Source organism: Puccinia triticina, chromosome 8A (genome assembly GCF_026914185.1).
Source record: "Puccinia triticina chromosome 8A, complete sequence".
In the NCBI taxonomy this organism is placed as follows: Eukaryota; Fungi; Basidiomycota; class Pucciniomycetes; order Pucciniales; family Pucciniaceae; genus Puccinia; species Puccinia triticina.
The window spans coordinates 5954254-6094150 of record NC_070565.1 but is presented as its reverse complement, the minus strand read 5'-3'; the positions used below and the strand labels follow the sequence as shown (position 1 = coordinate 6094150).

At 47.0% G+C, this 139897-nt stretch overlaps 23 protein-coding genes across 23 annotated transcripts; 11 read left to right on the top strand and 12 right to left on the bottom strand.

Annotated features, from left to right (window-relative positions):
- Positions 1 to 36549: 36549 nt before the first annotated feature.
- Positions 36550 to 40586, bottom strand: PtA15_8A659 (uncharacterized protein; the record flags this gene model as incomplete). Its single annotated transcript, XM_053172111.1, has 7 exons — positions 36550 to 37663; positions 37748 to 37764; positions 37935 to 38518; positions 38579 to 38881; positions 38976 to 39188; positions 39255 to 39295; positions 39358 to 40586. The coding sequence occupies 7 exons, from the start codon at positions 40584 to 40586 to the stop codon at positions 36550 to 36552; spliced, it is 3501 nt and encodes a 1166-aa protein (XP_053023308.1).
- Positions 40587 to 42219: 1633 nt separating this feature from the next.
- PtA15_8A658 (uncharacterized protein) lies at positions 42220 to 44452 on the top strand (the record flags this gene model as incomplete). Its single annotated transcript, XM_053172110.1, has 9 exons — positions 42220 to 42470; positions 42535 to 42749; positions 42851 to 43259; positions 43347 to 43354; positions 43441 to 43492; positions 43599 to 43680; positions 43882 to 44023; positions 44106 to 44140; positions 44219 to 44452. 9 exons carry the CDS (start codon positions 42220 to 42222, stop codon positions 44450 to 44452), a joined length of 1428 nt encoding a protein of 475 aa, XP_053023307.1.
- Positions 44453 to 48216: 3764 nt separating this feature from the next.
- PtA15_8A657 (uncharacterized protein) lies at positions 48217 to 51241 on the top strand (the record flags this gene model as incomplete). Its single annotated transcript, XM_053172109.1, has 14 exons — positions 48217 to 48356; positions 48439 to 48497; positions 48590 to 48607; positions 48693 to 48756; positions 48868 to 48877; positions 48945 to 48971; positions 49090 to 49175; positions 49609 to 49744; positions 49810 to 49911; positions 50018 to 50218; positions 50356 to 50392; positions 50481 to 50782; positions 50882 to 50940; positions 51034 to 51241. The coding sequence occupies 14 exons, from the start codon at positions 48217 to 48219 to the stop codon at positions 51239 to 51241; spliced, it is 1449 nt and encodes a 482-aa protein (XP_053023306.1).
- A 1893-nt stretch (positions 51242 to 53134) lies between these two features.
- Positions 53135 to 53947, top strand: PtA15_8A656 (uncharacterized protein; the record flags this gene model as incomplete). The annotated part of the gene is made up of 1 exon (XM_053172108.1): positions 53135 to 53947. The coding sequence occupies one exon, from the start codon at positions 53135 to 53137 to the stop codon at positions 53945 to 53947; it is 813 nt and encodes a 270-aa protein (XP_053023305.1).
- A 799-nt stretch (positions 53948 to 54746) lies between these two features.
- On the bottom strand, positions 54747 to 55524 carry PtA15_8A655 (uncharacterized protein; the record flags this gene model as incomplete). The annotated part of the gene is made up of 3 exons (XM_053172107.1): positions 54747 to 54835; positions 55009 to 55062; positions 55110 to 55524. The coding sequence occupies 3 exons, from the start codon at positions 55522 to 55524 to the stop codon at positions 54747 to 54749; spliced, it is 558 nt and encodes a 185-aa protein (XP_053023304.1).
- A 106-nt stretch (positions 55525 to 55630) lies between these two features.
- Positions 55631 to 56192, top strand: PtA15_8A654 (uncharacterized protein; the record flags this gene model as incomplete). Its single annotated transcript, XM_053172106.1, has 3 exons — positions 55631 to 55670; positions 55745 to 55866; positions 55953 to 56192. The coding sequence occupies 3 exons, from the start codon at positions 55631 to 55633 to the stop codon at positions 56190 to 56192; spliced, it is 402 nt and encodes a 133-aa protein (XP_053023303.1).
- Positions 56193 to 56729: 537 nt separating this feature from the next.
- PtA15_8A653 (uncharacterized protein) lies at positions 56730 to 60205 on the top strand (the record flags this gene model as incomplete). The annotated part of the gene is made up of 6 exons (XM_053172105.1): positions 56730 to 56912; positions 57037 to 57690; positions 57766 to 57966; positions 58049 to 58375; positions 58456 to 59995; positions 60057 to 60205. The coding sequence occupies 6 exons, from the start codon at positions 56730 to 56732 to the stop codon at positions 60203 to 60205; spliced, it is 3054 nt and encodes a 1017-aa protein (XP_053023302.1).
- A 733-nt stretch (positions 60206 to 60938) lies between these two features.
- Positions 60939 to 61817, top strand: PtA15_8A652 (uncharacterized protein; the record flags this gene model as incomplete). Its single annotated transcript, XM_053172104.1, has 1 exon — positions 60939 to 61817. The coding sequence occupies one exon, from the start codon at positions 60939 to 60941 to the stop codon at positions 61815 to 61817; it is 879 nt and encodes a 292-aa protein (XP_053023301.1).
- A 1706-nt stretch (positions 61818 to 63523) lies between these two features.
- On the bottom strand, positions 63524 to 65356 carry PtA15_8A651 (uncharacterized protein; the record flags this gene model as incomplete). The annotated part of the gene is made up of 2 exons (XM_053172103.1): positions 63524 to 64613; positions 64713 to 65356. 2 exons carry the CDS (start codon positions 65354 to 65356, stop codon positions 63524 to 63526), a joined length of 1734 nt encoding a protein of 577 aa, XP_053023300.1.
- Positions 65357 to 70368: 5012 nt separating this feature from the next.
- Positions 70369 to 71962, bottom strand: PtA15_8A650 (uncharacterized protein; the record flags this gene model as incomplete). Its single annotated transcript, XM_053172102.1, has 5 exons — positions 70369 to 70903; positions 70975 to 71099; positions 71173 to 71228; positions 71311 to 71435; positions 71526 to 71962. 5 exons carry the CDS (start codon positions 71960 to 71962, stop codon positions 70369 to 70371), a joined length of 1278 nt encoding a protein of 425 aa, XP_053023299.1.
- An 8326-nt stretch (positions 71963 to 80288) lies between these two features.
- PtA15_8A649 (uncharacterized protein) lies at positions 80289 to 82219 on the top strand (the record flags this gene model as incomplete). The annotated part of the gene is made up of 5 exons (XM_053172100.1): positions 80289 to 80817; positions 80894 to 81003; positions 81068 to 81780; positions 81847 to 81972; positions 82087 to 82219. 5 exons carry the CDS (start codon positions 80289 to 80291, stop codon positions 82217 to 82219), a joined length of 1611 nt encoding a protein of 536 aa, XP_053023298.1.
- Positions 82220 to 83054: 835 nt separating this feature from the next.
- PtA15_8A648 (uncharacterized protein) lies at positions 83055 to 85135 on the bottom strand (the record flags this gene model as incomplete). Its single annotated transcript, XM_053172099.1, has 10 exons — positions 83055 to 83188; positions 83284 to 83729; positions 83805 to 83949; positions 84032 to 84113; positions 84176 to 84240; positions 84304 to 84358; positions 84431 to 84453; positions 84526 to 84629; positions 84706 to 84905; positions 84965 to 85135. The coding sequence occupies 10 exons, from the start codon at positions 85133 to 85135 to the stop codon at positions 83055 to 83057; spliced, it is 1425 nt and encodes a 474-aa protein (XP_053023297.1).
- Positions 85136 to 85564: 429 nt separating this feature from the next.
- PtA15_8A647 (uncharacterized protein) lies at positions 85565 to 86570 on the top strand (the record flags this gene model as incomplete). The annotated part of the gene is made up of 4 exons (XM_053172098.1): positions 85565 to 85757; positions 85851 to 86281; positions 86359 to 86438; positions 86519 to 86570. 4 exons carry the CDS (start codon positions 85565 to 85567, stop codon positions 86568 to 86570), a joined length of 756 nt encoding a protein of 251 aa, XP_053023296.1.
- An 823-nt stretch (positions 86571 to 87393) lies between these two features.
- Positions 87394 to 89485, top strand: PtA15_8A646 (uncharacterized protein; the record flags this gene model as incomplete). Its single annotated transcript, XM_053172097.1, has 9 exons — positions 87394 to 87672; positions 87743 to 87876; positions 87953 to 88026; positions 88104 to 88155; positions 88266 to 88642; positions 88704 to 88825; positions 88938 to 89075; positions 89152 to 89210; positions 89293 to 89485. The coding sequence occupies 9 exons, from the start codon at positions 87394 to 87396 to the stop codon at positions 89483 to 89485; spliced, it is 1428 nt and encodes a 475-aa protein (XP_053023295.1).
- Positions 89486 to 90634: 1149 nt separating this feature from the next.
- PtA15_8A645 (uncharacterized protein) lies at positions 90635 to 93483 on the bottom strand (the record flags this gene model as incomplete). Its single annotated transcript, XM_053172096.1, has 10 exons — positions 90635 to 90758; positions 90881 to 91052; positions 91154 to 91273; positions 91397 to 91419; positions 91528 to 91755; positions 91883 to 92367; positions 92448 to 92605; positions 92692 to 92836; positions 92920 to 93180; positions 93262 to 93483. The coding sequence occupies 10 exons, from the start codon at positions 93481 to 93483 to the stop codon at positions 90635 to 90637; spliced, it is 1938 nt and encodes a 645-aa protein (XP_053023294.1).
- Positions 93484 to 95273: 1790 nt separating this feature from the next.
- Positions 95274 to 96784, bottom strand: PtA15_8A644 (uncharacterized protein; the record flags this gene model as incomplete). The annotated part of the gene is made up of 7 exons (XM_053172095.1): positions 95274 to 95455; positions 95577 to 95698; positions 95794 to 95877; positions 95963 to 95997; positions 96160 to 96295; positions 96361 to 96396; positions 96474 to 96784. The coding sequence occupies 7 exons, from the start codon at positions 96782 to 96784 to the stop codon at positions 95274 to 95276; spliced, it is 906 nt and encodes a 301-aa protein (XP_053023293.1).
- An 849-nt stretch (positions 96785 to 97633) lies between these two features.
- Positions 97634 to 100984, bottom strand: PtA15_8A643 (uncharacterized protein; the record flags this gene model as incomplete). Its single annotated transcript, XM_053172094.1, has 8 exons — positions 97634 to 97663; positions 97752 to 98060; positions 98340 to 98709; positions 99117 to 99925; positions 100008 to 100127; positions 100208 to 100394; positions 100470 to 100820; positions 100923 to 100984. 8 exons carry the CDS (start codon positions 100982 to 100984, stop codon positions 97634 to 97636), a joined length of 2238 nt encoding a protein of 745 aa, XP_053023292.1.
- Positions 100985 to 102221: 1237 nt separating this feature from the next.
- Positions 102222 to 106396, bottom strand: PtA15_8A642 (uncharacterized protein; the record flags this gene model as incomplete). Its single annotated transcript, XM_053172093.1, has 10 exons — positions 102222 to 104488; positions 104579 to 104671; positions 104743 to 104811; positions 104908 to 105015; positions 105124 to 105243; positions 105316 to 105450; positions 105533 to 105727; positions 105867 to 105956; positions 106031 to 106285; positions 106351 to 106396. 10 exons carry the CDS (start codon positions 106394 to 106396, stop codon positions 102222 to 102224), a joined length of 3378 nt encoding a protein of 1125 aa, XP_053023291.1.
- A 694-nt stretch (positions 106397 to 107090) lies between these two features.
- PtA15_8A641 (uncharacterized protein) lies at positions 107091 to 108887 on the top strand (the record flags this gene model as incomplete). The annotated part of the gene is made up of 6 exons (XM_053172092.1): positions 107091 to 107389; positions 107510 to 107655; positions 107702 to 107833; positions 107988 to 108270; positions 108355 to 108752; positions 108865 to 108887. 6 exons carry the CDS (start codon positions 107091 to 107093, stop codon positions 108885 to 108887), a joined length of 1281 nt encoding a protein of 426 aa, XP_053023290.1.
- A 1315-nt stretch (positions 108888 to 110202) lies between these two features.
- On the bottom strand, positions 110203 to 112283 carry PtA15_8A640 (uncharacterized protein; the record flags this gene model as incomplete). The annotated part of the gene is made up of 9 exons (XM_053172091.1): positions 110203 to 110457; positions 110527 to 110591; positions 110662 to 110718; positions 110792 to 110929; positions 111008 to 111172; positions 111240 to 111332; positions 111408 to 111705; positions 111798 to 111892; positions 111959 to 112283. 9 exons carry the CDS (start codon positions 112281 to 112283, stop codon positions 110203 to 110205), a joined length of 1491 nt encoding a protein of 496 aa, XP_053023289.1.
- A 1059-nt stretch (positions 112284 to 113342) lies between these two features.
- PtA15_8A639 (uncharacterized protein) lies at positions 113343 to 115111 on the bottom strand (the record flags this gene model as incomplete). Its single annotated transcript, XM_053172089.1, has 5 exons — positions 113343 to 113610; positions 113689 to 113836; positions 113909 to 114319; positions 114399 to 114755; positions 114826 to 115111. 5 exons carry the CDS (start codon positions 115109 to 115111, stop codon positions 113343 to 113345), a joined length of 1470 nt encoding a protein of 489 aa, XP_053023288.1.
- Positions 115112 to 117483: 2372 nt separating this feature from the next.
- Positions 117484 to 119198, top strand: PtA15_8A638 (uncharacterized protein; the record flags this gene model as incomplete). The annotated part of the gene is made up of 2 exons (XM_053172088.1): positions 117484 to 117688; positions 117763 to 119198. The coding sequence occupies 2 exons, from the start codon at positions 117484 to 117486 to the stop codon at positions 119196 to 119198; spliced, it is 1641 nt and encodes a 546-aa protein (XP_053023287.1).
- An 8080-nt stretch (positions 119199 to 127278) lies between these two features.
- Positions 127279 to 129568, bottom strand: PtA15_8A637 (uncharacterized protein; the record flags this gene model as incomplete). The annotated part of the gene is made up of 8 exons (XM_053172087.1): positions 127279 to 128265; positions 128333 to 128403; positions 128472 to 128621; positions 128698 to 128743; positions 128820 to 128834; positions 128916 to 128939; positions 129050 to 129264; positions 129346 to 129568. The coding sequence occupies 8 exons, from the start codon at positions 129566 to 129568 to the stop codon at positions 127279 to 127281; spliced, it is 1731 nt and encodes a 576-aa protein (XP_053023286.1).
- Between the last annotated feature and the right edge of the window lie 10329 nt (positions 129569 to 139897).

Here is a 139897-nt window from a genome sequence, read left to right as displayed (position 1 = left end):
CATTGCCCATTTCCCCATAACCCTTCACAAATACCTCATTATTATTGCATATTCAGATTCTACGCCAAATTTAACCTATAGTCACTCATACATAGTACCCCCTTATCTTCAGTGGTTCAGTAGTTATAAAGGATATAAGACTTACAGACAACCTACATTCTTCATTAGTTACAATACTCATTTCATTAGTAACCTACTTGAATCATTACAGTAAATTCCTTTTACATATTTATTCTCACATACTAAACTCTTTACATACATTTCTTATTATGTACTATGCCTATTGTACACCTTACATCATTGGATCTGTGCTTACCTCTTTCAGTAGTGCTCATCATTACAAGTAGTTACTATGTTCTCATCACTTTTCCCCATTAGTACATTCTTTTATTCCCATAACCAGCATTCCCCTTTCAGCATTGCTCATCATTACATACTGTTACTATGTTCACATCACTTTTCCTCATTTGTACAACCTTCATTCTCATAGCCAGAACTCCTCATTGTCTGTGCTCATCCTTCCTTCATATAAGAACTGTCTTTCCCCCCTCACTTGTACCTCATGCAGAATTTATATATAATTTAGATACAGAAATTATAAGTGCCCATTCTCATCAACCCATTGCCATTGAACCATTGCTCATTGCTTTCCCCCCCTTTCAACCATTACTCCAACTCTCTTACCCTCAGTAGTCAGTAGTTAAGCTCATAGTACTAGCTCCTAAGATCAAGCAGAAATCAGCCACACCTTTTCTTCTTTTTCTTAGTGTTACTCTCATCCCCTCAGCATTAGTCAGGAAGGCAGCCTCTTCAGCACCCTTGCTTAGCTTACATTAGTACTAGTGTTGCTATCCATTTCCCTTCCAAGCTCTATTCTCCCCTTTGAGTAGTTCCACAAGTGGTGTCCCAACAGTGGCTTTTCTATACTTCAGATATCTTCAGCTCTAGTAACACTCTTACCATCAGCTACATACTACTTCACCTACACTCCTCATACTCCTTTCTTTATAAATCAACTCCCTGCTTTTAGAATCAACTTCAACCAACAGTAACACTATCAGCATCTCCACTATCAACCCTCAACACCCTTCAGATTTAGAGTCAACTTATCTGCTTCAATCATGTCTGCCCAAGGATCCCCCAACACCAATGTTGCTCCCAGCCTTTACCCTCCAGTGGATCCTTCCAGTAATTCTGCAGTTCAGGACTCCACCACTTCCAACGCTGGTCAGACTCAGGTTCCTCCCAATGGTCCAGGTCCACAGGCTTCTTCCAATGCTCCAGATCCCCAGGGTTCTTCTACTCCACAAGTCAACTCCAGTTCTTACAGACCTCCACTTGGACCTCAAACTTCCAGTATTCCTAGATACACAGGATATAGAGATACCAATCAGCCTTCAGAAGATTCAGAGGATTTAAATGCGCCACCACCCCGCTTTCCCAGGTTCCAGCGCCAAAGGGATGACTCAACACACTCTACCAGGTCCAACACTCACTTTTTAAATAGGGAACCAGCTATGCCTAGGTATGAGGATCCTGTCAGTAGAGGAGTAAAGATCAAACCCATGGACAAAGAGCTCTTCTTTGATGCAACCAACATGCCTGTGGAGAAATTCATTAGAAGGTATGAAAGTGCTGGAAGAGATGATGGTGCTAACTCTAAGGAACTGGCTGGACAAATCATTGCTTTTATCAAAGGGTTGGACCTTAAGGATGAAGTGGAAGACATGTCAGGCCATGAAAACTTGGATTGGGAAACCCTGAAGAAACAGTTACTCACCAGATTTGGAACCTCTCAGCCATTGGTCAGATATACCAGGGAGGATCTCAGGAAACTAGTCTACAAATCAGCTCAGGATGGAGGAATCAGCACCTTGGAAACCTTCAACACATTCAGAAACAAGTTTGAAACCATCACTCACTACTTGGTAAGAATGGGGTACAGTACCAGCCTGGAGGAATTCAGACACCTTCTTTTGGAAACTCTTCACAAGGATCTGGATCAAAAAGTTACTAGGAGCTTGATGAGGGACAATCAAATGCTAGCCTCAAAGGATGGAGGTGATATCTTGCCAGACACTGAAACTCTTCTTACCTACATTCACCAGGAAGTTTACTCAAGATCAGTGGTCAACAGAAGGACTGAATGGAGGGCAGAAGAGAAATTCACTTTGGACAACTCACCTAGGACCTTCAAACCCACACCTGCTACTCAGGGAACTGCTCCTACTGCTTCTATTTCTCTGGACAAACAAGTGGAACTCCTTACCAAACAACTTGCATCCCTCACTGCTGGCAAAGGACTACCTCCCCACATGGACAAACCTGCTAGGACCTGGCCATTCAAATGCTATTATTGTCATCAGGAAACCCATGGAACCAACAGCTGCTCTCAACTTGCCCAGGACATGTCTAGTGGTGCTGTTATCAAGGATGGAAGAGATTACAAACTTCCAGACAAATCAGTTATTCCATGGATTCCAAGCAGACCAATCAGAACCCCAGTGGAAGAGTACTCTAAAACTAAGCTCACATCTTCTTTTGGCCAACTAGAGGAGGACCCAGCCTATTATCAAACCCACAGTTATGAAGCAGACCTTGGAAAGAGGACCAGAAACAACTCTAAGGATCAGGATGAGGAGGAACCAGCCAAGTCAGACAAAAGGATCAGGAAGGAGAAACAGGACCTAATGGACATGGATACAGAGGAATTACTTCACATGACACAGCCCCCTGCCCCTAGTGCTTCCAAATCCCCTACTTCAAAAGGCTCCCCTCAAGTCAGATTCCAGGATAAGGACAAGGATTCAACCACTGCACCTAAGGACAAACCAGTTAAGAAGACCTATTTGGAAAAGACTTTGGCCAAGGAGTACCCAGGAATTGAAGAGGAAGTGGCTAGTAGGATGTTGACTGCAGGAAAGATGGAGTTGGCCTTTGGAGAAATCTTTGCTATATCACCAGGAGTTACTGACTGTATTAGGAAGAAGATAACCAACAGAAGGGTCCCATTGGATGGTGTCAAATCAGCAAACTTCACAGACATGGAGGATAGAGAAGAACCAGCACAGGAGCAACCCACTACTCACTACTCCTGCCCCCTTGGATACATCACCATCACTATTGGAGGAGAGAAACATCAAGCACTCTTGGATACTGGCTCTATGGTCAACATTATTCCTGAAACTCTTGCACATAAACTTGGATTAGTACTCACTGCTAAATCTATGAAGCTCAAAGGAATTGGAGGTCACCTTACTGATATACCTGGAATTACTGAAGATGTGGAGGTAACCATTGGGAAAGTAGTCAGGACAGTTCATTTCTGGGTAGCCAAAGGACCAGTTCAGATGATTATTGGAAAGCCTTTCTTGATGGATGTCTCAGCTAACATCAACTACAATGGAGCCAGAGGAGAAGCCCTTTCAATCATGGATTCAGCTGGTCAGACTTTTTTGGTTCCAATCATACTCCCCAGTAATCAGAAGTGGGAAACCAGCATACCTTCCAATTCTGGACTGGTAAATTTTTTAGATTGAGACCAGGTTTTCAGTTCCCTTTCCTTACAACTGCAACCCTGGAAAACAACCAAAAGCAACAAACTGTAGACACTCATTCAGCAAAATATAAATCAACTCTAAAAAAAATAAAACCAGTAAACCAACCAATTCCATTATCTCTCAATCCCCCATTATCAAGGCCACCACTCTCCAGAGATCCTTACCTCACTCCTTTGAACCCATTTCCTCCACCATTCACTCCTACCTCTAAGATTACTCAAGAAAGGCTGGACCTCATCAACTTTGGACCTCCTGGATGGCTCTCTCCTCAAGAATATCTCCTGCTGGCATGGGTAATTGTGATTAGACAAGGTGCTTTGGCTTTTGTGGAAACAGAAAGAGGCCTTCTTAAACACACCTATGGACAGCCTTATATTATTCCAGTCATTTCCCATGAACCTTGGCAACAGAAACCAATTCCAATTCCTGCACCCATCAAGGACCAGGTCATAGAATTGGTAAGGGAAAGACTCAGCACTGGCCTCTATGAACAATCCTTTTCCAGTTATTCCAGCCCTATATTTTGTGTAAAGAAGCAGGATGGTAAGCTCAGAATTGTACATGACCTTCAGAAACTCAACAAAGTCACCATTAAGGACGCTGGACTACCACCAAAGACAGAGGAACTCATTGAATCATTTACTGGAAGGGCTTGCTATGGACTAGGTGATATTATGGGAGGATATGATGAAAGAGAATTAGCTCCAGAATCCAGACCTTTGACCACCTTTGAAACACCCCTTGGAAGATTTCAACTTACCAGATTACCCCAAGGAGCCACCAATTCAGTTGCAGTTTACCAGGCCCAAATTATGTGGATACTCCAGGATGAATTACCTCAACATATGGGAATCTTTGTGGATGATGGAGGTATAAAAGGACCAACCTCTGACTACAATGAAGAAACTCTAAAGGACAACCCCCAGATCAGAAGATTTATCTATGAATATGCCATTACTCCGGAAAGGATTCTTTTCAGGATTGAAGAAGCTGGACTCACCATCTCTGGGAAGAAATTTGCTTGCTGTGTACCTGCTCTGGATCTGGTTGGCCATGTGGTTTGTAAGGAAGGCAGAAGGATATCCATCAAGAAGCTCAACAAAATTGAAACCTGGCCAACTCCCACCACTCCTTCAGATGTCAGAGGATTCCTAGGTATCTGTGTATATGTTAGAATGTTCATTGAAAATTACTCAACCCTCACTGCTCCACTCAGAAGACTCACCAGGAAGGACTCCTCTTGGGATTGGACTGAAGATTGCCAGGATGCCTTTGAGGACCTTAAAAGGATTGTTGGAACTGATATCACCCTAAAGAAATTGGACTATGGACCTGATGCTGGCTTAATCAAACTCTCAGTGGACTCCAGTGTTATTGCTGCAGGTGCTGTTCTTACTCAACAGGATTCTGATGGATTGGATAGGCCTGTGTTATATGAGTCAGTAGTCTTTTCACCCAGGGAATCAAAGTACTCACAATCCAAATTAGAACTCTGTGGTGTTGCCAAGATCCTCAAGAAACTTCAAACCAAACTGTGGGGCCAACATTTTCAACTCAGAGTGGATGCCCAGTGCCTTATTGGAATGATCAACAACCCTTCACTTCCCAATGCCCCTATGAACAGATGGATTGGATTTATTCAGTTATTCTCCTATGACCTTGTTCACACTCCTGGAAAAACTTTCACCTTACCTGATGGACTTTCAAGAAGACCCCCTGATTCTGATGAAGATGATTGTCCTAGCTTTGATGAAGATGAAACCTGGATCAAACCTCACCCTGGATTTGGAACTAAACATTCTTCTTTTGGCCTGCTTCTGGGGACATCAGCTAAGTTGGGGGAGGGGGTAAGTAACTTGCAGCAAGGAATTTGGAAGCATCTCCAGGAATACCTTTCAACCATGAACAAACCTCCAGGATGCAGCAGCCTGGAATTCAAGCAAATTTTGCACAAATCAGCCAACTTCTTCCTTTCCAATGAAGTCTTGCACAGGATCAACAAACCATTCTCCCAGATAGTAGTCACCTCTCCTTCAGCTCAGAAATCCATCCTCAATTCCCTTCATGAATCCTTAGGCCACAGAGGTATTGCTGAAACCTACAGAAGAATTAAACTCAGATTTTGGTGGCCAGGTCTCAAGAGAGGTGTTACCAAGTGGGTCCAGTCTTGTGAAGCTTGCCAGAAGAGGAGTTCAAAATTGCCAATGGAACCCAAGAAACCTACAGGAGCAGCAACCATCTTTGGAAGAGTCAGTTTGGATACAGTTCACATCAAAGCTGGCAAATGGAAGTACCTGGTAATTGCAAGAGATGACCTTTCTGGATGGGTAGAGGCAGTTGGACTAGAAAAGATTCAGGCAAAGAAAATCTCTCAGTGGTTCTTGGACAACTGGATCTACAGATATGGAGCCCCTTGGTCAGTCACAGTGGATGGAGGCTCTGAATTTGGACAACAATTTCAAAAATCCCTTCTGGAATCTGGAATCAAAATCAAAGTCACCACCCCTTATTATCCTGAAGCAAATGGTATGGTAGAAAGAGGACATCAGGCAATTAAGGATACCTTGGTCAAGCTCTGTGGAAAAGAAGGCAAGAAGTGGAGGAATTATTTACCTTTAGTTTTATTTGCAGACAGAATTTCCACCAAGAGATCAAATGGTTACTCACCTTATGAGCTAGTTCTTGGACAGCCCCCCATCTTACCCATTGATTTAGAATTGGAAACCTTCTTTGGAGTGGACTGGTCAAAGGTAGAATCAACTCAGGATCTTTTATTGGCTAGGACTCAGCAGCTTGAAAACAGGGATACCATCTTGCAGCAAGCACACCAGCAGCTTATGGATTCCAGGAAAAACTCTGTGGATTATTGGAACAAGAAGAAAACATCAAGGCAGCCACTAAAGAAAGGTCAATTAGTAGTAGTGTATAATAAATCTTTGGACTCTCAGTTTGGCAAGCTCTTTGAAAATAAATGGAATGGCCCTTACAGGATCAAAGCTCAAAACCCAGGAGGATCTTACATCTTGGAAGAATTGGATGGCACAGAATTGGCCAGAAGGTTTGCTGCAACTCATGTCAAGGAATACCACTCCAGGTGAAAACAATAAATAAGGAATAATCAATTCATTTCTCTTCTCTTTTCTCTTTCTCATCTTCTTACACAATAACATAAAAACAAAATAAAATCAAATCTATAAACAAATCAGAAATAAAATCAATAAAAATCATTTTCAAACACTCTCAAATAAAATAACTAATTATAAATCAAAAGCTCACCTCTTCTTCTTTTATCACTACATCACCCTCTTCCATTTCACTTTTCTCCCTCTCCTTCTCTTTTCCCTTCTCCTTATCTAAAAAAAAAAAAAAAAAAAAAAAAAAATAGAAATCAAAAAGACATAAAAAGAAAATTAAAAGCATAACATTAGTAAAAGTCCTCAATAAAGAATAAAAATAGAATATATTAGAACTTACCCTCAGCTCTTATCCTCTCCATTTCTTCTTCTACTCTCCAACCATCTTCCTCCTCTTCCACTTGGTCCCTCATCCTTAATAATTCCCGGGCATTCCTCTCCTCAGTTTCCTCTATCATGGCATCTATTATGGAATGAGTATCCATCTAAAAATCAAAATAGAAACAGGGGGTAGAAATATTAGTATTATAATCAACTCTCTCTTTTAAAAATTTCATCATATACATACAGAATCCAGTCAACATACATGTGCAAAAGCGTCGTGGAACCGGCTATACAACTTAAGACGGGCGTTTCGTGCGGTAACCGGTTTGTTGAGGTCCTCACGAGCAAAGGCAAGGAGTCCTTGTTGGATATAGCGGTGCAAGGCATCGACTTCTTCGGGTTTAAAAGAATCTCTCATACCGGCGTTGTACGCGTGAATGTTGTCGACGAACGAGTGCGCTCTGCGAATAGAAAAGGGGATTTCGTAGGAAGGTATAATGACGGCCGCTTCGTCAAGCTGCGAAGATGATATGGACGTATTGGACGAATAATCTATCGAGTTTTCAATGATATCTTTCGGCGATGAGGGCGTGGAAGTGGCGCTGGAGGCAAACATTACGGATATTGTAGCGCGATAATGGGATTGTTCCGTTGGCCGACGACCTGGGGCCTTATAGATACCGCTTCTTATTCATATTATGACGTCACTTTGGACGCCTTCACCGCTCAGAATCGTTTGGCGCGGATTCTCTTTCATTTTCTTAATTTTTTTGACTCTGGTGTTTGACCCAGTTTAATCTACCCTTTTCCAATATCTCCTGGCGCGTAAATACCGCGATCATTTCATCTAAACACCCTCTTCAGACGCAGGAGTCCATTTGGGCAGTCCCTCGGCGGTACCTTTGCTTTATTTCATTATGTATCCCTTGGATTTCAACTTCTTTGCGGTGGAAACCGCGGAAACCGTAATGAAACTTTGGAGCGTTTCAATAACGATTCGGCTGGCCTCAAAATACATATTACACCTTTTTAGTTTCATCTTTCCGATCTTGGCTTTCGTTTGAACTTGGTTTTAGCCGATTCTATCCAGCGGTTTTGGAATTATAAGTGCTCGAAGCTTTGTTAGGATTTACGCGGCCTCATTTACGGCTTTCATTCAGCGTCCACGGCGGCCCATCGGCCGAATTAATCTTTAATATTGCTCGGTTGTCCATTCATCTCCTCCTTCTTGCCTTTCTAATGAGCCTTAAATCAGAACTTTTCATCGACGAAAACGCAAGTTATCCCCGAAAACATATTACCTTACATTTACGCGGTGTTACTACTACGCGCGCCCGCGGATTTCGCTTGGATCTTTAATCGGCCCTACACAACCGATAATCAACCCTTAAAAATAATCAGTATATACCATTTTAATCTGCAGAATAGGCTCTTTCGAATGAACTGGGTTTCGAGGATTTTCATCGAGCCGTTCCGAAGATACAGGTCGACCATTTCTTTCCTTTTTTGTTGGCGTTCCGCACGCGCGCTTTCCGTATGGAGCCCCCGCTCAGATAACAGGACCCCTCTTTCGACATTACACGCGCAGGGACACATGTTCCATTCCCCGTCTGGACAAAATGAAGAGAAATAATGGATCATCTTTCCGGGAGCATTCATCCAGTCATTGGGGGGGAATTCCGGCATCATCATCATTATCATCACAATCAATCATTCATATTTGAAATCTTTCTTCTCCACCATTATGGTTACTTCCACCACGGATTCCATTCCTGGGATTCAGCCTTATCCAACCCCCTCTCAACACAGGAAGTATAGATGTTTATATTGCTTTCAGAATGGTCACACCATCAGGAGGTGCCAGCTAATTACTTATGATGCACATAGAGGATTAATTAGGAAAACTAGCAGTACTGGCGTATGGCTTTTAGATAATTCATTCATCCCTTTTGATTTATCTAGGTCTGTTAAGAGTTTAGTTGAACTTCTAGCTACTGCTGGGACAATTTCAGAAACCACCCAATTGGATCAATAACGTTCCTTGGACAGCTTATCAACCTCCCTGGACTTCAAATTCTCTTCAAAGGACTCTACATTATATATTCAGACACTCAGAAACTCAGTTATTCAACCTCAAATCATTCACAAACCTTCAGAAACTACAATTATCAATCCCATCAATCATCATCATCATTGCATTGCTCTTCCTTAGCCTCAGTTAGGCGGGAAAATTATTATATTATTCAGAGTGGAAATTAGTCAAATATGTGTCTGTCTCAAGGATATTGCCTTCAGCAGAGTTAGATCTTCTTAAAAATTCACCCCTCATTGATAATTGGACCTTCTTTTGGATACTGGACTCTTTGGATTGGATACTGGACTATGGATACTCTGGATACATAGGACTATTGGTTTTTGGATTGGACTTGGATACCTTGGACTCAGATATACTGGACTTGGATTATACTTGGATTCTATTTGGCTTTGGACACTGGACTCTGGATTTGGACTGCTACTCAGGACTTTGGATTTCACCCTTTGGAGGAATAACACTGGACTTTGGACTTTGGACCCTTGGACTCAACATTCTTCAACTCTTTCTGGATCACTCTTCTCTTTGGTGCATTGCCTGGGGACAGACAATAAGTTGGGGGAGGATGTGGTGCTCCATTCCAAACCATAAGTAGTATTTTATTGCTTTTCTTTACATATATTCATCATTACATTGCCCATTTCCCCATAACCCTTCACAAATACCTCATTATGATTGCATATTCAGATTCTACGCCAAATTTCACCTATAGTCACTCATACATAGTACCCCCTTATCTTCAATGGTTCAGTAGTTATAAAGGATATAAGACTTACAGACAACCTACATTCTTCATTAGTTACAATACTCATTTCATTAGTAACCTACTTGAATCATTACAGTAAATTCCTTTTACATATTTATTCTCACATACTAAACTCTTTACATACATTTCTTATTATGTACTATGCCTATTGTACACCTTACATCATTGGATCTGTGCTTACCTCTTTCAGTAGTGCTCATCATTACAAGTAGTTACTATGTTCTCATCACTTTTCCCCATTAGTACATTCTTTTATTCCCATAACCAGCATTCCCCTTTCAGCATTGCTCATCATTACATACTGTTACTATGTTCACATCACTTTTCCTCATTTGTACAACCTTCATTCTCATAGCCAGAACTCCTCATTGTCTGTGCTCATCCTTCCTTCATATAAGAACTGTCTTTCCCCCCTCACTTGTACCTCATGCAGAATTTATATATAATTTTAGATACAGAAATTATAAGTGCCCATTCTCATCAACCCATTGCCATTGAACCATTGCTCATTGCTTTCCCCCCCTTTCAACCATTACTCCAACTCTCTTACCCTCAGTAGTCAGTAGTTAAGCTCATAGTACTAGCTCCTAAGATCAAGCAGAAATCAGCCACACCTTTTCTTCTTTTTCTTAGTGTTACTCTCATCCCCTCAGCATTAGTCAGGAAGGCAGCCTCTTCAGCACCCTTGCTTAGCTTACATTAGTACTAGTGTTGCTATCCACTTCCCTTCCAAGCTCTATTCTCCCCTTTGAGTAGTTCCACAACGGATTGACCACAAAGGGACGATTGGGATCTGCTCCCTGATATTGAGAACCGCGGCCACGGCGGGCTCTTGTGTGGATGGATCGCTCGAAACCGTCCAAACGAGTCTGCGACCAACAAAGCCACAATGGGCTAATTCTGCAAGCCCGGTAAACGGGCTGATCCAGAATAATAATAGGATTATGAATCAAGGAACCCGCCTATTGAACGAATAGCGTGAGACTTGGAAGGAAACTAAAAGATACGAGTCAAGAAGAAAACGCACTCGCGATGCAGCCCCCGCGGAGGAAGCTCGACAACAAATAGGATAGGGCGCTGGGGAATAATAGGTTCTATAAGTCGAGGAGACCGGCATGATAGAGGAATACTAGTTAGTATAAGGTGGTAGGCTACTGTTGAAGGGAGAAGCGAGTGAAGAACAGAGGAGGGGCTGGGAAGAGGCCTCTTTTATAGCTTCTCAGTCCCTCAGGGAGACCACTTACTTGAACGATTCAACACAAAAACTCAGCACCGTTTTCCAGAAGGGACCCACGGCGAAGGCCATTGTACGAGGACCGACCTCAGATCGGGCCGAATTGAACGAATTGCGGGGCAAGCTTGAGGACGTTCAGCTCGAACAATAGCGTTGGTGGCGGCGAGGTGAGATCTGACAGCTGCAGGCCTACATCAGGACGGACGGTTATGTAACCCGTCAGTACGGTACTCAAAGAACAATCAATTCGACCAATCGTTTGCCCTCCACTAGTAGAGGGGGAGGGAGTACTCACCCGAATCACAAACAAGTCGGAATCCGTCCAAGAAAAGCGGCGGGCAAGCGTTGGCGGTGATCCTTGGCGGCAGGGCTAGAGAAGGTCGGTGGCAGCAGAAGATGTCGGAAGGCTGAAGGATATACCCATACCCTCCATGGGGTATGGGCGATATACATACCCAGGTCAAGCCCAGACATATGCCCGGGCGGGCGCAAGCAGCACAGAACCCCCGGGCCCAAGGCCCGACCAAACTCAAGCAACGGGACCGGACCCACGGGCCCCCGATCAAAACTCGATAACCGAAGCTCGCAGCTCCAGGCGCGCGCACCCTACCAAGAGCAGCGCAACGACTGCGGACGCTACGACTCCACTACGTCAACTACTGCGGTACTGCGCGACTGCGCAGCTGCGGACTGCGCACAGCACTTCGACTCCCAGAAACTTCAAAAAATTTCCTTTAAGAAAAATCATAAAATTGACAAAAATCAATTTTTTGACCCAATTTCACTCTGCTACACCTCTCAGTCACCACACCCAGAAAGCGTTCAACGGCCAATTTCCAAAGGATCCCTCAGGTCACCCAGTAAAACCTCAAGCCTCAAGCTTCTGAAAGTCAAGATACGGCACTTTTCCGGTGGAATTGTCTGGGGACAGACAATAAGTTGGGGGAGGATGTGGTAGACGGAAAAGTGAAAAATCAAAAGTTTTTTCTATACTACATATTTACTCACAATACGCCTCAAGATACTACCAAATGGACCTCAGAAATGGATTCTACGGCCAATTTTACCCTTATTCACCACTGGAAGCGTCACTGGAACCCCGCTGGATTGGAAGTTACACCCTCTTGGACCCTCATGGACACGGCCAGTGTAAGGGTTCTGTGAACCCTCACTGGAAGGAACGGAGGGACAGAGGGCCAAAGGCCTGAAGTCTATAAAAAGAATGTGAATTTCTGAGATCGGCCGATGAAAGAAGGAAGAAGGGGAAGACCAGCTTGGGGGAGAAGAGAAGAGATGGGATCAAAACTATATAAAGCGGGAATACTATGTATAAGCATGGATAATAATGCTTCTATTACAACACAGCTTATGTAAGGGTGGAGCCTTGGTGAAACCCTTACAATCTCCCCTCCTATAAAAGAAAAGGAAAACAGATGATGGTGAGGGGCTGGAGCGACAAAGAGGGGTTGGAGGCGATGGCGAGGGCAAGAGACAAAGACAATGGGGTTGAGAGAGGAGACAAGGGGGAGAGAGTGAGGGCAATGACGAGAGAGTGAGAAGACCGAATGGACTGAATGTCCCGAGTGGACCGAGTGTCCCAAATGGACCGAATGTCCCGAGTGGACCGAGTGTCCCGAATGGACCAAATGTCCCGAGTGGACCGAGTGTCCCGAATGGACCGAATGTCCCGAGTAGACCGAGTGTCCCAAATGGACCGAATGTCCTGAAGCAACAGTCATGATTGACCAGGTACAAAGATGCAACAAGGTTGATAACATTGAACTGAGGCGATGAGGAGGAGCTAGAGGCGATGATGACAATGACAGAAGGCTAGATATGGTGACGAGGGGCCTGTGGCGATGGAGAGTGGCTGGAAGCGATGACAAGGGTGCGAGGGAGTGGATGATGAGGGGCTTGAGGCGATGTCGACGAGGGGCTGGAGTCAATAGGGAAGGGCAAAGAGTGATGTCAAGAGGTGGGGAGCGATGGCGAGGGGCGTTGTTCCTTCGCGATTGCGGAGAGAGGGGCGAGGTCTTTGGAGGAGCCATGGACGAGGGCCACCTGGCGCGGACAAGCAGAGTGAGCAGGTGGGAGGCGAGGCCGCTGATGAAGATGTAGCCTTCGAGGCCGGAGACCTTCTCTCAAGTGTGCAGGGGTCCTGGAGGGCGGGTCGTAGCAGAGGAGGTCAGGCTTTGAGTGGTCTGGCGAGCATGGTGACGCGAGCGAGGGGAAGACAAGTGAGGAAGCGCGGGCGGCGCCGAGGGCCGTTCCTGGCCGCCTTCCGTCGACGATGGCGACGACAGCGTGTGTGGACCGGAGTGGTCCGGACGGGGGAGCGGGCGGCTGCCGCTGATAGTCTCCATCCCCTCAGAGGGACCCCATTGACCCCTCTGAGGAAGAGAGGACCTGGTAGCTGAGGGTTCAGACGAATGGCAGGGGTTGGGTTGACTGAGATGACGACGAGGGTGGCGCGAGCTGGTGTGTCTGGTGGGGATGCTCCTGGTTGAGGAGGCGGTGGCGTGCGAGGTGATTGAGAGGAAAATCGAGGAGTCCGGGACCTTTGGGTCGTCTGTCCTTTGGCATCGAGAAAAGAAAAGTGGGCAGGGGGACAGCGAAGAGAGACAAGAAGGATTGTTGGCGAGGTTGAGTAGTAGCCAGGGCGCGTGGCGGTCGAAGGATGGCGAGGGCAATGTGGAGAGAGCGAGGGCGATGGGAGGGCGAGGGCGATGGGAGGGCGAGGGCGATGGGAGGGCGAGGGCGATGGGAGGGCGAGGGCGATGGGAGGGCGAGGGCGATGGGAGGGCGAGGGCGATGGGAGGGCGAGGGCGATGGGAGGGCGAGGGTTGAGGACCGTCTGTAGCTTTTGGGTTGTCCGGGGTGTGGCGCCTTTCTTCTCAGAGGGACCCCATTGACCCCTCCGAAGAAGAAAGGACGGGTGACGGAAAGGGATCGAGGCGAGTTGGCGACGATCGGCGGGCTGTTGGCGCGCGCGTCGAATGCGAGGATGGGCGTCGTGTGTGTGTCGATGCGGATGTCGAGGGTGCCGGGGAGCTCGGGGAAGTGACCACAAGCCAATGAAGGCTGGGCCAGGTGCTTCAGATCGGAATGGAGAAGCAGAGGGGGTTCGGCGGGACCGAGCGTTCTCAGAAGTGTTTCCCGGAGATCGAGGCTGTGCTTGGGCGGGTTGGAGCCTGTCGGGTGTCGTCAAAGTTGGGGGGCGAACAGGATGGAGGAGGCGAGGTCGGACAGTGGGCCGCTGATCATTCCAAACCGTCCCGTCAAGATCACGGAGACTGACGGCAAAGAAAGCCCAGAGAGGTTCTGGCCGCGAAAGCCGGCTGAAGAGGTCGCAACGAGTGTCTGGAGTGGACCAAGTCCAAGCGAGCGAGTTTCGAGCAGATCGAGTGTCCAAGGCGTGGACCGAGTGTCCAATCAAACGAGATGAGAGCAGACCGAGTGTCCAAGAGAGCGAGGATTGAGGGTGTTTCTGGAGCTGACAAGGAAAAGGACTGATTGTTGAGGGCAAGGGCAAGCCTGGGACGACACTGAAGAGTATTTGAGGATGAAGTTTTGAATGGCAAAAGAGCCTCCGAGTCCAGCAAGGGTGAGGCTGTTCCGAAGATGAGAAGCCTCCAAGTCCAACGAGGATGAGGCCGTTCCGAAATGAAGGGCCTCCGAGTCCAGCGAGGATGAGGTTGTTCCGATGTTGAAGAGCCTCCGAGCCCAAGGAGGATGAGACTATTATGACAAAAACTTCCAATGCCCAAGGGTTCAGTGATGCTCCTGAGTCCAATGGAGATTCCGAGAGTCCAAGGAGAAATTTCGTGGAGAGTAAGCGATTGAAAAAAACTTTTTATAGAAAAAAAAAGTGTAAGGGTTCTGTGAACCCTCACTGGAAGGAACGGAGGGACGGAGGGCCAAAGGCCTGAAGTCTATAAAAAGAATGTGAATTTCTGAGATCGGCCGATGAAAGAAGGAAGAAGGGGAAGACCAGCTTGGGGGAGAAGAGAAGAGATGGGATCAAAACTATATAAAGCGGGAATACTATGTATAAGCATGGATAATAATGCTTCTATTACAACACAGCTTATGTAAGGGTGGAGCCTTGGTGAAACCCTTACAGCCAGCCCCAGTCATCAACCTGTCACAACCCTCAAGTCACCTTTCCCAGGTATACACATACTCAGTCCCTGCCAAACACATACTCTTTTCTATCCCTCTTATCTCCACTGCTTATGCAGGGGACCAACCCCATTTCTTCTGTATTTGACATGTCCCCGCCTCATTTATGCACCCCTTGCAGCTGCATGCAGTCTTCTGACCCCATTTCTGCACTCCTTGCATTAGTCTGACACCACCCATGCACCCCTTGCATGAAGTACCTCTGTATTTGACATTTCCCCGCTTTGTTTATGCAGTCCTTGCATCAGTATGACATCATCTTTCATTTCTCACCCCACTTTCTGCCTGTATTTAGTATCTTCTGACACCACTTGTACACAGCCCACCAGCTAAAATCCCTCATCCAGGGTCCCCCTTGTAGCTAAAATCCCTCACATTTGTCTATATAAGGATCTCTCTCCCCCCCAGTTGTTTTTCCCTCAGTTCAGTACCCACCAGTTATACAGATATCACCCATTAGCCATTATCATCACCCTTACACTTTTATAACATACCATCTCATCCCTCTTATCTGCAATAACCACTGAGCTCACTCTCATATTCTCATACTCTCATATCACTGGTTGCATATCACGCACCTGTCACAAGTTACCTGGTTCCTGGTTCAACTCCTGACTAAGACATATACCCTTCTCAGTCCAGACACTCTTCTCAACTTCTTATATCACCCTCTCAAGGACCTGTGTTCAACCCCCACCGGAAACATCAAGTCAACTTTCACCCTTTCCATCATCATAAATCCTCTCAACTCTCACATACCTGTCATCGAACAACTTCATCTGGAACTAGACCAGACCTATCACTTGATTAAAACTTGCCAAGCTTAGCTTGGTGGGTCTTGTTATCTGATAGTATAGAAGGGCAGAGTTTTGCACCTCCATCATCCCCTTCTCCATTCAGCAAAAGGGTTTCACAACCCCTTTTGAGTCTTACAACGGCCAAGTTGGAGTTTGATAACAGCCCGACCATAATCCTTCGAAATGCGCTTTTTGTTCCCAACCTATCCACAAACCTCGTGTCTTTTGCACAGTTAATAAAGGAAAAGGCTGAAATCACAAACCTTAACGGGCACATGGTAGTGAAGTTGAATGGCAACCACAGCTTGAGAATTAACACTGAACAGAACCTTTTCCAAATCGAAGGAGTGCGTCAAATCAAGGAGATCTCTCTGAACACCACAACAGTAGCGCCGCACAACTCGCTCATGACGTGGCACAATCGACTTGGGCATGCTAGCGCAGCCCGAATTAAAGCGGTACTTGGTCAACAGGAGCTATCCAGAGAAAAAGTTGCTTGTCCTGCATGCATGCAAGGGAAAATGGTCAAGCTGCCATTTAACGGACACTTCACCAAAACTGAATCATCGCTCGAAGTCAGTCATGGTGACATTGTTGGGCCAATTTGACCAGCCACAAACAGTGGATTCAGATATTTTCTCACGATGGTCAACCAGCACACCGGATTTATTCACATCAGTCTCCTAAAAGAAAAATCTGATGCTTTGGTGTCCATCCTCAACTTCAAGACAAAGTTCGAGAAACAGACCGGCAACGCCATCAAGAAAATTGTCACCAATGGAGGCAGTGAATTCTGCAACAGGTCACTAGGCGAGATTCTCATGCAAGAAGGCATACAGCACAATGTGTCACCTCCCTACACGCCGCAACACAATGGAATTGCGGAACGAGCGAACAGGACGGTAATCGAAATGACGAGATGCATTCTTCTCCAATCCAACCTAGCCGCGGAATGGTGGGGAGAGGCGGTAATGACCGCGGCATCGATAACCAACTCCCTTCCTTCGCTTTCCAAGTCGCGTGCACCTCCCATCACCCTCCTGCTAAAAATCCACCCAAATTTGAACTTCTTCAAACCCTTTGGATGCAGGGCCTGGGCTCTGAAAGACAAGGTGAAGCGCGACCAGAAATTTGACGCAATTGCTTGGGAAGGGACTCTAATTGGATATGCCAATGACTTTTTGGCTTATTGCATTTTGCACCATGAAGACAGAGTGATCATTGTGACTCGACAGGCTTGCTTTGATGAAAACGTGTTTCCCGCCTGCCCGGCAATCAACAAAAGATTGAACAATTCATCCGATGTTGAATCCACAATTCCCATCTTCAAGTCGGAGCCAATCCTTCCCTTTGATGAATCTCAAGATCCGGATCTAGGAGAAGACTCTGCGACCGATGACGTGGACGAAGACCTCGACTCGTCACCGGTCAAGGCGCATCCAGTCAGTCCAGAAACCGGCAAACGCTGGGTTTATGTCAAAGAATTTGAGCCACCTAGCAAAATTGTTAGTGATGTCTCCAAGACAACATCATAACCAAGAAACGAGCAAGGAAACCTGTATGCTATGTCGCAATCTCAACTGATCCGAAGTCCCATTATCATGCAATGAAGAGCCACGATTCGCAACATTGGATGGAGGCACTAGAACTCAAAGAAATAAACAACATGAAGAAACATGAAGTTTGGATCGAACGCAAGCGCCGATCTTCGGATAATCCTAGGGTCATGCTAAATGCACCCCAAGCTTTTACTTCATGCACCCCAAAAGGGGGTACAGCCCCCATGTACCCCAACATACTTGGGGTATAGAACCTCTTACCCCATGGGCAATGGGGTACAGCACACATTACCCCATATGTATTGGGGTGCGACTTAAGGTACCCCAAGACTGGCAAAATACATGGGGTGCACAGCACAGGCACCCCATCATAGGTGGCGTACAAAGACCCCACACCCCAATCTTCACAAAGTCAGTCCGCGTGAAAGGGGTCCGCTGCTAGGCACCCCAGGTACATTTGGGGTGTCACACCAACCTAGATATATTGGGGTACCGTGGAGACTTAGACTCTCAAGGTCCAACATCATCCAGCAACCTTACCCCACCGCACCGCTCAGCAACCAACCCAGCATACCGACCAACATGTCAAACACCCCAAACCAACCAAATACCAGCACAGGCATCACGGTCCCCCCAGAGATTTGGTTGCAAATGCAACAGCTCCTGGCAGCATTTGGACCCTTGGCTACGGCTCCACCCTCGGCTCCGGCTCCAATGATTCCTCCAGTGGATCTTCCCCCTCAATCGGCTCCTCCAAAGTCTCCATTGTTAATCCCTCCCTTGGTTCAATCACCCAAATCTTCGGCAATATCACTTATCCCTCCCTTAGATCAGACTGACGCAATGACTCTGGCACCAGACATTGAACTATCCGATCATAGCTCCGACCACGCACCAGCTCCCCCAGATTCTGCAAGCAAAAAAAACAAGCAAACGGTCCAGTCAGCTCACAATGCCGTTATTACCAACCATCCTCCCCCAAATGGTGTGATTATGTAAACCCCCCTCCTCCTCTGGGGTTCACAAGGTGTCACCAATGGACACCTGCCCTGTCACAGACTTGTAGATAGCCCGTTCCTCCTCCTTCCTTGGCTCAGCAGAGAACTGACATGCAGTCTCTCTGAGCCAGGTAAGCTCCCTTCCTTTTGTCTCTCTTCTTTCCTTCTTCTTCCTCTCAAGGAGAGAACTGACATGCAGTCTCTCTGAGCCAGTCCTAGCAATCAAAGCCCCCTGAGTTTGGTCCTAGAACTCCTCCTCCGCGCCCGTGCCATCGCTCCTCCGTCTCCAGCTCCAGTGAAGGGATTCAACCCTTACACTTTTTTTTTCTAACACCCAAACTCTCAACCAACTCTATCCGTTCCGTTCCGTTCCGACTCTCCGTTCCGTTCCGACTCCGACTATCCGTTCCGTTCCAAATCTGCTCCGCCCGACCTCAATTCCATCTCCAGTGATTTTTTTTCTCGGTTTTTTTACTCCTTTCTTCCTTGGTTATTCCCTTGACAACCTCCCTTCCAATCTCCAAACGCTCCAACATACCAAGAATGGCAACTAATCAGCCCAGATCACCGAGCATCCTGGCCTCGATCCCCAAAACGATGAAAACAAGGATTCGTGTTGGATACTTACTCGACCCCTTGTGCCAAGGCTTGCGGGGCCGATTTACCGAAATTGACGGGCTCATGTTCATTGGGGAGTGCTTAGTCCTTCCAGCAGACCCAGTCCTACGCCTCAAACTCGTTGAATCAACACATCACCGGTTTGGACATGCGAACGCTTCGGATACGATTGCTGATCTGCGTCGTAGATTTGTTTGGCGTGGAATGTCATCCGAAGTGAAGATTTTCACCGTGACCTGTCCCAGTTGCCGAAAAACAAAAGTTTTGGAAACGAAATCACCCAGCAACGTTCGATCAGCCGCTTCACTGCTTGACATTGCCACCAACAACTGAGGTGGCTCCCTCACGCCTCCCTCTCTTTCTTTGACCAGCAATGAACCCTTCGCGGGTCGCAACTGCGACGCCAATTCACCTGCCTGCAGCAACAACTCAGACAGCCGCTGCCTCACGCCTCTCGCCCCTCCTCAAAATGTCTGCTCGCCCTTCTCCTCGGAGCCTGTTCTCGCGGCCACTATACCGTCTAGCAAGCTTCCTGAGTGCTCCACGGTCCTAGTTCCGCCTCCCTCCCTTCAACCACATCATCATCACCCCTCCGCGCCATCTCCCACTTCGTCGACCTCACCGACACCCCCTACACCATCTCCTACTTCATCAACCTCGCCGAAGCCCTCTGCGCCATATCCCACTTCATCGACCTCGCCGACACCCTTTGTGCCATCTCTTGCCTGTCCCGCCACCCTACTCTGCCCGCCCGTACCTCCGTACCCGCCCCTGCTAACCCCAATCATACAGGCTTGTCCATCACTCCTGCATGCAACTGGACCTCAAAGACTCGACATACTACAGCCCCCCAAAATAAATCTACACAGCCTCAATCGCTGTCTGACACAGATCCGATGTCTTCTTGGTGATCGATTCAACCAGCTCTTAGCCAAAAGCAGGCCTACTGCGCGACAAACTCCCCAGTCTACACTACATCCCCTCTGCTCTATTGTCTCACCTCCGCCGTACAGCCCTCCCACACCAGCACGACCATCCTCTGCTTGTCAACACCAAGAAAATTCCCCACTTCCACAACTGCACCCCCACCTTCCCTCTAGTCTCCCTCCCGCCTCTCCTCAAGTTCATCCTTCCCCTTACATTACTCCTTTTTTTCAACCATTTCTTTTTCTTCCTTTTTTCTTTTTTGTAGGAGGGGAGACTGTAAACCCCCCTCCTCCTCTGGGGTTCACAAGGTGTCACCAATGGACACCTGCCCTGTCACAGACTTGTAGATAGCCCGTTCCTCCTCCTTCCTTGGCTCAGCAGAGAACTGACATGCAGTCTCTCTGAGCCAGGTAAGCTCCCTTCCTTTTGTCTCTCTTCTTTCCTTCTTCTTCCTCTCAAGGAGAGAACTGACATGCAGTCTCTCTGAGCCAGTCCTAGCAATCAAAGCCCCCTGAGTTTGGTCCTAGAACTCCTCCTCCGCGCCCGTGCCATCGCTCCTCCGTCTCCAGCTCCAGTGAAGGGATTCAACCCTTACAGATTACTAATATAAAAGACTACAATTACAACGCGGGTGGTAAGAATTTCTTGAATCTCTCAATCTGCCAGTGATACCGTACCAAATCTGAATTTTCTTTGTATTTTCACTGTTTCAGCACCGTTGGATCCTCCACCCCTCGAACAGTTTCTCTCAATGGATGACTTGGTCAGGTTCTGTCAGGACTGGGCCAAATCTCATGGATACGCGATTTTCAAAGCCCGCTCGAATGCCCACAAAAATGTGTACATCCGGTGCGATTGATCTGGTGAATTTTGTGGCTCAGTCCTGAATCAGTCTGGACGGAAAACCTCAACCGCAAAAATCCAGTGCCCGTTCGAACTGAAAGGCTCTATTCCCACCAGCAAGAAGATTACAAACAAGACTTGGACTCTTGAGATCCGACATGGCCAACACAACCACGAGGCATTGGCGGCACCCTCTTCTCATTCCGCTCACAAGCAGCTGCTTCCTCAACAATTCGAAGATATTCAAAAGCTCTCCCAGTCCAATCTCAAGCCGGCGCAGATCTTACTCCAGCTCCAAACCTTGGATAACCAGACTTATGCAACCAACAAAACCGTTAGCAATGCTCTTCAAAAGATTCGTCGGGAAGATTTGAATGGCAGGTCGTCAACCAAGGCTCTCTTATGTATCTTGAAGGAATCCAACTGGACCTTTGATGTCCAGGTGGCAGATAACGGTGCAATCAGAACTCTTTTTTTCACTCACCCCGGGTCCATCCACCTTGCACGGATCAATCACCACGTCGCCCTGTTGGATTCCACTTACAAAACTAATAAATATGACCTCCCCTTGCTACACGTCATCGGTCAAGCTGCATCTAACCGATCTTTCTCAATCGGATTTTGTTTCATGGCTTACGAAGACACTGACAGTTATATCTGGTCAGTCAACTGCCTGAGAAAGCACATCTGGCGACCTCAACGCACCCCCAAAGTATTCATCACCAATCGGGACAAAGCGTTACGTTTGGCCTTGGCTGAAGTTTTCCCGGGCACACAAAGTAACCTATGTACTTGGCACCTTAACAAGAACATCACGACCAACTGTAAAAAGCACTTTCCAGCAGCAGTCGAAAAACCAAAAACTAGTTCAACTAAGGACCCCGCTCCAGAAAAACCAAAACCGGACCCTTGGAAGGACTTCATGTCTCTTTGGGGCCAAGTCACCCAAGCAAAGACGCCTGAGATATATCTGGAGAGAATCGATGCGTTGAAGAAACACCTTGGAACTTGGCCAGCTGTCCTGGAATACCTTGAGACCTATATTCTACCGGTGAAGGAGCTCTTCGTTGTCGCTTGGGCTTGTCAGTTTCCCCATCTCCAAAACCTCAATATCTCCCGTGTGGAATCGGGCCATGCTTACCTCAAATCCTTCATAAAAAACTTGACTGGCGACTTACTATCGGTCTTCAAGTCTCTAGCGCTTGCGGTTGACACACAAATCAATCAGGTTCACGAGTCAATAGGACGGGATACCGTCAAGACGCTCGTCAAGGTGCCAAAGTGCTTCATCCCTCTTCTCGGACACATCTCAACGTTTGCACTCAAGGAGTGTATCAAGCAATTCGATTGGCTCAAGAACTTTGATGCCACAGAGCCGTGCTCGCATACAGTTTCCATTGGCCTTGGAATACCGTGCCCACATATCATAACCGAAGTTTTGGAACGGGGCGATGCTTTGGCTCCAGATGATTTCCACTTGCAGTGGCATCTGAAGTATAATCCCGAGATCACTGTAAGTACAAGCCTTCTCCACAAGTTGACATTCAATAGCTGATTCAAGCCAAAAAAACCGTTGTTTCAGAAACCTGACACTCCAGAAATTGATTTGGACAAGGAAATGAAACTCATCATGGTGTCACTCTTGCACAAAGAGCCCAACAAAGTTTTGGATTTGATCGACCAAATCCAAAACATTATTGCTGGAACTCATAAGGCTGTACCCATCCAAGCACCCAAAATCAAAAAGAGCACCAAAGGTCGGCCTTCAGCCAAGAAAAAAACATCGTCAACAAAAAGAAATCCCTCGGCGTTTGAAATTGTCGAAGCTAAGCTAAATCGCGAGCGTATTGCTAAGAAACGAGCCTTGGAGGCGCCCAGAAAACCGAAGTCCAAAAGAGTCAAGATCACCGGGGGCGATGATACTGAATTGTCTGAGGAGGAACCTCTTGAATACAGAAACGAGTCGGCTTCAAGCAACGGCAACGATAATGGTGACAGCAATCGTAATGATGACAGCGACGATAATCGTGACAGCGACAATCAAGAAATGGAAAAAGAGAAGCAGCCTAGTGTGCCTGAGGTGGGAGTGACAGGCTCTGTTGAGGTAAAGTTTTTTTTAGTTTTAATGTGCCTTTTTGCTAGCTGCAAGTGTGCTAAATTAATTTTTGATCAGCCCAACTATCTCTCACAGATCCCCGGACATCTCCAACAGTTCATTCCGAACATTTTCAACCCCGCCGCCGATGGGAACTGTGGATTTCACTGCGTAGCAAAAGCCCTTGGGTACAATGAAGACGGGTGGTTCCGCGTCAGGGAGGAGATGCTCAAGGAAGCATCGGAATACAGAGCTGTTTACACAAAATTACAGGGCAGCAATGATTTAATGACAAAAATCCTAGAAAGGATCAAGGTCGAAACCAAGGAAATGGACATACAGCCCGACAAATGGCTTTCAAGGCTTGATCACGGTCAGATACTTGCAAACACTTACGGACGGCCAGTAATTTTCCTATCTATCAGTTCTTGCGGCACCTACCTCCCGTTACGCGTTGGTCCCTCTGGCGAATCAGACCCGGTATATCTACTCCATGTCAATGGTAATCATTGGGTTTTGCCCAATGTGGTGGCAATTGACGGCGTCAAACCTATTCCCCCTCCTATCTTGGCATCTCGGGTGACTTCAAAGAATGCTAAAAACTGGTTGAATCATATCCAAGAGGGACTTGCTCTCTACTGCAAGTCCCTCGCCCGTGCTTGATTTCTTTTTTGTTTGTTTTTTACTATTATTATTATTATTGCTGAATATACACGCTATTGGGCTTTCTAAAGTAGAATGCAATGCTGTACACCAAAAACAGCCTCAAGCTGTTCTCTCCAATAGACCCCACAAACACAACCCAAGATGCACCCCAATAATTTTTTAAATTGGGGTGCAAGTCGGTCAAGCAAAAGGTCATTTTGGGGTGTAAGTGATTTGCACCCCAACTTACTTGGGGTATGGGATGATTTACCCCAACATCCGGGCTGTACATGAGTTTTTGGCTGAGTACACCAACTATTTTGGGGTGCTTAGTTGTGCACCCCATGGAAACAGGGGTGCAAGTAGGAATACCCCAAGTTTATTGGGGTACCCAACGCTATACCCCATTTCTTTGGGGTGCATGAAGTAAAAGCTTGGGGTGCATTTAGCATGACCCTAATCCTATCGCCTCGACTTGGGCCTACAGGAAGAAGCTTGGTCCTGACAACCAAGTCATTGAGTACAAAGCCAGAATTTGCACTCAGGGATTTTGTCAAACATTTGGCGTCAACTTTGAACTCAAATACGCACCCACTGGCAAGGCTGCGTCGCTACGGCTCCTTCTCTCGTTTACGGTCAACTGCGGTCTTGAAATACATCAACTAGACGTTCGCAGCGCATTCCTCACCTGTCCGCTCGAGGACACTGTGACTCTTCTTCCGCCCCAAGGCTACAACTGTCCTACTGGAACGGTCTTCGAGCTCAAAAAGGCCATATATGGCCTCAAGCAAGCTTCACCTGTATGGTACAAGCGCCTCAGCCAATATCTGCAGAAAATTGGCTTCAGCATCTCGATATCTGACCCATGCGTGTTCTATCGCTTGTCTGCCCCGGCGACATGGCTCTACTGTCATGTAGATGACATTGTCATTGTCAGCAGCGATCCGTCCACCTTCAAAAACGAGATGGAAAACGAGTTTGACATTAAGTACCTTGGAGCGGCGGCCTTCCTTCTTGGTATGAACATCGACAGATCCACCGACTGCCTTCACATTCATCAAACACAATACATTGAAAGGAAGTTGGTTGAATTCGGACTCGACACATCAACGCCGGCATCGTGCCCTATGAACCCCAAAACGCATCTCAAAGCTGCAATAATCGCTGAAATTGAAGAACTTTCGAAGTTGAATGTGAACTATCGTGCTCTCATTGGTTCGCTCAACTACTTAAGCGTTCTCACCCGGCCCGACATCTCCTATGCTGTAAGCGTCCTTTCACAGCACCTTGAAAAGCCTGGGATTCCGCACTTTCTCGCAGCGCAACAGGTGTTTCGTTACCTCAAGGGAACGAAACATGTGGGCCTTGTGTTCTCCAAGTCACCCAGCCTTGAGATTCGAGCACACGTTGACTCCGACTGGGGCAACTGCCCCAACACCAGGCGATCAGCCACTGGCTATGCGGTTTTGACTCGCTCTCAGCTAATCTCGTGGAAGGCGTGCCGACAGTCAACGGTGTCCCTCTCGTCAACTGAAGCGGAATACAAAGCGCTCTCCGACCTTGGCAGAGAACTCGCTTGGTTGTCCAGTCTCATAAATGAGATACAACTTGACTACAATCCTCATCAGATCTTTGTGGGCGTCGACAACCAAGGAGCCATTGACTTAGCAAAAAGCGAAATCTCTCAGAATGGTTTCCGCACGAAGCACATGGACACACGTCTGCACTTCGTCAGGGAACTTGTCACATCCAAGCTCATAGTTCTTCATTACATTCGCACTATCAACAACTTCGCCGACTTCCTGACCAAGCCAACTGGAAGATGCACAGTCAAAAGGTCGCTGCAAGCAATAGGAGTAACAACTCCTCCTTCCTCTGCCCCAAGCCTAGCGGCTCAAGGCAACCCAGCCTGTCAGAATACAGAGGTTGAAACTCTAGCCGCCAAAAGGCGCAGGGGAGAAACTGACTTTGATGCACTGCATCGTAAGTTCCAAAGTTTCATCCCTCCAAACCCAAGCCACTGTCGCTAACCCTGTCGTCTCAACATCTCTAAAACAGATGAAACGAGCAACAACTCTCTGAGGGCGCGTGGTACAGAAAGAAAAGACAGCAACATCAGGGCAGCTCCGAGTTCCGATTCTTCGATCTCGTGAGTACTTAAGAGACAGCTTTGAGCAAGAGCTGGGACCTCAGACTAACAATCACCCGCTTCATAGCTCACTGTCTCATAGATTATCAAACAGCGCCAATAACCTGGCATCTCAAATAAGTCTATTGACCATTGAGTAAGCACAGAGAATCTTGCTCCTACCGGCAGCAATGGTGCATTTAACTAATTGAGATGTTGTCACATTATAGCCGTAACAGGATCAGCCAACCGCTTCACTAAGGTCCTCAAAACCGTTGATACAAGTGTGCGGAACGCAAGAGGTACTCAATCCCTTGTGTCTGAACAGAAAACAGGAGAACAGAACTAACGCAATGCAAATACCTTTGCAGTAATCTTTCTCTAATTGTTCTCAGCCAATCCCTTCCATTCCAACTCTCTCTCTCTCTCTAGACTTCGTGTCCCACCTTTCTCTCCAACCTTTCTTGTTTTCTTTCTCTTAATACATAACTCAGAAGCACGGCAAATTCGCCTGCTCTTAGGTGAATAATCATTTCACTTCTCAAATCAGCATTTGTCAAAAGACAAACAGATTCTGTGTAAATACTTAATTTGATAATTGTTCTGACATCAAAATCTATCTTAGTTGTCTGCATCCTTACAAAATTGACTGGACCACCCGCACCCTCCGCCCCGACCACTCCGCAGTTTTGTCTACTCCAAAAACATCCTCAACAGAGGGCCAAGGGCCCATGATGGGGAAAGCTAGGATTTGTGAAGAGGGTGTGTGTGTTTTAACGCCCCCGCAATGTGAGTTCAATAGACTGCCCTCATCCATACTCCCTGAAACGGCTGGCAAGCTTTTTTTCCCTGTAGATAGTACTCCGCACCCCGACTGGAATCCCCCCCCCTCCGCAACCTCAATGGAACCCCGCTGACAATTTTGCTGCTGCTTTGGCAGTATTGTCCACTCCACAAACATCCTCAACAGAGGGCCAAGGGCCCATGATGGGGAAAGCTAGGATTTGTGACAAGGGGGTGTGTATTTTACTGCCCCCGCAATGTGAGTCCGATAAAGTTTCTCTGCAATCATTCTCCAAAGCAGCTGGCAAGCCCCTTTCTCTCCTAGAACATTACACTGCAGAGATTAGCGCCGCCAAGACATTGTGGTCAACCTCTGCCCGGCTAGCCGCGGCAGGAAAGGCCGCTATTGCAGCGCGGACCGCCGAAGAACTAGTGCCGCAGTGCTACCATTGATTCATTGACAAGTTCAGAAAATCCAGCGCTAATAGCCTACCGCCACAAAGAAAATATGACTTTTGTGTTGACCTAGTCCCCGGAGCCACACCGCAAGCAAGCCGGATCATTCCACTTTCACCGGCGGAGAACCAGGCACTTGACACACTGATTGGGGAAGGACTGGCCAGCGGAACAATCCGGCGAACCACGTAACCATGGGCGGCCCCAGTTCTATTTACTGGGAAGAAGGACGGAAACCTCGGCCCCTGTTTTGACTACCAAAAACTCAACGCGCTGACAGTGAAGAACCACTATCCCCTTCCACTGACCATGGACCTGGTTGACAGCCTGCTAAACGCCGACACCTTCACAGAACTAGACCTCTGCAACGCCTACGGAAACCTCCGCGTAGCGGAGGGAGATGAGGATAAGCTAGCTTTCATCTGCAAGGTGGGGCAATTTGCTCCGCTCACTATGCCATTTGGACCCACAGGAGCTCCGGGTACTTTCAATACTTCATGCAAGACATCCTTCTTGGACAAATTGGAAAATACACCGCCGCGTACCTGGATGACATTATGGTGTACACACAGAAAGGTTCTGATCACACGGCGGCGGTCAAAAAAATCCTGGAGACCCTGAGCAAGCATCAATTATGCCTGAAACCGGAGAAATGTGAATTTTTGAAACCAGAGGTGGAATATCTCGGACTCTTAATTGTGTGTAACCGGATTAGAGTGGATCCCCCAAAAGTGAAGGCGGTGACGGGATGGCCCGCACCGCGGAATGTTACGGAACTCTAGCGGTTCATTGGATTCTCCAACTTTTACCGCTGGTTCATTGACCACTTCTCGGGGAAGACCAGACCTCTACATGACCTGACCAAAGCGAACTACGAGATCTTTGATAAGGCACCATTGGCCATTTTTGCAACTTTCAAAGAGTGGCGGCAGTACCTCAAGGGAAACCCCCACCACCTGACTGCCATTGTTTACACGGATCACCGGAACATGGAAAGCTTCATGACCACCAAGGAGCTCACTCGGAGACAGGCGCGGTGAGCAGAGACCATGGGCTGCTTTGATTTTGAAATCATCTTCCGCCCGGGCCGCCAAGCCACCAAACCCAATGCCCTTTCCAGAAGACCGGATCTTGCCCCTGCCCCTGGCAAGAAACTGAACTTTGTGCAGCTTTTGAAGCCCAACAACATTACGCAGCGTACCTTTGCAGAAATATCAGAGTTTGAATCCTGGTTTGAGGACAAATCAATTGACTTGGCGGAGGCGGAGCATTGGTTTGAGGTTGACGTACTAGGAGCGGATGCGGAGCATGAGGCGGAGGATGGACCATCCATGTTGGATGCGGAGCTCATCACCAAAATCAGGGAATTGACTCCACTTGATGCACAACTGAACAGATGGATGGAATCATTGAGAACCTTTGCGGGAAACCAGAACATATACGCGGAGGCAGACAGCATTTTGTACAACAAAGGACAGATAGTTGTACCGGCGGACCCAGGACTGCGGACGGAGATATTGAAGAGCCAAAATGACAGCAAACCAGCGGGCCACCCAGGCCAATGCTGCATCCTTGCCCTGGTCCGGCAGAGTTTTGTGTTGGACGGCCAGAAGAAGGTTGTCAATCAATACGTGGATGGATGTGATTCTTGCCAACGGGTTAAAGCCTTGACTCAACAGCCATTTGGGACACTGGAGCCGCTGCCAAATCTGGTGGGGCCGTGGACAGACATCAGCTATGATCTCATCACAGACCTTCTTGAATCCTGCTCCTACAACAGCATACTGACTGTTTTTGACTGCCTGACAAAAATGGTGCACTTTATCCCCTGCAGGAAGTCCATGAACGCGGAGCAGTTAGTGGACCTGATTGCAGAGCACGTTTGGAAACTCCACGGCACTCCAAAGACTATTGTCTCCGACCAAGGGAGCATTTTTGTGTCCCAAATCACCCGCAAATTGGACAACCAACTCGGCATCCACCTCCAACCATTGACGGTGTACCACCCAAGGACAGACGGACATTCAGAAATTGCAAACAAAGCGGTGGAGCAATATCTCCGCCACTTTGTGAGCTATCAACAGGACAATTGGGCTCCGCTCCTGGCAACGGCGGATTTTGCGTACAACAACAACAATCACACGTCAACAGGGGTGTCCCCATTCAAGGCAAATTACGGTTTCAACCCATTGTACAGCGGAGTCCCATTGGCGGAGCAGTGCTTACCGGCAGTGGCGGAGCGACTCCGCCAGCTTGCAGAGGTAAAGGACGAGCTTAAGCACTTTCTGGAGGCGGCGCAAGAGGCAACAGTGGGCCAATGCTTTACGTTACAATATTTAGGCCTAAACGCGTAACACATCGACCGTTATTTTTAAGAAAAAGGTGTTAATTTTATCAAAAAAACATCAAATTTTCAATACTTTACGATAAATTACAATACCTTTTTGGCTGTATCTATGAAAAATGGCCAATATTTGCTGTTATTTAGGGTATTTTTGCATATTTTTGCACCCCTGGGTGTTATAGTTAACTTATTTTATACACTCGATAATCTTAATTTTCTGTATTGTAACTTATTTTTTGATACTTTACAACACTTTACAGTTACGGTTAACTGTAACGGCCCACCGTTGCAAGAGGCCATAAAAAGCCAGTTTGACAGAGCAGTGCGGAAAACACCAAAATGGAACAGCAGAGACAAGGTTTGGCTAGATGGACGCAATATCTCAACAACCCGCCCCAGCCCCAAATTGGAACACTGCTGGCTGGGACCATTTCTAATAGCTAGCAGAATTTCAAACTCTGCTTACAAACTGACCCTTCTCCTCTCCATGCAAGGAGTCCACCCAGTTTTCCATGTATCAGTACTTCGCAAACACAAGCCAGAAGAAATTGCTCACTGACAGCGGCGGACCCCAGAGCTGGTAACAGTCAACAGCGGAGATGAGTGGGAGGTCAACCGCATACTGGAAAGACGGTGGAGAGGGCGGACAACTCAATACCTGGTTAGCTGGCGCGGATTAGGACCGGCAGAGCATTTGTGGGAACCAGAGGCAAACCTGAAGAACAGCGGAGACCTATTGGCGGTGTTCAACTCAGAATTTCCAGAGGCGGCAGCCAGGCATTGGAGGACGCAGAGAAGAAAGTGAGAGGGCAAGCTTTTTCCCACTGGGTTTTTTAATGCTGCCCAACAGAATGCAGAGCCAAAAGAGGATGAATATTTTTTTATTTCTCATTGATCAAACAGAAAAGGGGGTGGCTTGGGCATTAAAGAGGGGATAATCATATGAGCCGTAGCGCGGGCTCTGCAGCGCAGACTCACATGTACAATGTCACGGACCATACTCAAGGTTCAAGAGGCTGGAGATCCAAGCCTCTTCCTCATCCTGCAATCTACCATCTTGGATCCAGAACCCCCAGAACCCCAGACCCCAGACTCCATCTTCCTCTCCATAGAACAGACCATAACATGATCCCCTCCTCAGTGCAGATCCATTTTTGCGTGCACACAAGTGCTTCAAGAGTGGTAGGTTGCATTTGGGTTTGATTACTGCCAAGCACTCTTCCACCTGTGGAGAATGCCAACTCTAATGCAATCTAAGTCATTGGAGTCATTAGAATAGATCTTGCAAGTATGGTGAGTGTTGGGAATTGATTGGTGTGGGTGCTCCACCAGGTGAGGACCAAAAAATTAGCTGATTCAATGAGAATTGGTGGCTCCTTGAGATACAGATCAAGCTCAGCTGTAGTAGATATCAATTGGGCCACCTATCCCTCTTGAGTTATTGCTCAAAGTGCTGATCATCTTTATTGACAGTAGCAGTATTTTTTTTTGAACGTTTAAGTTGTTTTCATTGGGATTGAGGCTTGAGTGACTGTTTGAGATTGATTTTTTTTTGTTGCCAATCATGTCATCAAACCAGCTGGCAAGGATTTTTTGGATTCTGTTGATGGTGATTGTAGCTTGATCTTTGCCAAGCTCTTCAGATAGAATGAATTCTATGCGCTGGAACTTGCAACAGGTATCAAAAACCTGGTTGATTGCCGTGAAGTCTCCCATTGGAAGCCAGTACTTGTCAAATTTATCTTGCATTGGCTGGATCATTCCAAGTATGGTGTTGCAAGCCCGTCTGGGCACTCACCAAAGTTTGGCCAAAAAAAGGCCAAGCGTGCATGGCCAAACCTAAAGCCCGCTTGACCAATCCTCAAGTCCGCCTGGCACACTCCCAACCAAGCTTTTCCTTCTCTATGGCCAGTCTGTAGGCTGGTCATTTGGGAGGAAAGACTCCCTTCACGGTGGTCAATACTTGTATCAATCATAAAGAAGGGAGTCTTCCCTTCTTGATGAACGGTTTGTAGACCAACCATGGAGGAGGGAAACTTCTCTCCTTGATGGCTGGCACAGCGTTTGGCGTGCGTGGCACCCTTGCTTGAAATTGGCCCAGCGGGGCTTTGTGCTGAACCCCGCCCACTTTGCAATATGCCAATTCACGCCAAACGCTGTGCCAGCCATCAAGGAGAGAAGTTTCCCTCCTCCATGGTTGGTCTACAAACCGTTCATCAAGAAGGGAAGACTCCCTTCTTTATGATTGATACAAGTATTGACCACCGTGAAGGGAGTCTTTCCTCCCAAATGACCAGCCTACAGACTGGCCATAGAGAAGGAAAAGCTTGCTTGTTGATGTCCGATGTGCAATGTCAAGAAGCAAGAACGTTTCCCCTCCTTGAGGGTACGTTGTTCTTGCCTTTTGAGGCAGAGAAGAGGGCTGGTGTCTGATGACCGGTGTGTTGCATGCCAAGTCACAGATCCCACATTGGCCCAGAGCTTGATCTCGGCCAAGTGGGACTTGGCTGTGTGCCAAGCTCTGCCCCCCGCGCAACCTGCCCAATCAAGCCCGCTGGGCACATATCCAACCCCCGGAGGCACTTGGCCAAGCAGGAGTTGGGTATGTGCCCAGACGGACTTGCAACACCATATGTGGGGCAAGCCATTTTTTTGGGATTCTTTAATCTGCTTGTCAATCTTCTTCATTGTTTTGTAGGCAAGATTTTCAGTAGGGTATTGTTTCATGCCGAGTTTTAAAGTAGCTAAATCAAATAAGTGGTTAATGAAATGTCAGCTAATTGATCTGTGTGAATTCAATGATTGCAAAGAAGAAATGATGTACCCAAGTGGAAAACAGACAAGAAATCCTTCACAGTAGAAATCTCCACCCACTTGGTTGAGGTAGTACAATGGGTATAGTTAGTGTCTTGAATTGCAAGATGATCAAATGCTTCCTTAAACAGGAGGGCCGACTTAATCATGAGGAAAGTGGAGTTCCAGCCAGTGGGAACATCAACCAATGGGAGGGCTTGCTGGTCCATTCCAATGAGATCAATTGCCTCCTTGAAGGACTGTTTATTCAAAGGGGTGCTCTTGGTGTAACAAATGCTGTCCCAAATCTTGTCAATAGATTCCAAGAAGATCTTCAGGACATCCTTCACAACCAAGTTAATAATGTGCACAAGACATTGGACATGGAAATACATTCCTTTCATTTCAAGGGGAAGAATTCTCCAAGCTGAAATATATGATATTACTCAAGTGATTGCAGAGTTGTTGCTTGTGGCATTATCAATGGTGATAGATGCCACCTTATCCAATATTTTCCATTTGATCATCATGTTGACAAGTTGTTCAGCAATCACAACACCAGTGTGAGGAGTGAGAAGGTCTTTGAAGTAGATGATGTGATTCTTCAGCGTCCAGTCAGATGAAATAAAATGAGCCAGAATTACCATATACAGTGACTGTTTAGACGAGGTCCAGAGATCAGTTGTTAAGGAAACTCAATCTACAACAGAAATCTCAACAGGTAGCTTTTCTTTCATAGAGTTGTATAAAGCCCTGAAATTGGTCTTGAGGGTTGTTTGAGTAAAAAAAATGAAATTTGGTTGTTGTGAGGCAACAAAGGCGCAGAATAGCGGCTGTTCAACAAATATGAATGGCTGTTTGTGAGCAATAGTCATTCTGAGAGAATATCCAGTTTGTTGGTTTTGATCCCTCCGCAGCGGCTGAGAGTTTCAACATGGTTTGCTTGCTGGAGGTGAGGTAGGAGCTGCATTGATCAAGGTGACACCATAGGTTCTTGGTGCCGTTGGAGCTGTTACCCTTGAGTTGGTCTTGGCAGTAGTTACAGTGTGCCTTGGTACCCTGACCTGTAAAAAAATAAAAGTTATCAGAAAGCGTCCACAGTGCCCCCATGAACACACAAACAAGGAGACTTGCCAGATTCTTTTTTGGTGAAGTGCTCCCAAATGTTGCTTGTAGTCTTTTGTTTTTTCAACTTTTGACTGGTAGATTGAGATTCTTGCGCACTGGATGGTTCAGGATCATTTTTGGTGGTTTTTGCATTCTCTTGAGTGCTTGGCGGCTGAGACTGACCCTTGGTGGTGACTTTGGAGAATCTTCATCAGACAAACTGGAATTCACCGCAGCCAGTTGTTTCCTCTTGCACCGTTGCATGGTTGGGGCAGGATGGGTGATTGTTGTGGCTGTGTGACTGTGGGTCAAGGGGATATCAGATATCTAAGACTTAAGTCACCAATTGGCAATTACAGCTGACTTGATTGGGTCATAGTCGGGTCATTGGGCCAACCCAAAATGGAATTGGCCTGCCCAAATCCAAACCCAATTGACAATTGGGTTGGGTTGGAAATTGGTTTTTCAGCTGTCAGGCTACCCAAACAGGACCCCGGAGAGCCCCTACCAAGCCACCTCATGTAAAATGTATCCGGGGGACATTTTTTTCCAAAATGCTCCTCACGTAAATCACTGGATATGTATCTAAATTGGTTTGTTTGTCCAAGATGTTCCTAATGTAATTGGTATATTTTGGGCTTGCCTGGAAACAAAAACCAATTATTTAGGTCTTGGGTTCAATTCCCAGCCCCAAAAAGGCTTTTTTTGTCTAATTTTGCCCCGGTGGGCCTTTCTCCCAAAAAATCCTCCTCATGTACTACATATCCAAACCGGGTCCAACTGGGAATAATCCCATTTTCCCATGTATCCAAAACCTGGAATTAGCAAAATTCACATGAGGCGGCTTGGTCGGTGTGGAACTACTCAAAGGGGAGAATAGAGCTTGGAAGGTAAATGGATAGCAACACTAGTACTAATGTAAGCTATGCAAGGGTGCTGATGAGGCTGCCTTCCTGACTAATGCTGAGGGGATGAGAGTAACACTAAGAAAAAAGAAGAAAAGGTGTGGCTGATTTCTGCTTGATCTTAGGAGCTAGTACTATGAGCTTTAACTACTGACTACTGAGGGTAAGAGAGATGGAGGATTGATGAGAGTGGGGAACTTATAATTTCTGTATCCAAAATTATCTATAAATTCTGTATATATTTCTCTGCATGAGGTACAAGTGAGGGGGGGGAAGACAATTCTTATAGTAAGGAGGGATGAGCACAGACAATGAAGAGTTCTGGCTATGAGAATGAAGGTTGTACAAATGAGGAAGAGTGATGTGAACATAGTAACAGTATGTAATGATGAGCAATGCTGAAAAGGGAATGCTGGTTATGGGAATAAAAGAATGTACTAATGGGGAAAATTGATGAGAACATAGTAACTACTTGTAATGATGAGCACTACTGAAAGAGGTAAGCACAGATCTAATGATGTAATGTGTACAATAGCCATAGTACATAATGAGGAATGTATGTAAAGGGTTTAGGATGTGAAAGTAATTATGTAAAAGTAATGTACTGTAATGATTCAAGTAAGTTACTAATGAATTGAGTATTGTAACTAATGAAGACTGTAGATTATCTGTAAGTCTTATATCCTCTATAACTATTGAACCATTGAAGATAAGGGTATACTATGTATGAGGGACTATATGTGAAATTTGATGTAGAATCTGAATATGCAATAATAATGAGGTATTTGTGAAGGGTTATGGGGAAATGTTCAATGTAATGATGAATATATGTAAAAGAAAGCAATAAAATACTACTTATGGTTTGGAATGGAGCACCACATTGGGGCTTTCCGGGGTCCTACCCAAACCCAACCCAAGACCCAACGGGTCTTGGGTTGGCTCTGGGTTGACTCGGTCCATTTGCATCCTGACTTGTGATAAGTTAGGGTCAACCAGGCCCAAGAATGACAGGAGAGCTTGGCACCTGGGGGCCGGCACAACCACAACAGGGGTGCTTCTCTCTGTGATTGTTGGGGCCAGTCTAACCAATACATGCCAATAAATATCGGTATCTGGCATGTATTAGAGGGGGTCACAATTGAAATTTACAAACTTTGGGACACATTTTAAGGTGTTTATGAACATTTTTTTAAAAAATTGATAAGTTGCACTGATTAATCTGTATCACCTGCTACTGTGCATTTTCCAAAAATTTCAAAATTTTGTTCATAAAGGCCTTAAATTTGCCTCCAAAGTTTAGTGAAATTCAATCGTGAACCCCCCTATTGTATTGGGTCACCCAATGCACAGGTCCTCAAACTTGTGTATTGTATCTAGTGACCCAATACACACCCAGAGGGGAACTGGTTATTGCATTGACTTGCCAATACAATATTGATACATAATATTGGGCAAGAATTCAACATGATACACACACAATACCAATACTTCTATAAAGTATCAGGTAGAACATTGGCAGCACACCCAGAACCATCTACCCCGGGTGCATCAACAAGAGGCATAAGAATGTGATCATTTATATCATTACTTTTGTTTTACTTGACTTTATTTTATTTTGTTTTTCTTTTCTTTTCATAAGTTTTGGAACAAAGAGTTATATAAAGAAAACATTTTTTGGGTAGATGATCAAAAAAGAACATGAGGATTAGAGAAAGACATATTGAGTTCAAGATAAGCCAAGACCAGAAAGAAATGAAACGAAACGAAGTAAAGAGGAAGAAGGGTTGGAAGACACAAGAGAGATTGGCAAGATGTATACAGTGGCGGATGGAATGAGAGAGGAAAGCATATATGTGATGTAACAAGGATAGGGATAATGTTTCTTCTTTTTATTTTATTTCTTTATTTTGATTTTTGATTTTATTTTGTGGAGGAAGCAGAGAGAAAAGCCAAGTAGAAAAGAGAGACACCAGATGAAAAGGGGACATAAGCGGGCCGGTCCCGCCGCGGAACGCCCGGCCCACAACATCGACGAACCAAGCCTCGTCCACCCGCCATCAACAAGAACCCCTGCCGCGCAACCTCGTCGGCGCCACACACACAAACACACACACACAAGAGAAGACCACGAATCCGAACCCGGACACCACGTCCCAAATTTTCTAAAGAAAATAATAATAAAAAAACGCAAAGAAAAACGCAAGGAAAGAAGGGAAAAAGTAGGGGGCGGAAAAGAGAAAGAGAATAAAAAGCGAAAGATTAGGGGCCGACGGCTTTTCTAGCCTTAAGGATATTCTTGAGACGTTGGAGATGTTCGAGCTGAGTATTGGAGGGAGCGCTGGACGAAGGAGCGCTGACGATAGGTTGGGAGGCGGGCACTGGGGAACCCGAAGCTCTTCCAGGCGGCGGAGCGTTTTCGGCGGCCGGAGGGGGGCCCAGGACAGTGGTGTTGTTAGCGGGCGCGGGAGTCGGATTAGTGGGAGTCGAAGAAGGGACGAGGAAGGGCGACTTCCTGGGGTTCGGATTGAAGTAGGTCGTCGAGTGAGGGGTGCTCGGATGGCCGTTGAAGTGGGTGTTGGAAGACGAGTGGGGTTGGTGGGGATAGGGGTCAAAGGAAGAAGGGTTGTTATTGGTTGGTAAGCAGGTGAGGATCTCGAGCGAGTCGACGGACGTCGACGCCGACAGCGGGCCCTCGGAGGAACAAGCCACGGGCAAGTCGTGGGTCGAGGCGGATGCAGACGCAGGCGGCGGGGGCGGGGGCGGAGAGGGCTGCGGGTTGCAGCGCGGGAGCGGGGGCAAGGTCTGTGCGGGGGAGAAGTCTTGGGCGGTGTGGAGGGACGACGAGGGCGGACGGTGGAGGGCGGTGAGGGACTGTGGAGGAGGGATGGGCGGGAGCGGGTGGGAGGAGAAGGGCTGGGAGGGCGAGGAGGACGAGAGGAGGGTGGAGAGGTCCTGTGAGGGGTCGGAGACGGCCTGGGGCGGAGGCGGGAGAGAGTACGGGGAGTGGTTGTACGACAGCGAATTGGTGAAGGACAGATGAGAGGGGGAGGGAAGTGAGGACATGTGGTGGCCAAGGAGGCCTGAAGAATAGTCGTTAAGATAAGGGTAAGCGTTGTTGCTGTTATTGCTGTAGCCCATGTCGGCCGACTGGTGGTGCTGGAGCGGCCCGCTCGGGGTGCGCGGCTCGGCCAGCTGGCCCATCGGCCCGAGCCCTAACGGACTCCCGGACTGCATCATCTCCTGCTGGACCGTCGGCCAGTTGAGAAAGCCGGCGTTGGAGAAGAAGGGGCTCATCGGGCCATAACACGTCCCGCTCGGGTCCAGATATCCTTGCTGCTGCTGTTTGGGCGGGTTGCTGATCGTCGATGCCGAGCTGGGATGGCGTTCAAGTCTATTCTCAGCTTTCCTTTCTCTACTATTACACCTACGTCGTTGATGAGAGACGAGATGAACTTACGGGAGGAATTGGATGTGCTGAAGGTGGTAAGAATCAATAACAGATTAACAGCTTCCAAGGGGTAAGATGCTACCAAGGGAGACAGAGAAAAGGGGGATACAGTACTCCGGAGCTTCGACAAATTATAAAGAAGATAAAGAAGAGGTATGTGAAGAGATGGAGACGGGATTGAAAGAAGAAAACGCACCGCAGGGTCGACCAAGCGGATGTGCAGGGGATGAAAGGGAGAGTTGAGTTCCAAGACCCTACAAAAGTGAGCAGCAGTATTCGGATCGCTGAAAGAGATAAGACATCCCATCTCGAGCTGATGGCTGAGGGAAAGGTCAGCCTGGGATCCAGTAGTGGAGGAGATCGACTGGTCGAGGGGGGCGGGGTTGAAGAAGGGGCCATAGCAGATCTGGAGGGGCTCGAAGATCCTGAAGTCGCGGGGTCGGTTGGGGATGAGGAAGTGGCTCTGGAGGACGGAGAGGGTGATGGAGGGCAGCATCTTGCTCAACAAGACCCCGTTGGTCCGCTCCTTCGGCTCTCCGTGAAGGCTCTCTAGTGTGAATACCGGGTGAGGATACTTAGTGTCCGCCGATTCCGGACTCTTCGAGCTCACTGAATGCAGTGTCAGCGCTGGCGACGGGTTTCCCTGATGTGCTGTTCCCACATTCAATCCTGGTATCTTCGAGCCCGGTCCTGAGCCAGCTACGGACACGTTGATGATCGAGGTGAACGGTGGCTTGTGCTGATCGTCTGCTCGAGTGGACGAAGGCGCTGGAGCTCCTTCTACGATATAGCGACGATGGTCAGTGGGGTTCTGTAAGACACTCCCAGTGATCTACTTACGGGAAGCTTTGACGAGTGCACCGTTTGTTGGGTGGTCGACGGGTTGTAGGTTTGTTTTTTGGGGGGAGTGCTTGGTATGTTTTGGAGGGTCGTTGAGGACTGGGAGATTGGTGTCCTTTGGGGGTTTGGTGGTGGTTGTGTTTGATGATTGACTGAGGAGGATGGATATTTCGTTCTTGATAAGTTCATTCTTGATCAGTTCGTGAGAGTCCTCTGGGGATGGGGCTTTCAAAGCGGGTGGGCGTGATTTCTTTCTGGCTGGGGCAGCATCGTGGTCTTCGTGAGGCCGGCCCTTAGGACGATCTACTAAATAAATTGGTTAGTCAATCGATAAAATATAGCTCCAAATTGATCGACAAAGAAAGAAGAAGAAAAAAAAATGACATGAACGGCTTACAGTGATCAGAGTGGTGAGACTTTGCGGTCAACGCGTTCGAAGACTTTGAAGGTTTGGAGGTTGAGGGGGCTGATAGCTGATTGGTCTGTGCTGCTTTCCGACGTCCGAATTCCGGGACGGGAGCGTGGCGAGTTTGCGAAGAGCTTGGACTGGTCTCCTTCTCTGGTGTGGGGGTAGTGGTATCTTCTTCGACCGTCCGGGTGTGGGGTCGATCTGGAAGGTTAGCTGGTCAGTTCAAGTGAGTGGCCTATGATCGAGAGGATGAATCGAAAGGCTTACATGTATCAGACTTGAACTTGGGATAGTAAGTTTCGTAACGACTGGAGAGACAGAAGGATGAGCAGCAGATCACAGGTATTGGTGATAGTTGGATGACCCTCACCTGGGCCAAGTGACCGGCTTGTCTCCCTCGAGCAGGGTGAATTCCATCGACTTCTTTCGAGAATCTGGGGGGATCTTGGAGGCGGTATACCAGATCGAGGGCCACGCCCGTGGGGTTCTCTGGACAAAGTAGCGTGCGTGAGCGAGCGCATTAAACCTGAGTTCGGCACAGACGCAGTCCGAGCGAGCGTATCTGTACAGCTTGAGGGCAGAGGGCAGGCCGGGATCGGGTCTCTGGGTGGGAGGGATCAGATTGACGAGATGTTCGAAGAGTCTTCTGGGTGTCAGGGCTGAGTAGGGGGGCAGGTTTTCGATGAGGATAGAGACTCTGAGACTGGCATTCTTGAGGGATGGGGATTTGCTGGTGGGCAGTGCGATGGCGTTGGAGTTGGAGGCCTTGCTCTGGGAGCCTGGAGGGCCGTTGTGAGGATAAGGAGGTGGATGGTGGTGGTGAGGGCGATGGGAGTTGTAGTTGGGTGTGTTGGGTTCGTAGTGTGGGGCGGCAGGCTGTTGTTCGCGCTGTTCGCGGGGGTCCCTCCGGACAGGGGTGGAGTTGGATGGGGAAGAGAAGCGACGGGCGATTTGCTGGCACCTGGACTGGACGTCGAACTGGAGAGCGATGGGCGAGCAGGAGTGGTGTCGGTTGGACAAGGTGATGCGCGAGCTGAGTGAGGTCCGCCTCTGCTCGGTGGCCGACAGGGGTGGCTGGCGATTGATGGGCGACCTGGAGCGCGAGTTGCGGGATCGTTTGGGGGAGTGGGGGGCTGGATGTTGCCTGTGCGCCCTGGGGGGCCTCGACGGCTGGATCTTGGCTTCCTCATGGGGGCCGTGGATGTGGGTTCTCCGTGGGCGGTCGTCCTGGGGCGAGCTTGAGGAGGCCAGCGAGGCTGACTGGGAGGGTGGGCCGAGCCGATCGAGGAGGGACGAGGGTGGCTGCTGGGGGACGCTTGAGGAGCTGGCGGAGTGGTCCTGCTGGGTGGGCGCCTTCGCCTGGCTCTGGCTCTCCTCGTCCTCGCGCAGCTGGCCTTCTTCGAGACAGCTCGTCCTGGATGGGGAGGAGTCGATGTGTTTGCCGATCGACAGTCGAGCGTGCGTTCTGCGCCCGAGCAGTGCATCCGCAATCGCCTCCCCCTCGTCCTCCGATTCGTCGTCGATGCAGCCAGCCTCGATCGCCGGCTGCTGGTGGTGGTGGTCCTGGGCGGATGTCCTTGCGAAGGGAGACTGCAGCATCGTGGGTGGGTGGCTGGCTGGCTGGCTGGCTGGGGCTGGCTGGGGCTGGTGTTGCTGGTGGCACTGGCTGGTGCCCGGGCTGGCTGGCTGACTCATATCATCCTAGAATAACTTAACTTAACCAGCCACACCGGCTAACTTACAGAACCAGCATTCACCCAAGGGGAGTTGAAACTACATAATCCATTTAAATCATAGAACTGCGACTTGGAAGCTTATCGAAAGAGCACCAGCCAGCCATTGCCGCCAGCCCCACTAACCTAACACCACTGCCTCGCTTGCGGAGGACCCTGCCCTGAAACGAGCAGGCAGCCAGTTTCATGAGCCTCTCAGGGATTGGGCCAAATACATAAAACCCTGTATGGATCAGTTTGAGACAGTTCTGCAGACAATTAATTCCAATTATTTGTTTTATCTGTCAAGATCCCTAGGTCATCCACTTCTGATGTGTGTGCATTCGCTAGTTCAACAATGCCTTTCTTGAACACGACATGTACGCACCGCGTGTCTCTGGGCAGCTCTCAGCCGAATGTGTTTTATGTATGTGTGCCCAAGGAAACCGTTGAGTGCTCTTGAATCCTTGCGAAAACTCCGTTGCGTTTGGCTTATTTGATGAACGACACACCAATCTGGATCATGGATAATAAATAGAACATGTGGATCTTAATTACTCGTCTGCGATTTATCTGTTCAGTTTGACAACAAAAGGAAACGACTTAGAGTGAGGTTGAGAAGGAAGAGCTAGAGGAAGACTGTTTCAAGATCTTGAGCTGGGATTGGAAGTTAAAGATGATCGATTCCACTGAAGTATCCAGCACGATCCCGCCCAGAATGATCTGGCTCAACAGTAGATCCAACTTATCATAGTTGAAGATCAGGTCCAATTCACATACATTCTTGAAGCATTTATCCAACGATTCTACGAATACCTAGCGATGGACCGTTCAGTGGTAAGAACAATTGTTCGTGAGAAAATCGGGTGCTAGTCTTTTTTTTCTTTTTTGGACATGAGATGTAAGTGGGAAAAAAAAAACTCAACTTGAATGAGATCGAGGATACCTAATTGAGATTCAGATTGGTCGATGAGGAAGACGAAAAACAGTGTGGCGTAGTTACGGTAAACCAAACAGAGCTCCAAGTTCAGATACTCTGGATGGAGCTGAAAGAAGTCGAGATTGGGCGGCCCAGCGTTCGGAAGGGCATTCTTGTGGACCAAGGGTTTGTTGAGAAGCGCGAGCACGGAGTGGTCCAGATTGATGAAGTTGGTCTTGGAGGATGACACCCCCCCGGCTTTCGTATTCTGGTGGTGGTTGGTCAGATTATAGATCGTCTTCAGGAATTCGTATTTCAGGTTGGAGGGCGACGATGAGCTGATCAAGCAATCCTTCGTCCTTCTTTCCTTCGAGGTCAGGGCGGGCGACGAGCCCGGCTGGGAGTAGAACTTCGACAGCCGCGGTTTGCCATCGTTGTTGACTACATTTTACAAACAAATCATCCCACACATATCGTCAACAGCTATTCTTTTCGGAATATGTACAAACAAACAAACACTCAACAAACTAGGACAGCATGGATCATCTCGAAAGTGTTCGGTGCGCGCTCGCCAAGCCGGGTCGGTCCTTAATCGGATGCCATGGCGGGCAGGTTGGGGTTGGATGAGCCATGCAGTCCACTGCTGTCACTGCGATCGCTGGATGGGCAAAAACCTCGAAATAAAACCAACTGCGCCTGGCTCAAACCCATACCTTCCCCACAAGCCCATACCAAAAATGCCTCAATCAGAAGTGCACGCGTTTCAGTGCGCATACACCACTCGGCCATTCACATAAATACATACGTCCGAATCGAACGCCGCATCCCGGACGGCCAGGTTTCACAGCGCAGGTGTGTCTCAAGCTGACTGTCGATGAGATAATCTTGCAGAGATATGTAAGCTGATTGACAACAGTTGTGTGCTTGTTTTGTGGTGTGTGCTCATAACGAAGAAGCATCTTTCTTCCAGAGCCCGGAACGACCAGATGGGCGTGATTCGGACGGTTGCGCATAAAGTCTTTCGGTGCTTCTGGAGGATCGAACGGTGTGCGGACAGACTGACGGGGAAAGTCGGCCCGTTCTTCATCGCCATTGCTGTCCTATTGATCACAATGGCCATCGTCACATATTGTTAAGCTCAAGAATTCCGCACATTCTCCTTCTCTATTATATATAAATATTCTCAAAAATGAGTCTTGAAGGCTGATTCTCTGGCGCTGAACCCAACACAGTCGATGTGATCTTTCCGATGGCGTTCCTCCAGCCGGAGTGCGACCCATTGATGTCCGTACTGAGCCTGATATTCAGTGTATATCTATCGGCATGCTCGATGATCCACTACTATTTTGCATGCACGACCGCCCCAGGCTCGCCCTCGGAGCCGATCAACCAGCCCAACAAGTCCTTCTCACTCGGCCGCTCCTCGTGTGCCCGCGGCCTCCGTCGATGGCTCCCCCGCGGACAGAGAATTGGCCCCGTCAAGCAGGAAATGATCGAGCAGTATCGCGCCAATATCAACCGCCATTGCCTCAAATGTCTCAAGAACGGGATCAAGGGCGTCGACGGCCGGGGTCCTATCAAACCCGAGCGTGCCCATCACTGTCGGGTCTGCGGGGTCTGCCAGCTCAAATACGATCATCAGTTCAGTCCATTCTCTTATTCCTTGGTTGGACTTCTTCTGGACTAACATTCTCCATGCCTCTTTTCTCCTGGTCGGGTTGACTCTAGTTGTCCTTGTGCGCCTCCATTTTCCTTCCTCGCTTAATGAATCGATCGGCTGGACACATCAGAAGCTGAGTATTATCTTTTCTGGTGACATAAGGGATCAATCAATGCGTGGGCCTGAGGAATGAGAGATTCTTCCTACTATTCCTGTAAGTTCGTCTAGATGTCTCCCTCTCCTCTATTGTTGACTCCCAAAGGGTTGCATCCCCAACAAGGTCGACCTGACGTTTTGAGAGAGATTGAACACAAGAATAGGTTTTACATGACCGTTTCTTGTGCATGGGTGGTCTTTTGGGGATGGCCATCGTTTACTGAAAGCTTAGATTTCTCTACAAGTGTTAGTTATGTTTATTTGGAACAGTAAGATAATTCTAACGACAAAAAGAGCAATTCACTTGCCTTCCTCCCCTTTTCTTTCCATTTGTTTCTCAATTTCCTATAATTTTGGCAGAGGGTGGGCTAGGCCACAAACAGCACTGGACAATCTCAACTGATTTCATCTGTATTTCCCTGCTTCATGTTCCCACCTTCCTTCTAGTGGCCGTTCTGGTCCCCTCGGATTTTCGTCATCTTAACTTGGGTATTGGCCTTAGCGATCGGAGTGACGATTGGGATCATGTTCGGCTGGCAGTTGTTGCTGATTGCAAAGGGAGAGACAACAGTCGAATCTAGTGACAATGGTCAGTTCTTCCTTCCCCCTCCCACACCAGCTTAGATGTATTATTGATTCAACGATCTTGTTCTTAAAAAAACGCAACATAGAATATTATCACCAGTTGTTTTCTCAAAGGGGCCAGGTGAACTGATTTTCTATCGAATTTCAACGAGCTGATCTTTAACAAAAGAAACTGATTCGATTGGCATGACGATCAAAGAAATATGTGAACCCGTTCGACTTAGGAGTGCGGGGGAATCTGGAGCAGTTTTTCAACACCGGTCGAGGCGGCCGATGTGGATGGTATACGGTCCTCCTTCCGCTCAAGTTCCCGCCGAGCAACGATGGCTGGAGCTGGCCCAAACGCGCCGGATGGGAGAACCAAGTGATCAACTTGGCCGAAGAATTGACCGACGAAGAGGACGATGAAGATGACCATCCGACCCCGCTTTGATTATCGCGACTCATTCTGGCCATCTTCTTTCTTGTTTCTCTCTCTTCTTCGCACTCTTTTTGTGCTTCTTTTCACTCAGTCCTTGTCCTTCTGGATCAATCTGCAAAGACACTGTTTCCCAGATCATCCCACTTTGGCTCGTATCTTTCGAGGGGAATTGGTTCTTTCATCCACCGATTCTCACTAGGCTCGTACCCGAAAGGTTTTTTGTTTTTCGTGAAAAATGTATCTAGTGCCGTGGATCTCTGTGCTTTTATTACTATCCGACCAGTCTTGGTTCGTTTCAGCTTGTTCGATTGATTTCTTTCTCGAGCGGATTCTTCTTTGGTTTCGCCATTCAAGTGTGTCTGTGTATATATTTATGCATATATCTGTGTGTGTGTGGTTTTTTCTCTATCATGACTTGTAGATCATTGGTACATACATATTCCCTTTTTTTGTCTAGACTGGGAAATGCCCTGCTTTGCACATCACTGTCCCTATCCTGTGTAAGCACACTATCATCATTTGACTTACCTTGCAGTTGCTGGCCTTTGTGTTTCATCCCTCTCCAGTAGCAGAAATAGGAATCCCTCATGGTCAGTGAGGCTTTTCAAGAAGCACAATCAACTAGGATTGGCTATGTCATGATCTCTTTGACATGAGTACATACTAGAATTGATCCCCTCTGTCCGAGATAAAAATTGCAACACCCAGACAGATCTGAAGGGACTGCTGGGCCAAAATGCCCCCTCTCCTCATTTTTTGCTTCTTGTCTCGAAGATTCATTTGGTCCCAAATTAAGAATTCTGATTTGACTCAAATCACACACTGAACCCTTGTAAAACATTTCATATGAACTTCCTTCCTTTCCTTCACCTACATATCAATGTTGTGAGCTGCAAGATTCTGACACCCAGAGCCTGGCCAGAACACCAGCTCTTGTCGGGATGAATCAAAAATTGTCCTTCCTTATGAAATTCCAAGTTTGAAGTATGTAGTCATCTTAGTATGGGTCTTTGAAATTTGATCATACTTGGAAAAACCAATGGTGTCTGTACCTTCCACAACAGCACCTTATTACTCCAACTTTGAGGATGACATTTTAATTTATATGGTCAAATGACTGGTTTATATACTGAGGCCCAGTTTGTCAATAATATGTGGCAAGCATTGTAATGTGAATTCTTGTGACACCTGATCAAGTTTTGGTGGACTTTGACACAGGATTTCATGCAAAAGATACACACTAAAACAGGGCCTAAACAAATTCTAATTACATCAAGAAATAGATTAGTACTCCATTTGCCTATTAGAATTTAGATACACAAGGGGAGCTTTTGTTGCACTCTCCAGAGAGTGAAATACGGTAATTGTATTCCATAACTGTGCTGGAGGCTTGCGGTGAGCATAGTATGACAAATAATGATCAATGCTGGAAATAATCTGTAAATTATTTGAAATCAATCAGTAAATCATCCAGAAAGAAACTAGAATTCCAATTCAGCTGGAACTTTAATGGAAATCAGTTGGAACAAGTAAGACACTGTGGCCAAAATAAAACATGACTCAAGCTGGACTGTTTGCTGATTGGGATAATTTCTTGGGTTACATTTCATTTGATTTGCATTAACAAAACTGTAGGCCTGGCTTTCACTTTTCCAATGGAACCCTCATGCACACGCAGAAACTTGGGTGCAAAAGCACAGGCTGGGCCTTTCACACCTCCATAAACAATACACCCTGGCTAGCAAGGTGTGAAAGGCCCAGCTAAATGTCTGGATTTCTGTCAAAAAAGCAGGAATGATCTAGAATTGTGCTGAAAGAAGGGATGGAAAAGTATGAAGATATGGTGGGCATGTGATTCAAAGGTGGGGTATGAGATAGATTTCAGCTAGAAATCCTGGTGTCTTCAGTCAAATCAGCTAGTGAGTTGTTTTTTCTTTAGTTCTCTTTTATGATGTCTACATGCACATGCATGTGGGCTTATTTCAATATTCCCAATGTCATTCTCATGTATGCACATACATGAGGGTGACAAATCACAGGATGGGAATTTAACTTCTTCATGAAACGTAGCAACTGGTTAGAGATCTGTGAAAGGACCACCTGAATGGATATTTTTCCACCAAACAGGCAGTCATTTCCTAGAATTCTGCTGAAATAAGGGATGAAAAAGTGGGAAAATATGGTGGGAATATGATTAAAGTCAAGATTGGCTGTGATGTACCAAATTTCAACTAGACATCCTGGCTTTTTTGAACAAACTGCTGGCGAGTTGTGCTTTATTTTTATTCTCTTGTGAGGACTACATCCACATGCATGTGGGCTGAACTTTACCAATGTCACAATCATCTATGCGCGTATGTATGTGGAGCTGAAAAATCAAAGGCTGGTCCTTTCACAATCCCATGACCATTACACACTGGTTAGAGATTTTTGAAAGATCCAGGAAACCCAAAGTCAAGAATTTTTATTTTGGGTTTTTCTAGCAAAACTGGGCCAGCCACAATAAAATTGGCACTAGCTTGGTATAGTGAAGCAGAATTCTGCTATGATTTACAGTAGTGTGGAACAATTACTCCGGTTCTGCACTATTGCTATGCCCATATGCCACAAAAAGTGACAGCAGCTCTACGCTACAGAGATTGTTAGAGACTTTTTTCCTCAAAAATTTCTGTAACTTAGTGTAAGCAGCGTAGCGGCGCTCACATTGGGCTAACACTACATATTCATTTGGCATTGGGTCACCTGGGCCACATAGGAGGGTGGTAAGGGGACGGGCCTGGGGCTCAAATGCCTGATCCTGTGAAAAACCTAACTTAACACAAGTCCCCCACTTCGGAGGGCCCTGGTACAGCCTGGGCTGGCGCGAAGCGCCCTCGCGCGAAGCGCGACCTCCGAATCTCCTACGGAGAGTCCCTTCAGGACGTGGGGGTCCCCCCCCCCCCCCCCCTCCGTTCGAGAGGCTTAGTTAGGCTAGGTGAAAAACGGTGTCTGTAGTAGGTGGCTTTGTTTTCACGCTACCAGCTGGCAGCGCGGTCGGCGCGGAGGGATCATTTAAGGCGCGCCTGTGTGCCGTCCCAATGGCAATCATACAGCATCATCTTGCGTCGGGACGCAGGTGTGGACGCATCACAGCGGGGGCGATCCGGCGAGACGTTCAAGGACGTTCATCGCGACGCCGGCTATGGAAGACGCCTCGGAGACCAGGGAGGTGGGGCGCGTCGGTATCGCCGATGGATACACGCATCGACGACCTTTGGCCAAAGCCCTTTCGTGGTGGCGTATTAGGGCGTATTGCTTTGGCCGGGCCACGATTGCGCCTCGGGAGTTGCCTCGCTAATGCCCCACTCGCCCCGCTGTGCAGATTGACGTGTACGCTTCTTGTAGGCTCGGCTGTATCCGCGGTATAGGGAAGCTGTTCCCGCTCGCAGGAGATATGTGCATAACGGCCCCGTGGACCAATCCCACCTCCCGTTGCACTCCCGGTAAAAGAACGGAGTTGCGGTGCTACTCAGCTGTAAGCTGTCGGCTTCGATTGACATCCTCGTTACCTTTGAGCCCCGTGATCCTTGATTTTGGCTGCAAGGCTATCGCCGACTCTTGTAAGCTAATCGGTTCCGCAACTCATGAGAATCTTGGTAACGGTAACAGACCAACTCTAGAATTCAATCCTTCTGCAGTTCTGGAATTCCAATACCCGTGTAGTTCGCCTTCGACTCGCGAGTCGGACTTTCAAATCATCGAGCGATATTTCTTCTCCATTCTCAATTATTTCTAGAATGGACGTCCGTGACGATAAAAATGCCCAGTTGGATTCCGAAAACTCAGACGACTTGATGAGGGAAGAGGAAAAGCTGCGCAGTATCCCGGCCATCAAAACGCCACAGCAAAAGCGCGCCTTACTGAAATTGGATCTATTGTCGGTTGAAATCCCACTCTTACAATACTTTCCATTATATGGGTTCATGGAGCCATTCTGATTTATTCATTATTGAGTGCAGGCTAATACCTACCTTGGGTCTTTTCTACTTCCTGAGTTTCTTGGATCGATCCAATCTTGGTGTGTTCGGTTTGATTTGGTTGGCGGGCTGAAAAAAGACCAAAATAATCTACAATTCACTTTCATACTTACCCTGCATTGGAAAAAACTAGGCAATGTACGAATCATCGGTACGGTACCGCTGAATTTATCAATTTCTTTTGACCTGACTGAATGCAGATTGCCCGTCTAACTCTTGCCACCTCATGACACTAGGCCTCCAGAAAGATCTTAGAATGACCGATCATGATTTCTCCATGGCATTGACTATAACATTCATGTGATGAAATTTCTCATCTTTATGTCCAGGGCACTCTTGAAAATCTTGCTGCATAGTTGTATCATTTTAAGGCTCACATTGTTCTTTCTCTTTTTGCGAATGGCATAACAGCCCTTACATAGTTAAGTTGATTGTTAACTTCAAGACGAAGAATGAATGGTAGACTGACTGGTCTCAATTGAGCACAGCTTATCGAGCTCCCTTCCAACTTATTGGTCTGTCTTCCAAACAAAAAAACACTAATCTCAAAAATGCTGGTGTATTTTTACCCTTGAGCTTACGTCTGAACCCTTTATGTCTGTTTTTTTTTATATATCTTTTGTGATACAACAGGTAAAAAGAATCGGCGCTGGTATTCAAATCCCACTGATTGTTACCATTTGGGGACTGATAACCTGCTTACAAGGCTTGGTTACTAGGTAAGCACGAGCTCACCTAGTCCTCCAATGTTTGATTGTGATTTTCTCAAGTATTTATGTCCTCCGGCAATTACTTGGGTGATCAGTTATCAAGGACTTCTTGTGTCCAGGTTAGTCAGCACTTTTATTCAAGTTTAAGAATCAAATTATTCACAGTAGTTGCTTGCGATGTGGAAAGACGAAGTGACCAAAAGAACTTTTATCTCTGCATTTCCACTTTAAGTTCTTTTTGGGCTTGGTTGAGGGTGAGATCAGGTTTTTAACGACGACCTGGCCACTTGAATTCTGATATCTTTTCTACACCTTGAAAGGTGGACTGTATCCGGCCATTATACTTTACTTATCCTCATTTTACACCAGGTCCGTATAGCACTTTTTAGTGTTTGGGTGACTGATACAGTTTTTCATCATCATATCTTCTTTGGAATCTTAGGACCGAGATGCAATTTCGTATTGCCTTGTTCTGGGGTACAATCTGTATAGCTGGAGCGGTGTCAGGATTGCTGACATTTGAGATCATCAAGCTTCACGGTCGTTGGGGACATCCTGGTTGGTCTTGGGTATTTTTGGTAAGTCTCTACAAACTTTTATCTTTGCCTACATCTCACTCAACCTGGTTACTTGATTTGGGTAGATCGAAGGTTTTGTGACAGTGCTTTTTGGCATAATTGGATTCTTCGTTCTGCCATCACGCATCGAGAGTGTGTGGATTTTAACAGAAGCAGAAAAGGCGTCAGTTTTCATTAGTTATTTGACAAATAATACCAGTGATTCGGATACAAAGCCACTGAAGAGTCTACCTTTGCTCTCAACTACCTAGCCATCTTTTATCGAGACTAGAGACGGCCTCGTCGGCTAGTTCCAGCCTGATGCTTTTGACTTCCTCCATCGAAAAGTATCCACCCAAATCAACTGGGCGCCAGGTTTGGGAAGCTTTCAAAAGTCCTCATGTTGTCCTCCTGAATGTGGCACAGTTTGCATGCGCAGGTAACACCAATAGTCTGGCTTATTTTACACCTACCAGTAAGTATTTTTTATTTGAAGTTTATCGGGAAAACTCTTCAAACTTGTTGACTTGCGCATCTCAATTGTTGCAGTTGTCAATTCAGTCAGTTTCTATCCCCTTTTTGAGGTTGTTGCCAATTGCAAACCGACTTAACAGCCTGTCTTGAATACATAGTTTGGTTACTCTCCCTCAGCCACTCAGTTGTTTTCAGGTATTCAAGCTCTCCCTCTGAATTTCATGACATCAACTTCATGGAATCGATCCTCTACTAATGATTCTTATCTGAATTCAAATCGCAGTCCCACCCTTTGCTTTAGCTTTCCTATTCCTGCTTGGGTTATCATACTGGTCGGACTCCCGGCAGTCTCGGGGTGTAGCGTGTAGCATCAGCGCAGCACTTTCGATTATCGGGTTTGCAATCTTTTATGCTTCAGGGCAGGAAAAGGTGAGATATGGATCCTTGTTTTTATCAGTTCCTGGTGCATATGGTGTGGGACCAAGCCTGGCGGCTTGGACAGCGGACAACAGCGAACCCCACATGCGCAAAGCAACCGCTATCGCCCTGGGAACCATGGTGGCAAACTCAGGTGGACTCTTCAGCGTTTGGGCAAGTCTACTCTTTCCTTTTTTCTGCTTCAGGATTACGTGGTTTGACCGGAAACACATTTTTCACTGGGTTCAACTTTCTTGTGGACAATAGATTTTTGTTTTGGGTCACAAGCCAAGATACTACCTTCCGACAGCAATAAATCTATTCCTGTAAGTCATACTATTTGATTAGAAATTCATCATAAACAATATACGTCTTCGAATCCAGCTGTTGCAACGTGGCTGACTCGATGATACAACCAGAGGAGTGTTGATCATAGCCTGCTCCGTATCGAACATGGTATGGTTACGTTATGCTCAAAAACAGAAAGTCGCCAGAAGGAACGACATTCTTCAAAATTTCAATTCCGGAAAGGCCGAGCCACAAGGCACAAGCGAACAGGACGTAGCAGCTGCCCAAGCATGGGACCATCTGGGTGACCAACATCCAGATTTCAAGTACATATATTGATTAAAGTCAATAAAACTATATACCAAGATCTTGAAATAATGGCAGCACCTGCTCTTTTTCCTTCTTGACCATCCATTTACTGTCAATGCGTAGTTTTTTTACAAATATTATACAGGAAAATATACCACTTGAACCAAAATCCGCTCTCATGTCTCCCATGAAATTTTTACACGCTCTGCCTCATCTCCTCCCTGTTCTGACCTGTTACTTGTCTTTTAGTCAAAGCTGCTTGAAGTTGTAGGGCAACACAAGTTAAAGACCCAAGGTACACCTGTGAACAGTAGCTAGCTACTAAGCTAATATTTTGAAGCCCCAGACTTGCGCACAGGAAAGGCTTCATTAAAGAGTCTACTTGGGGGGGCTTTTTTGTTCCGTGAATTCTATGGATTCCACGGAATCTGGGTCACGCGCCCCTCCCAAACTCCACCCAAATCTAAGCCCTTTGAGGCCAGTACCATAGACACAAATTTCACAAATTGACATGGGATTTAAATTTCCCAAGAGTGGTGCACCAAGTGTTACTCATTATCAAGATGATCACCGCTGGTTTCAGCAATACTGCTTGTGTAAATTTCATATTTTGAGAAATATAAATTGACATTGAAATGCAAAATTGGATTCTATTGCTATGGTACCCCCTAATGGATCCTCATTCAATGATTTAAATTTGAATCAGTCAAAATAAAGGTAGGGAATTTTGCCTGACAGGTTTTGACAAGGGGTTTTTTCACCATGTCAGGAGAGAAACCAAGCTGGATGGGTCGTAAAATTGATAAGGACAAATATAGGTCAAGATATCCAAAACTTCAGAATCAGATTTAGAGTTCTAAGGTTGTATTCACTATGGGCGTGCTACTGGTGTCAAAAACTGAAGACCAAACTGAAGACTCCAAACTGAAGACTTGTCACTTGGATCAGGTAATACAGGATCTACGGCTGTTCACACGTGACCGTTTATGACGTTTTGCAGTCTCCAGGAAGGTTTCTGACTTGTTTTTGATTTCTGGATTGATGTTTGCAGATCCTACTCACGATTCTGAATCCTTATTCAATTTCACCTGAATATTTCATGAGGCTTTCGAATCCAGTGATCTCAAACCCTATCTGGAAAGCTGTAAATGTCAGTCCTCGAAGTGTCCGCAGTCATCCATCCCAGTGGAACCTTCATGTGTGGGCCAATGACGGATAGCGCTGATCAAGGCCTGTCACCGGCGAGTCCTGTAGGGCCGCCAGACCCTCCGAGATTGACGGGGCTTCATGCCCTTCAACTGGTGAGTTAGGCGAGACACAGTTACAAACTGTGTTATCTGTTCTAGACTTTTGGTGTTTCACGGGGGCCAGCTTGTCAAGATAAGATCTTAATTCTCGGATGCGTAAAACCAGCTACATAACACCAGTCCTACGATCTCCGGCACTCGCCATATTCTCGAACTTTTGAATTCCGCTCCTTGACTTCCAAGCTTCTTTCCGCCCCACAAAAAAAATCGCTCACAGCTCTGATCCCCATCCCGAGATCCGATAAGTCAGGAAAAAGTACTGAAAAAATTAAGACACAAGAATCCTGGAAAATAACAGGTAATTATCTGTCTGTCTTATAATTGCGCATTGTCAACTCCGCAGCATTATCATCTCCGGTTTTTATTTCTCGTGACTTGGTTTGTAGGATTTACTCTGCTCGCCATCATTCTAATCATAATGTCTCCGTCCACAGGAATCTAGCAGCTTTCCATCACTCGAACAAAACTGAACCAATACGTAAGTTGTCCTGACTCTCAGGCAGATCCTTTTTTGCTTATCTTATCTTGACATTTATTTTCCCTACATCAAACGAAGAAACCACATCTAATCACCTGATTTTTATCTCGTTATTTTTGAAACATCCACCAGCACCAAATGAAGTCACACTTGGCCGCAGTCTTGTTGATTCAGGCCATCTTGCTTCATCAGATTCAAGCGATGGTGACAACTCGCAAGTCTAATGCTAGGACCAAGAGCTGGTTATCAGAAGCCCTGGACTTTAAACAGGTTGTGGGTCTCCGCAGCCCTACCAGATACACAGTAGAGGCGGTGAGCCCTCAGGCGACCCCGCCAAGATTTTCAAACGGGAGCCCTTCAAGTTTAGAGGCAAGCCCGCCACGATTCGCAAACGCCAATCATAATGCAAGCCCGCTAAACTCCGTGATGGCCAGAATCGCGGAGCGTTCTTTCAAGAAATATACCGGTCTGAAATTCGGAACGATTACATTTGATATCGTGGAGCCTGTCGCACGCGGGAAGTACAGCCCGAGTCTGAACACGATAAGAGAAGATGAGATTTTTGTGCCTTCAAAGCCATTCAAGAAGCTCGCCAGCGACAAGAAGCTCCGAGTGCAAAACATCAAGATTTCTGATACCCCCCAGAAAGAAGAGCCGCGGCTGAAGAAACTCAGTCCTGCTGCTGACCCCCAGGAGAAAAGGCCGCGCTTGGTCAAGGTCCAGAGTATCCGCACCTCCAGCCAGAGAGACCTGCTGGAATCTACTGTTCGAGTCCCCGATGTGCCCAAGCCAGCTGGAAATAATCGGTCGCGTTATGACCAAAAGCCCAAAGTAGATTTCTTACTGCCAACGTCTTCCAAGCCTAAGCGCTTCTCCTGCCTACCATGTCATCTGATTGCACGTCGTAAAAAGCCGGAAGAAAGAGTGAATCCATTCTCTGCCGCAGCCTGAGTTGTGTTCTTATGTTTTCTTCATGTTTCTGTGGGCTTGTCTGGTCTGGTCACTTTTCATTCTTCACTTCTTAGCTCTCGTGCCTGTGATACGTTGGATGTCCCGTGTCCTGTGTGTCCGACATCAACCATATTTAATATCCTGATGTGCAGAAAATGGTAGTTTTGTGAACCCGTCACTTGGATACCTTTCTTAACGAGCTGTCAACCAAAATACATTCATAGATGCGCCCAACGTTCCTGACAGTAATACTCTTCCTCATGCTGAAAAACAAAAAACAGTCTTGATGTTTCTCATCTAAATACATATGTCTGCCTTTCTTTTGGGATATCGAAAAAACAACCAGTGAGATCTGTTTCTCATTCAACATAGCTGATAAACATCTAGTGTTCGATGAGGGAAGAAAAGCAAGATAAAACTGGATGAGGCAGAGTGTCGGGGTGGGGTGCACACGAATGCTTGACCCCCTGAAAGTCCTCCTTATCTATCCAGGCTTGCCGGAATGGGTGCGGCACCGAAGCCTGAATGGACAACATGGGAGCCATGCAGTTGAAAGTTCAAGCTGAACATGCTTTCTTCCGGCAATGCTGAACGGGGTATACACGCACACAGGCCTGGTTGTATCGCAGTGCCTCAGGCCGGGACTTGGTTCAGCACTGGCGCCGTGTCTGCCGCCAGCGTCCTGCGGGGACGCCCCGGGGAGGACCACAAGCGACGAACGTGCAGAGAATGTCCTCTCAAATTAAATCCTGCCCATCCTGTGCCGGATATCCACCTCTTCCGGCCACCGACAGCCGTTTTATTTTGGTGAACTTGGGCGAGTTTGATTGTGGACTTCGGTGTCCGATCCAGCGACCTTATCGATCCGGCCTGTGGTCGCTGAGCTGACTGTGGAGGTTGTGGATATGAGAGGAGGACGGGCGTGTTGTCAGCAAATGCGATTTCCTTTCTTTATCAGCAAATAGTCGTCGCCATCCTGGGTGGGTCGAGCCTTCCCGGCTGGGATCACACACAGTCGTTCCCTGTTTGTAGGATATGCCCGACTCTCGTTGTCGGCTCACGGTGCGCGTCGTTATGGTTATCTTTGTTCGTGGTGGCCGCCGCGAAGTGTCTCTCTATTAGCCCATCAATCCGCGGCCTTTGGAAAGGCCACCTTGCCGACCTTCGATCTGGGAATACAGCCGCGCTGGTGATATAAAACGGCGGCTACAGATTGTTGTTGTTGTTGCGAAGGCCGCCGGGGGCGAGGACGATGGCGAGTAGAAATGCAAAGTTGGTTGATGCGAATGAGCACGCGGGAGTTGGAATGATGATGATGGGAAGCTGGATGCAGGGCCGCCCGCCTCGGGAGGCCAGGAGACCGGAGTCTTGTGGGAAGTAGTGGCAAGTGCCCCGGGTGAAGCCCAGGAAAGGCCTTGGCCGGCTGCCGGACTGGGATCATCGGGCTTTATGTGCTCGGCGTCTCCCGGCGGCCGGCGCCCGTCCCAAGTGTTGAGACAAGTGATGATCATCTCGAGGAAAGAAACCAGTTCAGCCTGAGTTTCTGGCGGGCGCCGATCCGCTTTTGTTCCCAACATCCTCAGCCTGAGGAGCTGGCCACAGATCATCAGGCATCCCTGCCATATGTAGATGTGTTTCTTTTCCGACAGATATCGCCCATGATCTCCCTAGGAAACCATATTGATGGCTGGCCGGGCAGGAAGCAGTAGATTGTCAGCAGAGCGTAGACCCGTAGAAGTTGGGCTGGTCCATCCCACCTGGCGCTCCACCGTCCCCCTCGCTCGCCATCTCGCTCAGGCTCAGCCAAACCCACCCTTGGGATCTCCAGCCAATATCCCACCTCCCCACCCACCCCAGTCTCCCTCCAGCCCACATTCTCCCTGCCCGCCCAGTCCGCCCGCTCTCCTGAGTTGAGCTCTGTATGTCGGCCAGCTCTGAAGACTGATGCTGTCTATCTGATTGCTGCCAATTATCTGACTACTCGACTCTTCGCTTTCTTCCATAGCGAACCAGCTCTCGGATAGCCGACCAAAGAACCTTGCCACTCGCCCAAGCCGGTCTTCCTGCTCCAAGCCGAGAGACCCTCAATCGATCCGACCCTCTCTGCGAGCCCGAGCTCAGTCGTCAAGAGCGCTGGCTGAGCACCCCCTGCGTTCTTCGCACCTCTGCAAATAAGTACATAGACCTCCAGCTGTCTTGGGCATATATCCATACCCGCCAGCCTGTAACCCCCCTCCAAGAGTAACAACCAGTTGTACTATCCTCTGGTCAGTTCCTTCCTCCTTCTTCTCCCATCCAGCTCCAGCTCCACAGTCACAGTCGTGCTCTCCCCCAAGAAAACACTGTCCCCATACAAACAATTCATTCGTTTTTTCCCTCTTTTCATTCGGCCCTCTTCCTGTCGCTTCTGCCGCTCGTAATCTTGAAACTGATTGATTGATTGATTGATTGATTGATTGATTGATTTCCTTATCCCATCGTTTTTTTTTTTTCATCGGCTCTAGCTTGTGGCCGGCATCGATATTAGCCCTTGTGGATCCGACTACCTCAACTCGCAGGTTGTTTGCCTCGCTCGACTGCCCCGCTGACCGTATGCCCAACTGATAAACCCGCCTCCCTTCGACCGTCCCCTCCCCCCTCGAATCATCCCGTCATCCTCCTCGGCCCCCCTCAAACATCTCCTCGGCATACACACATACAGTCACTCGTTCCCCCGACTCTTCCCCACGGTTATCTGCACACATCCTCTCCGATTTGTAATTAAAAAAGAATTAAACCAACCATGTCCACCCCGCACAATCACCAGCCCCCTCACAACCGACCCCAGCGTCAGCAACCACCCCTCTCATCTCCCTTCGTCTCTCAGCCCGACCTCCGACCGCCAAGGACTGCCCCTCTGATCCATCAAAACGTTGCTTACAACCGCTATCAGGACGACCGGGAATCCAATCTCGAGAAGGATGAGGTAACGCAACAATCTATCACACACTCATTCTCTCTCTCTCTCTCTCTCTCTCTCTCTCTCTCTTCTCTTCACCAAACCGGCCTCGGATACTCACCTCAACTGATCCTTGTTGGTTTCAAAACAGGGATCCTACTCTCCCCCTCACCTCGACCCCTCCGAGCCGATCCTCCATCCAGCATCGCGGATCACCCTCAAATCAGGCGTCCGTTTCGGAGTGGCCCAGTCGAGCAATGATTCTCACCCTCATCTGGCCCCTCCTCAACACGGCAACCCTGACATGCGCCGGAAGAAATCGCTCGTCCGTCCAGATCGTGCTCCCATCGACCCCACCCATCGTCTCTACAACTACCGCAACCACGCAGCCGCCATGGAAGCTGACGAGCGCGGCCGGGTCGAGGTGAGCCATACCGGTGCAACGGCCATCGACGGGTCCGCTGCCCTGGCTCAGCAGCCCTTCGACCCGCACCCTCACCCGCTCGAAGAACACTCTCCCAACTCAAACTCACCCGGTCCTATCAACACCGGCCCCAGTCGTGCCGGCCTCATGGCCGCCCTCGGTCGTCCAGCCCCGCCCTCAGGCTACTCAGGTCTCGGTGGTGGTGGTGGCGGCGGCGGCGGCGCTCGTTCGGCCGGCGCCGGTGGCCTCCGACGCGGTCAAAGTATCCTCGCCCGTCGGCCTGGTGAAGCGGAGGAGTCCGGTCTAGCAATCCTCAAACGAGGAGAAACACTACGACGAACCGGCAGGAAGCGTAAATCCTCCACCGACTTGACTGAGACGGTCAGTGCATCCTGTCCCATCTTCATTGTTTCCAACAATATTCACATTCTTTTCTGGTTCGATGCCTGGTATTAGAATTCAATCCCTAAACCGCCCGTCTCACCCTGGGCCATCTACTGCCGTGCTATCACCTGTTGCTTCCCAGCATTTGTACTCTCGACGTGTGGAATCAAGTCAGCCGACCGAGTCAGTGCCTGGAGAGAGAAGATGGGAATTCTATTTCTGATTTTCACCCTCATGGCTGCCGTTGCTTTTTTAACTTTTGGGTTTACTCAAGTGAGTCGTCTTATGACTTGTGATACTGTTTGCTATTCGGCTGACCTTTTTCTTCATCTTCCATGAATTGGACGAATCTTAGACAGTTTGCGGAAAACCACCCCTCCGCTATCACAGCGGTTCAATCCAACCCGGCATGATCATATTCCACGGAGAAACGTATGACTTCGACAACTTCAAGCACCCTGCAGCACCCGGAATTACTGGGGGTGACAACCCGGCCTACAGTGCTTTCAATGCTGGCGGGATGGATGGCAGTTTCTTGTTCCAGCGTGTCAACCAGCGGTGTCAAGACATCATCACCCCGGCGCCTAGGACTGGCATTCCAACAGATGCATCAGGCAAGCTTTCGTGGTACTTCCCGTGCAATTTGTATGGTCAGCACGGTGCCAGTGCAGTCAACAAAACAGTACGTCCTTCTCAGTTGCCGTCTTTATAGAAGCAGACATGCTAAGTGGGCTCCTTCGTTTGTTTTCAATCAATTACCAGGGCTATGCCGAAGGTCGACTGTGTCATACCAAGGACAACGCTCGACAAGCCCTTGCAAATATGAAACCCCTGGGCCAAGTCTATTATACGTGGGACGACCTGAAGAACTCGAGCCGGAACTTAGTAGTCTATGATTCGATCGTGCTCGATTTGGACCTTCTCAATTGGCTTGATCGCAGTCAAGTCACGTACCCCGAGGTTTTCGATGATTTGAAGCAAAGCAACAATCCCTTTTCAGGTCAAGACATCACAATGCAACTTCTGCGGGCTGGAGGGCAGCAACTCGGCGGCTGTCTCATGGATATCATTCAAGTAGGCTACATCGACACCAACACACTGGGTTGTGTAGCTTCGACGGTAGTCCTATACGCATCCTTGGTTGTCATCATAGGAGTTGTCCTGATCAAATGGGCGATGGCGGTATGGTTTGCTTGGTTTTTCGGCTGGCGACTTGGCTCGTTCGGCAAGGAGACTGCTGAGCAAAGAGCTCAGCGTGCAGCTGCCATCGAGACCTGGTCTTCCGATATCTATCGCCCGGCGCCTGCCCGATATCGTCCCAACGCACGGAGTGCCAAGAAGTCCCTGCTCCCTAACACCAGTCGGTTCACCGTTATGGGCAAGCCGGGAGGCGGCTCTGGCCTGGGTGTGGCTGGTGGTGGGGCTCGCCCGATGAGCACGTATGTCGGCGAAATGAACCGGAAAAGCATGATGGCTTTTCCAACCAAGCCGACCGGACTCGCCATGAAGAACTCGCCTCCTCCAACACCCGGCGGCTTGAATCCATCCCACAGCGCAGCATCTCTCAGTCAGGCCGTCGGTTCGCGGCGCTCTTCCTTCCTGCTCGGAACTGGAGGCGGCGGTGGAGGGGGGAGCACTGAAGGCTCTAACATCAGTCAACCGCCCGGCTGCCCCTTTCCACTCTATAACGTCGTCCCACAGCCTCCCCCGGACTACGAACCATTCAACTTCCCCCTTGTTCATACGATTTGTCTGGTCACTGCGTACTCTGAATCCGTCGAAGGTCTTCGCACGACGCTTGACTCGCTCGCCACTACTGATTATCCGAATTCCCACAAATTCATCCTGGTCATCGCTGATGGGAAAGTTAAGGGGTCAGGCAATGACATGACCACCCCCGAAATCTGTCTGTCTATGATGAAGGATCTGATTGTCAGACCTGAGGATGTTGAGGCGAAAAGCTATGTGGCGATTGCCGATGGTCATAAGCGACATAACATGGCCGAGGTCTATGGCGGCTTCTACTCCTACGACAATGACACCGTCGAAGTGGCCAAGCAGCAAAGGGTCCCGATGATCCTGATTTCGAAGACCGGTAACGCAGACGAACAGCACGAGTCTAAGCCCGGAAACCGTGGGAAACGAGATTCTCAAGTTCTGCTGATGAGCTTCCTCCAGAAAGTGATGTTTGATGAACGGATGACGGAGTTCGATTACGAATTCTTCAACTCTATCTGGAGAGTTACTGGCGTCAGTCCGGATCATTACGAGATCTGTTTGATGGTGGATGCCGATACCAAAGGTTCGTGAACTGCTTTTTCGATTTTATCCTCAGACATGCGCTAATGATGGTCTATCAACAGTCTTCCCGGACGCCGTGTCTCGCATGGCTGCATGCATGGTACGAGACTCCGAAATCATGGGCCTTTGTGGGGAGACCAAGATTGCCAACAAGAGTGACAGTTGGGTGACCATGATCCAAGGTATGATCTCTTGTAATCTCTCGGAGTAAGCCAGAGTGACATGACAGCTGATAGTCTCATTGCGTTCCGCTAGTCTTTGAATATTACATCTCTCATCATCTGCAGAAATCGTTCGAATCTATGTTCGGAGGTGTGACCTGTCTGCCTGGATGTTTCTCCATGTATCGGATCAAGGCACCCAAGGGTGGCGAGGGGTACTGGGTACCCATCCTGGCCAACCCCGATATTGTCGAACATTACTCCGAGAACGTCGTGGACACTCTACACGCGAAAAATCTCTTGCTGCTCGGAGAAGACCGGTTCTTGACAACGCTCATGTTGAAAACGTTCCCGAAGCGCAAGATGATGTTTTGTCCGCAGGCGGTATGCAAAACAATCGTCCCCGACACATTTCGAGTCCTGCTCTCTCAGCGTCGACGATGGATCAACTCGACGATACACAATTTATTTGAGCTGTTATTTGTTCGGGATCTCTGTGGGACGTTTTGTTTCTCGATGCAATTTGTTATTGGAATGGAATTGGTTGGAACGCTCGTCTTGCCCGCCGCCATCTCGTTTACGGGCTACATCATCATCCTGACGATCATACCCGGAACGGAAAAACCGATAATCTCGCTGATCCTCCTGGCCTTCATTCTTGGATTGCCCGGTCTGTTGATTGTCATCACCTCCCGACGAATTGCATACGTCGGGTGGATGCTGGTCTACCTCTTGTCCCTTCCAATCTGGAACGCCATCCTGCCCACCTACGCCTATTTCCACATGGACGATTTCACATGGGGAGAGACGCGGAAGATCGACGGCGCGAAAGAGAAAGCACACGGCGACAAGGAGGGCGAATTCGACTCATCGCACATTACGATGAAACGCTGGGTTGAATTTGAACGCGAACGTCGGTGGAAGTCGGAGCAATCAGGCACTCTCAACGAAACTGGCTTCCGTAACGGCCCCGCTCTTGCCCCGCCTTCGGGCCGATACAGTCTCAATAGCAGTGTGGACAACTGGAGTAGTGCAACAGTCAGCGATCCCTACGGTACTCGACTTCCCTCTATCCAGCAACTGTCGCTACCTCAGCCCCTGGCTCGAGAAGAGTCGAGAGTCTCGATGGGCGGTTATTACATGAGTCACCCGCGGAATACAATGCCCCCACGGCAAACCAGCCACGACAGTTATACGGGACGGATGACGGACTTCGAGGCGAGTCGGGAGCCGATCCTGCCCGCATTCAAAGCAGCCACGAACGAGTCAACTGGCCACAGTCCGTTCGAGGACGAGGAGCGGGTGTCGCCCAACCACGAGTTCGCGCACCTGTTCCAGAGCACCCATCCGGACGACGACCAGCAGTCCTCGTCTCATTCCACCGTCTTGGGTGGCAGCGGTGGGGCCAATGGGCTCGAGCTCAAAGCCGGCTTCGCCAGGGGCGTCACCCTCTCCGACACCGGCGCCGTCCCCGACTCGATGGGCGCTATGCGTAGAGTCGACCGCCCTACTCACGCTAACCTCCCCCCCTTACAACCCTCCTCAAATCTCCCCCACCACCACCACCAGCAGACTGGCAGTGCCAACCCGTTCAAAACTTCGCCGAGCCCCGACGACGACTTGCCTTCTCCACCCGGGTTCACCACCTACAGGAGGCAATAATCCCCCCCCCCCCCCCCTCGCGCTCTTTTCCTCTCCCCTCACTCTTCTCGATCATCATTCGACCCTATTGAATTAATCCCAAAAGAGAACAATTTCATACAGAAAAGAACGATTTCCTTATTCTTTTTGTTACTGTTTCTCCCCCCCCGCCCCCTTTTTTCATGTGTGTAACTGACATCCCGCAAACCCTTTACATATATAATATACTTAAAGTGCAAAAAACTTCACCTTTCCTTCTTTGTGTTTGTGTGTTCTATGTGTGCTACTATTACTACTTACAACAACACCTACTACTAATCGCTCCTATTTATTACTACTACTACTACTCTTACTACTTTTATTCATATTTATTGGCCGTGGTCGTGTTCCGAGAGACGTTTTTCTGCTCCCTCTTTTTTTTGGTCGCCTTCACCAGGGAAAAAGAATGATCACTTGCCAACAAGTGACATACCAAAGTAGAAAGGGGCCTTTGTACTTTTTGATGTCACTTGCAGACAAGTGATCATTGTTTTTTCCTGGTGCTTTCTTAATACCTTTGTACCTGTTTATTACTCTTCATTCATTCTTCATCCCTTGATCTTGTTTCATCTCCATTCATTCGCCGTGGCTCGGTCGGCCCATTCCATGCAGCTTTGTGTTCCGGTCATCCTTGTTACTACTACTACCACCTTACACATTTATCTACGCCCATACTTATAACACACACATCTCTATGTTCTCCCTCCACCCGTACTTCTATATCAAGCTTAACTTATTGTCTTCCTTTTGCTCTCTCCCGTCGCTTTCAAACTCCCCTGGACAAAAATACATCTTTTGTTCAGATCAAGTGGCGCCGGTCCTGTGCAAACACGGATGGACGATGTCTTGTTCAACCGGTGGACAGCTGCTATTGCTGGGTGCTCCAGACCGGAGCGGTCCCGCTGCTGGTTCCTCCTTGTCCCATCTCTTGCATTAGCGCGCCGGTTGGATGCGTGGATCAGACCTAGGGCCGTCCAGCGGCCTCACACACTGCACGCACGACATCTTTTTGTGCTTTTGCTTTCTGACTGGCTGGCCTATCCACTTTATGCAGGAATAGGGACGGTTTGGTTGTCTTGGTACGATGTTGGGTCAAAGTAAGCATATGGATGACAAAAACTATGGTAGGAAAGCTTTATTGGAAGCTTGGTCACTTAACACTTCGAAAAAAAAAAAAAAAAAAAAAACAGGGCAGATCCCACATCTTTGGTGCTTACAGAAACTGAATGAAATGAAAGTGTTTAAAACTTGCAGGAAAACTCTTTTACTTCTCCCCAAGAATACACCTACACAATCCAGTGAATTTCTCTATCGCTGAAGGAAAAATCAAGACCCCTCAAACAATTAAACAATTTTCCAACTTGAAAATCTGTCAACCCTTCATGCAGTACAGCAGCATGAAGGGCGAATTTTGATTCCCGGCATTGGGGGTGGACATGGGTGATGGTTCTACAAGAGCATGGATACATTTCAGGTTGATAACTGAATGACAAACTTAATAACGATACATAAAAACAAATCTCTATACAACGATACATAAAAATAAACCTCTATAACCGATCCCATTATGATTACTCATTTTGCTAAACAAACGACACATGCATACGTAGCATAGCGAATCCACCAAGGACATTAGTAAATAAATATGTGAGACGAGATAGAGAGAGGAGACCGGGAGGATGTAACAATCAATCGAGGAGGGCTTGAGTGGTCCGCAGTTTACACCGCTTTAAGAATTTCGACAAGTCAGTACCACCCGTGCCTTTCAGAATGCTTGTATCCCCTTCTGCAATCGACGCGAGTTGCTCCATGGAAGCCATCGCCGGAGAATGATTGTCTGCACGGCGTTCTCCAAGTAAAATAGGCGAGCTTTCTTTCTCTTCTGTGTTCTCCGTCCGCTTGGTACGGTCTTGGAGCTTTCCGTTGCGCGGCTCATCGCGGTGGATTGGTTTATTAAGCTGAGTGGATGTTGGATTGATACTTTCAGCTGAACCCAAGGCTGATACATGAGTTGGAGGCGAAGAGTTCTTCTGACAGATAATGAATAGAGACACGATTTGAGTATGGGTCTTTCTCAAATTTTCTAAGGATTGGATGCAGAAGTTATAGTTTTCCTTCAAGTTATTTGGGCCTGATTTGAATTTCTGATCCTGATGATTGATCACGATCGATCGGATCAAGTTGGGTTGACCGCGCTTGGTCAAACACGAGCGAGATAGCTGAGCGAGGAAGAGGCGATGATGATGGGGCATATATGTTGACATCCGCTTCATAAAAGTTTCTTCATCATGGATTCCGCTTGAAATCTCCTGCTGATTGGGCTCGTGGTCGACTCCCAGGAAGACATCGATTGCATGAATCAAAGTGCTTTGTCCAGCACTTGGGCCTCCAAACTCAGTTACTTTCCATTGATTTTCTTCTGATGATTCTTCGGCTTCTTTTTCAGTCCTCTCTTTGTTTGATCCATCAGGTTCAACGCCTTCCCATCTCCATCGCCCACCGATAAACCAAGGCCTGATCTCCCAGTAAAACGTTCGCGGATCACATCCGACTCGGACGTCACTTAAAACCTTTGATATGCGATCGATTTGTTTCGCCAGTCTTCCTAAATTGTTTCCGATTCGCTTCACTGAAGTTTCATCTTCCATGAATGCTTCATCCAAGGATGATCGCATCAACTTCAAACATTCTGGCCCGAGAGCTTCCACCAGTACTGAGGTCTTATAGAAATGTCTTTCGGAGTCCGTCTGTGTGAACGTTGTTGGTATTTCAAGATTCCTATCATTAAAAATATCAAGAACCATGATAAGATTGATATGTCAGCATATATTAGGAATGAAGACGGGAAACAATCCACAGAGGTGAAGGCGAACCCACTCAGCTGTAAATCCGAGTTTAGGTTCTTTAAATGACCAGTTATATAGAACTGTGTCCGCATAAGTCAGAACAGGAGGCATATCCAAAGCTAGACTGATTGCAGAGAATGGGACGGCCAAAGAAAGAGGGATGAGGGTTTTCGCCTCATGGACAGAGTGCTCATTGGAGGATATAGAATGGACAAAAGCGTGGGTCAAGAACGCCAGGACAAGGCGAGCTCTGCGCATTTCCACGATATCGTCTATTAGAGGATCAATAGTCAAGACCGGCAGTTCGGAAGCGATGAATTTCTTCCATTTCTCAACTTCGACAAGTTTTGTCGCTGGATCGGCGGTTTGAGATATTGACTTGCTGATTGTCTCTAGAGCGTCTTCCCACGGCTGATAGACTGGATTGGTTATTCTTTTTAGAGGAGCTGAAGGAGATAAGAAGCCAGATCGGACATCGACATCAAAATCAGCCGAAGCAAGTGTCGTGGTATCATTGGAAGTGCTCGAGTCGAAAAATTGACGAGCTGATGAAGATGCTGATGATAGCTTGTAGTTTGGGTGAGAAGATGGGGAAGAACTAGACGAGTTTGAGCCGAGGAAGACTTTCTGGGGGCTCAAGAAATGATCGGAGTTCAAGCTTGAGGAAGTCAACATTTCGACTTAAATATGGATGAAGTCACTGGTGATCACTCCAACCCTTTACCGATATGTCCCGAGCGGCATATCCGGTAGACAATCTAGGATATCTCGTAGCGGAGCGCGGATTACGCCAGATATCCTAGATCCGAGGGTACCAAACCTGCGGATGTTGTCGGATATTTCTGGATCCACATTCCTTCAACGTTGGCAATTGTAGGTGTGGCAATTGGGCGGGCCCGCCGGCCCGCCATTAGGGCCTAGGCCGCCCAAACCCGGCCGGGTTCAGTGGAGGCGGGTGCTTCCGGCCCAGGAGGGACTTATGTAGCTAAGTTTGGTGGATGTTTGAATTTGACTACAGGGTTTTTTGAAACCAACTTTACCTCAAGTCTTGGAGTCAACTCAACATGGCGAGTTCTGGTTCTCATTCTAACAGAAACAACATCAAGGATGATAATCCTGGGCCCAATTTGGACAAAAATGTCAGCCAAGAGAAGGAAAACTCAGAGCCTCAGACTCCAGCACATAGTGAATCCCCAGACCAGAAACCTGCTTCACAGTGTAGTAGGGTCCATTCCACTTGTGGGCAAAGAGTATCCCCACTGAAATTCCAGAGAAAGTTTATGCACCAGAACCAGATCACCTGGCACAAGCAAACCTGACTTTTAGGCAGCCACCCAAGTTTCTTTGCTTTGCTCTTACTGCCTATGCTGTGCCACCAACAGATCCGCCACATATTGAACTTGATCCCAGTCCACTCCCAGAAAAGATTCAATTTTGAGAATTACAGGCAGTGTCACTCACTGTCCAAAAATGAAATCATAGGGAGAGAACCCTGCAGCCCACTTAGTTGAGATCTGATCAGCAAACAACACAAAAGGCATAGAATTTGAGTTGAGAGTTTCCACACTCAACCATTCCTTGCCCTTCAGGCTAATATGGTGTGGAAACTTGATGCTTTCCTGGTAATGCACACAAAATCCTGCCACCTGTCAAATAAGAACACACCAAGCTGTAGTGCATCATCCAATGCTCTTGAAGGAACACCACCACCACTTGAAAGGCAACATTATTGAGGAACTTGGCTTTAACCCAGCCAGGAAAATCATCACAAGCCACAATCAGATACTTAGCACCACCCACTTTAATGTGGACCACATCCATTGAAACTATCTCAAAAATCATTGACTTTCCTGTTAGGTAGGGGAGCTCCAAAGGCTGCCTGAGATTGTGCTTCTAAAAAGCTTCACAGCCTCAAAACCAGGGCACAACTGACTGCTTCAAGGATGGCCACCAAAAATTATCCACCACCCTACAATGGGTCTCTGCCAATCCACAATGGACCAGGTCTTTGTGTAGCTTATCATGGTATGGAGATACTAAGATGTCAGACTGTAGGCAGTGCATTGAGGGGAAATTTCTCTACATCTGCCCTTGTGGCAGTCTGTAAAATCTCAAGTGGAAAAGGATCAGACCTATGATAGTGGGGTGGATTTGTTTGAGATGACAAAGGGGGTGGATACCCTTGGCAGAGGTGTAGGATGAGAATCAGAGGAGTGGGGTCTGACAAATGGTGTCGGAGAAGCAGATAAGGGATGCACAAGGTTCAAAACTATGAATATTGCAGAAAAAGAGGTTGGAGATGCAGAAAGGAATCAGGAAATAGGCTCAAAAGCTCCACTGAACTCAGGAAGAATCAGGATCAGGATCAATAATGCTCAGAAAGCTATGGTATTACATGGAGGACCTTGTACAATCTCAGGCAGAGCTTGAAATATAGTCTAGGATGAGTGGCATGCGCCTGACCCTTGTGTCTGACACATGTCCACTGCTATGAGAACAACAACCGTCAGAAACACAACAACCCCACAACACTCTGCAACCAAACACCAATCAAAGAACAAAACCTCCAAAACAGAGGTAGTCTGCAGAGGAGAGAAATGAGAAATCTCAAGCAGAGTACAAGAGAAAAAAAGGGAAGCATAACCGGAAAGAGAACCAAGGGAAAAATAGCCAAAAGAGTGCGATGAAAACTAAATGCTGAATTGACGGTGTGGAACTCTCACGGGAGGGGAAATGTAAATATCACGGATTTGACAGTTTACACGGGTGCTTGAAGGGCTGCCCTCCTGTAATTAAGCTCTAGGAGATACACTATTTATTTTAGTGTGGCGTAATCTTCCTGAATTTTAGCTATTTAAATCTTGTTATTATTTTAAACCTTGTAAAATTTAATTTTGATGTAATGTTATAATTTAGAAGAGTTTTGGCGTGATGAGTACTCTGGGAGATTCCTGAATTTAAATTAATAAGTCAGATTTTTGAGTCAAGTGAGAAGTTGAGGCAATATTTGATAAGGGGGCAATTTTATAAGACAATGTTTGATGGGGGCAAAATTTAATGTGATGTCTGCTGAATAATATCAATTATCATTCACTAGTGCAAGCATGAGGGGGAAAGAAAACAAGAAGGGGCAAGAGAGGCCTCCTTTTATAGGGAAAATCACGTCTGAGAGTGATTTACAATGTAGTGAAATAAATGTACTAATGGGGAAAGCTGTTTAATGTAATGTGAAATAAATGTACCAGTTGGGAAAGATTTAAATATGTAATGAAAACAATTTCCCCTTTGGGTTATGATCACTTGGCTTGGACTATTTGGGAAGGAAAATTACGTCTAAGAAGTGATTTGCTACTTGTGATTGAAGATCAAGGTGGGGAAATTTCCTATTAGGGAAAACTTGGCCATTTAGAGGTGATTGCCAAGATATGAGTGGTTTTTAAGTGAACTTGTGATAAAATAAACAACATGTGAAAACAGAAATATGTACATGTGATTTTAAGGGTGTCCAGCGCTTTTAATGGGCGCATTAAGATAAAGAGTTCTTGTGTAATTTATATATATCTGTCTTATAACTTGCAAACTAAATTCTTCCACGCTTTTTGACGGTGTGTACATAATTGTAATATATGTAAATTGTATTTTAATGTATTTGTAAGGGGTTTGATTTTGATTGGTCTTACCACAGCGGATGCGGATTTCAAACCTTGAATATCTTGCTGGAGGCAGACCTTGAGATGCCAGTCCTAAAAAATCTTCAGGGGTGGGTCTGTTAGTCCTGCACCACATCTTTCATTCTGCCATGTGTATGGGTCTGAATATCACACCAGCCTCCAAGCTTGAGGGCAAGTACATAAATATGGATGTATATGCATATTTATGGATTAAAGAAACCAATAAAATAATATTTATGCATTAAAACAACAATTGAGCTGCTCATATGGGCATACTGATCAATTGATTGGGCAAAAACTGTTGAGAGTAAATCAAACAAACAAGAGACATATTCTTATGTAGTAAAAACAATGTGAAGTTACTGACATTACATTATCCAGAGGGATTTTTGTAAAATAATTCCCTCCATTACCAGATTATAGGTAATAAGTTATTTTTATCTGGTAAAATCTGCCTGAGCATGTTTGGATAACATAACGGAGGGGGTTTTCCCCACAATACCGCAAAGAATAATGCCAGTAACGCAATAACTGTGTTATCTGGCGTGAAAACACTGTAAAATGGGCAAAAAACCCGTGTTATACGCATGTTATTCCCCTAGGATTGTGGGGGACAATGTACCAGGTCTAATAAAAGAGGGAAAAAATAAAAAATAAAATGTAACTGAAACATCTTTGCTGTTAGCACAACAATAACAGCACCAATTGAGTTACATTATCCATTAATTTTTGTTATGGATTGTAACTTTGCATTGTTGGTACTGTAGTAAGAAAGAAGGAGTTGAATCAAGCATTCATAACCTACATCCATGCAAGCTCTTTTTGGAATACACCAATGTGAACTGTATTTTTCATCAATATTTCCAATTGGCAAGCACCATATCCTCACCGATAAACTGAGAGATGCCATTAGGTTTGTTGGAAATACTTTTGAATGGTAAGAAGGGAGCAAGTTTGTTGTACTTTCTCAAAGAGAGCCTTGCAGGAAGTAAATGTGTTTGCAGAGTGAGATTGCTTTTGGTAAGCTAAAAAAAAATGCATAGACATGAAATCCATCTGAAGTCAGCACATAAATTTGTATGTTTATTTTACTTCTGTATAGCCCAAAGTGAAAAACAACTTGCCTGTTATAGGATTGGAATTCTGCTGGATTGCTCAGTGAGGAAGTTTGGATTTTGCCGGGGTCTGCCTGCCTGGGAGACTCCAACTCATTTGAAGTGTCACCCAAGTAAAGGGGCGGCACAGGTTCAGAGTCTCCTCTCTCTCCTCCTGCAGCAAAATGTGGAAGAAGTACACACCCCCAAAATCCAAATTTTTGCCCCCCCAACCGTCTGGACCCTCAAAAAAAAGTGCTGCTTATTGCCTTGTGCAACTGTACTCACAGCAGTGTCCTTGTTTTTCTCCGCCAAAACTGGTACACTGATATCCAATTCAGGTATGGGAAGGGGGGGCATCAGTTTTGTGGGTGGGGGGTAGGAAAGGGGGATGAGGGAAAGTGAAATGGGGCTCACAACAGCGCCATTAGTTTTTTCTGGGATGATTTTTTGGTTGCAGGCAGGGTTGAGGGTGGAAGGGCATTTTCCGGCCTGAATGTGGATGGGTGGGTGGCAAAAAAATCTGGGCTGACTGCAATCAGGGGACAGGGGAGGTATGGAGAGAGGAGAGAGATACAGCCAGTTGCCCCTGTATAGAGGCTGTATTCTTCCAGCGTACTGGCCAGAATCAAGAATATTTTGGCTGAATATTTTGGAGTTTGTCACTGGCAGGGACAAGCTTCTTTGGAACTACAGTAAGTATAGATGCATGAGGCATTAATTGCATAGGTTTTTAGTTATTCAACGTTAGATATTCTTCTATTCAGCCAAGGAAGGTGTATGGTATAAGTCTTCGAAATCAAGAAGTATATGAGTTTACTAGAAAGGTCTAATTGCAATTGATATGTCCAACAAATCAGATTGATGGGTACTGTTGACGAAGGAGGTATCGGTGGAGCTGACGGGGAGAAAGCGATGGAGGTCATTGGGAAAAGAAGTGATAGCTACTTAGTAGGATGATCCCAACAACAGTGCCAATTCCGATAGCTTTGAGAGATTCTTGGTCTGGGCTATTGTAGTCGCGGCTCTCTAACCAATCGTCTTTAGCTTGATTCAGCTTGTCGTACCACGAGGAAGATCGAGGAGGCTGGGGGGACGTTGTGGGCTCTTCAGATGATTGTTCTGCTACACCTGCCACATCCTCAGTCGTCTCTCGCATATTCTTGATTTCCGGACTCGCCAAGTAATCTCTCTGATCGGTCCTGGATCTTGGGATTGGGCTTGGCATTGAATCTTCCATTTTGTTTGTTTCCAATGAGATAGCGGAGGCAGGTACGATAGGTATGTCATCCAATGTTGAAGGTGGCAAAGGGGATGTCGATGTAGTCAGCGCGAGAGGGGCTTGCAACGAAGTAATTAAATCTGAGAGCTGTTTCTCTGTCGAAGACAGTCGATCGACAACCGTATTCAGAGCCCGATCAAGAATGTCGGTGTTGTTCATGTCCCGCTTTACGATTCTAAATACGCGATAAAAGACAAGTCTCATGAGACGTGAAATTCAAAGGGAGATGTTGCAAACAATTCACACCTTTCTTCAACCTCAGAAACTACTTTGGATCTTTTGTAAGGTTCGACCAATACAATTGCTGCCAGGAAAACTAGAACGTTAATGAGAGTGATTGATAGTGAAAATGTGGTTGACAAAGATCGTATCTAAAAACCAAATCATCATGAAAATTCAGGAGTTGGAGATTTCGTGAAAGATAGGATAATAAAAGCAATCTACCTTGTCAGACCAAACCTGTTCTTCATGATATCGAGTAAGGATTGCTTGCATCATGTCTACGGAAAAAGATTCAACAAAAAAACAGTTGGAAGATAGCTTGATGAGACGAGCCCTTGGAAAGGTGTTGCTCAAACTAACTCGTAAATTGTTGATCGACTTTTGCTTCAGATTCTTCCAATGCTTTCTTGGCCTCCGATTCAGCCTGTTCGTTAGAATGGTCTGTCCTGACTAAGGTCGTAAATCTAGCAAGGTCCTGGTCTGACCTAAATGGATATGATTAGTCAAAAGGATTTGAATTCGCGGTCCAAAGGTGTGACAATATTTTTAGATATGAAAATGCAGGTATGACTTACCAGCTTGCTTTTCTGGCGAGCAGATCGTTTACTTCCTTGATACTCTCGGCTCTCCTTTGAGCAGCCAAGTTGTATTTAATCTTGGCTTGTACGGCATCCTCTCTACTGGTTCTGAGGTTAGCTTCGGTTTGAGAGACCAGGGACTTGAGTTTATCAATGTCACCATATCCGGTGAGTTGAGATAATTTAGCCGGAAAGTCGGCAAATTGATTGGATAAGTTGGTTTTGATTGATCTAAATTGCTGTTTGATTGAGTCCGAGTCCACGGACAAGGTTGAGCTTGAAGGGATAGGTCTAGGTTCTGAGTTTGATTGATGCTGTTCGAGGTTAGTTGAGGAGGTTCTTCTGAAGGTCAGCAGGGGTGAGGATGGTTTGATGGCTTGCTTGCGTTTTAAGAGTGAGCTGATGATGATGCTCTGCTTGGTTGTGGTTGTCATTTTTTTCGGTTCGCGGCAGTCGACGTTGGCCCGCCTGCGGGGTCAAGAGGCCGCAGGCGGTCTGGTTTGACCTACCTGCCGCAAATTCGACTGCGGAGGCAGGTCAATCCCGCCTCCGTTCGGGGGAGCTCCGGTGAGTTTTGATGGGAACAAACATCTAAAAATTCCTTCACCCACACATCACCCTCTACCCATTTTACAGCCTCCAGCACCCTTAGAATCTGCTTTTATTTCTAAATATTCTCATGTGTCCAAAACAACACCTACCACTATCAACGGTGGGCTGATACACTAACTGTATTGTTAGTGTAGTGTATTCACCAGGGAAGCTTTGGGGGCACCAAGGAGTGCCACAGCTGAATTTGGTGCTAGTTTTTGTCTGAACTGAGGCGGAATTCCTTACTATCTGATGTTTGAATTGTTTCATTACTTGGCAATAACAATAGGCCAATCTAATTTGGATTGATATGTAACTATTCAATGTGAACTATCATTCAACTACATTGAATTCATATTAGGGGGGTTCACAATTGAATTTTACTAAACTTTGGAGCCAAATTTAAGGCCTTTATGAACAAATTTTTAAAATTTTGGGAGAATGCACAGCAGCAGGAGATACTGATCAATCAGTACAACTTATTGATTTTTTGAAAAAATGTTCATAAACACCTTAAAATGAAAGTTTTGTCAATTTCAATTGTGAACCCCCCTATTGAAGTCAAGTTCATTACAATCCTAACCCATGTTTTACATTTCCAAATCAACTCTTGCATCCCCAAATTCTTTTTACTGTGGTGTGAAATCCCTTTGCAGACAGATACACTGCCAGCATAATTAGCTGGGTTAAGGTCATCCCAGTTAAACTGGGATGAACTCAACCGATTTAAACTTGGTTGATCTCAACTGATGAAATATAAATCCAAGGTACCCCCCTTGGTTTTATATTTCATTGGTCAAGATCAACCCATTTTAAATTGGTTGAGTGCATCCCAGTTAAACTGGGAGGACTTCATCCCAGCCAATCATGCTGGCAGTGATATCACATCTTCAAAGTAACTTTGAATTAAAAACCTCTCTGTTATCAGCTAAAAGCATTTATGTACCAGCTATTTTCACCTTAGAGTATTACAATTCCACTAAAAATTGGTGTCAAGTAGCAGAATTGAACCATCCCTGTGCTGAAGCTACGCGCAAAGGGCACAAAAAAGCGCCTTTTACGCTGCGCTACAGCACTATTTAGCAGATTTTTAGACTTTTTTTCCGCTGCAAGGACTGTTTCAGAGCATAAAATAGCTTAGCAGGGGTGGTAGAATGGTAACACTGCAAAGGAAAGGTTGTGGTTAGCACTGCCACCCTAATGCTAAATTACCCTGTATTTACCCACCATTTTTACAAGACAGCTACAGAGTGGTGCAGTAACTGCTAGCCTCATGAATGTGACAAAAATTGGTTGTTTCAATACAGTAAAATAGCTGCCTTTATCTGTGTAGTGTAACACTTGCTGTTACTATGCTCAGGTGGTATTGGTATTATTAACAACAACTTTTAAGCCCGGGACCGTATTTTAAAGGGGTAAATGTTTTCAGGCTGACTTCACTATCAACACGTTAACCACTGAGTAACACAATACAGAGGGTTAAATGGCCTCCTCTTTCCAATAAATTTCCCAATATCTGCCCCTCTGCACCGCCAGATATTGTAAATAATGTAAAAAAATAAGGCTACCTGAGGTGTGATATTGTAGCACACTTCTGTTATGTTAGTGGTAGTGGTAAAAAGCAAAAAATTGTCACAATATTGGTATTTTCCTGATATCCATACTGTACCTACCCGCCATTGCATGTGACATGACAGCTTCTTTGGCCCCATTGTTATATTTTGAAATTTGAGATGTGACATCAATCCAAAACATGTGGGTGAAATGAATTCTTCACGTACTTTATCAAAAGTAGTTTATATAAATGATTCCCTCAAAGTGATAGGAGTTTCCTAGAAATTCACCAAAAATTGGATAAAATAGTATGTAAAAGGGGTAAAAGAACGGTTGAATTCAAGACTGGCTTTGCTGTTCCACAGTTCATCTGAGGTCACAACCCCTTCACGTAGATCAGCCGCTAAGTTGTGTTTTTGTTTTTGTTTTTGGAATTTCCAGATGCATATGCACATGGAACTGTTTTACATTTCGCCAATGTCACCCTATTGTACGCGCGTACAATGGGGTGACAACTGGAGTACAATAGTTCCCTCAGATTGATTGGATTTTCCTGGAATTCCATTCAAAAAATGGCTAGAATATTATGTAAAAGAGGCAGAAAACTAGTTGAAGTCAAGATTGTGTTTCCTGTGCCAGAGTTCATCCAGAGTTTACAACTGCTTCACATAGATCAGCTTCTTAGATTTTGCTTTTGCAATTTCCACATGCATATGCACATGGACCTGTTTTACATTTCGCCAATGTCACCCTATTGTACGCGCGTACAATGGGGTGACAACTGGAAGGAAATTATTCCTTTAATGTGATGGGAGTTTCCTTGAATTTACCTCAGAAAATGGCTAGAATATCATGTAAAAGGGGCAGTTAACTGGTTGAAGTCAAGACTGGCTTTTATTTGCCATATTTTGTATAGAGGAACCAACAGCGTTACACAAATCAGCCGCTCAGTTGTGTTGTTGTTCATGTTTTTGAAAATTCCAGATCCATATGCATATGAATCCGTTTTGCATTTCGCCCATGTCACCCTATTGTTTGCACGTACAATAGGTTGACAACTGGAGGGCTAGGACACCACAGCAACACACCAGGATTAATTGAGGTAAGAAAAGCAAAACCCAGCAGCAAAAATGGATAGTTTGAGTTACAATACACTATGATAACCGCTGTTATCCGCATGGTGTAACACTTGCCGTTACTACACTCAGGCGTTATTGGTATCAGTAAAAAATGCTTCAAATCCTGGGGCCGTATTGTAACAGTCCAGAATATCTAATGTGTTACTCGCATTGCTAGTAACGTAACACATTAACCGCTGGATAACAAGATAAAGAGGGGTGAATTGCCGCCTCTTAATAAGGAGCTTTTCAATATCTTCCCCTCTTTACCGGCAGATATTGTAATGGACGTCAAATAACGAGATTCTTCAAGTTGCAATATTTTAATGCACTTTTGTTACAGCTAACGGTAAAATTAAGAAACAAAAAAATGTTACAATATTAGCATGTTGCCAATAACCGTACCGTACCTACCCACCATTTTTAGAAGTCATCACCCATTTTTCCTCTGCAGCTCTGGAGGAAAAAAATCTTTGAACCACTTCTTTAGTGCTCTGGGTAGCAGCAGGAAATCAAAATCTACTCAGAATTACACTAGACTTGTGTATGATATTGTGATGAGTGTCTGCCATTAAAATGAAACTTGCTTAAACTTTCTACCAACAATGTTCTCTAAGCTACACTACACTACAGGGCTACTTAGTGTTAGCAGATCTGCACCAACTGTTGCGCTTTTTTTTCTGCAGTGTTAGCGGCCACTACCCCTGCTATGCTACAGCACTTTTAGCGGCAAAAAAGGCCAAAATGACTCTAAAAAGTGCTGTAGTGCATGATTGCGGGCACTTTTTGGTGGCCTGCCTGCCTAGGGTTAGCACAAAATTATATCAATTCTGCTACACTACACTGATTTTTAGTGGATTTGCGCTACACCACCCTAATGGATGCATTGTTTCACTTGAGTTATAAATTGGTTACAGAGATGTTGTACTGTTTTGTTCCAGTTTATTTCCAATGGAGTTGCAGATGACTTCCAGCCAAGTTTTGGATACTTTATGTATAGTTACATATTATTTCATGTTTGATTATACATATGTTGTAGTAGATATTGTGCCAAGTTATGAAAATAATTCATGGTGAGGCACTCTCTGGGGAGTGCCCCCAAAGCTGCCCTGGTGATTGTTAGTTTTTTCCGCTGCACTACACAGCTGAAATATGTCAGGTTAACAATAACCAAATCCTATTCTTATGATTTTTATCTGTTGTTATTCCTGATAAAAAAACAATACCTGATATTTTATCTCTGCAATTAATGATAAAATTACTTTCAGTGTATTGATATTTCTGGTAGTCAAGTTGGTATTGAGTTGCAAAATAAATGTAGGACATAATGTTTTGAGAATCATTTTCTAGAGGCCAAAAACCATGAAATAACAGATACTGTAGTGCAGAAGATTTTTATCCTAACTCTGATACACTAACTTTCAGTGAAATCTTGGTTATCCAAAAGAAATACACTACCTGTTAGTGTATTCTGAGTGTATCCTGGATAAAAATACCCAAGATCTTCAATGAGAAACTTTGGATACACCAACTGCTAGTGTATTGGGCTGTAATTGGGGATAACAATACCCCATTTGTCTCGCAAAATAACCATGGATACACTAACGGATATTGGCCCGTAGCGTAGCGTAGTGGCCCATTGTTGCCACTATCCCCTGAAAAAAAATTGTTGCAAAAAGAGAGCCTATCTAGCTTGATGCAAACAAAATAGCCAGACCGGCCTAAACACATGAAAATAAGGTTAGAGGCCATATGAGAGTACCCTGTGGAAATACCAAGCCTATGAGCTCAAGAGACCTGCCATTCTTAAGTCAATACTGAAAAAACCCCGTGAGAGTGTGTCCAACCTTGACCTTTGGATGATCTGATGGCTTCTTTGTATTGCTCAGGATTAATAGCCCTCACAAGATTGACCACTGAGCAGCCAGTTTTTGATGAATTTACCTGTAAAAATAGGTAAATGAAATCTCAGATTGAGGCCTACAAACTTGTATATGGGACTTTGAAATGAAAGTTGAGAGACAGAGAGGGAAAAGTTGGGATTTTCTGCGTAAAATCAGCCTCTGGCCAAGAATGTGACTTTAGTCCTAAGCCTCTCCTTTGGAGATTCTTTGGGCCTCCTCAGAGAGGCTTAGTTAATCTCGTTGAAGCCATTTGTTAGGCCTAATGTGAGGTTTGTGGCGCATAGGCCATCCACCACAAAGTGAAGAAATTGCAGTCTTCAAATTTTGCAGCCTGCAGTTTTGATGTTGTCCATCCCAGCTACCAAAACTTAGAAGATCATTGATGGTGACAATTTTTAAATCTCACCCCCCCCCCCCCCCCCATCAAACAAATGACTGGCCTATTTTTGCGCTGGTACCTTGTTCTCATTAGGCCTGTCCATGTCCACGTCCTTAGGTGATGGTGGAAGTCCGTATGATCTGCTTGGAACTTTGCTTGTAGTTGGTACCACTCCCAATCCCAATGGCTCTCTGGTTGCGCTTCCAGCCGGAGACATGTCTGTTCTGTGGTTATAACAAAGCTTTTTGGTAAAGATGGAACTCAATTTCTTGCCTTGAGGAGAAAACTGAGTCCGCAAAGTTGAAACTGACCCATATGACCTCGGTTCCACAGCCACCCCGAGCCAAGATTGGTTTATTGGAAGAAGTCTGTCTTCTGGTTGGTTGTTTCCTCCTCTGATTATCTCTCCGCTTCCCAAAGATCCTTGAGACTCCATATCCAATCCGCTAGCAAAGTTAACTCCAATCTCCTCTGTTTCCACGTCGTCTCCAGCTGTAAACACGTCTAACAATAAGCTCATTCACAAAAGTCTAATATTGATTCCCAAGTGTGGATAGCAAAACAAAAATGGGTTCCCAGCCAGACCCCCACTTTTCAAAATAAAAGTGTGTTGCCTGATAAGAAGTGGCACTCCACCTTGCTTCTAGATAACTCCGGGTTTGTATGGTTACCGGCGCTGCGTTTCCGCAATGTACAAACCTCTTCAGCGCTCCGCTTTGAGCCTGATATGATCCGTCTAATCTGCGTAAGAATCAGCCGCTCTGCTTGCACAAAGAAAAACTCCGCAATCAAATAAGAATGTTGGGTGGTAAAAACTCACCGTGGTGTAGCAATAGGCAAAAGCTCCGCAAGTATATTGTAGAATGATAGATAAAGAAGTGAGAGAAAAGCCCCCCAAAAGGTCCCTGTTCCTCCACTCCCTCCACCCACATAACTACTCTCCCAGCCAATGTTGCCCGCGTCCTTCCTTTCCTGCACTCGCCAAACTCTGCATGCATCACTTCCCAGCCTAGCACCTCTCCAAAGCCTGTTCTCCTGCACCCTCTGACTAGGCACTGACCCTAGTCTCTTCGTGGTGCTTCTGCCCCAACATCATCGACTTCAATGCCGTCCACTTCTGCTGCCCCAGTTCACCTGGTGCTGGTCTGCACTATCCAGTCCATCCGTGAGTCCCGCCAAAGTCCTACTCCAACCGTTCCAGTAAGTCCGTGCGTCCAGAGGGTGGCTCAAACCCCTGTTTCCTTGTCCCCGTGACAAGTCCTCGGTCCCGCAGCCTCCCTGTTTGCTGACTTTTGGCATGCTTTTCTTAGCTGTACATTCAAGGTTCCCCTCAGCCTACATATAAGACACCTAAGCACACATGCTTATTGTCTGTTTGGATATGTAGACTGAGAATTTGCTCAGCCGCCCCACTGGATTTCTGCTTGATCTGCAGTGAGAGGACATTATATGCCGCTTGCCTATATAAATTGCCACAACACTTGTCCTTCTAGTTTTCACTTCTGGGACCACCTAAGCTGGAATCATCTATTTACTATCCTCATCTACCCCCAACTCTTCTCCTTGATCTGGAATATCATTTGTAATATAATTAGTTTTGGGTTGTGAGATAATACAAGATCAAGCACACCCAATGTTGTCATAACAAAAGAATTTGAGTGCCACTCAAGGCCCCAAAAAAATTAATGAAATATGTAACAAGATTATCCATGATCTGGTGCATCTTTTGTCTCCCTATAACCTAATCACTCAATGGGAAATGGTGCTGCTACAACAAGTTAAATATTGCCATTTTGAAATTCTCTCCAGCCACAGGGTGGGCTTAGTGTGTAAGATCATTGAAAATTGTTTCAATTTTTTTCCAATTTTTATCATTCCTGTCATGTGCCATACTGTCTCCTCTAATTTTTTCTCTTTGGTTTGAACAATAATAAAGATTCTTAGCAATTTGCATTAAATTGAATAATTTTCACACTTTTCATTTTTTCATTCTTTTTCTTTCATAATCTTTCTTGGGAACTTATTTTCCACCTTTGTACTGGGCTCCCATATCCTGGCCCATTCTCAAAATCTCAGCTCCCCTTGTTGTTCTCTGAACTGGTCATGTTTTTTTCCTTGCTTGGTTTCATGAGAACCATTATAAACAACAGGAGCGTAATTCCAGCCAGCCTCTCCAGGGGCCCAAGAGATAATCATAACATTGACACTATTTTTGTTTGGTAAGGAAATTGTTCATATTGCAAGTTTCATGTCACTTCTTCATGGATTTTCCTTTCTTGACCTGATAATCACCACCTCGGAAGTATAAATTTGAGATGCTTGCTGTATCAAAGCTACACAGTGCACAACAAATTGCTTGATTCCAGCTCTGACCTCTCAGACGGTGATGGTCAAGCCCATTTTTATGTATCCTATCTTTATGTTATGTACCCGTTGCCTACATGATAAGCTACATTGTCAGAGCCCCTGCATCCCACAAGCCAGATAAGTGGGAAGTACATATAGATCTTTGGAGTGAAACAGAATTTTGGGACACATGAGGGTTTACCTATACGCAGATAGCATATCATTCCTTGAATATGGATACATAAATCGACAATTTGTGTGTGGTTGCTTACCTGACAGCTTCAAGGCGTGGTCACATGGGCACAAGCCCGAGGGTGCTGAGAGTGCCGGAAGTCCAGAGGAGTGTCAGTGTGACTGAGGGCGCAAGGACCAGTCCAAGCAGATGCGCAATCAGGTGCTGCCTGTTAGTTTCATGACCTCTGGGAGATATTTCTTTCGGGTAACATGACGACGATTTTCTCGAAAGTGATTCACATGAAACCTTGCTTGGATTGATAACATGACCTGATTGGAGTCGATACAGAGCCAATGTCATGCACCTTGGTCTTTGGGCAGGCTTAACTACCGTCAGTTGTACTGTTCTTATCATAACAACAATTTTCATTTACCCACCGCTCCAAACAACCGTCCTCGCAAGTCGTGACCCTGTGCGGTGATCAGTGGTCAAAGCCGATAGAAGCGTTTTGATAAGATACTCTATCTTGCGGCAGTATTCTTCCAGGTCTATCCGGGGCGCAGATAAGGCCCTGTATATGCTGATTACATAGACCGTCTTCTTCTCAATCTAATCCCACCTCATATCACCTCTCTCTTCAACATCGGCTCTTAATATTCTCCTGAGTTTTCTATAAGGGTCGACCATCATAACATGAAGCTTTGCGGTGTCAATATCTGTCTTCCCTGCTTCAATCGCGCCGGGGAAGGAGCCATCCAACTACCAGATGACGATGACACCGAGAATCTAGCGCAAGGGATCACCCCGATTGGCAATACCTCGCCAGCCTTCTTATCATTCTTGGCGAAAAACCCCGAGTACAACTCTCCTTTCCTCGACGAACTACGACGGACCGATTTCAAGCGTCTAGACAATCCAAGCCATCCCTCCTGCTACCTGGACTACACGGGTGCAGGGCTTTATCCTGAATCCCTGGCCAGGTCGTTTGCGGATCAACTTGCTCAGAATGTATACGGGAACCCCCATTCGACAAACCCTTCCAGCCAATTGAGCAGTCGCGCCAACGAAGATGCGAAGCAAACTGTCCTCGCCTTCCTGGATGCCAATCCGAATGTGTATGACTTGATCTGGACCTCTAACGCGACTGGAGCACTCAAGATAGTTGCTGAAGGATACCCTTATCAATCCGGTCAAAACCTAGTCATTAGTACTGATAGCCATAGTTTGTCTTTTCTTTCATGCATCCCAGAACATCGCATTGCTCTTACATAATGAGTTTTCTTTTACTTACCTTGCAGACAGTGTCAATGGAATGCGTGCTTTTGCCGACCGGGCGGGTGCCAAAGTGGAATACCTCGATCTCCCCGATGACATGCGCGGCCTGAGGATATCAAGCAATTCGTTGACGGTATGTTTGAGGCCCAAGCAACCCGGCGGCTCAGTCCAAAATACTAACGTGTTAATTAACTTAGGAACGGCTATTAAATCTCAAAGGCGCATCCGCTTCCCCAGGCCTATTCGTTACAACAGCACAAAGTAACATTACTGGGTTGAAAGCACCGATCCACGAGCTCATTCCACTAGCGTCTTCCCTCGGATACACCACCCTTCTTGACGCCGCTGCTCTACTCCCAACAACCAAGCTATCTCTAGAAAAACTTCACGGATCACTCGATGCGGTTGCCTTTAGTATCTACAAGATGATCGGTCTTCCAACCGGTCTGGGTGCCCTCGTGATAAAGAAGAGCCTGCTCGAGAGACTCAACAAACCGTGGTTTTGTGGCGGAACGGTGCAATTGGTGCAGGCCCCGGGCGCAGCAGTCACGATGGAACAAGGTCCAGCGCGTTTTGAGGATGGCACGACAGATTTCCTGTCAACACTTATCATTCCTCCAGCCTTTGCGACTTTGGAGAAAGCCCTGAGTAACAATCTAGGATCAAGGGTTGCTGCTTTGACATATTGGACCGTCGAGCAGATGGCCAAAATCAAGCATGAGGTCGGACACTCTCCGTTCATCCTCGTCCGAAGTCCGAATGTCTTACTACCAAAGGCCGAAATGGCTAAGCTTCATGGTGGCCTAATCGCCTTCGAGGTCATGGACAAAGCAGGCGAGTTTGTTAGCTGCGAAGTAATTGAATACGCAGCTTCACTCCAAGGAATTAGTCTCCGAGCTGGTTGCATGTGGTGAGTATTCTTATGATGGGTGAAAGCAGATTGGCTACGTGCTGATCAAAACTACAATCACTCTAGCAATCCCGGTGGTGCCGCCAGTATAATGGGAATGAAGGACATGATGAGCGAGTTACGAAGCGGCGAAACGAAGAAAGATATACAAGCCAAGTGGGGTGTCCGAGCAGCCGGGGTCACAAGAGCTTCGTAAGCAATAAACAAAATCTGATGTTCTTCCTGCTCCCAGTTATGAGGATATTGACCTAAAGCTTATCCTTTCTTTTTTCGTCGAATGCTCGATTCCGCGTGGAAAATTGATAGATTTGGGCTCGCATCAAACTTCTCAGACGCCCATTTCTTTATCAAGTTCATGGAATCTTTGAGTCGTGCGGGTGAGTTGGAGAGGATGATGAACAAATTTTACAACAAGCCCAGAGATACCTCGGCCTGTTGAAACGCGAGGCACAACTTGTGCAAGAAATCCCAACATATGGTTGGTCTTACAAGAACCCTTCCTTAGTGTACCACTCTTTCAATTCATATCCCGTATTTCTTTAAGAATCAAGTCTCTGTAAATTAATTACTTCTGACATTTTATGAAATTATAAGCCTGCCACAACGAAAGCTTGGTCAACTATGCATGTCTGATTGGATGAGTTCCTTCAGGAGTGGCAGCCATTTGGTTGGATAAGTTTCCTCGCGAGTGGTAACCATTTGGTTTCTGATGCACGAGTTGGGAAACCCACCAGTCATGAGGCCTTTCTGTCCAATCTGCAGACCCTGGAGATGTTAATTCAGAGGTGAAGAAAAAATGGAGTCCTTGTGGGGAAATGTAGTCCCAGAGGCTCCAGACTTGGATCTGTAGTCTTGATCCTCACAGCAAGTCTTTCAATGTTAAATCAATTTTTCAATGATCATGAACAAAGGGAAACCACAATGGGATATGGGTGCAATTTCAAGCGACAGGTATTCTCTAAAAAAAAGGAAAATAAGACGTCATTGAAAAAGATAGTCTCCAATTTGTTGAGGAGTAAAAAAACATTTGGACAATGTTTCTACTTAGTGACGGAATAACTGAAGGGACCAGAAAGCAATGTAAGATGAAGATGTGAATGGAACAGAGGGCGATGTGAGATGAGAATGCTAATTAGCTGATGCGATAAATAAAACCTAACAAGCAAATACAACAGAGCGAACTTGGAGGAAGAAACAATCAACTGAGATAGATATGCCCAAGACAAAGTTTATTCCACAGAGCAGCTCTTGCTGGGTAGATGTGGCGAGAAGAATCAGAAAAGTTTGGTCTTTTTGCGGATGTTTGGAATTTTCTCTTTGGTGGAGACGCTGTCGACGGCTTTGGAGGGGGAATCTGGAGCAGCTTGGCCAAGCCTCTGACCTCCAGACTTCTTGATTGTCAGGCAATCTAAAAACAACATGCGTAGAAGGTCAGTTCGTAGCCAGGCGTGAAAGGCTTGAAAAAGAGTATGCAACCAAAGATGATTAAAAATAATACTGAACTTATGCCACAGTAGTCACAGACATCTAGAACAACATCGATGACAAAATAGGCATACACAAGGCCGGCGACCAAGATGCTAAGCCAGATAAACTTGACGACGCCAGCTTCGGAGTTTTGCAAGAACGGGTGCTTGACCAAGCCGAAGGTGAGAGTACTGATATAAGAATCTGCGAAGCCAAGGAAAGACCAACAGAGCAATACATTCCAATAGGGGAATACTTCGGGGGCCTTGAGGATATGTGAAACAATAAGAAGCCCAACCAGATATGCAAAACTCAGACCATAGTATACCATGAAAGGTAAGAGGTGGCGGTTCATTAGAGATGGTTGCGAGTGAAGCCATAAGAGATTGACCGCCGTTTGCAAAACAAACGGCAATAATCCGAGCAGCGTTTTAGCGTTAGAACCTTTTTGGCCACGGTTGCTTTTCACGACGTTCATGTAACTACAAATGAGACTCGACAGTGAGCAAAAAAAACCATTCAATCTTTAGAAAAGACGCATCCAGAGACAGACCGACCTTCCCAGTATGTTGGATCCCAGACTGAAGATAGCAAAGACCAATGAGCATTTGTTTAGCGGAACATCCAACCCCGAGTTCTTCAACAAAGGGAATGAGCCGAGCCCCAAGAGAGTTAAAACACCCTGATCCCAGAAGGGAGGGCCTAGAAAGGAGGTATGGTCCGGGTTGAAACAGATGAGTTTCGGCAGGTCTAGTTCATCGATGAGTCCGTCTCGAGATCTCACCGTATACTGCGGTGATCAAAAAGACACCAATCACTAGCAAGATGCCTTCGACAGGACCACTGAAACTACTCAGAAACAAAGTCTGAAATCGAAAGCGGAATGTCAACAACAGTCCACAATACCTATGGGGACGTCGGTGCTTACCCCGGTATGATATTCTTCCCAAGTGGTCAGATAAAAGTTGGCCAGTGATGCGACTTGAGAGGCAACTAGATGATAAGATTATGTCAAGTCAGAATTGGTCCTACGCCTGGGATACTAAGCGGGCAGACCTGTCCACCAGGAATGGCCTAGATTCAAGGAAGCTGAGGCAAGGATGGCGCCAAGCTAGTTCATGGAAAGTGCTTGATTCAGACGTAAGATAAATCATCCACTTTCAGCGAAGGATGACGGGCTTACAGTAGTGTTTAACGCATCGCAGCCTGGGACGCCAGATCGAGCGGATCAGCAATGTGCACACAGCGGGGGGAAATGCGGCCGACTGGTGTACTGACCGTGGTCGAAGAGCTCTCCTAGTGGTCCAGAGGTTCCCGTTCGCCTGGCTTGTTTACCATCAATAGCGTCTAAACTCTGGTAAATCCACAATCCTAGCGCAAAACTAGTTTTTTTTTGGAAGAGGGAAAGCAATTACATAAGGAAAATTGAGGAAATTGGAGTTGAGGAAGCTCACATACCTCAGATAGAGCCAGCCACTGGGACATTTGGCTTGGTAGTCCGAGAGGCCGACGAACGACTTGAGTCTGGCGAGCAGACTCCCCTGGGAAGATTCGAGGAGCGAGCCCGCTTTTGAAACGAACGAGGGCTTGTGGGAGCATGCTAGGGCGGGTTGAAACGCCACCAGGCTCCCGAAGTTCAGCATTACAAACACGAGGCCCTACAAAAGCGCGAGAATCAACATATGACTAAGCTGATGGGTGGTAGATGTCTGCGCACAGTCAATGTGATCAGGTTCGGCGCCACGCTCATGGGGACCCATGTGACCAAGCGGTTCCAGTAGGGCGTCAGGACATAACGGGAGATGATCGAGTGGTCCTCGCCGCTGTACTTGTACTTGGCCAAGTTCGCGCGCCGGTTCCGAGGGATGAAGTGTGGTCGCTCCAGCATGCTGATCACAGTGGGGGTGATCGCCAGCGTTTGGGGGGAGGCTGGGGGGGGCGAAGGGGAATGCAGGGTGTGTGCAGACCCCCGGGGGACTGTGCCACGTCGACTGAGGTCCTGCGGGGTCGGAGCGAGGCCGGCGTCGCACCGGGTGTCGCCGACCCGGAGGCCCACAGCGGGCCGGCTGCCCCGCTGCAGCGTGCAGTGCGGGGCAGCTGCTGAGCCGTGGAGGGTGTGTGGGTGGCTCATCCAGCCAGGCAGCTGCAGGCTGTTGCTGGGCTCGGGGCAGTCTTGGGAGTGGAAACGGTTACCAGCAGCAGCAGCTGGGAAGTGCTCATCCGCTTTGTTGTACTCCGCCCTCTTCCCCCAGCCGCCCTCCACCCACAAATACAGCCAGAACAACACGACATACAGCAGTACACATCCCGCCACAAGATGCTCAAGATCATGAAACTTCCGACCTTGTCCAGATATACCTACATCTTCGCAGCCCTCAACGTCATCCTCCTCCTCACCGGCGTCCTCACCCTGCTCACCGTCCTCGGCTGGCGACACCTGCTCGAACAGCCAGTCAGTTCAAATCCGGACATCTACACCCGACTCACCGTCAACGACATGGTCATCTATGGTCTGTCTCTCTCCCCCAAAACACACACACACACACACACACACACACACACACACACACACACAGCTTGTTGACATTGCTCCTCTTTCTCAGGCGGCTTTATCGGCTCAGCCTCAACCTTCTTGACCGTCGCCATCTCGCTCTGGACATTCGCCACCCGGCCCACCCGAGACAATGCCCAGACGCTTCCGCTGCGGGCCTACATGACCAGTCTGATCACCACGCTGCTCATCACCCTCATGGCCGCCTCGCTCATCTGGTTCTCCACCCTCAGGGAACGCACCCTCTTCACCCCCGTCTGGGACGCCCTCCCCCTCCCCCAGAAGATCTTCATCCAGAACGACCTCAGCTGCTGCGGCTGGTTCAACGCTACCCTCGCCGGCCGATTCAACGACGACCTCATGGTCGGCTTCTGCGAAGACCCCGATATCATCAAACCCAACCCCGACCCCAACGTCGTCCTGGGCTGTGTCGATAAATTCGACAAGAAAGCTGACGATATCCTGAATAATACCTTCACCCTCGTCAGTCTCTCTTTCTCTCTCTCTGTCTCTCTCTGGTTTTGTATACCTCACTCATCATTATTGCTTTCTTTCTCTAGAGTTACGGATTCACCGGCATCCAATTCTTCTTGTTCGTCACTGCCGCTGCGCTGGCCAACCTACGAATCCAGCAAAAACGGTAAGCCGTGAAATTCCAGCTTCCGGCAGGCTCCATGGTGTCTGATCTCTTCACCTTGCCTTTTTTCATTTATTTATCAGGTTCATGCGCATCGATTATAAGCTGCGGCACGGAAAAGGTGCATTCCTGTAATCCAGCACTTCTAACTTATCCTACCGTCACGAACCGATGTACTGGCAGTGGGACGGGTTGGCGCGATGTTAAGGTAGTCTTGAGTGCTCATCAGACTCCTTCTCAGGGCTCTTTCATGCCCTCTCAAATCCTAAAAGAACACTTTTTCCGTCGTCTCTTCTTTCCCTCTCTGCACCCTAACCCCTTTCATCTGCTTTCTACGGACTAGAGAACCCAAACCGTCAAACGTTTTATTCCATTTATTTATTTATTGTCTGATCTGCAAAAACATCTTTTCATGTACTTTCTTGAAAATCATAATGCATTCTTCACGACGTCGTTTTTTTTTTGTGTGTGTCTCTGTTTTTTTGTGTGTGTATGTATTACTTGCTTAATGGGAGATGTACAGCCCCTGCAATCGCATTCCTTCGTAAAAACATCTCGAGATTCAACGAAATTCATGACATTGAAGTTGCGGGCAACTATCGCACACACTCATCCTCGCCGAGCTCAATTTCCCCAATTTCTAGTTTGTCACAACCACGCAGGTTCTGCTCAGTTTTGTGGTGAGGATAAAGCCCGTGAGACTCAGACTCAGCAGTTCGATATTAGATTTCTAATATCCTAGGTTTCCAACAGGAGATGCCCGCCACAACCCTTCGTTTCGGTTCGGGATGCTTGCTCTTCAGAGTTCATGCGCTGCTTTTACATAGTGCGCCAGAAGTAGCAAACAGGGATAATCTAATAGTTGAAGCCAAGCTGAAAAAGATGATTATCGATAATATTTTGATTTAATGATGATGATGATTTTTTTTTTTTTTTTTTGAAGAACTCTGGATCGCTGATGGCCACTGCCAAGAGACGACTGCTGATCTTGTGGAGGGGTGCGATAGGTAGGCTTTGTTCAAGAGACCGGTTGGCCGGAGAAGGAAAGAGAAAGTTGCAAACAATCATCTCAAAAGAAGGTTTGGGTTACACCAGGGCCAACACAAAAAAATTAAAAAACCAACCGCCACAGCAGCACCTAGACTTCAACCACCACATTCACAGTCCACCAAACCAGCACACGACCACCTCACTCATTACCACCATGGGATTCGTCACGCAACATCTCGGGAAACAGGTTAGCTCTCTTCACCATCGCCGTCAGCATCCCGCAAGGACTCATGATCAACATTGGTCTGTCGTGCAAGCCGGACTCTTACAGCAAGAAAAAGAATTATATCTTCGAAGATGTACTCGGCTCCGGGAGCTTCGGATTCGTTAAAAAGGCCGTCTGGATCCCCCACGGAAACTTGCCCGTCGCAATCAAATGTATCAAGAAAAAGTCGGACTGCCCCTGTTCTATTCACTTCTTCTTCTCTATCCAAAGTTGATGATGATGATGTGTTGTTTGTTCCCAGAACTTTGCATGGTAACGAACAGGTTGTTCATGATGAAATTAAGGTCCTCAAGGGCTTGAATCACCCCAACGTCGGTAAGCTAGCCTCGAACTTGCGTGACCGGTAGCTTTCTTGTTTTGACATTTATCTTGATCGAACTCGATCAAATCAGTCAAGCTTTACGATTGGTTCGAATCGCGTGATAAATTCTACTTGGTTTTCGAGTTAGTGCCCTCGATCCGCCCCACTTCCACTGACGATTACGATCAAACAAGTATAGCTTGAAGGTGGTAACCAGAGGCTGATCGTGGATATCTTGGCTTGCTGCGTGCAGACTAGCGTCGGGTGGCGAGCTGTTCCAAAGGATATACGACCAAGGCAAGTTTACCGAGGCCGATGCGATCAAGGTCATCCGAGCCACGCTCTCCGGGATCGCCTACCTCCACTCGCACCAGATCGTCCATCGGGACCTCAAGCCGGAGAATCTGCTCTACAAGACCCGGGCCGAACTCAACCCGGCCGCCAGCGAGCTGCTCCGTCCCAAGAGCTCCATCCTCTCCGGCGCATCCAATCCGTCATCGAAGGCCGCCCAACTCGACCCCCAGAACGACGACCAGCTCGTCATCGCCGACTTCGGCATCGCCACCGCCATGTCCTCCGATAACGAGCCCCTGACCACCATGTGTGGCAGCCCTGGCTATGCTGCCCCTGGTCAGTCCATACCACCCCCCCTCTGCGAATTTGGTATTAACCTCTCCCTCAAATACTTCAGAAATCTTGAACAACCAAGGACACGGTAAACCAGTGGATTTATGGAGTATCGGTGTGATCACCTACACTCTACTGTGCGGTTACAGCCCTTTCAGGTCTGAGAACAGGGCCGAATTGATCAAGGTCAGTTGTAGCAGCAGGCACGAGATAATGGGATCGAGGGGCATCCTCTTTCCAGCGACCAAACAGCGCAGAGTCGAGAGCTGAGAGTGATTTTGGTGGCCGTTTCTGACAGGAAACGACGAGGGCTAAGGTCGAGTTCCATCAACGCTATTGGTCCAACATCTCCCAGCCGGCCAAGGAATTCATCCTCGGACTGTTGAAGCCGAACCCGGAGGACAGGATGACCGCCGAAAAAGCCCTCCAACACCTCGTGCGTCCTCCACAGGTCATTCACCTCTTTCGCGTGTATACTTCTGGCTAACCTGGTTGGTTGGGGTTTTTTTTAGTGGTTGACCGGAAAGGTCGATAGCGAGCATGATATATCGGACGGATTGAGGAAGCACTGGTGCGATCGTCTCTCTGAGATCTCTCAAATGACTCGAGTGAATTAACGTGGTATGGTATGGCTTTTTTGGTAACTTTTGTAGGATCCCAAGGAGGCGATGGAAGTTAGCGATCAATGCGGTCCGGGCGACCAATCGGATGCGAAGGATGGGCTCGAGCAGCAGCTCTTCGCCGACGACGATCGCCTCGTCCGACTCGACCGACTCCATCGCCAGGTCTTCCTCCGGCCTCTCCTCCTCCGCTTCTTCATTCAGCCGGTTGAACATCAACCGTTGATTATCTTCTTGGCTCTCCCTGTCCACATCGGCATATCTCCTACATTTCTCTTCCCTTCTCTCCCTTTTCCTTTTGTTCCCATCAGTAACTCTACTCGCCCACTCGCCCACCGGATTCGTTCTCTTCTTTTTTTCTACACTTGTTGTTGACCATCATTCACGTCTTGACGATATTTTCCGTGTAAGCTTGAAACCCACATAAGCGTCCCTTCTTCTGCTATTTCGCTTGCTCTCTCCCTCTCCCCCTCTTAATTCTTCTATAATTCGGAACGTTTCCTTTCATCACCTTCAACCACCAGTTTGTTATCCGAGATGGTTTCCCTACACCTCCTTGTTCTATAACTTTCACTCTTATCCACTAGCATGTTGTTGAAATAAAAGTGTGACCCTGAAACTTTCAAAGGCCCTGATGGACTCTCTTTCTGCAAGATATTGAGCCACCAGTAGTTGTTTGTATACCGCTCATGCCACTCTGGCACTTGGATCGATTATAATAGTCCTAGAAAACACTACATATCTTGATGCTCTGAAGACTCTCTGCTGACTACAATACATTATGATGACATGACATTCCCACAAAAACTCTCCCCCGTTCCGCTTTGCGCCACTTTACTGCCTCTCACCCACCTCTGCTTCCCCAATGTTGATTCACCTCAACACCTGCTGGCCCTCACCCTACCGCTCCGCACGCTATATAATAAACCGGCTTGACACATGCTCACTGGGCAAACACTTCTCTCTGATGCCTGCCGTTGGCGCCCGCTCTGCCTAGTCTCCGGGCTCTGACTACGGCCACCTGCACCATCTATGTGATCAAATCTGTTTTGACTCCTTGGTGCCCTCAAAATGTGTGCCCCTGCCCGGCCACACAATTTTGATACATACACTCCCTATGCGGCTGCACATTTGATCCGCCAGATCATTCCATAGATCAGGTTCAGCACATAATTAGTTTGTATTCCAAGATGATTGCGTTGTGTTACATGGCGTGTGTGTTTATTGCGTACATCAGAGGGAGTTAGTGAAGTGATAGAAATACCTTATAGTGAGCAAGTGATTGGAATCAGAGTATATCATAATTGTGATCCGCCTAAGTCAAGAAACTTTGTAAAGAGACAAATCGGCGATGAAAGAAGGCTCGAACATATTACTAATCTTGCGGATCTACTGGTAACTTGTCCTGGGCTCTTCCTGGCCAATTTTTCTCGTATATCTGGAGCTCTTGGAGTAGGATCTGAGTGGCAAGATGTTTCGAGAAACATCGAGCTTGGAAGCTTATGGATTGAGATGGGGTTGGGACCGGGGGAGAAGCAGAAGAAGACGCAAAGTCGTAGACCGGAGGGTCAGCCATTTGCTTTGCAATCAATCAGCAATGATGATTATAAGCTGGACGCACAAGTTTCCACACATTAGCCACAGGCCTGGCTGGCCAAAAAGCCTCCATGTACCCGGGATCTCGCCCTGGTTATCTTTTCCCCACACCGGACCCAGTCGGTTGGCCACCTGGTGACTGATCATTTTTGCTATGGTCTTTCGTATCGATTGGTATCCCGTAGCGAATACAATGACTGCAGAAATCAGAATGAAAAAGGAAGAAGCTCTTTTGAATCATCATGATTAAAAAAATCATGTCAACGCGGCTGGATGATATGAAGAAAGATTAACGGACGATCGGCATCGATCTCTTCTCCATCTTCAAACTGTAGGCCGTGTTCAGTCAAACTAGCTACCTCTTTTCCCTGCTTCAGTTTGATCCTTTTCGAGGCAATCAGCTCTGAACATCCCACATCTAGAAAGTTCCGGAGATTCGTGTTCCCACAAGCCCACCCGCATTGGTGTTTTTTTGGTTAGTGAATCTGTGCTGATCAAATGACGCGTAATTCTAACAAGGAACGCGAATAAGACGGCAGACCAATATAGTATCCCCCACCCCGCCTGATTAGACAGGATTTCGGAGAGAAATACAGAATTTCAGTCAAGCTATCTTCATACCAGACTACAACCAAGGACTCGGGAGGGAGTGCGTAAAATGTTTCTACGAACCTGAAATATTTGATAAGCATGCCCGCTGGATAAGGGTCTAACTTGAACCCAACGTTTTCAAGGCTCTGGAGGAGATCCCGGTCGAGTTTGGCTATCTTTTCTTGCAGCTTGATGTGTGTTTTCTCGAGGAGATTGATCGGTAAACTGGTAAAGATTCGGTCCGCGTCTTCGGTCGCTATACCTCCCTCCTCATACAAGCCTTCCATTAGAGCTGGTATCCCATGTTTGCTGCCGTCCATGTCATCCAAAAGCAAAAATAAACGAGCATCCAAAGAATTGTTTTCAAAAATATGTAAGCCATCGTTTTCAAGGGATTGATGGTGAGGATGATAAGATGTCAAGTTTCGTTCACTACCTTGACATAACAAAAGTCCTGGAACGTTGGACCATCGTCACCTCCGCCGCCCCGCTCTGGTAGAGCTCAGCGGCGATATCGTGTGCCGAGTTGCATGCGCCGACGATGACGGCGTGCTTGCCGCGCCACTGCTGACCGGACTTGAACTGACTGGAGTGCATGGCAGTTCCGGAGTAGGCCTCAAAGTTTGCAATATTGTTGGGCCATCGAGGCGCGCCATTGAGGCCGGTGGCCAGGACTAGGTAGCGCGGGTGGAGCCTGATGGTCCTTGCTGATCTTCCCTCTCCGCCGGACAGCTCGATATCCACCGTCCAGCGTCCATCCTCGGTGTCGTACTCGGCACCCGGAACTAGCCTGGCTTGGAGCCAGACATCTAGCTCCATGCTCTCGGCGTAATGCTCGAACCAGTTGGCCAGTTTATCCTTGGGTGTATAGACTGGCCACGTCGAAGGATAAGGCATGTAAGCCAAGTGGTCCGCCCACACCTGATGAGTATTATCACAAGATTGAACCGGCCGACAGTCAATCGACTACTTTTACTCCAAGTTGACTATTATAAAGTTACCGGATCGTGCAAGCAGAGCGAATGATACCGCGACCTCCAACAGTCGCCCAATCGCACGCTTTTCTCGACAACCAACGAATCGATTCCGAGCACCTTTAACCGGGCCGCCAGGCTCAAGCCATTCTGACCCCCACCGATGATCAAAACCGTAGGATCAACTGAGATCATGATCCAGAGTACCAACAAAATTCATGCTTCTCAGATGGTGAGGGTGAGGCTATATAAAAAGTTAAAAAGAACTCACCCCCCTGTTTGTATCGTTCCGAGCTTCGGACGCGTTCTTCCAGCCAGTTCAGCGGCCTCTGCTCGCTCGATCTCACATCTGGAACTCCAAGGGGACGACGAAAAAGAAGATTTTCTTCGTGTCCTTTGACTTCCCACACTTGGGTCTGCAAGGAGATCACATGAAAGCAAATTATCAGTCACCACTATCAAAAACCACAAGAATTGCACATAGAGAATCAAAGCTTACAAAGAATAGCAAAGCTTTGGATGGACTAGAGGATGGTATTCCGGTGTCCTTAGAATAAAGCTTCAGTAATCCATTGCCTCTGTAAAGATCTGTTTCAAACTTGATGAACGATTGAACGAGTCCATCTGCGGTTTGTTTGAGTTGATCTGGACGATCGAGCTTCAGATTTTTCAGGGACGGTAATGAAAGCTTGTGTTGGTCGAGATAAGGCTTGATGGATCCCTTGGCCAATGAGTTGAAGTCAAGCTCGATAGTCAGGATCTGGATAAAAGAGAAGATACAAGCAGGAGCTGTCAGTAGCCCAGAAAGATAAGGACTTTCCATCTTCCCCCTGGTACTCACATCCCTCCAGTAACCATCATCTGAAAACAAATCGACAAACTGATCGACGTCTTTTTCCTCAAGACTCTTTTGGGCTCTTGCAAGCCAACTGTTCACATGGTTCTGGAGGGAATCAGAGGAGAGAAAACTAGAGCTCTTGTTATTGCCCGAAGCTTGGAATGATCCTTCCTGTTTGAGGTCTGTCAGCACTGTTGGTCCCGGAAGTGGCTCAAGTTGTGACATCTTGCAACTACTGTCCTTGATGTCAAGACTACCAGCGTGAATCAAATCTGTTGATGACCCTCAAAAACCAGACTAAGGAGGGCGCGTAAAAGTGCAAAGATATGAATTGTTTTACAAAGTATTTGAGAGATATTTACGCTGTCGACAGAATCTGAAGAAAGCACTGATCGTAGGTAGTTTATATCTGATGGATATATTAAAAGAATTCCGTCATCGGCGCTTCAACAAGCTTCAGTAACTCGACAATTTAAACATTAAATGTTTATATGAAAAGAAAGGGTTGCTGAACCGCAACACGGTAGACCGAAAACCCCCGACACTGCTCCTTACAGGCAGATCTGTGCGATATGCATCACAGCATGATCAACTAAAAGTGGGTCGTTAGATGAGGCGAGCTGCAAAACAACCGATGTGAGTGTCGATGAAGATTGTTGCTGGTCATGTGCTATATACCCTCGAACCCCTGCCGGACCGCATTGCCTCCCCGTTGCAAGGTCGTGCAAGTCTGCAACAGCCGACACGGTTCATCGGGAGCTTCCGGGCCGCGGGCCATCGTCAGTGCTTAAAACACTTCGACGATATCACTGTCAGTTTAGGAACATAGTCTATCCGATACAATGAGCGCCGACGAATTGTTTGCTTGCATTTCCATTTGGATGTTTGTTAGACATGTCGAATCATGGACATCCTTCCAGAAAACCCTTAGTTTGTGTTGCCTTCCTTCATGTTTGTCTGAAGAATGAACACGCTGTCGAAAATTGAGGGGAAATTATGTCGCAGCCTCAGGTGACGTGAAGCTAAATCCAGCCATCATTCCAAGCATCGGACTGTCCACTTACATAGTGCAAAGAACTACCTCAGGTTGACAAATCCATTCATTCAGACCCAGTTTTTGCTGCCCTCTTCTTTTTGAAGCAATTAGCTATGAAGCCATTGATTTGGGCAGAACATTTTCTCATACTTCTGTTTCAAAAGAAGAGCTTTCATCACCCGTGGTAGGTCTCTCTGCCCTGATTCGCCTGTGTGATTGCTCCAATTGCTCCAATTAGGGTGTTCAAAGTTGACTTGCATAAAATCATAAAACCATAAAATCATAAAATTCTAAGCTGAAAAAAATATGTTGCACCCAAGCACTCAAATTAGAGAAACATTTCTAGAATGGTACATATGAAATCATCACTTGAAAGTTTTATAATTTTATAATTTTATGCATTGAAAATTTTATGATTTCAACTTTGAACACCCTTAATGACATAAACAAATGAAGGAACAATATTTCATAATCAGAGCCCCATGAGTGACTGGGTATGTAGTTGTGATGTTGGTTTGAAAGAAGCTTTGAGTCGGAGTTGGTTAACAATACAGGTTTTTGCTTGACTTGATACAAGTCCCGCTGGTGGGAGGCTGGCTTTGTTGTGAGAGGGGTGGCTTTGTCGCCAGCACCATGCTGAATAGCTGTACCTTCGAGGCTTTAGACGGTCTTTTTTTTCGGCAGGACTGGAGAGAATTGCCGTTGAACTCAGAAATATATATATATATACATATATGAACAACAACAAAGATGCAAAGGATATGATGGGAAGGCTGGAAATATATGGCTTTTTGCGTGAGATCAATGGATGGGAGGGTGGTCGACAGGGAAGGAGTTGACGAAGAAAACAACACAACTCTTTAAAATCCAGTGATGATCGAAAAAAAAAGAAGAAAAAAAAAACAGAAATAGAGAGAGAGAGAAGAGGAAGAATACAAGAAAGGGAGATCGCATGTTGAATCGGTGAGGGAGTAGGTGGTTATTCGCTCTTCCGCTCGTTTGGTTTGGCGGAGCCAGGTTTTGTTGTGGATGGGTTAGAAAATCGTTTCAAGACACTCGAAATCATTTGATAGAACCACTTTTTTCCAAATGCCCAGCCGAAGTTTATGGTAACAACAAGTTGACAAATCAGGATTATTGTCAGAATTGTTGATAGAAAAACTGGAGAGGAAAAAGAAGGCTTACAAACATATTCAGGCCTTATATGGTGTGATGAGAAGGAAGAAAAGGGGTTTTGGTAAGTTGGAACGAGTTGGTAGTAGCGCGAGAAGAAGAGACTGACCGGAAAGAAGCAGGTCGAGGATGCGGATGGTGTTCAAGAGACGAGTGCCCGCTTTCTGACTGACGCCGTCCTGGAAGGATAGGGCAAAGAGTTGGTAGGAGGTGTAGTTACCTAGAACGAGTCTGATGATCCATAAAACTTCAGCGTCTCTCTTCCTGATCTTCCCCGCCTCCCGCAGAAAGCGAGACGGAGAGGGGATATCGGAATGGATATTCACCTCGAGAAGAAAAAGACCAGCAGGAGTGCCACCCCGTTGTATAGTTGCGCCTTCGACCCTGACATTCCTATCTTGTCGAAAAACCTGCAACGGCCCGCCATCAATCCATTATTCAGCTTTCCCTTTTTGGGTCGGAAAAAAGGGATTTTGGTTAGTTCCAATGACCAACCAATGTGGATTCAAGAAAATCGTGGAGGCCTCCCACTACAAAAAGGCGAAGTCAATCTAATCAGCCAAACAACGGTCTTTGGTATATTTAGTCCGACCAACAGAAAATAAAAAAAAGTGCCTGAAAAGATGACAATTCTTTTTGTTTTGTTTAGGCGAAAATTGACAGTGCAAAGAAGGGGGAGGGAGAAGACGGACGAGGAGAAAGGCGAATCCGAAGTATCCGCAGAACGGCTTGATCGAATACAGGAAAGCGACGAAGCAGCTGGTCGCATGCAGGAGAAATCCGATCCCGCCTCGGTTTACCGTCAGCTTCAGACTGACGATTATGTCCCTGTTATATCTCCTCCACCATAATCAGTTTTTCTGTCTCGTTTTTCAGCTTATCGGGCGTTTTACCATAGAAAGTATCCAGTCGAAATCGATAAATAATTCCTAAAATAAAGCAAGGTGTGTTCATAAGCTCAAAAATGTTTTTTTATATATGTTGCGTTCAGAATTTTGGGACATACATAGCTCCAGGATGGTAACCGAAGAGTTTATCCTGATGGATAGGGGAGAATTGGGCGGGGCTTCTGAGGACATAGACGGCGATCGAGGTAGCATAGAAAGCGTGGACCCAAGCGACGACGCGTGTATCCCAGTTGAACTTGGTGAACGGGCTGAGCTGGCTGTAGTGTCTTGGGAAGAGTGCAGGAGAGACGAGCCGGTGGGAGAGGGACTGGATGAGGAAGCATGCGAGGGTCGAGAGCAGGATGACGTGGTAGTGCTCGGGTAGGTTTTCGAGGTCGAGTAGCTCGGCTAGTCTGTTGATGGTCGCCATCTTGTCTTCGCCGTCTCCTTCTCGTTCGAGTGTTCTATATCGTTGTGGTCGTGGTTGTGGCCGTTGTTGATGAGGTCGTTGTCGTTGCTGTTGATGATGATGTTGTGGTTCTGGGCGGTTCCATTGCGGGTGTGTTTCTCTGGCCGGTCGGCTGCTCGAGGATCCACCCTTGGGCACTCCGCTCGGATTTTCACCACCCCACAACCTCCAAGCCCATCATCAGCATCCAGAAACCCTGCTGCTGCTCGCCAGCAAGCTGCACTGTGATTGGTGCACGCTGCTCGATATCTGTGCCACCAAAACTAAACATCCACAAATTCAACCCGGTGAAACTTCAACATCTGGCCTTTCAAAGAGCCCAATTCTGTGCAGGGGACATATGCAATCATTTAACCTACATATCTAGTACAACAATCACTCTTTTCCTTGCTTACTATCTATGCATCTCTTTTTTCTAAATATGTAAACTTATCACTATGGCAGTAAATAGAAACAACTATGTATCAATATTTCGATGCTTAATGATTGTCCAACCAAACAGGAAGAGTGTGTGCCGAGCCTTCAAATCGTGTATTCACATATAACATTGCTCATTGAAATCTGCCATACTCAGAAGAAACTAGTCCGAAAATAGACTGTATCCTGGATGTGGTTTACATGCTGCGCAGGAGCTCATTGAGCTTGCGCAATATTTATGCATCGCAAAGGTTAGATTTTCAGGAATCGGAATCGATAGTTATTAGCCTACCAAGCCGACGGACCACGCCTTATCGGGCAGGAATGATTGACGATGGATGTATGTGAACATGCGGGATTAGGCCGGTTTAATTGATCTGTGTTGGGGTCAACTCAGGTAGTCGTCGAGGGTAGGGAGTGTATCTTTTCCAAAAAAAAAAAAAAAAACGATGAGAGGTAGATAGTCAACAATTCCAAGTCACATAAAGAGGGAAAGGCAGAGAACACTTACGAGATTGGACAAGCCAACCCATTCATTCAAAGCTCGTGCGTAAATATCCTGGCTCAGATCGAGCGGATCGTCGACGTTCCACAGCGTGATGTGGTCGAAACGGCCGATAGATCTGAGGACTTTGGAGGACTGAGTGGTGGAGGGTGTTACAAGATCGGTGGGAGGGAGAGGGGCGATCGTCGGTGGATCGGGCTTCGCGTCTTCTGTCTTCTGGAGCGATGATGAGGGTGATGGCAGGTGTATCGGATCCGTTTCGCGCGTCGCGCTCGGAGGCCGATCGGCAGCCGTGTCTTCTTGTTTGACGGCAGGCTGTAGCCCCGGACCCGAGGAGCGTGCGTGGCTGGCGTCTGGGGTTGCTTGACGGTCCGTCTTCTTCGCTCCCTCGTCCTCATCGCCGCTCTCGTCGTCGTCGTCGCTGTCCAGGAATCCTGGGACATCGTTCTGTTTCCGTTTGCGTTGGAATCGGGTCACGGGAGGAGCCCGCGTTCCGGCGGCTTGGGCCAGTCTGCGTCCTCGAGCCCGGCCTCGTCCGCGCCCGCGCCCACGGGCCGTGCTCGTTCTCGTACCACCCGTAGAGCGGTGGGCGACGATGGGAGGGCCTGGTTGGTCGGACGGATGAGAGGACTGGGGCGTGGGATCTGGGGAGGATAGGACTAGGCCGGAGTAGCCGTCTGGGATCTTGAGTCGCGTCCCATGAAGATATCTCCCCCTGAACGATCCCTCGAAGAACTCTAAATGCTGGTCGTCGGCTTCCTCTGGCCTGCTGCTGGGAGTAGTGTTTGAGGCGGCCGCGGCTGGCCTGGTGAGGAAGTACTTCGATATCTCCGCCGGTCCATGGTAGTCGATCGAGAATGGCATGAGATCCAGCTGGTCCGCGTCGGTCCTAGTTTTGCCGAGCTGCTGGGCTTGTGCTGCTTGCTCGTGACGGCCATCGGCGTGCTTGATGAGGATCGATGATCTGGGGTGGTTCATCCTGGACTCAGTGGGGCGCGGCGGATGGCGGCCAGCTCAGCGAACCAGCCACCCTCAACTGTATTCCACACTTCAGACTCAACAATCCGCGTCACTGCAAAGCATTCTCTGGGAATGTATCTCCAAAGGTAATCACCACTCAGGCCTGAGACGGCCATTACCATCACAAATGGGGATTCAGAGTTCAGCACAGATATTTGCATTGAATCTCCTCATCTCACCCCTCTGGGGGAAAAATCATCTAGGTAAATGTTACACATGCTCTCAAGGGATAACGATTGAAAGAGAAGAAGGAAAAAAACAGCAAAGAAGATTCAAGCAGATGGATGAAGATGAGAATGAAGCTGATTATGGTGAGAATGAGAATGGTGATGTTGATGTTTGAGGAGGGACTGAAGTTCGAATTCGACTTGATCGCAGACCTCTTGGATCGCGGAACGTTCCCAACTCCCGGCGAGGAAGCCGGAATAAAGCATGGTGATGCCGAAGCCGCCGATGGCGAAGCTGAGGAGGGTGAAGATCCAGTTGAGGTATTTGAGCGGCTGGAAGCTGGCGGCCACTGAGACTCCAGGAATCAGGAGGACGCAGAGCAGGAAGAGGCTCAGTTGGACCTGAGTCGAGCGTTCCGATGAGCGGTATTTGACCATAAGGGCCGAGATGCAGTGGTTCAGTTGCTCGGTCGTCAGCTTGGGTGGGCCAGCAGTCTTGACGCTCGACTGTTCGTCCGCGCGACCGGGCTCGTCCTGCTCTAGTTTGATAGATTGATTGGGATAGATCGTGAACGAAGCCTCGACGGCGAAATGGTCCGAATACGAGTAGCCAAAGACCGGGATCGGATCGGTGAGGATGACCGCACAATGGTCGCAGGTGAGGGTCTGGTCGTCGACGAACTCGGTCTGACAGCGGCCCAGACGGTCGCGCCGGCTCAGTCGCTTGGCCGCCGGTCGGTATAAGATATAATCGAGCCGCTTGCCGTATCCTTTCGCACCTCGATTGGCCGCGTTCTTCGCTGCTGTGAAGGTGTTGATGAGCGAGTCGCAGGTGATCCCTTCCTCATGAATCGCCGTTCGGTAGCTCGTCTCGTTCGGCGAGCTCGTCGACAATCCAGTGGGGTGAGAGGCTATCCATGAATCACGAAGCTGTCCGTATGATTGCAGAAGGGTGATCGGAAGCGATGAGGGTACTGAATTCAAGTCTCCGCACTGTCAGAAAGGAAAACTCAGTGACCAATGCCCATCACATAAAAAAAAAACCCGACCCCCTGAGGATTTTTTTTATACTAACAACAAATACAGTTCGGCCCCGTTCGGCAGAAGCCTTGACGAGCTTCGCAAGCTCCCAAGCCTGGGCAGTCCGATGGGCCCGTTTCCATTCTGGGGCAGGGACATCATGAGGCGCATAGAGCTTGTTATCACCAGAAAGCGGAGCATGAAAGAGCAGATTAGATGGGGACCGGGTAAGGTATATGTAGAAGCAGGACCGACGTGTGTTGTGAAGACTTCTACTTCGCCGACGCTGGGGACATCTAGGAGACAGCTTCCGACAGACTTGCCGACGAAAAAGTCGCCCTGAATGAAGTGCAGTGGATGGCCGTTGAGCAGGTAAGGATGAAAGTGACTCGAAACAATTGGGAATCGAGACAGGATGGCTAGACCGGAACCGAGTGCAGCACTAGTCGACAGATGTAAGGGTTACGACACGTTCTGTGGAAGATGATGAGTATCTCACGGAGATACGGCTACGAACCTGTGGAACCATTTACTATATTTGAAGCCGCCTTCCTTGGCCCGGTCCCTGATCACAAGGAAGTCATGGTAGACCCAGAGTTCTTGCAGAGCGACGATATCGAATGATTTGGAGCCCGAGCCGAAGGCGCTGGCCTCGTTTGAGGCCTGAGCGGTTCCGGACGACTTGTTGTTCGGGAGCTCTGAGCCGGCTGCGGGGGTCTTGGCAGAGGGATTGGTGTTGCCCAGGTCGGAGAACGGCTCGAGCGAGTTCGTGGAACATGAGCGCGAATGGAGGCTCGATGAGCACGCTAGGAAATCGGCTATCGCATGGATCCGTTCCTGTCGATGGGCCGATACAAATTTCAATCCCCTGCGCTCGTCGTCCAATTTCGAAACCCATGAGAACAGCGGATTAGCATTCAGTATACCCACTGGCCAGATTGCATGTTTTTTCTACTTGGGACCCACTTACCAACAGTTCAAAGTCAAGAGTTTGACGTGGATTGGTTGGCTACTTTCTCCGAAGTTGGACATTATGCTTCTGTCGTGATTGCTCGCTGTCGATTGAAGCCTTCAAAGCATCGCTGATGGTGGGGTGTCGAGCTAGTTGGGGTTGCAGTTGGTTAGTGGCTGCTGTTCGAGGTCGAGTGAGTCCCGAGTCCGCCTCCAACTGGTTCAGTTGGCCCAGACCACCACCCTTGAGAACACCACCCTCTTCTCACTCACTCTTGAGACCTCACTCTTCTCGGCAATAAATCAGGCCATAAACACATGCCTGGCATTGACTGGCGTGTGTATTGCATCTTTGAGACCTGTATATTTATTTACACAACAGGTGATCTCAAAGGGGGTTCTTCTGAAGGCCCTCGTTTCCATTGAAGGAAGAAAGAAAAACGCCCCCCAGAGAAATAACCCGGGTGGGAACTAGGGGCACTGTGTCTCATCAAGCTCAGGCCTAGTGAGCGTGAAGGTTTGAAAGACACCAGTCACTTGTTGTATGTCGGAACTCTGCTTTCACGAGAAGTTGAGTGCTTCGAGCGATGCGGAGTTCTGCCAGGGCCGCTGGACCCTGATCTGCCTGGCAGTGGGGCGGGCATCATTGCTCCCAACATATAGATTTGGTAAAGATGCGGAAGATACTCAATCATTTGTTTCTCGGAGTGATACCTCTGGGCTCATACTCGCTTGTATCCGCTCGTCATATGGATCAAGCAATAAGAAGCAAGTGCACAACTGACGCATGAATTGAGCATTCCATGATGAACGCTATGTTTTTTTGAAGAAGCAATTCTATGTAACATACTTAAAAAAAATGGGATTATCTGTACAATTTATGAATAATGATAAAAAGCCAGTGATCATGAGGGAGCTTCAACTAATGTCACATTTCTAAATCTCTAGCATACAAATACGCGCCCAAAGATCGGAGTGATTTAAAAGTTGACCCGTATTCACAGGTAGATCGCCTACAAACAGCAGGCAGGCAATCATTGGGTGTAGGTTCAAATGAATTAAACATTAGTCAATAGGTCACATTGTGCGGCCCGCACATTAAACACGCTTAGCAGAAAAGAAATAGGACAATGTGATGATAATGATTGGGGGTTTAAATTAGTTCAAGCTCTTGAAAGATAACAAAAAATGAGTGGAGGTTACACATATTATCAACTCGTTTGGCTGTTTTCTTTTTCAAATTGCGAAATCAACACGTCACGAGCAGAAGACTTGAAACTGAAGGATAATTTGAAGCTCTTACTTAGATCATTTCAATCTACTTTGGAGGGTTTGCAGGCGTAGAAGGGAAGGGGCTTTTAAGGAACTGATAGATCTTGGAGATCACTCTGTTAGGCTGACTCAGTATGCGATAGATCCTCTGGGCGAAGGAGCGGAGACGCTGTGAGATTCGAGCGAACTGTTGCTGGGTCTTCCTGTCGAACAATTGGGCAAATCGGAATTTCTTTTTTCGGGGCCGTGGATTAGGATTCACTCGAAAGATGGGCAATTGCACCAACGGAGGCGGATCTTCCTTTTTCATTTTCAATATTTCACGTTCATTTCGAATGTACCCTCGCATCAATGAACCAGGTTCTACCACTTGCAGCGGTGGTGTAAATGATTCGGGGCTTGTAGGATTAGACGGACTCTTCTCCAAGACCTCCTGCACCTTTTCCAGACTTTTTTCATTCTTATCTATTCTAGCAATCACATCAGAATAGCTTGGCAAGAGTTTATTCTGATCCGTCAGAGAAGGCGAGGAATTCCGATTGACGCCTCCCAGCTTTTTGGTAGATGATGTCACTTCTTCGTGCTGGTTTAGTGAGGCTGGCTGTGGCTCTTTGGTAGATAAGATTGCAGTTCCCAGTTGTTCTCGTGGGACTGTCTCGGGAGTTTTGTGCTGAGTTTCAGCCATCTGAGAAGACTCTTCAGTCTGAGTTTTCTGAGATGACAAACTTGGATTCATTTCCGGGGCATTGAAGGATATCATATTATGGGGCACATCTTCTCGGGTGAGATCATGTTGGGCCGCCTCTTCCAACCACTCAACGATACGACGTGCGGTAAGAACTTGGGGGATGCTTGGCTTTGGCTTTGGTTTTGAGGAATCATCTTCCGATGTAACGCTTCCTGTAGACATTAGAATTGGTGGACCTCCGGCGAGCCCCGGAAGGTAATATTCATCGTCAGAATCGGAGTTAAAACTCAAGCTCCTCATTAGGGCTCCGACGTCAGATTTCTTCTCGGCGCTCAGCTTCTCGGGTGGCTGAGATTGGTCATTTGAGACGTCCGCTGTTGTTACCACCTGATTTGTTGAGTGATCAGATTGTTTCATCAGAGGCGTAGGTGAATCAGGTCCGAGAAGCCTATGCGCATCTGGTTTGAGAAGCCCGGGTGAATCTGGTTTGAGAAACCAAGGTAAATTAGTTTCGAGAAGCCTAGGTGAATCTGGTTTGAGAAACCAAGGCGAATTAGGTCTGAGATTCCAAGGCGAATTAAGTCCAAGAAGCCAAGGTGAATTAAGTCCTAGAAGCCTAGGTGAATTAGGTCTGGAAGAGTTTTGCTCCGTGATATCATCTTTGGATTCAAAGACGCCTCGATACGGGGAAGATTTTTGTGGACTGTTTGGATTAGATACAGGGGTATTTTGCTCAGTGATATCATCTTTGGATTCAAAGACGCCTCGAGACGTTGAAGATTTTGTTGGACTGTTTGGATTGGACATAAGGGTATTCGCAGATTCAGTGTCGGATTCAAAGATCTTTGAGAGTTTCGATGGAACCAGCGAATGTATTGAATGATCTATCCATTTCGGCGGAGCGACAGGTGACCTGGGGGGGCTATTCATGGCAATATCATCTATGGAGTCATTGCTGTCTGTAGATGTAGGCGGATGTGTTGAATGATCAGTTTCTTTCGTCCGAGCGATAGGTGACCTGGAGGGGTCGTTCATATCGATGTCATCTGCGGAGACATTGCTGCCTGTAGATGTAGGCGAATGCGTTGAATAATCAGTCTCTTCCGTCCGAGCGACAGGTGACCAGGGGGGGCTATTCATGGCAATATCATCTGCAGAGTCATTGCTGTCTGTAGATGTAGGCGGATGTGTTGAATGATCAGTTTCTTTCGTCCGAGCGATAGGTGACCTGGAGGGGTCGTTCATATCGATGTCATCTGCGGAGACATTGCTGCCTGTAGATGTAGGCGAATGTGTTGAATAATCAGTCTCTTCCGTCCGAGCGACAGGTGACCTGGATGGGCTGTCCATAGGCATATCAACTGCGGAGTCGAAACTGCCGGTAGATGATGGAGCTTCCTGAGTCATTGGCATGTTCACGAGGGGATGCGCAGAGTCGTTGAAGTCAAAGCTCGGGCTTCTCGGTATGCCCACTCTAAGATTTTTGAGCCTGTCAAGAAGGTGATCTGATAGCTCGGTTGCAACCACAGGCGGATGTGTCAACGTATCATGTTGTCCCGTGTAAGGATTGAGTGCTTTGGGCGTTGAGGAATCCGGGAAGGCATGATGCAAGGAGTCAATTGCTTCTTAAAAAGAAGAAAACGAAAACTAGATTTAGATGAAGGGTATGTAGTCCAGTACAAGAGATAGTTGCAAATATAGAAAACTCCGCTGACCTGGTGCCATAGAGGGCGGGCTTGGTTCTTCCACCGAGGCGGTTAGTGGTTTGATATCTCTCGAAAGCTCCAGCTGGGCCTCTACTTTAGGAGCTGCGCATATGAAGTCAGATTGCCGAAAAAGACTTCTGTCGTTGTTAATAAGTTCACCAGGCTGAACATACCTGCGTTTTCCGGTGCGAGGTGCAGTACGGGTCTCTCCTTGCGCTCAGGTTCAATTTCTACTAAGGAGGCTAGACACGATTTCCCATCACAAACCGCAAGCCACAAAATCAATCTTGGGTCAATGTCTGGAGAAGTGCGTGAGCGGTTGTGTGAATCACGCCTACCTAATTCAGGCATCGAAGTGCTTTTGTAGATTAAAGCCGGTTTGGTGGCATCGCGAGGGGATTGAGGGACACGTCCGTTCGCCCCCACTTCAACGTTATCTCCTTGAGCTGCACAATCCAATGCAAATCAGCGGCTGGGCAACTTAGTAGTATTTATGTGCACGGTGGACTCGGAGTTATGATAATCGACGGATATTTATACTGAATTTGACATACAATGTGGATCTACTTTAGCGATTGAAGAAATATTCTCAGTCTCTTGAGTGCTTGGTTTGACTTGATGAGGCTCCGCAGGATCTTGGAGGGCTCGACTACTTGATTTGTCGGCGACTGGGACTAAATAACAGTTTGGCAAGAACTTCGAGGGTCAGTTCGAGTGTAACAAACAGCCCCAGAAGAAGCGAGTACCTCTATCCGCTGTGCTGGGTGCCGAGAGACTGTTCAGTGCAGGAACGTCACCCAAATGGTCGAATGTTTTCTTCTCAACATTCGCCGGACCTCGAATGGGGGAATCGCCTGTCCGGGAAATTTCATGACCTTTAACTGCAATTAAATCAAACCAGATTTAGGTTGCGGCGTGCTCTAGAACTCATCCGGAAGCGAGTCTAAACGACGCGCGACCTACTGTCTTCATTTACTTCTTTGGTCGAGTCAACTCGCGGCTTGTAAGCACTTTTTCGGCCCGGAGGACAATCGTTTATTCTACCGGATTTACGGTTCCTCCGGGGACCTTTTCGTGTAGAGACGAGCCTGTCGAGTGAATTTGCCTGGCTGTTAGGCCCGGCTGTGAGCATGTCGAGTGCATCTGGGATGCTAATTTCTATTCAAGCAAGATTTAGTTTTTTTAGATAATCAACCATAAATAAGAGCGAATATATTGTCAGTCTTGTATTAATATCCTGCACCCATTAGGTAGGGGGGAAGGGAAGAAGATCATGATAGTTGGTCCTCATGGATACCTGGTCGTCTGGTTTTTTCCACGCCCGTTGGTGGATAATTATGTGGTATGAGTGAACCAGTTTTAAGGGTGATATCCGAGTCGATGGGGTCTGTAAGCGTTTTTGGTGTTGATTTTATGTTAGTCGCTCATTGAATTTCACGTCCAAACCTCTCGGGCACTTGCCTAGTCCAACAGGAGTGTCCGCCAGCTTGGTGGCCACCAGGACGCTGTCGGCTACCGGGCTATTCGAGGCGGAGGCTGCGAGAGTACTGCGGCACGAAACTATTACGAGAATCACTGCGATCGCCTTTGAATGGAGGATCGTCATGACAGACTCCTCCACCAGATTATTGAAGAGAGCTTCCGGGGCTGATGGCGATGGGAGGAAGGTGTACACGAGAATAATTGTGAAGCCGGCGGGCAGGCAGAGAGCATCCGCTGAGAGGTACGGAAGGCTGTAACGAGCGATTTGCCGCTTGCCGTTTCGGGTGCTGAAACGTTACCATGTTGTTTCACTTTGTTCGATTGTTGGTTTATTGCGAAACACATGGACTGTCAAGACTGGAAAGGACTGGAACCGGTTTACCCGAGTTACATGTTTAGATGGGTAGGGCAAAAAAGGCTCCACCATCTCTCCTACGGGTATCGTCGCCGGACCGGATCGTTTGACTCTACCAATTGGGGCCGAAACAAGCTGGGCGCCCAAGCGATCGTAGGTGTAAATCCGTCCACCATCCTCTCCTTCTACTTGATATATCCTCCATCACGCTCCCCAGCGACTCTGAACAAGTCACATGCTCCTCACTGCTTGTCGAGAACGAATCTACACCCAGACATCTATTTCTATATTTGCCTTCACCTAATCTGTTTCAGATAAAGTGCCCTAACTTAACAAGTTCCTAATCAGAGCGGGGCGCCGTCCCGCAGGTCTGATTGGGGAAAGCCGTAAATGATGCCGGATTTGGATTTATGTTATGCGTGGAGGGCAATTCTTGCATTAGGGAAAACAGGACCCACACAAGGTCGCTGATGATGTGTAATAATAACCTTTTGGGTTTGGAAACTCACATGCGCGCTCTCGCTGGCGAGTCATGTTGGCTCCATACAAAAAGATGAGTCTGAGGAGCAAACGACCCCGAGCCACACATTTCTCCGGCACTATTTTTCGAGCTCCAATCCCCCTTTCAATCCTTGGCTTGGGCCATCTTATTTATATCCTTTAGTAGTTTATCAGCTTTCAATTATGCCTATCGCTCACTTTGGGCGACATTCACGGATGAGGGCAGCCTCGTGCCTCGTTGGCCGCAGCCCAATCCGACCGGCCATGGGCCTCCGCAGCTCGCTCTATCCCTTCTCAAGCCTGCCCACTTATCAGTATCACTCCAAACAGACCTTCGCAAATGGCGCTCCAGATCACAAACCACTGGGATCACTCGATCGTGGTACTGGGTACCACATTTACCACCATTCGGCTCCTTTCAAGCTCGATTACGGGCAAAATTTACCCAGCTTCGATTTGGCTTACGAGGTCTGGGGAAAATTGTCAGCTCGAAAGGACAATGTGATACTCCTTCACACTAGTCTCCCCGCTAGTAGCCATGCTAAGAGCAACAAAGAAGATCCGAGTCAATGATGGTGGGAGAAAATCATAAGCCATGGCAGAAAGTATCCTATCGACCTTGATCGCTATTTTGTCGTATGCGCCAACCCATTGGGATCTAGTTTTGGGTCTACTGCTCCTCAGTCAATCAATCCGCTGACTGGCAAACGTTATGCAACCGACTCCCGTTGTTTCGATCTTCGACATGGTAAGAGCACAATACAAATTGTCAGAATATCTAGGACTTGACCAAGTACATGCTAGCATTGGCAGTAGCATGGGAGGCATGCAGAGTATTGCTGCGGCTTGGTTGGAACCCGAAAGGGTTCATAAAGTGATCAGCATCAGTGGATGCGGAAGAACAGGACGAGCGGGTATTGCAATACGTTAAGCCCAACGTGCAGGTTAGTGAATTCATTAAAACCCTATATTCTTACAAAAATTCTGGATGAAAAGAGAAGAGCGACTCCGTTCCTAACTTGAGTCAAGTCTATCAACCCCCGCCTTTCTTTGTTTTGTTGTCCAAAAACTGTCAATCAGTCTTGATGGCCGATCCAAACTGGAAAAACGGCTTTTACTACGACTCGGCTCCACCTTACCTTGGCATGAAGCTGGCTCGCCAGGTTGCAGCTGTCACATATGGCTCCGGACATGAATGGGAGCGGCGGTTTGGTAAAGGACTGCGCTCGGTGACCGATGAAGATGGGCATTCTGCCATTATTCCACCAACCCTCAAACCTGAATTCTCCTTGGAAACTTGGTTAGATCATTCAGCTGGGCAGTTTTCTAAAATATATGATGCAAACAGTTGGTTATATGTCTCGTAAGTACCTTTGGTTTTCGTGGTTGATGAACGAGTAATCCAGATTGAGGTTTAAAATTTGAATGATGTCGCGGGAAAAAAAAGAAAGGCGATGGAGCTTTTTGACATGACTGCCGAAGGTATGAATCAACTGCAGCAATATCGAGCTCCCCCACTTGACGAATCGTCGTCTTCTGATAAGGCAAACTGTATCCCCCCTGAGGGAGTCACCAATTTATCACCATCATTTTGCCATCATAACGTCGTCGCCTCACTTTCGCAGACGTTTGGACAGAAATACAAATCTACCCACGAATTCCTGATTGTTGGTGTCCAGACGGACGTCCTGTTCCCCGTGGCTTCGCAGCGAGATTTAGCTGAAGCTATTCGATCATCGGCGTCAAAGCATCCGGATGATCAGGCTCCTTCTGTAACCTATGTTGAACTCGATTCACCATTTGGTCATGACGCATTCTTGATTGATTTGAAGGCCGTCGGGGGTGGTTTGTGGTTCCCTTTAAATTCACTCAACTTGATTCATATCCTCTTCAGTTTGGCTGTGAATCTGACTAACCCTTTTTTTTCTACCCCCTCTTTCTTCCCATTTTATACCAGCTGTCAAAGGATTTCTTGCCTGAGAATAACAGAATAGGATGGATCCTAGTGGCTCGTGCCACTTTTTTGCCTAGAATCTTGAACTAAGTGTTTGAAACTTCTATAATGCTCTCCTCACTATTTTTCTTGGGATTATATTGCTTTTTTGATACATCTGTCTGAGCTAGTGGCCTGGCAAAACATTCTTTGAATCCAATAAACTCTCCTGGTGCACTGCAAAACTGCACATAATCTCCACATATATATACCAATTATGTACATAGCTGTAATTATACTCTTTTTTGGAAATAGATTGTTAGTTTCAATTTGAATTTATTCAATAATCTGCTGGATTATTAGAAAACCAGATCAAGAGTCCACATATGTAAATTTGTCAGATTTACGGCAGTTGTTAATATTTGTTGGGATTGTTTTAGTTTTTCCCAACACAGACTGTTTCATCTTTCAAAACATCAAGAATATCACTTTTGGGGAGGGAAAAGACACAGAACCAGAGCAACATTTAGAGCCACGTATTCAGATTTCTCAAGAAGTTGGCTTCAGTAAGCCTAATATAACATGTTCAACAAATCCTGATTGAAATCATCCCAAGAGTAGAAAAGGGTAATGAGTGGATCAATGTGAGTTTTACACTCCATCTCATCTTTGGTGAAGCGAGGGACTATTTTACTCAACAAACTTGAATGAAAATGAAAGATTCCTTATGAGCGCTTGACTGTTTCTTTTTAGTTTTAGTTGGCTTGAAAAAAGTTTCATTATTGATACCAATTGTTCAAAAGAATCTGACCTTTTTAGAATGATGTTATAACATAGTTTGGAACGTTACATTTTGGCTTGCTCAATGAATCCCCTCAAATTTCCCAATTTTTGCTTTGGATCAAGCTTGAAAGGGTGTGATTGCGCTAGTGAGTGAAGTTTGCAATTCATGTCAGCACGGTTGCCCACAGTTTTCAAGTAGGAAGAGGATGATCAAAACCAAAAATAAAAAACATACAAAAAACCCATTCATCCAAGGAGTAATAATCACGTTCTGTAAACGTCAGATACAAATACTATTTTTGTTGGGGAGAGAATGTTATTTTTCACCGTTTACCCCTTCGAAGAAAATTTCTCCTGACGGGTCTTTTAGAGTGGCGTCAAAAGAAGGAGAAAGAAATTACAAACCTTGAAGAAATCACCTGCAAAATTCATCCGAGGTTTTTTTAGGAGGAGGTCGTAAGCACAAGTGCGAGATGATCAGACCAATTTGGTATACTTCAAGCTTACCAATCAAGAATATTTCTCTAAATCTCCGAATGGGTGTGGAACACATTTAGAGTTGAGTAAGATTGCCGAAATTTATTTTTGAATTTCAAAGTATTTGACCCACGTGGAATTATGTTTCGCCGCAGCCGAAATCTTCAGATGATCTTGTGCAAAATACCCACCTGTAGCCTTGAAGTACTTTTCCGAAGCTTCATAGATTGACCATGCTCTTTCTTGCCACACGGAATCCCCAGTCAAACGCCACGCATACCAAACAATTTCGGCAATCTCTGGACGCAAGAAAAGTGTTGTATCAACCACATGGTTGATTATTTTTTCCGCAAGCTTCTGTAGGTCAAGAAGCATATATTTATAAGTTTCCCCTCGCCAACATCTGAGATTTTTTTCGTCTCTCACATCATATCCCCCGCCGTCGCGGGTAGAGCTGTCGCTTTGGTAGCAAGTTTCGGCCATTCCCACACCTGTATCATGAATTGGTTTGAGCAGTCAGACTGGCTCGAAAGGTTCCTGATAGCCAAGAGAGAAATTAACCGAGCATGAAAATGGCTTCATTTTGTATCAGTTTACCGCCCAGCATCCAGTTGCCAGCTAAAGAACACGCCTCAGACATGTGTTAGTGGCTTTTGTAAAGAATATCACATCTCGAAAATCATCAACTTACCAGCGAAGCATGCCAGTTGAGACATATCACTCTGATGACCTCCTCTGGCTAGTGAGTATCCCGCAAGATAAGGTTGATTTTTTCGAGGGGTCCATTGTAAAAGGTGATCAATCGAGGCGTCGACGCTGTCTTGCCAATCTATCATTCATGGGAGTACGGATTCGACAGTCAGGCTCTTTTGGATCCGGTTGCAGACGGAGATGAGAGGATGCGCACACATCATGTAGTACATTGCTGGCTCGCCTGCTAGCTGCCAGTACTTTATACCATATTCGAGAAAGCTATTCAACTTAGCACCCCAACTTAAAATCTTGCCCACTGGGGGTCCATTGGAAGCAGTCGAAGTTGGTGAATGTCGGCCCGGGAAAGCCGGGGGATTATCTGTGGGTGGATTCGTCAGCGGTTGTGACGCAGCTAGCTGATTCTGCGAAGAAACCGTCGGACTGACACATGATATGTCGACTGGTTTCGTCAACACGAGCGCGATAGCTGTTGTTACCGGTCCAGTGGGACAACCGATTGAATTCCAAGGCCAAAGTTCCTTGGTACCGTAATAATCCAAGTGAGCTCAAAGGATCAAACCCACATCATGATATTTCTAGATACACGAACTGACCTGCCTGAGCTAGGTTGATTGGCTTCTTCTCGTCCCTCTGATTGGTGCCAAAATGCAGCCAGGGGTACGGAACTGCTGATCGATTGAAATTCAAGGAAGTCTGAAGCTGATCACCCAATTCTTGCGCTTTGTGAAGAAGTTTTGTCTGGTTTGCTCCGAGCAATTCACAAGTCGATAGAACTGCGCCAAGACAGCGGATCATAGTTTCGCCGTCGGGGGTCGCAGTGGCTTGATCTTTAACATTGGACATTTGGAAATCCATGTGAATAGTTTGATTGAGAGCGATCTCAAATTCTTCCTGGAGGTGGTTGGTTTGAGTGGTCAGTTCATCGTTACTACTTTCGACCTAGGCATAATTAGATATCATCAGCCTAATTTTTTGCAGCTCACCCTCAGGTTCATGATGTATAATGCTGTCAAAGAGTCCACGACAGTCGCGCCGTCGCCGTTGTGTGCATCTTTGGAGATTAGTGAAAGTGGAGCTGCTGGTTGACCAACAGACCGATGAGCTTCACAACGTTATGAGAGAAGGGTGCGAGGAAGTGACCAACCAGCAGCATGGCTCCACGAAGGTTTGGCGTACTTTCGATACGCTCTGAAAAAGGATTCTCGAATTTGTAATTGCCGGTCGAGTTGAGTAGATGAGAAGGGCGATCCTTTGGGTTGCAACGACGTACTAGCTTTCTTATGACGGGACTTCAACGGCGAGTTCGCAGAGGTCATGAGCCCATACCAAACAATTATTATGAACAGTATGCCTCCAATTGGACGGGGCTTTAGCCAACGTGAGGCATTGTTAATCAGAACGGATTTCGTCGATTTCCCAGCATCTTTGAGCTGGTGTGCGGTGGGCAGAAGTGTTTGGTTCGCCGACATCTGCCGCCCGGAGAATGCAGTATGTATGTATATAATCGGACCGTGAGAGAGGGACGTGTCGAGTCGGCGATGGGTTGGCAGTGGACGCGCTCAGCGGGGTGAAGGACGGCCGGGTGTTTTGTAGAGGTCAATCAGGGTCAATCTTCGTATCTTAAGTGTACATAAATATTAAATATGTAAATGTGTATTTCGATTTAGATACATACTTGGAACACCTTACAGACTGGAGTGAATCCAAACATCAGAGCATTTGGGAAGAAATGTCCAAAGTTTGAATCACCTGCTATTGTACCGGAAGGTACCGGACCACGCCACGCGGCCCAGACACTGCCGAAGTGATCATTCCACGAGTGTGATGATTTTTGTGTACTAAGGGCGGGCTTGGGCTGTTTGTTTTTCGCAAGTCTGGCGTACCCGGGTCCAGGGTCCAATCAGGCTCTCAGTCATACATGAGGAGCTGTAGAGACGCGAGACCCAGACTTAACACGCATCAAGGGATTACGAAACATTTGTCCAGGGGTGCTGCTTCTTGCTCCTACCATGTCCATGCAATCTCATTCACTACTGGTACGTCGGTTTACTTTCTGCACCATTTAACCTTGGTCGAACCAACTGGCCGCGTTGTGTGCAAGCACTGCTTGAAGTATTTCTTACTTCCAGAGTTCAATTGCAAGTTTTTTTGTGGGAGCAGGTTACAAGGGGAAGGGAATACAGCGGATTGTCAAGTAATTATTTATGTGAATCACATGTATCTATTTGTAGAGAATTTATCCCACGTTTCCGAATACAAGACGTCCAAGAGACCCAGACAAACAGCGCGTAAATACAACAACACAACAGTTCGAATTTATTATTTATGTAAATTAGTTGCATTTGATCAAGGCACAATTTGGTTTCAATGTTTTTCACGTTTGACCACTTGACTGTTTTCTTCGTTGCTAATAGAGAGTGTGATCCTACGAATTGTGGTTGCTGGTCCAGAGGTACACAATAAGCTTGATTGTCCCGGCATCGTCGTAGAACTTGGTGGTACATAGATCCAAGTAGGCCTCAGAACTCTCATAGAAAAAGCCAGAAAGCACCTAGAAGGATTGAGGTCGAAGCGGCGAGGTAGTGAGGAACAGTCAAGGTCGAACTGCGGCCGGCTTTTGACTTGGCTGCCGCGGTTTGAGGCTGCCATTGAATAGATTGTAGTCTATCGGGATAGTTTTGGGCGGGCATGGCAAAGCCAATGGCTGGTGATGACGAGGATCTGAAGACCGCGTAGACATTCCTCAGGAACGAAGCACCGACTATCCACACGCTTTTCCCTACAGCAGCGTTGACACTAGAAATTTAGGGTTAGGGTTAACTTCCACATTCATTCACTTAATTGATGTGAGGCGCCTCTACACGCAATACTTACTTGCTGGTTGAAAATAAAGCACCGTAGCACCGACTCTCATCACCTTGAACTTTTTGCGCTTTGAAGTTGTCTGGTGAAATCGCGTATTCAACCCCGCCGAAAACCATGCTCAATTGCGTATTTGTGTCGCAGGGGAAGTGGTAATATCCTGCGTTAAGAGTTGTGAAAATTGGTGAGCTTGGAAATATTTCCAACGGACCACCGGGATAAACTTCCTTACCTTTGTAAGCTCCCTTTCCTGCAATTGCACCCGGAACATTTTGATATATTGCACGAACGAGGTGCGAGGGGATCCCAATTAGACTAGTGCCTGAATCAATCATAACCGTGTCGCTTTGGGAATTATCGACAGGGGCACCATTGAATTTCAAGCCGTCGATCGGAATTTGCCAGTGGGTTTTGGATGAGAGTGGGACGTAATTGATATCCCCAGTGTAAAGCGACTTTTCGACACCCCCGAGCGTGAACACCCCACCGGGCTGTTCCGGTTTGTCCGGAGTATCTGTCTTAGCCAATGGGGCATCCTTGAAGCCAGACATGCTGATGGAGAACGTGTCGATATTCGCTTTTTGCCAGAATGGGTGTATGCCAGTCTCCGCGCTGTCATCATTAAATGACAGGCCGAGGATGCCTGTAATGATTTTTTTTTTCGGTTGAGCGGATCCTTCGAGCAATTCGTGTGTTCGTGAAAAAATCATCTGATTACTCACCGGAAGCACTTCCTTCGAACATGCCTTTGGAAGTGACAGTCATAGCTCCAAAAGGTTGTCCCTTGACCGAGTAGGAGCCTTGCTGGACTGTATCATATGCAACTATGCCTGATGCAGATGATGAATCCGCGTAAGGGATCGTGTAGGCCACGTCAGACGGCTGGAAAGTGGACGACCTTGTGTAATAAAATAAAGAGCCCCCGACGTCTGTGTTCTCGAGAGTTTCCTTCATACTCGAGTTGTAGGTCGCGATCCATAAGCCCGTTGAGCCAGTGTCAATCTGGACCCGGAAATCTTGCGGAGGCGTCCCGATGCTGATGATGCTGTAATATTCCATGTTGAGCCGGTTGGTCAAAGCTACACGATTCGTTTCAGAACGATCATGGTTAAAAGGGAAATGTATATTTGGCATGTAATCTAAACTCACTGAGAGACGAAGGCTGTGGCTTCTTGGTTGCAAGAATAAGGCTGCCGGTTGATTTGGTGTCCAGGCCGTCATCATCTCCAACGGCTTCCAGATAGCTATACTTTGACAAGAAACTGTTTGACTGTGTGATCACATATTCGGAAGAGGAGTCGGCATCTGAAGCATTGAAACCGCGAGCCCCCTGTGCCTTAGAAGTACCAAGTTGATATTGATAGATTGGCAACGAATCGCAAGTTGCTCTGAGACATACGCTCAAGAAAAGGGATGTAATGAAAAGCGGATGCATCGCTCAGAATGATGGAAGGTTCACTATCTTGAAATATTTGTCAACGATTGTAAAGGGAAAACAGTCACTCAAGGAAGGTGAAGATTGGCAACGAAGAAAAGGGTTGTGTAACCAGACTTGGTAAGGAAAAAAATGACAAAAGAGAAAACTGAGGATGAAAAGAGAAAGGACGGCTGACGCGGGTGGGGGAGGTGCTCTATTTAAAAGCGGAGCTCGGAATGAAAACCAAAACGATTCATCGAGGACCCATGTCGGTTGGTATGCAAGACTCACTAGCAGGAGATGGTTCAGAATAAGAATGTGAATCTGGGCGAGTTTGCTAGGGGTGCGGCGGGAATTGCTCGAGTTTTATCAAGACGATGCGTCATGGCGAACTTTTTTTTCAGTACAGTCAAGGAAATCACGAAAGCGTTGTAGCTCCAGGGCCTCCAAGATGGGAAGCCAAGTCGGCAAATGTGGAATGATCACTGTTGGAGTCGCCTCGAGGCTCTGGTGGACCAACAACTGCAACCTGTCCGTTGTACACCGGGATTGCGTTTCCAGGGGCCCTAGGGACCGGAGAAGTAATCGGGATAAGTATGGCAATCCAACAGGGGCGCCGAGTGCCACTGAGTCCTGATCAAACCTCTTTCGGAAAAGGGTGTTGGGGAGTAGTTGAAGGTCCAGTTGTCCTATAACCCTGGTTGCTCTTGGGCATAATTCCGATGGTTTCCGTACAACTTTTCTGTTTCTACTGATCCAGCAGTCGCAATTATTTGAGCATAACTGGAGGAGTCGTTGGTCTGCGTCGGCACTCTTGGATAAACCCCAATTGTTCCAGAGGGAATCAAGGACTGGCGATACGCTGGTTTTACCTCCTGTGCCAACCGAAGAGTTTGTGGCTGTTTGTGGACTCTGGAGGTCTTTTTTGCTGTGGGATGGATGGCGGCCCGACTGTTGAATATTAAGTGTGTCCGAGACTGTCCCGGCCCCTCGATATCTAGCTTAACACAAGTCCCCTCCGAGGAGGCGCGAAGCGCGTCCGAAGCTAACTTAACACAAGTCCCCCCTGGTGGGAGCGCTGTGGCTGGCGGCGAAGCCGCCCCTCCCGCAGGGAGGGACTTGTGCATTATCCCAAATTTTACGCGGGAGCAGAAAGTTCATTTGGCTGAGAGGTTTTTAAAAATTTTATAGCTCCTCCCCCAGCCTCTCCACCAATATGCCCTATCTGTACCCTATGCTACTTTTCTTTCTCTACATTTTGGTCTACTCAGATTTTTTCTATCTCAATCTGTTGACCTTTTCAAAAGATCAAAAATGCACAAGTCTTCCAAATGAGGCTCCACTTGTTTGGGACTCCAGGAGTTGTTTTTCTGGCTACAAGATAGATAAGTGGCTCAAATTCCTTGCAAGAACAGAACCTACAGCTCTGTGTATTCAGTTTTTCTATATTGGTTGGGATTTTTAGTGTAGCAGATCCTTTCTGCTCCTGCTTAAATCAAGACATAACTCATAAGCCTCTCCTGCGGAGAGCCCTCCGGGCGGGGTTCCCCGGACCCTCCGTTCAAGAGGCTTAGTTAAGCTAGCCTCCGAAGGAGGGGCTTGAATATTATGTCCCAAATTTTGCGTGAGGGCAACCAGCCATTTGGCTGAGGAACACATTACAACCCCCAAATCACCCACAAGCACTCTGATTCTGGTCACGCCTCTCAGACCATTGAAAAGCTTGTGATTTTTTGGTATATGTACGGCCCTCAAAGCTCAAGGTTTCCATAGCATTAGGAAGCTAGGGGAATGGATAAGTATTGGACATTGGAGCAATCCGCCCAATGCAGGCCCAGATAAGTTCTTGGATAGATCCGGTCCTCATTGCATACACGGCATAAGGCATACAAGCTGGAGAGTAATTTCAAATTTTCTATTAAAATTGTAAATTGATACTTTAAAAACCGTGAGACTTTCCGTGATCCGAGAAAAACAGAATCCGAAGGGTCATCGAACTTTGCTTTACCAAACCTGTAAGTGCCCTTGCCAAAAAAGCTGCTGAGCAGCTTATTTATGGCCAAATTTTCCCAAATAAAAAGCAGGAGATGCCCAAGATGGGCAGCTACAACTGCCCCTCAAGGCATTTGAGAAGGACTCGTGGTTTATCTTTAATTGGGTGTTGAGTTTATTTTTTAGCATTTCCCTGCCGAAATTTGGATGTCCTCAGCCCGGGGGTCCGACTTTACACGTAAGCCTCTCCTTCGGAGACGCTTCGCGCCTCCTTGGAGAGGCTTAGTTAAGCTCGCCTCGATATCCGGAAGCCCCCTTCGGCCGCCCTCTGACTGCATACCACACCACTCGGGACTGAATTGACCGGAACTTCCTCATCCAACCAGCACTCCTCTCCGATGTTATCTCGTTATTCAAGATGGGCGCCTTCATCAGCTCAGAACTCTTGGATCCCCGGAAGGCCTATCCATTCCGCTCGTTGCGTCTTGGACGAACAGAAGGACGCTACTGGCCGCCCGGCGAGTGCCACCGAGCCAGACCAAAAGCGGCATTCGATTGATCTTCAGCCGAGTCCTCGACCAATCCCCACGTCACAAAAGCCAAGTGTGTGTTCTGCTTATGATATAATTTTTGACTACATACGTTGCTGATCTGGATTCCGCGATCCCCCCCTTTAGACCCATCCTTCCGACCTTCCGCTCCACCACATCCAAGCCCGCCTATAGCTATGCGTCCACCAGCACAGACTGGTGCTCCCCAATTCGGTCGGCCAGGATATCCTCAAGTACCGTCCAATCAGGCGAGCCGCCACCACCCTGGCCCCAACTCGCATCCATCTGGTTATCCTCCCAACTTCCAACGCCCAAACCCAGGACAGCCTTCGTTTCCCCCGCAGAATGGCTACATGAATCAATCTTTCCGAAGGCCTCCTCCATCTTATGCAGGACCAGGTTCCCCAGCCTCGTGGTCCCAATGGACTCCCCCGAACTTCAACCACCAACCCCGTCCAGACAATGCTCCTCGTCCTGGCCAACAGTTCTCGCCACCTGCATATCAACCTGGCCAAGGTTTCCCAGGCAGCAACGGTAACCCAGCACGGCCGTTCCCTCAGGCATACGGGCCACCGCCAAACACACTCCAATACTTTCCTTCCCACTTGACTCGCCCGCCATTTCCACCAGGATCATCGGCGCAGCCTTACATGGGACCCAGGATGTCTCCACCCCCCATCTCGCCAGGATCAGATGGCCCATTTCCTCAAAACCCGATGTCACGCCTCCAGAAACGCTCCCAGCCTGGTGCAACTTTAGATTTCGACTTCCAAGATCTTGCTGGGCTGGATGCACTTGATCGATTTGCGCCAAATCAAAACCCGACATCCAAACCAATGGCCAACAACTCTCTGCCATTTCCCCACCAGCCGATCGGCCACAGAATTCCCAACTCGGTCGATGGACATTCCTTCGGCAGACCTGCCTATCACGAACCATGGAGAAATGCTGGCCCTGGACCTTACCCCACTTCCCCACAAAGTCCTAATTTCCGCCCAAGAAACTCTGATTGGAACAAAAGTCGCCCAGGTGCACGCCCCAGAGGTGGGAGTAACCCGAGTTCAAGGACTGGCCCAAGACCAAACCATGGCCTCAGAGGTAGAGGGCGCGGTATGGTATCGCTAGAACCAGAACCAAGCCTACCACCACCGCCAAAAACGATCCTTGACCAACAAGGACAGTACGGCGTAAGTCCAACCCCGCTAGGCGTCCCGGAAACCATCTCATCCGCCCAATCCGCCAAGGGCTCAAAAACAGAAGATTCTCTCGATGATTACAAGAAGATACGCGATTTGATTGCCGGCTCGAATACTCCCATCGATCTTCCGGGTTTCTCGAAAGCGATAAGTTTCGAAAGCTCTCACCTCCTTCAATCTCCTCAACCGTCGGAGATCAGCTGGGCCCATGGCCAAGCTAACAAAGACCAAATCGTCAAAAGAGCATTCGACCTCGTCATCAAGAACCCCTCCTTGCAAATCGAGCAGAAGAGACAGACCGTTGCTTTGGTCGATTTCTTACTATTGTCCCGTGAGGAACGCTTGGCGAAAACCAAAACAAGTTGAAAATACCACCAATATTCCAGCTAGTATCTCAGAACCTCCTCCCTCCGAATAGAATATGACTTCATAGAAATGTTGCGGCTTTCCTGTCTTGCGATTCTCTCTCTCTGCACCAATATTATAACGGGCATCAACTTACAAAATACTTTTGGGTCATAGTAACACAAAGATGTTGAAGCGATGGAACCGCGTAAGTTTTGCATATGAACCACGTAGGTTTTGCATATTGCTATCATGTGCATGATAGTAAGAGGATTTTGGCCAAATACCACTTGCATGCACTTTTGCAAGTTGGTGTTCAGGGCTGTTCTTGATGACTAACTTGCAAAAACATGTCCAAGAAAGCTTAGGGGGCTTAGTACAATGTGACCTGCATGCAATTTTGCAGCTCAGTGTTCAAGAATAAACTTGAACACTGACTTGGAAAAGTACATGCAAGTCACACTTGGCCAACTTTGAAACCCCCTATCATATACAGGTATTTCTTGCACTACAAGAAAACTGTAGAAACTGCCAGCAGTTGACATGCGGCATACTCCAGTGTAACTCCGCATAATTACATCATGCCCTTTCATTCACACATTTGACTTTGGTTGAAATAACCTTTGAGAAGTTGCTTGGCAGGTACTGCCCACACCTGCCAGGTGGTGCCGGGTGCCCGCTTTTTGGCAAAAAGTGGTGTGGTACCCGGGTACCACCCCCAGCCGGGGAACTGGGTAGCCTGGCCCAGGGCCACCTTTGGCCGGCCATCAAGAGGGTGTTCAGCACCAATATAGTCCCTTGATGGCTGGTTATTCAGCCATTGAGAGCAGCTTGGATGGCTGCTAATACTGCAGGCCATCAATGGAGGTGTGTACATGCTCCTCTCAACAACCAGTCACAGCCAATCATCAAGAGGAGTACATGTGTAATATACTCCTCTCAATGATCATCTAGAGACAAGCGTAACAAAGCCCCCAAGCACCACCAAGAGGTGTGAGGTGCAGGCAAGGCTTATGCCTGAGGACAAGAAGCCTGTGTGAGAGAATCTTTCATTTTGGTGCAGCATTTCTTTCTTTTCAATTATAAAAACACAAAACCCTGTACCAACATTCTTATTCTATCCCAGCTGAGCGCTTGCATCTTGCATACAATCCTACATATGCAGCTTCTCTCCCATGTGTTTGGTTTTTTATATCTTCTTTTTGAAATCATCAACTTTTTGAACTCTTGTTGGACCTTTAAGGGTTTCTTTCTTGCCTTATTAAATCTCATATTTAACCCCATACTCCTCTAATTAAATGTAATGCATGTGAAACATTTCATAGCATGAGCCCGAAAAAAACAAAAGAGAGTGATTGATGAGAGAAAAGGGAAAGAGATTGACAAATCAAGAAAAGAGATTGACCAGAAAAGAAAAATCACATGGGTAATAAGTAAAAATTAAGAACTCCAACATTGTACAACTTGCCACTCAGACCTGTATCCCTCTTACACCAAACACCAAGATCAAAAGCGACTGCTTTGCAGTATCACTCACACAAGACATTGGAGCTTGAAAGTCAGCCCTTTGTGGCACAATGTGGCAACAAAAAATCATGTGGCATTGATATTCAAAAGTTTGCTCTGTCTATTATTCTTGTGTTTTAATTTTACAGTGTGTCTTGTCTTTGCTGTGATGTTTGAATAATAAGAGGTGTTGTGTTTGGATGATTGGAAGGTTTTTATTTTTGAATGACCAAATTGTATGCAAATGGTTGCAAGAGGGAGATGAGGATAAAAAAAAAGAGGACTGATCAAGAGAAAAGTCCAAAAGGTCAAAAAAAGAAGAGGCATTTGAAAAAAGAGGCCCAGGAAACTAGAGCCATGGCTTTCCAAGTAAGCGGCCAGGAATCTCAAAGTTTTTTTTGGGGGGCATGAACAGGATGGATTGCAAAAACTTTGAATGCACAGTTTGGTTAAGTAAAATACAAGAATTTGATGACAAAGGGAAAAAAAAACCTATTACAAAACCATGGTCTCCAGGTGGTGGCCACATTGGCTACCACAAAAGGTTTAACATTCTCTCAGGCCAAATGGCCTTATTAGACATAAGTACTCTCCCTGCGGGAGAGATCTTGATGCTATGCATCTCTCCCAGGCCAAATGGTCCCCCCCAGCCGCTGCAGGGACAAGTGTCTTAGATATGTTTGAGCCAGAGAGGAGTACATGGATACTCCTCTCTAGCTGGTCATCTATAGGAAACACCAGGAAAAAAAATAGTCACTTGATGACAAGTGACATCATGCCAGCTCCAGCGGGCTACCCACCATCTACCCATCATCTACCCACCATCTACCCACCATCTAACCACTTTAAGAATTTCCACAGGAGATCCTCAGTTTCTGCTGGGCACCACTGATCCCCATTTCTGGTCAGCTGATACTCAGCTTTAGCTCCCAGCTTAGGCTCAGCTTTGGTGCCCAGCTCATGCTCAGCTTTGTTGCCCAGATCAGAACCAGTCCTGGCCCAGCTTATTTTTAGCTTTATTCCAGTCATGGCTTAGCTTAGACTCAGATTAGGACTATCATTGGCCCAGCCAATTCTCAGCTTTGGACCAGTATTGGCTCAGCTGATTTTCAGCTTTGGATAAATCTTGGCTCAGCCAATGCTCAGATATTGAGTCTGACCACTCCTGTAACAGCTTATGCTCATCTGTGGACCAGCCTTGGCTCAGCTGATGCTCAGCTGTGGACCAACCTTGGCTAAGACAATGCTCAGCTGTGGACCAGCCTTGGCTCAGCTGATGCTCAGCTGTGGACAAGCCTTGGCTCAGCTGATGCTCAGCTGTGGACCAGCCTTGGCTCAGCTGATGCTCAGCTGTGGAACAGCCTTGGCTCAGGTGATATTAATCTTTTGAATAGTCTCAAAAAATCTGATACTCAGCTTTGGAACAGCCTTGGCTCAGCCAATGCTCAGCTTTGTACCAGCATTGTCTCAGCCAATGCTCAGATTTTGAAAATTTTTGGCCCAGCTGGTGTTAATCTTTGGAACAATATTGTCCCAGCTGATCCTAATCTCTGCACAAGCCTTTTCCAAGATGATGCTCAGCTTTGGACCATTGTTGGCTAAGCTGATGCTCAGATTTGGAATATTCTTGGTCCAGCTGACACTTGGATTTGTTTCAGGCTTGGAATATCCAATGCTCAGCTGTGGCCCAGGCTCAGCCAATGCTCAGCTTTGGCCCAGGCTCAGTCAATGCCTACTGCTCAGCTTATGATGAGCATCAGCTGTTCCTGGGAAAAAATTAGGATCAGCTGACTGTGCCACATTGAGTGCTCTGGTGCAGTCCTGCAAGCTCTACAAGTGCTGGTGGAGCAGACTTGTAGCAGCGCTGGAGTAGCTCTGGAGTAGAAATCAAAGCTGCATCATGTCACTTGCCATCAAGTGACTATTTTTTTTTCCTGATGAAACTCCCTGGATAGTCCTCTCAATGACTGGTCACCTAGGTCATTGAGAGGAGCCCACAGTTGTGCTGGCTATCCCAGTATATGTTGCCCTTGATGCCTGGCACTGAGCAGCCATCAAGGGACTGTGTGTATGTCCTCTTGATGGCCGGTGTGTTCCGGCCATTGAATTCATCTTTGGGGCTTGGAAGTGACATTTGATGAAGAAACAAAAACAGGTACCCACCTAAAAGAACACTGGTACCCGCCAGGCAGTGCTGGATGCAGTTCTGGATGCCAGTTTTTTGGAAAAAACATGCAGAAGCGCAAATTTTACCCAGGTCCATTTTTACATTCTCTAAAAAGGCTTGAGTATTACCTCAAGCTTCCTTTGAGCTTCTTAATCTCAACTGATAGCAGTTTCTAGAGTTTTTCCTGTAGTCTTTTCCCCTGAAAATTCCACTCAAAACCCAAAGAATTTGTATGGTTTTGGGGGTGGGAAATCATTTCTTTCCATTGCACCATAGTCCCTTTCCAGTGAGTACTTTCTTAGCTGTGTCAGTGCAAACATAAAGTTCATTTTTTTCATTGAAGATGCATTATAATTGCTAAAAACAAAAATTGGACATGTAGGTATGCATCTTCAATGAAGAGTGTTTACCATATACATTTCAGGTATTGTATTTGTTTCAGTGTTAGTGCAATGTGATACTTGTGGAAGTAGTTATACCTATCTCCTGTGATACTCCATGTTGTGGGTTCTACCAGTACTGCACATACATGTTAGTGAAGTTTAACCAAGTCGATGCGTCTTATTCTGTATCATAATTGCACAGACATGGCTAATTTGTACGCAATATCACCAGGAAAATTAAATAGTCAGTTGTTGACAAGTGACATCACACCAACACCAGCCAGCTACACACCATCTCTCCACTATCTACCCCAATCTCCCAACTTTCTCCTCAACTTCTGAAATTTACCAAGGTCCTGTTCAGTTTTTGATGAGCCCAACTGATCCTCTGTTCTGTCTAGCTGATACTCAGCTTTGGTACCCAGCTCATACTCAGCTTTTAGCTCATCTCATACTCAGCTTTTTCACGCAGCTCACTCTCAGAATTGGAATAAAGCCTTTTGACCAGTTGTTGCCCAGGTGATGCTCAGCTTTGTACTAGTCCTGGCGCAGCTGATGCTCAGCATTGTACCAGTCCTTGCTCAGACTTTTCGTCCTGTTCCAGCTGATGCTCAGCTGAGCCAGCCCAGGGAAAAAGATGGGAATCAGCTTGGACAGGACCAGAGCTGAAAATCAGCTAGGCTAGGGCCAAAGCTGAGCATTAGCTGAGCCATGGCCAAGGCTGAGCATCAGCTGAGCCACGGCCAAGGCTGAGCATCAGCTGAGCCACGGCCAAGGCTGATCATCAGATGAGCCACGGCCAAGGCTGAGCATCAGCTGTGCCATGGCCAAGGCTGAGCATCAGCTGTGCCATGGCCAAGGCTGAGCATCAGCTGTGCCATGGCCAAGGCTGAGCATCAGCTGTGCCATGGCCAAGGCTGAGCATCAGCTGTGCCAGGGCCAAAGATGATCATCAGGTGGCCTGTGACAAACCTGAGCATCAGCTGGGCCAGGGCAAAAACTGAGCATCAGCTGAGCCAGGGTAAAAGCTGAGCATCAGCTGGGCCAGGGCCAAAGCTTAGCATCATCTGGTTTTGTCATATTGAGTGCTTTAATGATTGATCCTGACACCTGTCATGTGATCCATAGATGTGCTGGTGGAGAGGAGAAGAATTGGAGAAGTTTTGGAGCTGAAAACAAAGCTGCATCATGTCACTTGCCATCAAGTGAATACTTTGTTTTCCTGGTGTATATGGCAAGCATAATGTAGATTCTTGTGACACCTGATGAATTTTTGGTGGGCTTGATCAGGTGTCACACAGGATGTCAAGCAAAATTTACATTATTAAACCTAAAATAGCCTGGTCCAGGTTGGGGCATTTTAAAACTAAAGTCACGCTTGCTGGTTGGTAAAATGGGGAGCTTAGATGGCCGTTTTGGTGACATGGTAGAATGTCCACTTGGCAATAGCGCGGGCAGGAATGCACAAGCAGATGAGGTCAGAGTGAATTTTGGTGACATAAGCATTGAGGATGATTTCAGAAAAGCACAATAAGAGAAGCTTACGGAAAGTCGCGCGCGGACGGTGTAAGACTCAAAAGTGGTAATGAAACCCTTTTTCTGAATGGTGAAGGTGATGATGGAGGTGCAAACTCTGTTCTTCTGGCTATCAGAAAACAAGACCCACCAACATAAGCTTGGCAAGTTTAATGAAGTGATAGGAAAGATGAGTTTCTTTGATTGACACAGTATAACTGTTTGATTTCCAATATAAGGGTTTGTAAGGTATGTGAGAATTGAGAGCAAGTTCAGTGGTCATTTGCAAATATAAGGGTTGTATGGTGGTAAGGTTAAGTGTGAGGGTGGTATGTAAATAACTGGTGAGTACTGAACTGAGGAGCAGAGAACTGGGTGGAGGAGGAGCTCCTTTTATAGACAAATGTGAAATATTTTAGCCCCCCCTCTGAGAGGGGCTCCTGGGTTGAGGTTTCAGCTAGAATAGACAGGGGGTACAAGGCATTTTAGATGGTGGCAGTAGGTACAAATGATGTCCTAATATGTACAAATGATGTCATAACATGTCATGGGTACATAAATGATGTCAGAAGGTTGCAGTGGTGCCGCATGTAAGTGACAGCAGGCTGCATGAAGTGTCATGCAGATGCAGTGAGTGCATAAATGAAGTCTGAGGCTGCAGACACAGTGTAAAATGATGACATAGTATGGATAGAGAAGAGTAGTTGATACTATGTAATGAATGTTGTCTGAAAGGCAGATGTATATTTGTATCCTGTGATATGTATAAGTATAATTCCATAATCCTTGACTTGAGGCTAGTGACAGGCTGGTGACTGGGTGTGTTGAACATGTGATAGGTGTTTGGTGGGTCCAAAGAGGTGTAACTTCTAATCCAGCGGGCTCCAGTGACACTTCCAGTGGTAAATAAGGGTGAAATCGGTCTTAGAATCCATTCCTGGGGTCCATTTGATGGGATCTTGAGGCCTAGTATGGGTAATTATATGTATTAGAAAGAAATTTTGGACTTTTCACATTTCCGTGTACCACAACAGAATGCACAGAGGAAGTGTGCGGATTGTGGACCACGGACTTTGGATTGGGGTTTGGACCAGAGAGGATGGGCAGGGCTGTACTGTGGCAGACCAAACTTGGGGACTGATAGCAGCGGCAGGCCAGCGGGTGAGCCAGGACAGCCAAAGCAGGTTCCACTAGAGGGTGGAGCTGGTGAGAGACTGACTGGCAGGGGCTAGGCAGAGGACATGGGAGGTCAGGAATTGGAGAGGAGCGGAAGACAATGATGTGCCGGAAATTGGGTGGACATGACGGACTAGTGTGGGAAAGTGTCAGATTTGTGGAATTGGGTGGGAACAGAGATGTGTGTGGAGGGAAGGGAGGGGGTGGAGGCTCACGTTTTCTATTCTCTTTTTCCTTTTCATCATCTTACTTACTACTCATTACTGTACTTACAACTTACGGATGCACAAGAGTATTTTGAAAGAGTTTTATGTGACCCTTACTTTACTTACTTGATCAATTGCAATTGCGGAGTGCAGAGCTTTATCACTTGCGGATCATTACACTATTGATCAGGCTCATTGTGGAGCGCTAAAGGCTAGAGGAAATTAACAGTGCGGAGCTGAGATATCAATAATCACTCAGCCCAGATAAACATATTCTTGAAGAAGGCGGAAAGTGGTCATTTCCACCCACTAACCATCCTTTATTCTCACACCGTGGGAATCAACTTTTTTAAAAATATTGCAAAGTTTGTCTGATTGTAATTGAAAATTTGCTGTTCAAGGTCCAACATGAACCAGGCTAATATGCATACCAGTGACCACTGACAAATGTGGCCTAAGTATATCTGTGTGTATAAAAATCATGATCAGGGGTGATGATTCAAAGTTTGACTCAATTTAATTATTTTTCATCCAGTTGTCCTGGTTGTTCCTGAAATTTTACAAAGTCTTGCTCAAATTTACAAATAACTTGTGGACTAGGCCCTGCATCATATTGCTGCCAAACAGGCCTTAAAAATGGCTGGGTCAAGTGATTGTGGACCCCAATCTGGTTGTGAATCAAATTTATAAATTTTGCAGAGCATCATCAATAACAATATCATAAAATAGTGACTAGTTGGTACTTCATTATCAATACCTTGTCAAAAATTGTTCTTCTACCTGGAAAGAACAAAAGAAGAAAAAAGAAACAAAATAATTAAGATTGACTCTTGACAGCTTAATCCTCCAAGAGGTGTTATGCTGGATTTCTCAAGAAAATCTTTCTGTGCTGAACAAAATGGCCCTGTTTGGATGCCCTGTTATATGTGATAAATGGGCAAATTTATCATGTGTGACCCAAAGTTCCCCCCTGTCTCCACCAAATTTTTTGAACCCCCAGGGGTTGCACATGATAAATACATCCATTTATCACGTATACACAGTGTCCAATGATCATTTTCAAACAAGAAAAAGTCCATTTAATTTTTTACTTTTGTGACATGAAGTTTTGTTTTTTCAGGGTCAAGAACCTTCTGTGTGACATAACTTCAACTCCATAATTTTATAATAGAATATAGAGCCCATGGCAGAAACAAGGTGTTTTTCCATCTGTGTAGTGACATAATGTTGCAATCAGATGTTGAAGGGGCAATCAATGGGACCGAAAAAACCATTTGATTAGTTGATTGTCCGAGAATTGCCATATTTCCTTGTGAGGCGCTTCCCAAAATGCCATGATTGACTACAGCTTCCACGACAGTAATGTTCTGGCCAGTTTTCTCGGCTTCAGAGATAGATGGATCCAGTCTTGATGAAACCAAGGGAGCCTCAACATCAGGAATCACAGAAGCTTTTCTCAAGAGGTCTGCCTTCGAATTTTCTACTTCAGACTCTTCTATTTCTTCATCGCCTTGGATTTTTGTCGGCTTCTTGTCAAGTGAATAATCCGATTCAGTAAATGTGATCGCTGGCTTTTTATTGCCTGAATTAGAATCTGGTGGGGGCGTCTCAAGCTGTGCTGTTGGCGATGGAGAACCAACAGATAACTTTGTTTTCTTTGCTTCAATCTTCACATTTTTGTCGACTTCCGCTTGCCGTGATAATTCTGGTGAGTCGGCTGAAGTGCCCGAACTTATTCTAAGGGTAGAATCGAGTGATTCTTCGTCATGGTCATCTTCGGGGTCGGTAGTTTTTCCTTTAGATCGCTCTTGAGCTTCCTGTGAAGAATTTTGCTCTAAAAGTGGCGTCTTTTTTACCTGTGACTTGGCGGTATCAGTAACTGCTGTTTCGGCGGCTTTTTGGTCCCGGTTGGTTGGTTGGGCCAATGAGGGTGCTGGGTTTTCAGCTTGAGCCGGTGGCTTGGGCTGCGGGACTGGAGTCTCCGTTTCGGCGGGTGGCGTTGGTTTTTCGACTGACGGTCTTGATTTTTCGACAGGCGGCGTGAATTTTTCCTTTGAATTTGGGGCAGCCGGTGTAGCATCCTCGGCAGGCGATGCTGGTTTCGCAGTGGCTGTACCTTGCACCACTAAGGTAGTCTGACAATGGTAACATTATTTAGGTGGTTGTTCAAGCCTTGTAGACCGCCGGTTAATAGCAACTTACCACTTCATCTTCGGGTACAAATATATCTTCGTCCTTGGGTAACGGTATCTTCCCTTTTTGGAGCTTGAAACCTACGGAAAGAAAACGCAAGTCAGAAAAGGTTGAGAAAGAAGGCTCGCATAGCAGACAAAGCCCTTACCCGTAACCCCTTTCTTGACGAAAGGTTGTTTGGATGGACGTGAATCCCGCAGCTCTGCCTGCGGTACTGTAAATTTATCGCACTTGCTCTGTTCAGCTGCGTCGACGCTTTCTGTCCCTGCTTTTTCTTGAGGGCTCAGCACATGGAAAGCTACCCAAACAAAGCAAGCATGAGACTCGCGTGATTTTTCCTTCATGTCTTCATGTCCCGTAGTGAGGAGACATACGAAGGGAGTAAATTGAATAAAACTGTTTTCCATTGATCCGATCCAGCTTCAAGCATGTGACGAAGTGGCTATTAGCACGGGATATCCTCGGACAATGCCTGAGGAAGCTTGGGAAGGCTTACCTCATGGAAAATAACCTGAAGATCCCGAAGATGTTAGCAACATTTTGCAGAAATCAGGTCTGTCCAAGGACGAAGTGGTACACATCATTGACTTGCCTGATAATCTCCGGGTGGCGTACACTGGAGTACACATCAAAAAAACAAGTGCAGGCACAGTTTCCTCTATTATTCAGCTTTTCTCAAGATAATTAGAGAATAAAAATATCAAATAGCGAAAAAATCTGAATAACCTCTGGAATCACGAAATTCATGTGCTTGACACTGCTCCCCCTCTCACCCTGCATCAGCTGGGGTCCTTGGCTTATGGTAATGTTATGTTCACGGTTGACAAGATATATCTCAACACTTAGGATTGCTGTAGCAAGCTGGGTCCCAGCATCAGTATTTGATGGTTTCAAGACGCCATCACCTGTGATTTCTAACGAGATTGAAATTTTCTTCCCCGCTAGTCGTGTTTGGATAGGAATGAAACTTTGAGTCGTGAGTCGTAAAGTTCCAAAGCTGTAGCACATTAAAGTGAACTGACCAGGCTTTTTGGAATCAGGGGCCGGCCCATTGATGATGAGTAGTCCAGGAGTAAAAAATTGTCCACCGCTGCGTTGGCAGATCGTTAAATTCACCAGGAAGAGGAAAATGCTCGCAAGCAAAAGTGTTTGCAGACCTTGTGTGCGAGCATAACCGAAAGGCATCACCACATTCTTTCTCTGGAGACGCGGCCCTCGTGCTCGTCGAAACCTGAGTGGTCGCATGTTTTTGATGAATATGCGAGGATCGAGCCTGAGCAGGGGTGCGACTAAATGATGACAAGAAATTTCAACAAAACAGTCTCCGATAATCTTTGCCCAGGAAGTTCTCGATAGGACACTTCTTGGTACGCGGATTAGAGCGACCGGGCATCTGGCAGAAATAAGTAGCTACCAAGCACATAATGAAACTGCAAAACCAGCCTCGGCCGCGCAACAGCGGGAAAAACTGGCAACAATTGAAGTAAAAGACACATGCGTAAACGCAAAGTGGACATTAATTAAACAACGAGGAGTAATGAGGTATCCGAGGTGAAGTGATGCAGGGTCCTTGTCATGGTGGAAACAAAGTTGTCAAGCTGGAAACAAAGTAATCCAACCGAGTCTCCAGAGACTGATGGAACCTATGACAACAGCACGATGAGCTCAGATCGAAAGACAAAGAAAGATTCCTTACTTTGAAGAAAATCCTCCTCAAGCCAACGGAAAAAGCCGCTGAAACCCTTCTTGCAGCCTTGAAAACCACCTATGGTGTCCTCATTGCTGACAAAGACATAAAAAGATTATCAACATCACAAATGCAACTCTTGGAAAGAGCGCCAGGCACTTTTCCAAACAGCTCGCATTGCTTGTTTGCTCCCGACCATTTGCAAATACTTCCAACACATTGATCAGCAACACTCAGCCTAAAAATTAGGCTTAGATGCCCATTCAGCCCAATGGGCAATGAAGAAATATAAGTCTCATCAGCAAATTCCAAATAACATGTGCGCTGGTGGACATATGTACATGTCATTGGCAAATAAGCCTTGATCTCAATTTTGTTTTTCCTATGAATGCAAGGCCTCAGTTATGTACAGCAATGCTCCAAAACGCACCATAAGTACATAATATGTACTTAATCTATAGTCTATATGCATAATGCACCTCCATAGTGCCATACTATGGCCTGTAAGTCCATGTGTCCCAAATCTGAACCATTCAAAAGTGAAACTTTTTTCTGAGCAGTACCACAGAGCTGCCAAGATATTTATAGAATCCCCTGTCTCTGTAGAGCACAAAAATTTCGCTTTGGTGTATTGTACATGATATATATAAAAATTGATAAGTCTCAAAAAATTCAAACATTTTTGCGGGTGTGGGCTAGCACAAAAGTGACCTCCCGCACTGTAGGCTGACATTGCAGCACAAACCTCAGCAGCGGTGGGTGGTTACAATACGCTACAATAACCACCGTTATTGGCGTAGTGTAACAATTGCTGTTACTGCACTCAGGTTTTAGCGCTACTAATAACAACCAGTTGTAACCCTGGGCCTGATTTTTTTGGTGTGTTGCTTGCGTTACTAGTAGCGTTGTTGAGGTTACGCTTGTTGACTGAGAATATGGGAGGCGAGTAGTGGGGGTTTTTGAAAGAGGAGCTTGACTCAGGTTGGGCAAAAGTGGGTCTCTTGTTGTTGGGCTCTGACTTGATGATTTTATTTCATACTCGAGGAGCGGACATGTATACACAACTAGAGAGCCCCCTGCACAAGATCCAGAGGGGGCCTAACAGCATGTAACATACAAGACAAAATAAACTAACATCTGTAATAACAAGTCAGTGACAGGGACAGGACAGGAACTGGGATAGGGGACAGGGACAGGAACTGGAACTGGACAGAGGACAGGACAGGAACAGGGAACTTTACTGGAGACTGGGAAAGAATACTTTACTGGGGACTGGGGACTGGGGACTGGATAATTTACTGGGGACTGGGTACTGGGGACTGAATAATTTACTGGGGACTGGGTACTGGGGACTGAAGACAGAATACTTTACTGGGGACTGGGCACTGGAAAATTTACTGGGGACTGGGGATGGTAGGGGAATGTGAGCGGACAGAGAGACAGATATTCTGACAAGCGTAACTTGTTAACCACTGGTTAACGAGATAAAGAGGGGCAAATGGCCCCCTCTGGACCATATGTAGTACAATATCTGCCCCTCTGTGCAGGCAGATATTGTAACAGATGTCAAATGTCAAACATCCTGGGTGTGCAATATTGTAACGCACTTCCGTTACGGTTAACAGTAACAGTAACAAGAGAAAAACTGTTACAATATTGGTACGTTACCAATAACCGTACCATAACTACCCACATTTTACGAAGGGGTCGAACAAGGAGGAGTCTTGACGAGACTGTAAATCTGTTGAGGTTACGCTTGTTGACTGAGAATATGGGAGGCAAGTAGTGGGGGTTTTTGAAAGAGGAGCTTGACTCAGGTTGGGCAAAAGTGGGTCTCTTGTTGTTGGGCTCTGACTCGATGATTTTATTTCATACTCGAGGAGCGGACATGTATACACAACTAGAGAGCCCCCTGCACAAGATCCAGAGGGGGCCTAACAGCATGTAACATACAAGACAAAATAAACTAACATCTGTAATAACAAGTCAGTGACAGGGACAGGACAGGAACTGGGATAGGGGACAGGGACAGGAACTGGAACTGGACAGAGGACAGGACAGGAACAGGGAACTTTACTGGAGACTGGGAAAGAATACTTTACTGGGGACTGGGGACTGGGGACTGGATAATTTACTGGGGACTGGGTACTGGGGACTGAATAATTTACTGGGGACTGGGTACTGGGGACTGAAGACAGAATACTTTACTGGGGACTGGGCACTGGAAAATTTACTGGGGACTGGGGATGGTAGGGGAATGTGAGCGGACAGAGAGACAGATATTCTGACAAGCGTAACTTGTTAACCACTGGTTAACGAGATAAAGAGGGGCAAATGGCCCCCTCTGGACCATATGTAGTACAATATCTGCCCCTCTGTGCAGGCAGATATTGTAACAGATGTCAAATGTCAAACATCCTGGGTGTGCAATATTGTAACGCACTTCCGTTACGGTTAACAGTAACAGTAACAAGAGAAAAACTGTTACAATATTGGTACGTTACCAATAACCGTACCATAACTACCCACATTTGAACTCAGCCAGGAGGGACTTTAAAACATGGTCCACATCACCTACATAGCAAGAATTCAAATTTGCTTCTTTTTTCACTGTTGTGATATGAGGTTGAAATGTGAGAAGGCAAGAAACAATAAATCTCCATGACAATTGCAGATTAGACGGGCCTGCACAAGGCCCGCATTGGCCCCTGACAGGCCCGTTGGGCCCATTGAAAAAGTAGTATTTGTTTGGAATTCTGATGCTCTGCTAAAATGTGAAATGGGTAAAACTGAATAAAAAACATGGGGGTACATTTTTGGGGAGATTTTTTGGACGGGCCTGAATGAGGCCCAAATGGCCCCCACAAAGCCCACTGGGCCCATTGAAAGAGTAGCCTTGGTTAAGAAAGCATATGCTCAGCTAAGAAATAAAATGTGTCAGACTGAGTAAAAACCCTAGGGGCACATTGTTGGGGAGGCTTTTTGGACAGGCCTGCATCAGGCCCGTATGGGCCAACAGGGTTCCAAGGAAAAGGAAAGGGCCTGGACATACATTCTGTGAGTGCACAAATGTCATACAGATGTCAGAAGCCCTTCAATATCTTCTGTTGATTAGTGGTCAATTGGTACTGTTCTGAAACATCATATGTGCATTCTTAACCAAGACTACTTCTGGGTTGGCCAAACCAGCTTTGGGTGGGCCCTGTAGGGCCTGATTCAGGTCTGTCAATAAGCCCTCCCCAAAAGTGTGGCCCCATGTTTTTTACTCAGGTTGACACATTTTTGTTTCTTAGCTGAGCATAGGCTTTCTTGACCAAGGCTACTCTTTCAATGGGCCCAGTGGGCTTTGTGGGGGCCATGTGGGCCTCATTCAGGCCCGTCCAAAAATCTCCCCAAAAATGTACCCCCATGTTTTTTATTCAGTTTGACCCATTTCACATTTTAGCAGAGCATCAGAATTCCAAACAAATACTACTTTTTCAATGGGCCCAACGGGCCTGTTAGGGGCCCATGCGGGCCTTGTGCAGGCCCGTCCAACAAATCACCCTAAAAATCTGCCCCATTGTTTTTTACTCAGTCTGACACATTTTTATTTTTTTGGCTGAGCACGCTCAGTTTGCATTTTTTTTCAGTACAGAGTGATTTTTTTTCAATGATTTTCCCAACCTCAAACTTTGAGTATTTTTGTTGGGAAATTTAATTATCCTTGAAGTGATAAAGGCCTTAAATTTAGCTCCAAAGCTTAGTAACATTTGATTGTGAACCCCCCTATTGCCTTCCCAAAATTTGATGATCTTGCAAGTCATCTGAGGGATTGTATGGTCTGTTGAGAGATTTGGCTGGTAATTGTCACACAAGAACCTTGGCATTGCATGCTAGTCACCTGGCAGCAACAAAGTAGTTACGTTATGTTGTGTTATCCGCGCAATTTTGGTAATGTAACTACCCCCGTTATCCGCCCCCCCCCCATTACTTTACTAGTAACAGGGACATTTCAGGCCCCGCGCTATGGAACTCCTACCGTGCTAGGCGGTAGGCAGTTAGTGGGAAGGGAGAATTGCGTGTCAGTGCTGCCTTCACGGATGGTCTAAGGATTGGCCGGTGATGTAGGAAAATTAGCGAGAATGGGGGGGGGGGATTTATTCTGAGACAACGAGTGATGATACTCGTCGGCGGTGGTGGTGAGGTTTTGTTGAGAATAAGCGCCTGAAGAACTCCTTGAGTGATCACGGCAGCTGTTCTTGATGCGGGGTTTGACGGTTGCGAGCCTCTTGCTCCGAAAACTTCTGATGATTGACAAGGAAGGATAAGATTTCCAGTGACTAAGAATGATCTGAGAAGCTAAAATTATGGTTCAGACGAATTCCGTGCCGTCCCATCGCCTGAGTTCGGACTGAACTCAAACTCCGGGATCCGTGACACTTCTGGAAAGAGTCATCCTGCACCTGCGCCCACCGCGCACACAACCACCACGAGAGATAGAGAAAGAAAACAGACAACACAACAAATCAAACAACCAACCCACCCCTCCAAAACCTTCCAACGCGCGCTTGAGAGAAAAAGAGAAAGAAAGAAAAGAAAAGAAGAGAAACCAAGCCAACAAGAGCAAAAACAAACCCACAGAAGATCTGTGTTAGGACCAAGAAAAGGGAACAACAACCACAGTAGAGCCTGAGAGAAGGGAAAAGAAAAGGGAGAAAGAACTGAGGAAGAGAAACTGGGGAAAGGAAGGGAAAAATCCGCGCCAAATCAGAACACCACATCTCCACCACGCTTGCAGTCTGTCCCTAGACTGCGCGCGCACCATCGCCAAGAGAGTTGAACATCCGCGCCTAGAGATCCGACGACAGGAAAAAAGAACCAAGGGCCTCCGCCGTGCTCACGAATGTGGCATAAAGTAGGGTTTCGACAACGGTAGAAAACACCCTGGAGGTGCACAATTGGGAGGACTTACTTTTACTCCTCTGTGCCTCCACGGGGAAAAAACCTTTTCACCTGATCCGCGGCGAACCTTTGCTTCAACTCCGTACCATCCAACTCCTCGAGGACATAGGAGCCGCCAGATACCTGCTTCACGACGCGGTAGGGGCCGTTCCACCAATGAGCAAATAACTGCCCCCACTGCGTCTCCAGAGACCGATTGTACGCGAGCCCCTGATCGCCGGGCTTGAGAGGCTCCCGGATTCTGGACGCATGCTTCTCCTCCCAGTAGCGCATGGAATCGCCTCGCACATCCATCATCTTTTGGTAAGCGATCCCACGGGTCTCCTCGCTGCGCTCCAGCTGAATGGAGCGTGCCACAAGAAGGTCAGCTGTGGTCTCCACTGCGTCCCAGTCCACGCCGAGGTATGACTCAATTTCCAGATCCAGCGGAAGCACAGCGCGTTGCCCGAACACCAACTCGTAAGGGGAATAGCCGGTGGTCCGCTTGGTCGAGATTCGGTCGGAAAACAGGACCAACGGGAGAAACTTCCGGCAGTTCTTGCCACTCTCTCCCGCTAGCTTGACCAATGCAGCTTTAAGGGGGCCGTGACCGCGCTCAACCATCCCTTGGCCCTCGGGGTAATAAGGGGTCGAAACTCGATGCTGGCCGGGAAGATCGCGCAACATATCCGCCAGCGCGCCGCCAAACTCGGACCCTCCGTTGGTGGAGTACGAGCGCGCCAATCCATAGCGCATCGTCCAATTTTCCTGGAGAAAGACAGCCACGGCTTCAGCAGTGAGGTTATTTAAGATCTTAGCCTCGACCCATCCTGAAAAATCGTCACAGGCAACGATTAGATACTTGGCTCCGCTGGCTTTGAGATGGACCACATCCATGGATACCCGCCCAAAGATTGTGGATTCGCCCGTCGGGTAGCGCAGCTCTTGGGGCCGCCTGAGGTCTTTCTTCTGACAGGACTCGCAGCTACGGCACCAACGCACCACTGCTTGCTTGAGCGAGGGCCACCAGAATCGCTCGGCGACTCGCCGGTAGGTTTCAACCATGCCCCTGTGGCCTAGATCTTCGTGGAGCTTCTGGAGAATAACTTCCTGTTTGGCTGGGATAGTGACGACAATACGAGGCAGCGGGCTGCCTCTCCACATGAGACAGCCGGCTTGCAAAAAGAATTCTGAGCTCTTGCGCTTTATAGCGCGAAACTCTTGCGCGGTGGAGCCCTCTGGTCGCGTGAGAGTCGCCAAAAAGATCTCTAGCCGCCTCCAGAAACCCTCTTGGTACCCGGAGTATCCAGCGTCGGTGGTGACAGAAAAGGAATGGACTGGTCGAATTGTTGGAGCGTCTTCATCGAACTCAGAAGTAGGCGGATCGGAGTCATCATCTCCTTTCGGACGTCGGGATAGCCCATCGGGCATTGTAAAGGATTTTCCTGGGCGGTGGATGATATCGAATGAAAACAGCTGGATAAAAGCGACCCATCGCGTCATCGGAGCGTTCGGCAGGCTCGGCGCATTTATCATCTGAACGAGGGACTGCGCGTCCACCTGCAGTTCGAAATGCTGGCCCCACAAGATAGTCTGCAGCTTCTTAAGGATCCGCGCCACCCCACAAAGCTCCAGTTTTGATTGGGAGTAGCGCGATTCCACGTCCGAAAACAACAGAGATTTGTAAAGCGCCGGACGATCCAGACCGTTGGCATCCTCCTGGGTGAGCACCGCGCCTGCCGCATGGAAACTAGAGTCCACGGCCAGCTTGATTTTTCCCGCGCCTGGGCCGTAGTCAATCTTGACCAGTACGATGTCCTTCCCAACGATGAGCTTCAGCGCCTCGAAGGCATCCTTGCAATCAAAAGTCCAAACAAAGTCCGCGTCCTTACGCGTCAGACGTCTGAGAGGAAGACAAATCTGCGACAGAGACGGAATAAAAATGCGGACATACACTACCACACCGAGGAAACCGCGAACTTCTGTAGCGTTCATCGGGGTCGGCCATGATAGGATCTTGTTGACCTTGCTCCTCGCCATGCGCCGCCCCTCCTTGCAAACAACGTGCCCCACGATCTCCAGGGCTGGTACACACGCCGCTAATTTTGAGGCGGAAACCGTGAGTCCAGCTTCTTCGATACGGAACAAGATGCGTTCCAGGGTCTCGGCGTATTCCCAGATGAAGCGCCGAATTCCTGGGTGCCAATCCAAGACCTCATCGTTGTAGTCAGAAGCGGGGCCTTTGATCCCGCCATCATCGATGAAGATGCCAGCATGTTTGGGGATTTCGTCCTGAAGAATCCAAACCATCTGGGCCTGATACACCGCGACGGAATTTGTCGCGCCTTGGGGCAGCCGCGTGAGCTGGAACCTTCCCAACGGCGTGTCAAACGTGGTAAGTGGCCGTGAGATGGGATGCAGGGAGCGCTCGTCGTACCCGCCCATAATATCACCGAGGCCGTAGCAAGCGCGCCCAGAAAACGACTCCACGAACTCCTCCGTAGCTGGGGGAACTCCCGCGTCGCGGACCGTGACTTTGTTGAGAGGCTGAAGATCGTGCACGATACGCAGTTTGCCGCTGCTCTTGACCACGCAAAATACCGGGCTACTGTAGCTTGAGGTTGACTGCTCATAAAGCCTGGTACGAACTCTTTCACAAATGAGGCGAATATACTCATCCATTTTCGCCGCGGGGATGGGGATCTTGCGCTTCTGCCAGGGTTCATGTTCCACTACCGGAATGACGTAGGGCAGGCCGTATGAATCCTTCAGCAGGCCCCGCTGAGACTCATCGAACGCTATGGCCAAATTACGCTCTGCTAAGACATTCTTGATGAAATCCAACTCGGCGTCCCTTAGCCAACCCGGAGGCCCAAAGTTGACGACTTTAAGGCTTTCTTCAGTGACTCGGCCCCTTGGAACAAAGGGCCCGGCTAGAGTGGAAGACAGTCCCCGGTACGGATCGCGGGACAACGGTGGGCGCTTGTCAGACACTGAGACACTGAGTCCATGTGTCTACAATGTATAGTACATGTCTTATAACCTAATGGTTAAAGACTGCTTTAATAATTGACTCATGTACATGAAGTCAAGAGTTCAATTCCCTGTCATTACATTAATTATGTACCTTTTATTCATATGTACTATTATTATGTACTTATTAGATATTTCACATTCTTTTGAATATGTAATTAACCTTATTTCACACTGATTACATAGTTGTACATACAGAGAGAGATAATCTTATCTCTCTGTATTTATCCTGATTAAGCTCAATTTATGTACAAATAGGGAGATTACATACCCATTTGTGTAAATCCCCTTCTGAATTCCGTGATCACTCCTCCTTGGAGTTAAGGATCCTTCAGGACCTTGACTCGAAGGAGGGAGCTGATCCCTGCAATATAAAAAGGGAGGTCTCTCCCCTGTAGAGATTCTCCCACCAAGATTATTGCCATACAAACCCGTGTACCTTACTGAAAATACAGTGAGTGGGGTTTATACATAATCTACTAACCTTTTCTTCCCTTACAGCCTTATCTTCTCTTCGTGTATCCTTCCCCTAGGTACAGGTGTTATTATCACACCTGTAACCTAGAAGATAAGTGAGATTACTCCTTATACCGCAACGGCGCTTGGCTGATTTTCGCCGCGTCCCCTTACTTACGTAAAGGGTGCCAGTCCCTCCGCCTCTCGGCGTCGAGTTGGACTTTCTTCCACTGGCTTTTAGCTATAGTGTGACCCTAAACTTGCTTCCGCTACTTTACCGCCGCGGACCGCAACCAAAAATCCCATCAGCACCGAGTCACATAAGAGACCGGCGCTGACAATTGGGGGTCTGGCCGGGAATCTTTTCCTGTGTACCCAGCAAACCATATAATTCTTACATATAAAGAATCTCTTTACATTAAAAGTCCGCTCCGACTCCGGTCGCCGTTTCTAAGACAACCCTCCTCTCTTAGAAACTTTTATAGCTCTTTCCCCGATCACGGTCGGCTCATACTTAACACCGTGGCTGATAAAGAGTTCTTCTCGCTATCCTCACAGACTTGAGCCTCGCTTCCGGTCATCGCACGATAACCAGTACTCTTGACTGAAACGACTGAGCTCTCCGAACTCTTCACCTGATCCTGTATCATAAACAGTAAGAGATCATCTAACATTTTAGTGTTTTTTTTTTTTTTTTTTTTCTTCGGTACCATCTAACGATAATCTTTCTATTGCGTTTCAATAGTGTCTACTTCTAAGCTTACGTACGCTGGAGCCGTCCGTTCAACCACTCCTACCTCCGATCCGGTCCCTGCGATCACTAGACAACCTGTCAAGAAGATCCCAACCGCAGCGTCAGAGAGCTCTCGAACGGTAGCGGCCCCCAAGAAACCGAAAATAGTTCGCAAACCAAAGAGCCCAGCTGTCGTCCCTTCTGAGTGGGACTTGGAGCCTGTCGATAACAACGCTCGTCCTCCTTCTCCCTTCCTTAAAACTCCCAATCTTCCCAGTGGTTCGGCTAACCCCGCCGGTCCTACGGTGACGAAACCAAAAGCGAAGAAGGCCGCCCCATTGGCTGATCCCTTCAAAAGCAACGAACCAGTCTCTAAGCTTATCGATCGAGACACTCCTGGCTCTCTCACTCAGATTAAAATAAAAAAGGTTTACAAACCTGCTCAAGGTTCCACGACTGTAGAGTCAAAGACGAAATCTAACCCCTCTCAACCCGCTCTAAGTGAATCTTCGAGTAAAAAATCCGTATTTGACGACGGTACCTTCAATCCGAAGACGAAAGAGAAGCTCGAGAATTACTTCGTCCCTCGGGGAAGAACTGTCGTATCGAACTACTCTACGACTTCGTCAATCATCCCGAGCTCCGAAGATACTCGTGAATCTCATCAACTTGCTGACAGTAGTGATTTAGATATCATCACTGGTCAGCATTTTCTTTCATTTTTATCCTAACTACCGAAGAT